We start from the raw sequence: 106,723 nt of genomic DNA on the forward strand, positions 1-106,723 counted from the left end.
TGTATCTTTCTAAAAGAATTAATGCGAGGGCGAGCTGTAATTTGTTTATATACTGACCTAGGGCCCGTTGCATGAAACTTTTTACCTGAGAAACTCAGGTTGTTTTTACAGGAGTTTTTGCCCTGTGCTAAAGTCAATGGCGGAAATCAGACTAACCTTAGTTTTCAGTTTTTACCAGAGTTTTCTCAGGTAAAAAGTTTTATGCAACAGGCTTCAGAAAGTAATCTTTTAAGGACTGCATTTAGTGACTCATGAATAGAATATATGTCTCACGAACTAAATAATGAGAGCGCGAACCACAGGCTTAAAATTTGTGATATTCAAACCTGAAAACTGGACATTTCATACCTTTTTTTGTAACCAGGAATAGAATGAGTTCCTCAATAAACAATACTTGATGCGAGCGAGAAACGTGAGCCAAATTTTTCAGATTTTCCAACCTCAAAACTGGACATTCTAAGCGTTCTTGTAAAAAAAATAATAATAGCTGGGAGAATAGTTTTCAGAACTGAAGTGGCTTCCCTGGGCAAATAATATCTATATCAATATTATCATTCTGGGCCCACATGAAATTTCCAAAAGTTGGAGCACGTGATTCGCTCGCAACATCTCACAAGGATGCCCTTTTAACAGTAATTGACCAAAAAGGTGAATTTTACATCTTCAGATTTGACTTTTTCCCCCAAACCGCTTGCTCTCTACGCTCGCAGAAATGAAACGTAAATATATAACTTTAGTGATCACTTAAAAAATTGTGCTCAATTTAGTTACGACAAGACAACCTCTTCACACAGATGATAATCTAATGGTGAAAATATCCGTTTGCACCAAACTGCCCCTATTGGCCCCTTTTTTTGCTTTGCCCCCCCCCCCCAAAAAAAAAACGTTCCGCCGCCATTGGTTAAAACACGCATCGTCTTCATGGCTAACTGCAAAAAGTTCTTAAAATGTCCCCTTAGATCAGGTCAGAGCTTAAATATTTAAAAATTCTGTTCGCGCTTCTTGCTAGCAGTTATTATCTAAATTTAGTTACATGGGCATCTCGCTTTGAAGATCACAAACACATTGCCCATCATATTAAAAAAATATATAGCTTGCGCTCGCATTATTTAAAAAGGGTTTATCATGTTATTACATATTTACTTTATTTTATAAGGATAAAGCTAATTATTGACTGTTAGGACTACTCTTTCAAAGAAACAAACAAAAATCAACTTTAAACTGCCGATCAAGGAAAATATGGCTTAAAAAAATTGCCCCCCCCCCTCTATTTGACGAAAGTTGGATCCGCCGGAAGGGAGGCAGGGGGCATCAAAAATGAAATAAAAAACAGGGGAATTAATATTTTCCAAAATGGGAAAGTTCCTTTTTCAAAAATAAATATGCCGTTTTTCATGTTTTTTTCGAAATAAAACTCTTTTTAAAGTATACAAGTTAAGTTAAGTTTTCAGGCTGGAATATTTAAAATTTTCAGCTTGCGCTTCGCACTCTCATTCGATTGGTGAAATATGCATCCTATAAAGAGGTCACTAAATGGTTTCTTTAACAGGTTCCTTTTCTGGTCAGTATGTTTAAGCTCGCGTTTTGCGCTCGAGTTAATTCTTTAGTTAGATGCACATCTTTTTAATGACAGCAGAAATCTGCTCGGATTTTTAAAAACTAATTTTCATTTTTTATTGAAATAACCTAAAGTTTTAGCTTGTGATTCACGCTCGCAACACCTCGCAATAATGCCATTTTAAGAATAATTGACCACAAAAAACGTTATACAACTTCACCTTTGAATTTGTTTTACCAAGCCGCTCGCTCATTATACTCTCTCCCGAAAAATAACGCCTAAATATACATTTTGCCATAATAAGAAGTCACTTCAAAAAAAGTTTTTCTCTACTTCACTATCAAACACACAATGACTTCAAGCAGATGATAATCTTAAGGTGAAAATATCACCAAAGTGCCCATTTTGACGTATGAGTTTCATTTTTTGGCTTTACCCCCAACGAAAATTCGTTCGGCCGCCCTTGCCTTCCCATCCTCATAATAATTGAACGGCAACAGTGTCCCCCGCCCCCCTCCCCTTGCCTCTGCCTCTGCTTTCCCGGTTTTCATTTTTCGGATTAACGAACCTTATTTTGTTTTCGGATTAACGAACCTTATTTTGTTTTCGGATTAACGAACCTTATTTTGTTTTCGGATTAACGAACCTTATTTCGTTTTCGGATTAACGAACCTTCGGAAAAACGAACCTTATTTCGTTTTCGGATTAACGAACCTTCGGAAAAACGAACCTTATTTCGTTTTCGGATCAACGAACCTTCGGAACAACGAACCTTTTTTCGTTTTCGGATTAACGAACCTTCGGAACAACGAACCTTATTTCGTTTTCGGATTAACGAACCTTCGGAACAACGAACCTTATTTCGTTTTCGGATTATCGAACCTTCGGAATAACGAATCGTCGGAATTACGCCACAAATGTTCGGATTAACGAACCTTTTTTCGTTTTCGGATTAATGAACATCGAGGTATAGGCAATTTACGTGTTTCGGAATTACGAACCTTCGGAATAAAGAACCTTCGGAATTACGAAGCTTCGGAATTACGAAGTGTAACCGCCGGATCCAGGGGGGCCGAGGGGCCCGGGCCCCCCCCCCCTATTGGTGGAGCAAAAAAAAAGAAAAAAAGGGAAAGAAAGAAAAAGAAGGGAAGAGAGAGGAGAAAATAAGAAGGGGGAACCTGTGAGGAAGAGGACGAGTGAATAAAATAAGATGAGGGGAAGTCTTGGAAAATAAATAGGACAATATTTCATTTTACTAAACAAAATTTTCGCTTTGATTTTTAGGTGATTTACATATATTGTTCAATATGGAGTTTAAATATCAAGTTTGGAAGTCAATATATACAAAACATATTTCATCTCGGAAATCGATCTTTCATTATTTTGGTGATTCAAATTGATTTTTAAAAAGTGCTCTGGAAAAATGTCAGTTTTATGGTCTGAATATTAACATTTTCTGCTTGCGCTGCGCGCTCGCAAATTTTGATTTATCAGGTACCTATTATTTTCGTGTATTCCATAAAGTTTTCAAAATATCCTTTTCCAGGTCTGATTGTCAAAACGTATCAGCTAGCGCTGCACGCTCGCATTTTTGATTGGCGAGCTGTGTATGTCTCAATATTGATTATGCAACAAACTACTTAAAATTCCCCTTTCATGACAGTGTATAAAAAAAATTCGGATCGCAATTATTTTGCGCTCGCATTAAATGTTAATAATAACTAATGCATCCTAGTTAATATTATAAAAGTGATTAAAATGTCCAGTTTTCGGGCCATCATATTATTAGATGTTGCACCCTCATTAGGCATTATTGAATAGGATATTGATTCAATAATTGAATTGTCCCTTTTGTTTCATCTCGAGCTTAGCAAGAGGAATAGGAAGACAGTCTTCATTTTCTTATGATCACATGTCCTAAGAACATTATCATTTTCCAGTTTCAGATCACAATATCAAAAGTTTTCTGCTCGCGCTTTGTGCTCTCATTATTAATGTAAAAAGATCCCCTATTACTCATTCTTTTCATGATTTACAAGACATGAATAGAGTTCCCAGTTTTAGGTCTAAATCTCGATTTTATTTACGCTCGCGCTTCGCGCTCGCATCAATTGTTTAGTTATGTAGCTATCTTGTTCACGATTATAAAGAATTGATCAAAATTTTCCATTCTTTATGTAGAAATGTCGAAATTTTTCAGCTCGCGCTTCGCGCTCGCATGATTTGATTGTTGAAATGCATAACGTCTCCATGGCTAAGTGGCAGTCCTTCACAGGTACCTTTTCGATCAGTTCAAAACGCATATGAAAACTTTCAGCTCGCGCTTTGCCCTTGCATTATTATTGTAAGGAAGATCCCCAATTACTCATCCTTTTCATGATTTACAAAACATGAATAGAGTGTCTCGTTCAGTATAGGTCTAAATCTCAAAATTTTCCGCTCGCACTTCGCGCTCACATTAATTGTTTAGTTATATACCATTTCTGTTTAATTTACAAAACGTGCTTAGAATCTCCATTCTTCGGGTAAAAATGTCAAAAAATTCAGCTCGCGCTTCGCGCTCGCATTATTTGATTTTTAAAGTACATAACGTCTTCATCGCTAAACTGCATGCAGTCTTTACTTAACAGGCACCTTTTCCATCAGTTCATTTCTGCTCGCGCTTCGCGTTCGTATAATGATATAGTTTCATACACATCTTTTTCAGGAAAACAAACATTGCCCAGAATGTTCAACATTTAGGAAAAAAATACTTGAAATTTCCAAAAAAATTATCTCGCGCTTCGCGCTCGCATTATATAAATAAGGATTATGATATTATATATATAAATGTTGATTAATAAGAATAAGCTAAAAAGTGACTATTAGGACTACCCCTTCAAAGAATCCAAAAATCATCTTCGAGCGGCCGATCGGGGAAAATATGGCTGAAAAAAAATTCAGGCCCCCCCCCCTATTGGCGAAGGCTGGATCCGCCCCTGAGAGATATCATACTTTAGCTCATTTGGCTCTCAAATCATTCATAATTGTCTAGGAAGTATAAATAGATGTTTGTCTTCACCATCGATGAATCAGGAAAGAGCACAGTAAACATAAGAACCATACAACTTAATAAAACTTTTGATACTTTTGGATTCCCATACTTAAACCACAACTTTAAACCTAAGTTTAAGTTAAACCTGCTATCAGAATACGGGCCCATGTGTTCAGGGAGGAATGAAACTTTGTTTCACATGACAATGACAGGAAAATCGAAATGTTTGGGGTGAAAATATACGAAAACTTCTGCTCGCGCTTCGCGCTCGCATTGTTTGATCAATGAGATACATATCCATTTAAAGACATTGTCCTTAAAATGTCTCTATTAGGTCAGAATAACTGGAAACTGAGCGCGCTCACTCAGTGATTAAAATTTTTGCCAGTGCCCCCCCACAATGCCGTGACCCTTAGTACGCCACTGTTGACATATATGACAACTCCTTGCATATCTAAAAACATGATTGCAAAAAAAACGCCAAAATATTTCAGTCATCCCTCCCCCACCCATCAACACGGATTTACACCAGTGTCCAGGCATGTCCTAGACTCATACGTAGGCATGATCTTCTTTGCACACTGCCCGCCACCGTCGGCATTGAGAGAAAATGCGTTTACGGCATGCAAGCCACACTGACATATCACCTTTAGTTTGAACATTTTGGGGGTCATTCGATTGCATTCTGATGCATTTAATCTGGGATGTCGCTATATCAATTGGGACCTTTCGCAATCATCACGGACGCTAGTATTAGGGTCCCCTAACACAAAAGTTAACGCTTAATCATACACTTGCTTTTTCAGATTGCTTGTGCATTATAGTCAATAGAATCAAACGTAGAAAACTGCTCTACGATCAATGCTAAGCTTTGTGTAACAGGGGGGTTACAGGCCCTACAAATCTGCTTTTCGTGTGCAAAATCCCTTTCCGCGACACCCGTACCGCATACATGCATGTATATTACGACTGATGGCTGGAGATATTCAAAATGCAGGACCTAAAATAGATTTATGACATGGATAAGAAAGTGGTTTTTCAAACAAATCGAGAACATATTGAGTGAGGAAAAACTTACCGAATGAAGGCTTAAATATAGATCATTACAGTCCATCGAATCGATATTACATTTAATGTGGATTATTGGTGCATCACTGTTAATTGATTTCATGGATAAGATCAACCTCGCCAGCCGAACATTTCGCATGCGTTGATATGTACACATCATATGCGATACCTTTGAACTCGTTTCCTTTTGTTTCTTTTGTTTCTTTGTTTCTTTTGTTTACTCCTTATACACAAACGATATGCCTCTCGCACACGATGTGAGGGGCATTATGTTTTACATTCCCCAGAAATGGGGATTAGATTCAAATTCCGGGGGGACCACTTCCATTGATGAGTGGATACCAGGCACGACCATGGGGTTTCGAAAAGTACCCTAAACATGCTAAACAAGGGAAGCAATTCTTTTCCAGATTATGAAAATGCATCTCTTAACAAGTATTCGGCTTGTGAAACCCTACAAGTTAGATATATATCCCCCTTTTTCAGCATTTTAAACATCGTTTTGACACCCTTATAACGTTACATAGGCCTATATACGTTACGTACCTGCCCACTCTGTCCCCTTTTACGGGTGGTCGCTAAGTACTGGTATCCACTAATCAATGGAAGTGGGCCCCCCGGGCGGCCTCTCGAGCTCTAGGAGGAGTCAAATGTGGCTTTGGAAAGTCGTCCTCAATCGGATAAATCGCTGTTACCATAGTAGCAACCAGAATTTTGCACACGAAACGCATATTGAATGTTTCCGTCGCAGATGCGAAACGAAAAAAAAATCTCATGTCACACAATTTGCGTTGCAGGACTGAGTTTTACGACCATGATGACGGGCCCAAAAAATCCCTTCCAAAGTCAACTACCGTTGTAAATAAGCGTTCGCGTCCTCAAACGAAAGGTCGGGAATTTCACGGCAAAACGGACGTAATTTCAACTTCTCCAGGGTAGGCCCATATAATTTGTTTAATAATAATGTTTTCTTAATTTATTTCTCACATTTTCTCCCTCTTTTCCCCACCCTTTTCCAGTTGTTTTTTTTTCTACCAAAACTTGAAATATCGAAATGGGTCCTCATGCTTTATCATAGATAAACAACATGAAAACAAATTTTTCAAAATAAAATTATGTATGCAAGAACTGTCCTCAACGCTTTCTATACAAAGTTGCTTACACAAAATATTAAGGGTAACGTTTCTCATACATTCCTTATATAATCCACACTTTCAGTATTGACAATATTCGTAGTAGTTAAATGAGCCAAAAAACAATCAGGAGGCCAGACATGGCGCATTGGGCAAATAAAAAAAAAAGATGCGAGAGAGCAAATTAAGCGTGGCTCGATCAGCAACCGCCCCATTTTGAAAATCGTTCCGTGGCTCCTGCAACTGATTATCAATAAAATGTCATTTTATCAAAAAAAATAAAAAAATTTTTTATCATGTTTATGGCTTTTCTTACACCTTCCGCATGAAACAGACAATAATTTTACACTCGTTCATAATGATCTATTGAAAAAAAAGGAGAAATGTGTGCATTTTATACAGTGTATATAAATGGGACAGCTGCTCGTATAAGACTTCACAAATCAGAAACTTAAAATTCTAATAACTTTTGAAGCGGGGGCTGGTTTATAAGATGCAATGGGAATAATCCAATCTCCACTTACCGACTTTATGCGTGTAGAGGTCCGACAGACAATCCAATATAACAAATTGTTCCAAATATTGCACAATCCCAATGACACAAAAATCACACAAGATTATATCCCAAAAATTACTTGGCTAGCACAAGCGGTATTTGAGTTTCCTCTTATTGTAAATGCCGGAGAAATAAGGGTAGTACACAAATTTGAAATGATGTGCGGTGGAAGATGAAATGCTTGAATTTTCTCCAAGTGAAAATGAAGGAGATCCACACAAGTATTAACTGATTTGATGACTTTCTCAAAAACGCGTGTTTACTGAATAAGAAAACTTTGAGAAGTGTTCGAAAAGAAAGTGGTAGTTTTCATCCCAAATGAGATGCAGGATGCAAAAACAATGAACAAAGAGAGAGGGGAGGGGGAGAGCATGGACCTGGAGAGAGGTACCAATTCGGAGAATTTTTGGTGAGTCACAGGTGAATGTGCTGTGCTGCGGATCATTCTTGACCGCTTGTTGACATGTTTATTAAACAGGGAGTGGAAGTAACTGATCCGCCTCTGATCAAGGATTAACCAAGTGTAGTATTTTCCAAGTTTCATCCTACTTCATTTCTCAACTTTGCCTTCTATTACTCATCACCTTTGAGAGGACATTACTAATGTCCTCTCTAAGGTGATGAATTATAGAAGGCAAAGTTGAGAAATGAAGTAGGATGAAATTTGGAAAATACTACACTTGGTAATCCTTGATCAGAGGCGGATCCAGGATTTTCCAAAAGTGGGGGGGGGGGGAATTTTCCTGACGAAAATTTTGTCAAATTAACCCCCCCCCCCAAAAAAAAAAAGGTTTTCAACCACAAATTAAGGATATTGGAGGAGGCTTTCAGTAACAGTTTTACATTTCAAATTTCAATTTTTCTTCCCAAGGGGGGGGGGGGCGTGCCTCCTGTGCCCCCCCCCTGGATCATTAACTCTTTTTTTTCCTGGTAGGGCCTATTTTCAGCTTTTCGTCATTTTCCTCAAACCGTCACCAATATATATTTTTCAATCATTTTTTTAAGGGGGATTAGAGCAAACTTTTTATTAGAGTGAATACATGTCGGCTCCAAACGTAAAAATATGAATACTAGATTTGATAAATCTAATATTCTAGTCTAACTCCTTCAGACTCTTTATTGAAAACCAAGAGGTCTGTGCCTGCAGACTATTGGCTGGCGGTCGGATTATTTGCAATCGAACGATATTTGCTATCGCATATTTGAATGTGTGATTAGGAAGAAATGGCGATTGCACGGGAAAACGGTCGGGAAAACCAGTGAAACCAATGGAATATGGAGACAAAGGGTGAGTGGATGGTAGTGTTATTAAGGTGTGTACATATTGTGATTGTTTGTATGAATTCCTCTTATCTTTTGAAGGAAGATTCCCAGTAAGTAAGTTTAAATTTTGAAAGCGTTGTCCGTATCCATGGTTATCCTGCAGTCATAACGGTCCCACATGCTGGATATTTTGTCCCCATTGTAAAATGTATTAAAAGACAACTCCGAGTCGGGTCACGGAAAAATGACTAAACTTAATGTTAGGTCTAACGTTAGAATTCTAGATTGTACTTGATGCCCCCAGGGAACATCAACGTTTTTACCTTGATTCGTGATCCTCGACCAGACCTTGTTTACCATCGGCGAGTTGATCAGTGACAGTGATGATATCCATCCACGCGTGATTTGGTTGATCGTAGCAAGGAGGCTTCTAGAGAGTAAAAATCATTTACTAACGTAAGGTTACTCTTAACGAAGCCAGGAATCCTCATCCATTCACGTGCGTGTAGGCCGCCAAAACCTGAAACTTTCGCCCCCGAGATTTCTACTTTATTTCTACTCAGAGTATATGATACTCTGAGACTGAGTATCATATGACCAAAGCCAAGGTTCACAATCGGTTGTTCTACGTGAATGTGAGAGTGAGAGAGATTTAGGAGTTCAGGTAGACTCACGTCTTTCTTTCAAGGAGCACATTTCTAAAGTGGTGTCAAAGTCTAATAGACTGCTTGGTATTATTAGAAGAACTTTTGTACATTTGGATAAGACCTCTATTAAGCTTTTGTTTAAGGGTATTATTCGCCCTATCTTAGAGTATGGCCAGGCTGCGTGGTCACCGTATAAGCTGGGTGAGCAGAGGCGGTTAGAAAGTGTCCAACGTAGAGCTACTAAATTGATCCCAGGTATTAAGCACCTATCATACTCTGAACGTCTTCGCCTCCTGAAACTGCCATCACTCAGTCATCGACGTAAAAGAGGTGACATGATTGATGTGTACAAATATCTGCATGGTTACTATGATTCAAGTTCTGAACTTTTCTATCTGAGACAAGGTGGTAAAACGCGAGGTCATTCCTTAAAGCTAGAGAAAAGATATTCGCGTCTTGATGTGCGTAAGTTTTTCTTTGCTAACCGAGTGATAGATGTGTGGAACAGTCTCCCAGAAGATGTAGTTACTGCTTGTTCAGTGATTGCTTTTAAGAATAGACTGGATAAGCATTGGGAGAAGATTGCCTATGACTTTGAGTAATTTTCGTTTCTTGTGTGTTTCCATGGGATTTTTCACTGTCTACGATACCCCTGCCACCCCTCCATGCCAACATAAGTAGCGCATCTAATTTTGTCTGAAGGAGAGCAACAATAGACATTTCTACTTTGATCGATGAACAGGCTTCGTCCTACAACATCGTTGGAGTAAACTAAACTAAACTAAACTAGGCCTACAATACAAATACATGGGATGCAACTTCATTTCCGACATTTCTGCACCATCAATTTTAGTTTTAAAGAAGAATTCATCAAAAAAATGAGAAAAATATCATGACGAGACAGAAGAGACTTGCCCGATGTTGACGCCGCCATCTTGTTTCCTATTGTTCTTCGCCAACGTTACCCGATGCATATGCACGCGTCTGTTAATTTTGTTGAAATTTTTTTGGGCATCAACTCAAGTACAAGTAATAATAGACAGTTTATTCTCTAGCTATCAAGGTTAATTTAGCCAACAAGGTTAATTTGTTTCGACGATGTTATGAAGGCTTGCGCGGCTAGAATATAGAAAAAGAGGGGAAAATGGGGTTAGTGAAATGTAAACTTCTGAATAAACTTGCTGAATAACTGGAATATTTGGGGGCATCAAGTACAAGTAATATAAGAGAGACAAGCAATAGCTCTCAAGGTTACATTAGCTATCAAGGTTAATTTTGCCAACAAGGTTAATTTTGGCTACAAGGCTAATTTTGTTGAAATTTTGGGGGGCATCAAGTACAAGTAATATAAGAGAGACGAGCTATAGCTCGCAAGGTTACATTAGCTATCAAGGTTAATTTTGCCAACAAGGTTAATTTGGGCTGCACGGTTAATTTTGTTGAAATTTTTGGGGGCATCAAGTAATAATAGAGAGATTATTCTCTAGCTATCAAGGTTAATTTAGCCAACAAGGTTAATTTGATTTGACGATGTTATGAAGGCTTGTGCGGCTAGAAAATAGAAAAAGAGGGGAAAATATGGGGTTAGTGTAATGTAAACTTCTGAATAAACTTGCTAAATAACTGGAAAATTGTTGGGGCATCATGTACAATTAATATAAGAGAGTTTATTCTCTCGCTATCAAGGTTAATTTTGTCAACACGTCTGGGATTACTTGCCGGATCACCGCTTTCATCAATTTTGGGGGCATCAAGTGCAAGTAATATAAGAGGATAGATGAGGAGGCAAGGATGCGCGCTCATCTAGATGCACCTGTTTGCGCATTTGCGCTAGCGCAAACCGGAACTACTTTCTTTTTTTTTTTAAGCGAGAGAAAAGAAATGTTTACATTTCGGAATCATCAAGAGTCATCGGGAAATCAGGGAGTACCACAAGGTAAAAACGTTGATGTCCCCTGGGGACGTCAAGTACAATTATGCCACTTAAACTAACGTTAGAGGCTGTTCATAATCATAAGAGGGTAAAGCCAGCCAATGCTTCTTTGGTTTGGCTGGCTGGCAACCAGTCAAGAATGACCATTGATTATTTTTGCCACTGCCTTTTTGTTGAAAGAACTTCAGATTCTTTTCCTTTTCCTTTTTTTGTTGGTTTCTTAAGTAACTTTTTAACTTACTTGGATCTATCGTACTGTCATCTTCTTTTCATTGTTTATTCTACTAGACCTATCTATTTTTCTTGTTGTTTTTGTTTTGTCTGTTTTTAAGTTTTCTGTTTTCTTTTTTCGTTTCCTTTTCCTTTTTTTTCTTTTTTGATGATCATTGCCTTTATACTTTTTAGGAGAATTTTGAAGGTGGGATCTTATTGTGAATTTCCTTTATCACGCTTGTCAAGCAGAATGGGAAAGACTTTCTTATGTCCCCTCCACTGATTTTAAAAGATATTTCTCTAAAACCCCCTTCTTTCGTTTTCTTTTCTTTTTTTTTCTTCCATATTTTTTCCCCATTTTTAGTGGAGGGGACATATGAAAGTCTTCCTGGTTCACATGCTACATTTGTAATTTGCTTTGTTCACAGGAAAAGTCAAGAAAAAGGGACGCAAACTGCCACATGATGGCAACAGCCAAGATGAGGACAGAGCGTTGTGTAAGTATCAGACTTGTACTTGTATTCAAATCAAGCAGGGGCCATTGTCATTTTCATCATGAGAACATAACTCATTTGAGACACCTAGACCCCTCATTTGAGACACTGTACATACATTGCACTGCACAACAGAATGACAATACACCAGGGAGGCATTTCATCAATATTTTCGTCCGACATGTCAGATCTGACAACTTTCCTGGATTCTGATTGGTCGAGAAGCACTGTTACTATAGTAACTATCGGATTAAACAGGACTTGTCGGATAAAACGTCTGACAAGTCCTTTCATGAAACGCTCCCCAGACGGTGGCCTGTACTTGTAGAGAAGATGACTCCTTTCTCACTATCATCATCTTCCTTATCCTCTCCCTCCTCCCCTCCTCATCATTACAATCATCATGATCATAATTAGGATCATCACCATAATTGTAATCATCATCATCATCATGTTCATAAGAATTGTCATTATCATTATCATCATCATCAACACCATAATCATAATCTTCATAATCATCATCACCATAATCATTGTATCCCCCGAACAGAGTTCGGAGGATACTATGGATTTGGCCTTGTCGCGCCGCCGCCACGTCCGCCGCAGAGATTTCCTTGTGAGCGCTCTATCAGCTGCATTTCTTCTCCAATCGTCTTCAAATTTGGTATGAAGGTTGAGTATGGTATAGCGAAGAAGCCTATTGATTTTGGTGTGGGCGGAGGTCACATGGTAAGGTCAAAGGTCATTTTCAGGTCAACGTTAAAGTTTACATACAAGACTCTCTTATGACACCTAACTCTGCAACCCTTAGTCACTTTTCAACCAAACTTGGATGGTAGATGGATTTGGGGTACCTGTATGTTATGCTGCAGTCAGAGGTAACATGGTATGGTCAAGGGTCATTTTCAGGTCAACGTTAAAGTTATCATGCAAGACTCTGTTATGACACCTAACTCCGCAACCGTAAGTCACTTTTCAACCACACTTGGATGGTAGATGGACTTGGGGGACCTACATGCTAGGGTCATTGTTGCCACGATAATTGTATATTATTGTCAAATTTCTGTGTGAGCTCTATATATCGCAATGACGGATGACGCGGTGGGTTCGGGGGATACATTCGCTCGGCTGCGCGACCCGCCGAGCATCTGTAGTTATCACCATAATCATCTAAAATTATCATCACCATGACTTAATTATTATCATAACAGTGATCATAATGAATCCTCATCTTCTTCACCATCACCATTATTGTATAAATGTTATTGTTCTCATCTGAAAATGAGAAATCTGCCAACTGCAAACAGTACAATTTCCAATTGGAGGTGTTAAAAACTCAAGGGTGATTAGATCCAGGATTCAGCAAGATGTACAATGTACATGTTTTGTCATTTATTTTCTTGATGTTCCAACATTTCTTCTTTGTCTCCATAATGTATATTATGGTCTTATATCTACCTAGTTGTTATGCCTGTTCCACATGGCTCTTGTGATTGGACAGACTAAAAAAAAGTAATTTCATAGCAGTTGATTAAAAATGTTCAATAAATTTTTGATTGATTGCTCAAGCTGACATATATAATGATACAGAACAGCAGTTTCATTTGCAGTAGGTTCTGTTCAGGTTCTTAATGTACCAATATGTTATGATACCTGGACTAATTTTTCATGTGTGTTTGTTTAAGCTCCTCACTCGGAACATCATGAAATTCATAACCAGACACGGGCTAAATTTGATGAGCTTCTGAAGTCAGCAATGGACCAGGATGCAAGGTATTTCTTTTTATTATCAAAATAAAATACAGATGATAATGTGGCTGTTTGTCATTTTTCTCTTATAGTAGTTGAAATGATATTTATTACTTCCTGTATGTTTAATAGAATATATTATTGAATTGCTCTTATTAATATTATATTTTTACATTGTTATTTTTATCATTTTTGTCTCACCTGTGAAGCAAAGTGAGACTATAGGCGCCGCTTTTCCGACGGCGACGGCGACGTCAACATCAAATCTTAACCTGAGGTTAAGTTTTTGAAATGACGTCATAACTTAGAAAGTATATGGACCTAGTTAATAAAACTTGGCCATAAGGTTAATCAAGTATTACTGAACATCCTAGTAGAGTTTCATGTCACATGACCAAGGTCAAAGGTCATTTAGGGTCAATGAACTTAGACCATGTTGGAGGATTCAACATCGAAATCTTAACCTGAGGTTAAGTTTTTGAAATGTCATCATAACTTAGAAAATATATGGACCTAGTTCATGAAAATGGACATAAGGTTAATCAAGTATCACTGAACATCCTGCCTGAGTTTCACGTCACATGACCAAGGTCAAAGGTCATTTAGGGTCAATGAACTTTGGCCGAATTGGGGATATCTGTTGAATTCCCATCATAACTTTAAAAGTTTATGGATCTGATTCATGAAACTTAGACATAATAGTAATCAAGCATCACTGAAAATTTTGTGCAAGTTTCAGGTCTCATGATTAAGGTCAAAGGTCATTTAGGGTCAATGAACTTTGGCCGAATCGGGGGGTATCTGTTGAATTACCATCATAACTTTGAAAGTTTATTGGTCTAGTTCGTTAAACTTGGACATTAGAGTAATCAAGTATCACTGAACATCCTGTGCGCGTTTCAGGTCACATGACCAAGGTCAAAGGTCAATGAACTTTGGCCGAATTGGGTGTATCTGTTGAATAACCATCATATCTCTGTAAGTTTATTGGTCTAGTTCATAAAAAGTGGACATAAGAGTAACCATGTATCACTGAACATCTTGTGCAAGTTAGAGTAGTATTCAAAGTCAGCACTGCTGCTATATTGAACTGCGTGATGCAGGTGAGACGGCCAGAGGCATTCCACTTGTTATTATCAATGTTATGATATTGTTATTATCATTGCTATTATTTTATTACTCTACTTAGTTGAGCTGCCAATGATGTAAATTGATACTGTAATTTTCTAAATGAAAACAATTTTAAATATTGAAAGTTAAGAAACATTCTTGTATGTTTTTCTTGCTCATATCAGACAGATAGCTCTATTAAGTTCTTAATCCTTATTGTCTTACTTTATGTCTAGAATACATGAGTATGTATGGTATATGCCAAAGACAGAACTCTGGCTTATATACATTTCTTAGTTCAAAATTTCAACTTCTCAAAAGTAGTTTGTGTTTAATTCAATTCTTGTAGTTATAGTTACATTAGACAATGAAATAGTGTTGAGATTATAAGTACATCATAAATAAAGTTTTTATGAGAATATTATCCTATTTTTTAATTTCCTTAGTGGTTCTGGAAAAACTTCAAAGAAGAAGAAGAAGGCTAGATCACAAACAGCAGATGCTATGGTAAGTTCATTTGAAATATTTTGATTGGCAAGATTAACATATATCTTTATTTTTGCACTTGGTATTTTCTTTTATATGCATTCATGTCATGATACATAATACATCAAGAAAAATTAAGTTTTTATATTCGATTAAAACAAAAAGATCACACTTCATTTGTTGGAAATCAGAAATACAAAATTATGAATTTTACATCCACAACTGATTTTCAATAAGCTTCAGATTATACATTTCAGAAAGTTGTTTATCTGATCGATTTTAGAGTAACTGACAAGGAGGATCATCTTGTAGTGATTCTGACTCTTGTTTTAGTATCAGAGAAGTGTGTGTTCAAATTCCACTGCGGCTTAAAACTGATCTTTGGCAAGGCATCAATCCACACTTTGACACTCTCTACCCAGGTGCTAAATGGTTACCTAGTAAGAGGGGATATCCAATGTAGAATACCTAGCAATTGAGTTAAAAACTCTTGTTAGAATGCTAATTAGTGAGTGGAGAAAGTACTTACTGTACATCATGTGAGGGTTAGTCAGTATCAAATGACAGGGATGATAATGATATATCAATAAAGTTTGTAGATATACTATTCTGATAAAATTTTTATTATTGTTTGCATTTTTTTTATTATTATTTAGATTTAGGATTATTATGCTAGATATTTTCCAGATAATATATACATCCATGGATGCCTTGTGAATAAGATGTGTCATTTAATCCTGTAAACTACTCTCATTGTCTACAGCTTGAATCACTGAAAAAGGGAGGCGACCTTGAGAAGTCTTTCAATGAGGACACCACAGCTCTCAACAATACCTTCAATGCAGAAGATAGTCCACGCTACACCAAGAACACTACCAATGCTAGACGGAAGAAACTCCCACCAAAGAAGGGCAATGTGAACAGAGGCTATGTTGATGATGAGGAGCAGGGTATGGAGATGACAGAGATGGGAAAGGATGATGGCTTAAAGAAAAAGAAGAAGAAAACTGTGAAGAAAAAAGTCACAGAGGAGGATGAAGAGGAGACTGCTATAGAGTGAGTTGATCTGAAGAGTGTATAATAAAAATTAGTTACCGATAAAATGGATATAGCTTTTCAACAATAGGGTTTTTTATGGAAATCACACAGCAGAAATGTTTATAAACTCATTGGCTATGGGTTAATGGGTTGGCATATGCTAAAAGCAAAATATCACTTTTTCATTTGACAGGAAATAATGTACATATATTGCAAAATTAAGAAGGGATTTAAACATTTGTGTCATTTAAGTTTTGTGCTCATCCAACCATGATATAAAAATTGCAGATTGTATATAGCTGACAACATTTTCTAGAAAAATAATCAGATTTCCTTTTTTCCCAATAATGTTGATGGGTTTACCAACCAGCGTAGAAAATAGACGGGAGCGACGAGCGAATCCGCTCTCATCTGCTTTGGAATCGCTCTCGCAACTGCTTATAACTGCCACATTGAAATCACTCCTATCCATGCCCGCACAGTCTCCCATCCACACCTGCATAGTAGCCAGACAGCCTGGCCAGCGCAGCTGTTCAAATTTGATAAACTTCATCCTATTCAATTCGATGGGCAAAGTTGTAAAAGTTAGAAATTTAATATGTGAGATACAAACACTGAACATTTATATAAAATGAACAACAATAAATTGAATAATCATTTAACAATTAATAACAATGATGAAGAAAAAATAGATAGCAATTGAATAAACAATGTTAAACATAAAATGAATTTGTAAACAAGCAGGACAAATTCCAATGTGAAACCATGCGCTGTATCATGAAAGAAAAGAATGGCTCTGGAAAACTGGACATATATCTGGTAAAATGAAAAATGGCTCTCAATTTTTTTTTTCAAAATGGCTACTGACAGATGATGGTTGATTCTGAACGTTTTCCCCAAAATTATCTTCATCGATCCTTGCGAAAAATAATGTGTCAGTATCTATGTGACATAAAAAAAATTATGATTATTTTGATTTGGGGAACTTTCTTTTATGGTAAATTTATATTTAGAAGAGCATTTTGCTGTTTATTTGCCACTTTTAAAACACATTTAATTGAGCAATAAGTACAAGGTATAATATTCATAGTTAATTCCATTATATTTATCATTATATCTTATTGATGTAGTCCTACAATGACAGTATCAGAACTGGAACATACTCCAAAGAAACCCAAAAGAAGGAGAAAGAAAAACACAGAAGAAGAGGAGCAGGAGGAAGAGCAGGTTGTCAAGGAAACAGATGAAGATCAAATAGATGGGGAAGCTGAAGAAGGAAATGGAACACCTAGGGGAAAAGGCAAAAAGAAAAAGAAGAAAAAGAAATGTAAGTTCACCTTTTTGTGACAATTAAGGTAATGTAAATAAGTTACATACATAGTTTTCAACGATAAAAATTCATTTACACATGCACATGCATTAAAAGAAAGCATTCAATAATATGGTAATATTTTTCAGTGACAGAATGGTTGAACATGTGACAGGTTCAGGTTTTTGTCACAGCTGCATAGCAGAGCGAGACTATAGGCACCGCTTTTCCGACAGCGGCGGTGTCGTCAACATTGAAATCTTAAGGTTAAGTCTTTTAAATGTCCTAACTATGGACCTAGTGAATCATGAAACTTGGACAAGTCAAGTATTACTGAACATCCTGCCTGAGTTTCAGGCCACATGACTAAGATTAAAGGTCATTTAACCCTAACTAGGTCAGGCTTTTTTGGCTGTTCTGTGGCCGGGGGGGGTTGATTCAACCCCCCCCTGAGATCTCGGCCGCTGATCGCGCGAGCGCCGCAAAAGTTTGCACGCTTGTGGTGTGCGATCATTCGTAGTACAAGTACCGTAAGTAACGGTGTATTAACCGCACCCGTGTATTAACCGCACCCCCAACTTTGGACTAAAAAAAAAAAAAAAAAAATTCTCACATTTACATGCATATTTGAGGTACATGTACAAAGAAACAAAATCTAAGTTTTTAAGATTTCAAAGTATCCAAAGAGATTACCGGTATGCGGAAATATGCTGTTCTTGATCAATTCATCTACAAATGTTAGAAAGAAAGAACGGTCCCCGGCCGACAATATTGGCAACTTACACACTCACTCACCTCACAGTCACAGTGTACACACACAGCACTGCCATTACATTGCAAACTACGATACAGTACCAGTCATGCCAGTACATCTTATCAAATTATGATCTGTGTCTTTCCCAGCGTAGGAGGAAGAAACATTCACATTTTTTGCATCACAATCTCACAATCACTTTCAGAAATTTGATGTCTTAGCATGAATTTTGGATACGGGATTACAGGAAGGTTCAAGAAACAAATAAATTGACATTCTTTCCAGTTGTTTTTTACGGCTTCGTGCCGTCTCTCTCGTGCGTGGTTTACATGGTATCTTATGAAAAGCAAACAGGAAGGAAAAAACAAGCTGGCGCGAAAAGGGACTTTGAATAGCGCCAGCTTAAGTCGCACTACAACCACATTACAACGCAATAATTAAGCTCACTCAACTCTCGCTCAGCAGTGACAAAATATTACCGAGTATGCTTGGCGTCTCTTTTAAATTAGCCAGGGAAATTCACTACTTTGAATCAAGAATAAAGTCAAAATTAGTGTCATGAAGGTGGGTGCGTTTGTTATGGACAATATTTGATTAAGATCATAATAGTTGCTTCCCATTACCCTCGGCTCATACCTCTCTAAACGACATTGCCTGGGCGGCTACGCCCGGCCACTCGATGTGTTGTGATCTGGCAGACATTGTACATGTACGGGAGGGGTTACGGCGGGCTGGCTCAGACCCGTCACCGTGTATAAACCGCACCCCCGACTTTTGCTTCTATCCCGCCGAGAAAAAGGTGCGGTTAATACACCGTTACTTACGGTAATCTACATGGCTGTATGGTAAAATTTTCCAAAATAATGAGATTTTATTTTATATGAATTATGCTAATTTATGCATAAATCATACTTTTTGCTCTAATTCAGTAAATAGAGTTCCTAGAATGCTAATTTTTGCTAAAAATATTCTTTGTAGCATTCTTAACAATCGCAATTGAAAAAAACTTCAGTTTTGGAAATCAATTTCTTATGTATTTTATTGTTTTATGAAATTCTTATGTATTTCTCTGTTTTTCAACCTTGTGTTTTTCTTTGATTTTTTCACCACATTTATTGCACAAACTTTTTGAAGCATAATTATGCTAAAATCAATTGATTTCAGCTGTTCAAAGGAAAAATAATCATAGCTTTATGAATAAGATGAGAAAACTCAATTTGCATTGACTTTGTACACAAAATCACGTTTTGGAACAATTTTTGGTCTGACATGCACTTACGAAATGTTGCGTAATTTCGGAACCGCGTACCCGGGTGTCGTAAATTTGGTCTCAAAAGATGCGCGAGACTTAAAAGTATAAACTCTGTGAGTGGCGCGGTCAAAAAATTTTGCGCGGCGGAATGATCACAGAAAATGTTGAGGGGGGATGATTCAACCCCCCCGGCCATTTTAGGGTTAAGGTCAATGAACTTTAGCCGTGTTGGGGGTATTGGTTTAATTGGCATCATAAGTTTATGGATCTACATATAGTTCATGAAACATAGATATATGGGTGATCAAGTATGAGTGGTTGTTTTTCATCATCTTAGGTCGCTTGATCAAGGTCAAAGGTCATTTTGGGTCAATGGACATAGTATTTTATTATCATATGAGTGTTTTCTTTTGTGAATACTTATTCAATAGCTGTTTTCAAGGTCAGCACTGCTGCTATATTGAATTGCATAATGCCGGCGAGACATGTTTGTGGAAAGTAACACAGTTCAGTTTGCTAAACATGGTATTAATACTGAATTGTTTTATAAATATGTGTTTTGATTCTATTCTCTTTGTTTCCTTAATATATTAATAAACACTGACATTTCATCTTGGTGAAGTTTATGCAGCAGGAAGGTGCTACTGTTCCTTTATGTTATTTACATTAATGTTGATATATCTCTTATTATAAAACAATTCTTTCAAATAGCCACCAGTATACCTATGCCTGCTGATGACGGTCAAGTATTGGGTGTGATCATTCATCGAAGTGACCGTCTCAAACCAGACCTCTACATAGCTCATCCATTGGTCAGAGTTCATATAGTGGACTTGAAGACAGGCAAATATGTAATGAAATCCAGCAGGTAAATATGTAATTTTGTAACTTGTATTGAATTAGTGCCACTTAAAGGTAAATGCTAGTTTTGGTAACGATATCAAAATGAGTTCGTACAGAATCCAATGAAATGACCACTAAAGTGTCTGTTTGTATAAATAAAACGCATGTGCCAAAGGATTCTGGAAGAAATTGTGTAATTGCTGAGAAATCAGCAAATAAGCACGGGATTCGGGTAGGGCGTCGGCCCGACGCCCTAAGCAATAATTATACATTGTCCCACGTGCGCTTATCTGTGTTGGGGATTTTCGGTGTGAATATTTTTCAGCGTAGATTTCAAGATTTCACAAAGTCCAGTTAATGTAACTGTACCAGATCTAGATCCTCGATGATATACTGGCAATTAAGCCTTGTTTTACAGACTTTCTCATGAAATCAGTGTTAACTGCAACTACTGGAATTTCTCTTTAATGTCAATTTTGTACTGCTATGATGAAGTATTTAGATCAATTGACTTCTGCTTTGCTAAATAAATTTTTGGAACACCAAAATCTGGGGCCAGTTATAATCAACAAAATTATGGTCATTGAAATTTGATTGATTGATTGCATATTCATCATAAAAATTCTTCTAATGTACAATTTTTTTTCTGAAAGTAATCTTGCTCCTATTCATATCTTGATATTTTTTTCACAAAATACCTAGAAATCAAAAAGAAAATGATAAGGATTCATATTTTGCAAATTCTATGAACGCCTATTGTATGGTGTTTTCATTGATTTTAATATTATTTAACACGATACGATTATGCATCTTCATTTGATCTATTTATTTATTAAAATATCTTATATATCTTTATATACTGGATAACATATTCAGATAAAAAAAATACAATGTTTTTCAACAAGGTCCTCTTACATTAAAAATATCAATATCAAAAATGCGTACGAACTTAATTTAAAATACAGGGTAATTTGATGATTGAACATTTGCTGCCTAATAAGTTTACATGATTTTACACTGAGAATTTGTGTCCTTTTCTGTTGCAGGGAGAGAGCTGTGACATCATACTATGAGACAAAGAATGAGAACCTAGAGTACATCTTGCCAATCCTAACCCAACCATTTGATTTCAAGAAAAGAAAGTAAGTTGGTGACATGGGGTCGAATGGGTATCGATGGTATCTGCACATTATTGTACCATTTTCAAAGACCAAAAGAACTTAAAAGGTTTAGTCGTGCTTTCTCGACTTAAAGTTATTTCAATTTCTTTACTGATTCAAGAAATCTAGACAATGATTTCAGACATAAGTATGACAACATTCTTCATGAATAATGTAATATCAGCGGTCATGTTGTATTATCATTAAGTGATATCAAACTGCTTTATTGAACTTAACGTTATTATGATAAACATAACATAATCATAAAGAGCTGATTCAAGAGACTACTGATATGATAACAAGAATGTCTTTGATGTTGTTGTGAGATTAATGATTCTCATTAGGAAGTTTTAATCATCTTTGATGTATTTTGTAGCACTGAATTTGAATGATGTATGTATTTATTGTGAACAGGATAAGATACTAAGTATGTTTTTTTTTATTCATTAGATCCATGACACCATGTTGGGAGGATCAGATTATCTTCAATGAAAGCTTTCAATATCTCATTCAGGACAGAGATGATTGTCCAAAAATAATTATCTTTTTTGAAGTAAGTATACAAGGATGTGAAAAATTTAGACTGTGATACATGTATTCTTTTTTTTCTTCTTTAAAAAAATGCACAACAGAATCGTTTTGACCTTTCATCTTTTGATTTCAACTTCATGAAATTTCAAACTAGCAGTAAGAAGAGCAAAATAGAAAATCTGTTCACTTGAGTTAAGGGTCTGAATGTGCAGCCTATAATGCTTTGTTTCCTGAAGGCCCTTGAAACAGCAAGTTTGTATGTGCTAGTCTTTACGTGGAGACCCACTTGTTGATCGAAGCTTCAAACAGGGTCTATGCCTGCAGACTATGCTTTTGTTGTGACTTGAATAAATAGATATATAAATGAATACATAAATTAATAAATATTTCATAAAATGAATGAATAAAAATAAAATTTAAAAAATGAATACATAAATAGATGAATAGATAAATAAAATAAATAAATATATAAATAAATATATAAATAAATAGTTAACAAAATAAATAAATGAATTAATAATTATCATTCTGTATTTATTTTCAGATTCTTGATTTTGTAAGTATGAACATTGCTAGTACCAGACCAAGACTTCTCAAAGGACAAGGTACATGGCACAGAATAGCATGGGCATTCCTCAAGGTAAATGGATGTTGCTTTACCAACCCTCTCCTCTCTCTCTCTTCATTTACATGTATACATTTCTCTCTATTCCTCCAGTGCAATTTCATACATTTGTTTCGTTTATGCTAGTCCACTCTTTTTTTTTGGTAATTGGAATATGTTATCATTTTTGTATTGAAAAAAAGTTAGTATCATTTAGCACACCTATTATAAGAAATTATATCCTGATTAGTACAAAGAAATAAAACAAATAATTACAAAAGTTGATTAAACAGAATATTTTTAAAAATATATGCTTGTAGTTCGTTTTTTTTTTTATATATGATAACTTGTCTTAATGCCCCATGGGCCTATCCACTTGATCTCGATGCCTCTTTAAAACAGTGTAAAAGAGTGTAATGGGATCTTGCTATTTTGTCATTAACAGCTTGTTGGATCAAATGGTGCTCCCAACACAGAGAAGAAAGTACGTCTACAACTCTTTTACCCACCCTTTACTTACAAGGCTAAACCAGATCAAGTTGATGTAAGTTGCATTTCATTCATTCAGAGGCAGACATTCATTACATTCTTATTCATCTTAAAAAAATGTATATTTTAGTGATATAATTGTTTCTGTTTTTTTGCTTTTGTTGAGGTATGTAAGTGTTATCTTCTTATGTGATGAAATATATCACAAATTCTGTCAGGAATGAGTTGCCTTACAGATAAATAATATACAGTCAACATTTTACTAATGTTGACTATCAGATATACTTCTGAGTTTGGTATGTGAGGACCTATACAATGACTGTATAAATAATTCATGTAATGTGTGTACAGTTGTATATGTGACCTGACCTCTTGCTTTGACCTTTTGTCACTAACAGGTGTTTCAGTGGTGGGAGAACATTCATCGTCAGCCCTATCCAGCTACTCTCTATGTGACAGTCAAGTCTATCAAACCACCTCAAGACATCAATCCAGCTACACGCTCTCTCTTCGCCACTCAAGAGGTTAGCATGCCATTTGTGTAATAATTAGATTTTTTAAGGCAGTTTGATAATTATTTATTATGCATGTATGCTCTGTCAGTGATATCCATCAACTTGTGATTACTCAGAGAAAATGTTTGTGATTCTTATTTTCCCTGGCAAGTTTGCTCATAAAATAGTTATTCACTCATTTTTCATTCTTGATCTTATCCTGAAATAATATACATGTATACATATGTACATTTACTGTATCAGGATTTAAATCTTTAAATATTAATGTAATGAAGGATATTTACATGCTCTCTTAGGCATTGTAGCTTATTTGTCTTGTTTTATAACATTCATGTGTTTTGTCTTTAGGAACGAGGATTGATGACGTACAAGGAGTTGAAAGAGACCATGTCACTGAGGAACAAAGATCAAGCCCTTAGGTATGTAATTGCTGAAATAAATATTTGATTGTGATATTTTTTTTCTGTTCATGGTTTCACAAAGGCAACTTAGGGATCTTGGCCATCTGTCAATTTCAAAAATATATATGAGTAAAACTTTCTCCTGCTATATATTTCAATTGTTAGAAGAATGTTTTTGCTGGTATAGAAAAAAATGTTCCTGCTATTTTATGTACAAGATCATATGAATGCTAAAACTGTTATGAAGTTCAAACTACTAAGATTTTGTAGTGGTCTTCATTTTGGGGGTTTTCTTTTAATTAAAAGCTTTTACTGATTTTAGTTATTTATTTAATGTGTATTTAAGTAATCTCTTAACTCTTGAATTTATTATCTTTAGTCGAGCAAATGTTCCATCTCTGTGGTCTAAGCTACCTGGTCAGACTTGCCGAATCCCAAATAAAGAGATCCTTTCATTGGCTGGTGATAAGAAAGGATGTCATGTGATCAAGTTCTCTCACGATGGACAGTAAGTATACTTGCTACATGATTCTTGACCCAGTGATTCCAAGCAACAATGCTTTCTGTTTTATTTTTATTTTTTTTCACTCAGTATTGTGCACTGTGAACTATGCTAATACATTTTTAACCAGAGCATGGCAGTGGTAATTGATTATAACACTTTATACTTGCCTGTATGTCTCTTGCATTTGAATGTGCTCGGCATATGCAAAGGGGTTTCACGTAATACTGCATTTTCACCTTTACATAGTTCTGAATGAAAAACAAATCACATGAATACAATGTGTGCACTACATAACTTCTAGAAAATCATTATTATTTAATTTCTTTCAATGTCAAAATTAGAAAAAAAAATGAATTATTTTCAGTGTTGTTAACTTACTTATGCTTATTACTTTCATTTCAGTCTCATTGCCTGTGGGTGTAAAGACAAGGATGGATATCCAGTAATAGTATATGAGGTAAAGTATTACCGCATGTTCTGCTAAGAAAATTCTAGTGTCATATGAATTTTTCCTTCGTTTGTATGATATCAGAGGGATACATATGCACCACCTGCACACTGAATCTAGCAGACTGTATATAAGTGCACCAACAATATCACCGCAGGATCACCACATCACCTGGAGCACCGGCAGCATCTGATACAGCACAACCATCTCCAGTACAGTGTCTATGCATTATATTCATATTTCAGTAATATTGCTGTAAAATGTGATTGTTAATTGTTTGTTTCCTTTTATTTTCCAATTATGTAGACCTATGTATTATCATATTCACCCTTCTTAATATCTTGTTCTCATCAGATTCCGGATGGAAGAGAGAAATGTCAGTTTCCGGGTCATTATGGTTTGATTTATGATATCAGATGGAGTCCCTCAGGAAATGATATACTTACAGCTTCATCAGATGGCACAGCGAGGTAAGTAAGAATGCTAGGGTGATGATGGTGATGATGATGATGACGATGATGATGTTGATAGTGATGAGAAAAGAGCAGAAAAGAAGTGAGTATCATGTTTTGAAATTTATTGAGGATTGACTATATGAGAATTCATATAGGCAATATTGAGAATTTCTTGTAGAATGGAGCAGAAGGTGAGTGAGTATGACATTGAAAGGATAATGAGGAAATGTGATATCCATTATCAGCATACTGGTCTGCATCCTTCTGTTACTGGTCTCAATGATGCACTGCTTGACATACATCATGTTGTCAGAATGTCCACCTTAAAATCTGTGAATGTTTTTGATTTCCTGTAGAATATGGCACATTGACATGCCTGATAGTGCAGCTCTGAAGGTCTTCCCACACCCATCTTTTGTATACACAGCTCGTTATCACCCTGGCTATGAGACCTTTATCATCACTGGTGGCTATGATAACTTTATTAGGGTATGGAGCACTGAGAGCAACTCACAAACTGGAGAGGTAAGAATCAAAACATTTGACAGCAAACTTTTAATAATGCATGTGTAATTGTCGGATTTTCAAGGCAGTTAGAATTTAGCTATTTCACCTGATACAGTACTCCTTGTAACCAAATTATTGTGTAGGAATCCAAATATATAAGTCTTTAGATCGTAAAGTTAACTCCATAATGTCATGCTCTGTGCTGAAAAAGTCTTAAAAACAGTACATTCATGTATTAAATTGTAAGGCTATTCATATTGACGACTTTTCAAATGGAATGTATTTTTTTCATTTTGTTCGGCCAACTTTTCTTGGTTGTGGTTACCTTCCATCCATGAATCCACTAATCAGTCACAAAAATGATGATATACCCATTGTGTTTTATTTCTCTCTCTTGTTTATAGTTGATGTACGAGTTCAAAGGTCATGAAGGCTTTGTCAATAGCATAGCCTTCTCACCTGATGGGACCCACATGTATTCTGGTGATAGTCAAGGGAGGATCATATTATGGAAGAGTGCTGGTAAGTCTTTGATGATGATTATGATGATGATGTTGGTGGTGGTGGTGATGATGATGATGGTGATGATGAGGTTGATGATGCTTAATGGTGATAATGATGAGGATGATGTTGGTGGCGATAATGATCATTATGATGATGGTGATGATGATGATGATTACACTGATGGTGATAATGATCATGATGATGATGGTGACGATGATGATGGTGATGATGATGATGATTACACTGATGGTTATAATGATCATGATGATGATGGTGAAGATGATGATGGTGATGATGATGATGGTGATGATGATGACGACGATGATGATGATGACGACGATGAATGATGATGATGATGATGATGATGATTTGGAATAATTAAATTGTTGATGATGATGATTTGGAATAATTAAATTAATGATGATAATGATCCATTGGAATGATAACTTCGCATTTATGGCATTCAGGACATTCCATCCTCACCTTTTTTTTCTACTTTTTTGATAAAACATTATTGTTGAAGAAATCAATTTTCTGCTGATGATGGAAGAAATCAATTTTCTGCTGATGATAGAAGAAATCAATTTTCTGCTGATGATGAGTTAACAATGATGTATACTTGTTCTTAATGTCCCTGTTCTCCCAGGTTCTAATGGTAATTGGATGATGAAACAGCATGTTGATGATAAAGATGTGACGGGTGTTCCAATAAACAGTCTACAGGTTCATCCTAGTGGGCGTCGTCTTCTTGTACATTGTAGGGATAATCATATACGTATGCTGGATCTTAGACTGTAAGTTGATCTTGATGTTGATTAAATATTATACATGGCATTGGAGTGAAGAATTTGAGGACCCTGTGGGATGTGGTTGACTTGTTTGGAACATATAAGTATACAATGGCTGTATGCAATAGAGTATGATCTACACTGTCCATCTCTTTTGTTCGACCTGCATAGCAGAGCAAGACTATAAGCACTGATCCACATAGATTTTCATGGTGTTGACTGAGTGTAAAACAATCAAAAATGATAAAATGACCATTTTCAGTTGATGTTCCAACACCATGAAAGTCTACATGTGGGACTACAGTTTTGACCAAGTATGACATCATAAAACAATATTTCAGAGTTCACATAGAGGGGAATATTCTTCTTCTTGATAGTTTCTGACTAAATCAAAACAATATCAAGGATATATGGAGAATAGATGGGCATTTAATGGATTTATAGATGCAAAATATGAAATTTTATCAACTTTCGATGCGGCTTTTTTCTAACCTAAAATAATCTTTCAGAGTCAAGAAAGAGGTGAATATTCTTTATTTTCTGGAAAAAATAATGTTAAGAAAATATGGAAAATAAATGGCCAATTCACATTTCATGAATTTAAAGATGCAAAATATAAAATTTTAGCAACTTTGGTAAAGGTTTTTTCTCTTTTTCATTTTACCCATAACCATAAACACCCATTTATTAATAGCATTTAAATGTTTATCAAAATTGATGTAATGATTAGGCCTACTTGCAATGATAATATCTTTACAATGTAATGAAATTGGATGATTTGATTATAACTTTTTTCTTGAAAAAATAAATCTTATGAAATATAAATATATTTACTTCCATTTTGGTGCAAATAATTAACTGTGATGTAATATAATCACAATTGATTTGTCCTTGTTTTGGCTGTACAGGTTCTGTATGATGCAGAACTATGTAGGTGTATTGAACTTCCGTGAGCAGATCAGAAGTGCTCTATCGCCTTGTGGGTCCTTTGTTTTCTCAGGCAGTGAGGATAGACATGGCTATGTATGGAATACAGATACTGGTAAGATGGCAAAGAATTTTTTTTATCCAATCCTTAAAATGGGTGACCTGGGCCTGAATGATAACTTTGTTATTAGTTTTCCCTGAGAACATTGCCCAATAGCCATGGAAGAATTTCTCAACAGCAAGTATAATAAGGGTTTCAATAGAAGTCACAATTGATAGCAGTTATCAATAATGGTATCTTTTTACCATAGGGTCCTAAAGGATCATCTTGATGAGTCAAGATTACTAAATAAAACTTATTTCATTCAAATACTGCTTTATCTATTGTCATGTGTAACTTTTCAGTTGACTAGCATTATTTTTTATTTTTCATATGACCCTTGAATTTCATTTTTGTTTATTTGGGGTGAGGGATATATATCTTACGTCCCTGTTTATTATTTGCATTTTAGGAGTATGGACTTCATTCAATGGGTTAATAATAAATTATATTCTATTAGACTAAATGAAAATGATTAGATGTAGGGAGAGAATAGCAGAAACACAAAGAAATGCACAAAAATGAGATGATGAAAAAGAGATACAATTCATTCATTCAAACACGAATCGTTGATATGCACATAATACTTTTATTAATTCAATTCATTGGCTATAAGACATCTTATTTTATTAAGTTCTAAACCATTCAATGTGCTTGAACCTTACAGGTGAGCAGGTAGCTGCATACACACAGCTAGGTTACAGGCAACCTGTATGTGATGTAGACTATCACCCTCATGAACACATGGTGGCGCTATGCTCTCGCGGTGAAGGACATCCAATTCAAATCTACATCTATGATGCAAAGGGTAGGTACATAATTCAAATTATTTGGTATTGTGATCAATTGTCATATAATAAATACAGTCTTGATTGTGTAATTGTAATCTACCTGGATAGCTTAGTTATTTAGTTGTTTAGGGATGTATTGTCATGTACATGTACCACAGATAACGAAGAGTGATATTTTGCTTCTGGTTGTTAGTATAGGGTTGGGCTTTATACTCACAATTCTCAGAGATTCATATGAAAGAAACAGTAGATTTCCATGAGGTAGAAATAATGTTTACTCTGATGATGTTGTACCTACAAATCATATACCCTAGATTATTTTTCAACTGAAATCTTATGATGTAGATGAACAATTTGAGATATTGTCAACAAAAAAGGAACCAGCATGCAGATTATTCAGAATAGTATAATAAATATAATCATTAAACTCCAAGACTTCCATGTTGCTTTTCAGTATTTGGATTTTTCTCTTAAAAAAGAAACATTTAAATTGTAATTACTAACTCATCCAAAAAGTATAATTATATGAAAAGAAGCTGTATCATTCATCATTTCCATCATATTTTCATTTTCTATATAGTTGCCCATTTGACGATGGGTTTTGCCCGTACCAAGCTTGGGAAGGAGGCAGACGATGGCAATGTAACAGAGGAAGAAGAACGTCTGATTGGTACACTACGGACTAAACATGACATAGACCAGGATATAGAAGACAAGAAACAAGAACGACTTGCCCGTGTTAAGAGAAAACTTGCCTCTGTTATGGTATGTGATGGCCTGGCTTTCATTCCTAGTTTTGTGGTGTTCTTTCCTAACCTTTTGTAGTTCAAGAGCTTGCTTGCAGTTGATAGCATTGTTGTAGTGATTTTCAGTCAAAGATTGCAGGGTTCCAGCTATCATAGATTTCAGTGGTATCACATACATTGATTTCCCATTTCATTTTTGTTGTCAACCATTGAAGAAAAAGGAGATTGTGATAAGGAAAAACAAAAACAAATTATTTTGTCTATCTTCTCAATGCTTGCTAATTTTTTGCTTGCTTTTATTGTAATTTGAAGCATATTTACACTGGAAAAGCTTTGAGGAGATCTGAAGCCCAATAATAAATCTGTTACATAATATTGTACAAAAATCTCATACCATCTTTCTCATGCATATTGGTTATTTAAATAATTTTTGTCAAATGTGACACTTGTGTCAAAAGCTTTGAGGAGATCTGAAGCCCAATAATAAATATGTTACATAATATTGTACAAAAATCTCATACCATCTTTCTCATGCATATTGGTTATTTATATAATAATTTTTGTCAAATGTGACATTTGTGTCAAAAGCTTTGAGGAGATCTGAAGCCCAATAATAAATCTGTTACATAATATTGTACAAAAATCTCATACCATCTTTCTCATGCATATTGGTTATTTAAATAATTTTTGTCAAATGTGACACTTGTGTCACTCCGCAAAAACTTTCAAATAAGACATTTCAAGGAATAAATTTCTACCACAAGGGGTTTGTTGAATGAAACTGCCTCTATGCCATCCTCCACCCCAAAAATGGCAAATGATCAGAAATTTGTTTTTTTCTTGTGTTATTTCCATCCCATTTTCCTGTATTTCTGCTTTAGTTCTTAGTATTAAAACATTGTTCTTTTATGGTAGAGGGATACAGAATATTTTTTCTTCAGTTTTATTCTTAACTATAAATGGCTGTGTTTATTTTCTCCTGTAGTTTTTAATCGAGAATTCATTTTCAACTGCTTTGTTTGATGTTTTTCTGTTTTTTTAATAATTCTAACATATATATTTGGATAATAAATAAAGTCAGTAATTCCAAATTTCTTTGAGCTTTGAAATGTTCCATGATTTGCAAAAGGTAATGTGCTGTTGCTTTTGTCTTTCGAATTTTATTCATTTGGTTTTAATTTTTCATGAAAAAAATTGTTTTGCATATTATTTTTTTTTTCATTGTTATTGTTCTTTATAGAATGCTAGAAGCTGCTTGTATTGGGTACTTGTATTTAATAGTGCAAGAATGTAAAAATCTGTCAAATAGTTCAACAATTTGCTTAGTTTTAAATTGATGTTAAAGTTCTATAATGGTTGATGTTTCTGAGTTTCATTTTCTTCCCATTTCTCTGGCTGCTTTATTTGTTTTATAATTCTGCCTTTGTTAATGGATGAATTTCTACTGCTTTGCTGTGCCTCCTTGCAACACGCTACACACCCCTATCTTCTGAATATCAGGCCCTCAAACAAACACTGAAGGTATAATCTATAAACTGGGTTTGTTATATAATTGTACAGTATTCTTCAATTAAGTGCAATGATTAAATAAGCTTGCAAAAAATTTATGGCAACAGAATTTGTAGCCTATATCTGGGCGGAGACTAAAGCTATTACTGTTACGAGCCTGTTGCCGCAAGAGTTTTTTTTTGTAGCTACAAGAAATGTGAGCAGCTTTTTTAGTGAATAATTCTCACGAAATTATAGTTGAGAGTAAGAAAACAATGACTACAGCAGGATGATAGGATATAGTCAGTGGGCGTTCTGCAACCACTGTTTGTTGGCTTAATACTTTTAGTGTAACATCAAAGACAATAACTGCAGTCTCCGCCTAGGATATAGGCTATAGAAATTTATAATTAGAATTTGCTGCATGATATATCATTCATTTCATTTATCATTTTGATCAATATGCAAATCTTCATGTAATTCCACTCTTCATCAGTATTGTAGATTTCATTTGAGATTTAAGATATATTCCTGTTGAAATATATTTCACTTTTAGATTTACTATTTTGTAATTTTGAGTTACATTCTTCTGTTTTTATACATATTTCTTTTGCACATTTTTTTAAGTTGACGCAAGTAATTATTGATATGATTAATTGTACATTTTTATGTCATTCAGTTTCATCAAATGGCAAACAGATAGGAGTGGCATATTTTATGAAATCTTGCTTAAATAGATTTTGTTAAGAAAAAAATATAGTAGTTACTTTATGGTATGTGTTATTTTCACAACTGTCAACTCATAAACATCATGTATGTACTGTATATCATTTTGGTTTTTTACTCTGTATTGTGACCAGGGCCCTTTTACACAAAACTTAGCGCTTGATCGTAGGACTGATCTTTATATTAGATTACATTGATTATTACATGCAATCATGCATAAAAATCAGTTGTAGAATCAATCACTAAGCCTTGTGTTACTGGCCCCTGATACGAAATTTCATTTTCAGTTCTCTGTGTCCTTCACCCATCATTGCATATGTTTCTTCATACCTCATTAGGCTATCCAGAATGCACCATCTGATCCCAATCAAACTAATGTATCCATGCACACATCTAGCTACACCCCTGCTGCATCATCAGCTCCTTATGAGACTTGGGGATCTACATTTGATTACACATCAACACCATGGCAAACACAGGTATAAATAATACAGGTCATCTTCTTTGGAATCTTCATTCATATGTGACGAGATAGATTTCAGAATGCTCCAAAGGGATTGTGAATGTAGATTTACGTTACATTATATGTTGGCAATGTTCACTAGTTTGAAAAAATGTGAAATTATGCATTTGAAAGTTGATTTTTTTTTTGTTCCTTTCTCATTTATTTCCTTTCCTCTTCTCATTGATCAGTTACTGATTGTTTTCTTTCTACATATACATGTATTTTAGTAGAAATTAATGTATTTGTGCCATATAAACATTTCTATTTAGTTTATTCTTTGGCCACTGTATCCTTCAATAGGTTTCGTTCTCTCTCTGTAAATTTGATATTTTTAAAAACCAAATTGGATGTGTAATCTGAGTAACACTCTCAATTGTTACTTCCCCTCTGTATTCTGTTAAAGGAATGGTCCAGGCTGGAGATATTTATATCTCATCTCAATAAATAGAGTAAAATTCACAAAGCGAAATGCTGAAAATTTTATCAAAATCGGATAACAAATAACAAAGTTATTGAATTTAAAAAATTTGCATTATTCCAGTAAAACAGTTCTAGGCATGTCTTTATGAATATTCATTAGGTTGGCTTATGATGTCATATCCCACTTGTTCTTTTGTATCTTATTATATGAAATTAGGTTTATTCAAATTTTTTCTACCAAGAATGAAAATAATTGGATTGACAATTAGTTATTTACTGCCGCAATGTATTCATCATAATGGAGACACATCATTTACACATGTATGAAAAAATGAAACATTTATGATTTCATGTAATAACATAAGAAAAAGGAAAGTGGCGATGTGACATCATCAGCCCACCTTATGAATATTCATGATGATGTGTATATAATAGTTTTCACAAAATATTGATAAACTTTAAAGTTCAGCAACTTTGTTATTTGTTATCTGATTTTGATGAAATTTTCAGCATTTTGCTCTGTGAATTTTACTCTATTTAGTTAGATATCAATATTTTCACCCTGGACCATCCCTTTAAAGAAGAATTCTTTCTGCTCTTCTTCTTCCCTGACCCTTCTGATATGTTGACATCTGAATGATGTATTTTTTGTAACTTTCTCCTTGATAGTATTTTGGTCCATCTTATTTTATTTTGGTGTCAAAATTTCAAATATCTGTTATCCATTTACCCCAACCATATTTTTCATCTTCATCCCTTGCCAATATAGTGCTCGTAAAGGTTAATACTTTCCTAGATATTTTTCTTGATATTTAGTGCTCCGTACAGTGCAGACAATCAAATGTTAAAAAATGATCTTTATCTTGTTTTTCTAACCCAGACCCCTGGAACCCTTGGTTTTACTGGTGGTAGAGGAGGACCTGGATGGACCAGTACACCTTATAAGAAAGGACCTATGCCTACTATCAATCTCAATGCTGTGAGTTCAATATTTCTTTAAATCATATATATTATGTTTATGAATTGCATTATACATTTACATTTTTGTGTACAGAGCGGCCCGTGAAAATTGCATTTTAAGACACAAATATTTTCCTGTGGCTCCTTCTTATCTCAGATGCATGGTCCATCAATATTTACTTCTGGTTTTAAATATTTTATGCACACAATTTTTCATTGTGTGCATTTAATGTGGGGTTGGCGGTATGTTCCTTATGGTTAGGTATGCAGCACCTATGCTATAAGTTTTTCTGTGGTCATTCTTGTTAGTAAGTGACCTTGTTTAAAATTTGCTTTTATTTTGTATGTATTTTAATTGAATTATGAAAAGACAAGAATATTTTTTCTTTGAATCAATTTGTTTCAGGAATCTGATGGCAAAGCCATATTCACATTCAAAGCACCCGTCGTTGAAGACAAACAGAAACAGTACAACAAAGTTGTTGCTCTATACAACTATCAAGCACAGCGATCTGATGAACTGAGTTTAGAAGTAGGTTATGAGATAACAGTGCTTCATAAAGACAATGAGAACTGGTGGATGGGACAACTAGCCAATGGTCAACAGGGGTATTTCCCTGCAAACTATGTCAGCTATGAAGGTCAGTTTGAATTCATTGGAAGGCAGGGAAAAAATACATTGATATGAATAAGATGAGGCTTTGTGTTACTGTTTATCATGTGAAACACCTTTTTTGAAACTTTGAATGATAGCAAAGTCTGTTACAGACTGCTTAGAACTGTACCATGAAATATATTTCAAATTGAATTCATTGAATATAATTTTTTCATTAATTTACTTTACACAGCTGTGATTGATAGTTTGCTGATTTTAAAGTTTTGTATTTTTAATACGATTTTTTTCAGATCAGTCATTCACCGTATGTGAATTTATAGGGTCTACATGTACCATTATGTTACAAAGATCTTTGATTAATGAAATCCAATTAATGACTGTGTATTTCTGTAACAGGGGAAGAAGAAGACCAGACTCTAATGGCATCCCGTTACCAGGAGCAACTAGGGCTTGATGAGACTGATATGGGATCACCAAAGAGAAAGAGCCAGGTTAAAGGTCAACATAGAGCTGGTTCAACACCAAAGAAGCTGTCCAAAGATAGGGTAAGTGTGAGAAATTCAAAGACGATGAAATTGCCTCTTCACCCACTCACAAAGTTAGATGTTTACAGTACATGTACCTTCTCTCTCTCTTCTATGATAATAATCTATGATTGTTATAATTATATTATGGTTTTGGGAGCCTAACCTTAAAAAGGCCATCAGCCTATACTAGTTTCACATATTCTCATTTATTTTCTCTTGTTTATTTCCATTTTTATCTTTATCTGTATACAGTGCATTCTTTTTATTTAACTTGTACAACGTATGTTTATTTATGTTGTTGTTGAGAATTTGAAATAAATATAGCAATGTTTATGTTGCACTTAACACAAAGTTTTCTATGTGCTATATATCAGCACTGCTACCTAATAGAGCATTCTCACAAGCAGCTATGTTGGAGATCTAACAATAATAACACTGTTCATCAAACTGATAAATCATTGTTAATAAGGTATCATACACAGTTATTCTCCCAGCATCAATATCCTGTAAAATCTGAAAATTTTGTTGATAAAAATGTCACAAGCTGCCAGTCTTGCCAGACAACTGACAAGATACTTCCCTAAATCCTGAAGGCTTGGTCCCACTGCACTTACGGATGTAGAGAGGATGTAAAATGGAAAAGTCTTGCCATTCGTTGGAAAACGTTATGTATCCGTTGTGTACTCTTTTCACACGTGTTTCATATGCTCTCTATCCATCGAGCATCTGTCCACTGTGATTTCATTGTTTGCCCATTTTGTCTGTTGTCTGGACTGGATGAAACTGAATGGAGCCACCCCAAATTTCGCTTGTCCGCTGTATCCGTCATGAGTATGTTTTATGTCTGTCGGCCAGTGGGACCAGGCCTTAACCACTTGCAAATCCATGACCTGTCCATGCACTATTAAAAGGGGTTTTTTTAAGTTCAGAATTTCATTTTTTTATGCAATAATTTGTTGGTATGATAAAAACTTTGTATTCTACTTGATCCACAGTTTTCTGCTGTGACCACCAAGTCAGGTGAACTGAAGTTTATTTCAGGAGCTGAAGATAGTGAATTAGAACTTACCTCATCTCTTGCAACGTAAGTCATCTTTTATCAGAAAAAGGGGGAGGGTCACAGTTCCATTTTTTGGTTGCACAATTTTGCAGCTTTGCTGTTTAATCATCTTATATTTACCTATACTTTAATTGAAACTTGATGACATTAGTATCAATAATATATGAACTTGGGAATTAAGTATGAAATTAGTTGTGGAATGATTGGATGTTGATCTGTGATGATGTCATTCAGTGGCATAATCCTGATTCCAGCTCAGCTATTACAAAAAGATAACTATATCAACCATCAGATCAGATTGTCGTAATGACATAAATCATGCGACAAATCCTATAATTCGATGGTATTGTACATGTATTATCTTTGGAAAAAGATAACTCTGATAGTGATTGATGAATGTATTCCACTCTTTATTTAAGTACACTTAAAGCTATACATGACTATTCATAATTTTTTTAATTTTTTATTTGCCAAATGTGCAAGGCCATTTTTACAAAAGTTGCCCATTTACATTACTTTAAAGATTACATCTAATCAGTGGCTATAGTCAAGCCTACATTATTGAATATTGATATGAATATTTAAATACAATATTTTTCTTATGCTATAGATTTTGCATTAAAACTTAATGAACAGATATGTTCAGAGCATTGTACTTCTGAGTGGAAGAACATTGGGAAGGAGAATTGTCTGCATTTTTCAGAAGATGATTAGCTTTGTATCCCTTCCCTTGTATCAATTAACAGTCCTAAGAAGAAGAAAAAGAAGACTGTGAGAATGGCTGCTAATCTGGACCACAGCGATGTAATGACGACAGATGGTGAATCCCCACGCAGAACAAGACCTCCCAAAGGTCACTCCAGGTCACGTACAGCACCTCATGTATCCATTGACTCTCAGCTTGATGACTCACAGACCTCTGTAACAACGAAACCACCAAGGAGGAAGAAACTTAATATGGATGATAGTCACAACATGGATGACTCTGGGACGGATGGGGGTGTGGTAACCCCTAGGAGTGCTAGGCTACGGAGGGGATCAAGAGAAAACCTTCTTGCGGAGGGATCAACGGGTAAGAAAGGAGGAAAGAAGAAAACCAAAACAAAACATTTGGACAGTGATGAATCATATGCATGACCTATGGTGAAGGAACACATGTAAATGGAAGGTTTATGCTGAACTCAACATTGTTCTCCTTTGGGAACTCTTTGATGCACCCTTTGGAGTCTGTTTAGTGAACTTATTAATAAAATTTTGCAACTAACTCTTTGATGAACTGTTAAATGAACTCTCAGTGAACTCTGATCAATGACCTCATCAACGAAGGTAAATTGGGATCATTGTACTAACTACCCTGGTGTAAATTGTCCAGTAGCTATTGTCTTGGATTTACTGATACCTCTCCTCACAGCTAGTGTAAAGCTTACATGGTGCAACCATGCCAGGTTTGGCCAATTTGGGTATATTGTGAGTGATAGTTAAGTAATTGTGCACTCTCTTATTCCGAAAGCATCGCTTATGAGTGCTGCAAGTCTTCATGCTTTGAAAAGTGGTAGAAAGGTTGGCATATCGTGGAGAAGAAAGAACACAGAATCAATAGATTCCTTTGCACTCTTGACTTTATTGGTGTTGGTATCTTGTTTCTCAAACAAATTTAAGTTAAGCAATGTTTGAGACTGAATTATTCATAAAATTATTAGAGAGATAATTTGTATACTGTACTTCACAATTGGGGGTTGCTTGACCAATAGAATTAAAAAGCAAATCATGCATTATAAAATCATAATAAAAAAATTGCATTAACATTACTTGGAAATAGATAGGCCTACTCATCTTCAGTGAGTATGTAATGGAGCACTGTGATCTAACAAGAAGGAAAATATATGTTCATTTCATTCTGGATTTAGATTTTATTGACTGAAAATTATGATTTATGAAAGAATAAACTGATGGATGGAAGTTATTTGTTTGTTTTTATACCGTTTTATACTCTTTTTTTACAAACAGAAACATTTGATGTACAGTTATGTTTCATCCTGTATATTAATAGTCATGTGTATTGTACAAATATGGCCATGGAGGCAAACTGTTTAGTTAGTTTATTATACACTTCTAACTGACTATACTGTAGTATATTTGTTATTTCAGACTATACAACACATTCAGACTAATCAGTGAAATTTTAACAAATTTTGTATTCAGTACTCAGCGCAGTATTCTATTCATTCTTTTGGCAGTATTTGATAATTGAAATCAAAATCACCTTGAATAATTGTGCATGTACATTTTATTTATTATTGATTGAATAATAGAACTTGCCAAAATATAAAGCCTGTAAATAGATTGTAACTTAATGTATTTATATATTTGTATTATTAACAGCCTCATTGGTAATATTGACATTAATTTTTATACCTCTACATATCATCTGATAGATTTTTTTCCATCCGTACTACCCACCAATCAACCAGCAGGCTAAATTACTGTCCCAACATTCATAATGATACTTTTAGTAAATCCTCTTCATCTTCCCGAGCATGGGAATTTTATCCTAGTGGCACCCTTCATGGGTTCATATTTTTTTAAATTATTATTTCATCTGTGGTTTGTGTGACTCTTTAGCCCTTTCAATTAGATATTGCGTTTATGCTATCATTGCTATGCCAGATATAGATTTGTTATTGCCTTGTCTTTTATGTTAGCTGGAAAGTCGACCCAGACATTAAGTTGGTTTTGAATAAAACAAGACAAATAAAACATTATTAAAACTTGAAGAAAAACCCATCAAACGCTATGAGAGTTTTACATGATATAACCTGTGTAGCTCATATTTGATAGGAAATATTATTTCATAAATGCTTAAAAAACCTCATTAAATATAGTAAAGTAGAAATTTATAGAATTTGGATACACAGCTTAGCTCCGAAGTAATGTCATAAAGTTAAACTTTGAAGAAGAAAAAAAATCATAACTCTGTTATGCTTTGATGAATCTTCACCTCACCATTAATATATTCATCTTGTTTCTTTAGAACTGCTTTTTTTAAGCCTAATTTGACAGCAGGGTGGACTTTTACTCTGTTTTTAATTACTATTATTACTTAAATCATATTTGACAACTAATGTCTAGGGCAAGTCCTTAAAATAATCAACTTTTATTGTACATCCGAGATCCGACCCCCATTTTTCTCAAGTTTTACTTCACTTTATAAACTGAGCAAGTCATGTTCATTTGAAGAGCATTACAGAATGACAAAAGAACCAGAAATCAGAGATAGAAATATTCATGAAGGTCCCACATGTATGGGGTCGGACGTACATACATGTATTTTATGGAATTGCCCTTTACATACAAATATTATACCTTACACAGTGGAAATTTCTTCTGCTATCACAGTAATCCTTGACTTGGAATGTTAATAAACTATAAATAAGTACTAGTATATGATCTGAATGCCACCATTGTATATTATAAATCTACCATAACAAATATTAATATTCACTTATTTTTTTGTAGCTCATCAGACTGCTTGCCCAAGCTTATAAAGAAGTTCAGTAATAGTACTTGGTAAAAAAAGTTTTATAAGTCTGTCAGCTTTCTTTTCTCAACTATTGTTCATTTTGTACAAATGAAGAGAAATCATTTCAATATATGCAATTTCACAGCAATATTTTGACTCTAGTTTGTCATTATTTTCAAAGAATTTTGTGTCATTTTAAAGATATTGTATATGTAGTATTTTTAAGCATGATTTTTTGATGCATTTTGAATGCTCTATTCATTTTTTTTTATAATTATTGACAATTATTTATTTATATTCATTTATTATGACCAATTCATTCTTCTTTGTTTTTTGTAAACAAAAATGAGAAACCAACTAAACAGTCTTGGATCATTTTGACTCTCAGTCCATGGTTGACATAATTAAAAAGAGGTCCTTTTTCAAAATTTTTATGTAAACTGGGTTCCAAAAGAAACTGATCAAACTTTAAAAGGGCTGCACAAATTCAACTAAGTCAAAAGGAACAGTATTTTTACATGTTAGCTTCAATAATCATTACTAAGCAGTAAGCACATATCAATTGGTTCAATCACAGAGAGACTATAGCCCCTCAAAATTCAGAATCCAGTCACAAAGTTTCTCTTGGAACCCAGTTTATAAACACACAAAGATAATTTCAAAATCAATTATTCATTTATTAAACAATGCAGCAAAATTAAAAGTATGTCATGCATTGATATCAGTCAAACATATAAAATAAGGTGGGGGTAAAGAGGAGAGATCTGAAGGGAAAAAAAAACAGTGGAGAGAGAGGAGAGAGCAAGAAATTGACAGGATAATATAGAGATTTAGACAAGCGGTGCTTGAATGCTTATAAGAAGTAGACCAGATTGACAAAGTGAAAGACCAATGCATGCATGCATCCAGCTACTTACTCCATATTGTTGTGCATGAGTGTAAAATGTCTCCCTCATAACAATATAAGTTTCAGCAATATTAAAACAGTCAATCCATTTTCACACCACAATTAAATAATAATATTAGCACGAAGAGCAAGCTGTAAAGCCTAGATATATTTTGTCCTGAAAATTGAAAATTCAGCAATGTTTGTGATCATAAAGATGCATATATAGCTATAATTACTGAGAGGGTGAAGCACAAGCTGCAAATGTGTATATATACTCGCCTGATTGAGAAGAGACCTATTAAGGACTGTTTGCTGTTACCCCTGAAGATTAGTATTTCCCCTCATTTCACCCTTTCTTCATTTCTCACTTTAAAATTAATCCTTTTGAACAGTAATGAGAGATTCTCATTGCAATAGAATCTCAGGAACTTTCTTTTGCAACTCTCCCTAGTAGGTTTTTTTTTTAAGCGTACAAGTTAATCCTAAAATAGCATCGTTTGTATCATGGATTATCTTCTACTGGTCATTGACACCAACATCTACCACAAGCAAAAGCCGCCCGACCTTTCTCCTTTTCAAATCAAAACCTTTATTTGTTCATCCATCTGTAATAGCTCAACGGTTCATCCTTCTTCACCATTTGAGCAAGGATATTTTCTATGCACTTCACATCTTCCAAGTTATCGCACTCAGCGAGACAACATTAAGTGGGCGTATCTCCGTACGTATCTCAAATTCTCAATGCCATTGGCATTAGTTTGATTGAATTGCGGGAACTACGACGGGCGTGGTGCTGCGAGGGACCCTTGTACGTACCGGGTACTTGTGGGAGAACTCGGAAGAACGCCGGAAGAACGGCATGAAATATGATGATGCTCCTGATATAGACTCTATAGTACAGGTACACTCACACTAGTACGAGGTTAGTAGAGGTTAGTATGATATGGTACAGGTATTATTTGTTGAAACTACAAAACATTATTTAGAGCAGCACAGTACCTCTACTACTACTACGGTACCGGTGAGAACTGCATGGAGGACTTTGCCTTTACCGGCGTGTACAAATGTATTGAGTATGGATAGTGTACTTCTTAATCACGTTTCCGGGGTACATGTATTTGAATAGCACGTGATCTAAATCGCCAGCCATCGATACTGAAGGGCCCTGGGGCCCGTTTCTCAACACCTGGACAAGTTAGTCATATCTTTATCCACAAATTACGGAGTTAGTTCCAATCTTACTAAACCTGTTTCACGAAAGGCTTCCTAACTAAAATACCTTGATATCGATACTATCGGTAAAAGCAGCAGACGTAGCCTTGGCTTAGTCACAAAATAGCATAATTTTCAAAAAGAAAAATTATGTCAAAATTGCAAATATTGTGATGAATTGGGAATTACATCTTTTAAAAATAATAGCACAGGTAAATTATGCATCATACATATGGTCAGTTCCCCCATGTCTGCGCGGTCTCCCAAGTCTGCGCACCCGCGTATCTGCGCGATTTTAGTTACAGAAGATGCGCAACGAGCACGAACTTTACACATGCACTACATAGACAGGTATTTATAAAAAAATCCGACTCAAAATGGTGGAAAAATAGTGACTTCAGGGCATTTCATGTGACGGCCTCAAAATGCAGCCTTTGTCATCAAAATTCCCGAATCGTGTGCAACGTGAATGAGTGTGCAGACATGGGGTACCATTTTTTTTTTCAATCTGAAAATGACTGCCCGAGGTTTTTTCAAGAAAATCCTATATTTCCTTTCACTTTTTAATGAGAAATTTGGTACACTTATTAATATAATGAACACTATTGACCAAAAGAATTTGTGAAATAAAAAGAAATTCATATTAAATCTTAACTCAAATTTATTTTAAAAATTCAATACTCTAAATATATATGACATCAACAAATTACAAATTGCTTCACTGATGCATCGTTTCTTTTCAAATTCACTGCCTCCTAACCTCCAACTTTTATTCAGTCTTAACAGCTCTATCTACAGTTATAATACACGAAGCTCTAATATGTTCCATCAATGGAAAGTTTCGTCACATTTGTTACATTGTTCTCTTCGTTATGTTGGTCCAAAAATTTGGAATACTTTACCTTCTTCTTTACAGTCTGTACGTTTTAATAATGCCTTTAAGAGGCTCTATAAAAGACATCTTCTCTCTTTTTATGATGCCTAATTGTAAATACGTTTAATTGTTGTTATTATTTATATCCCTTTCTTTTCTCAGTTTAACGGTCATCAATAATATACATTGCAGAGAGTTCTATACCGGCTTTTCTGTGGATTTAATACTTGGACCGTTGTTTGGCGCTAACCGCAGGTGAAACTGTTCACCCGTCGGGAGCGGCTGCATATTTCTATGGTGGTGTGTGGATCGCACGTGTGACTGTTGCTACGTCGGGTGTCTTAGTATGCTTGACGTGCTAGCGGCTTTTGCGTGCGATCTGCATTCTGCCTGGTATGTGCATTGGCTCCCGGCGGGTGGATGGAGACACTATGTCCGGGCGTTGTCCATTGCAAAGCCTGTATACATGTAATAATGATTGTTGTGCGTTTTGGTGCATCCAATTCATCAAGCCTCATTGGCTTTTACGGATGCACCCTTTCCATTATTTTTTATTATACCTTGTACTTTATTATTTGTATGCTATGTATATTACATTTCCTATTTTGTATCGTTTTAATCGATTTGATATTTCCATTTTTACTTGTATATATATATGTATTTTAATGGAAATAAATAAATGAATGAATGAATGAAATTGTTAGGTGCGCAGACTTGGGGCCCACCATCATACTTAGACCATGAAGACTGAGGCATTCAATTGCTGAACAATGGAATTATGAATAATTTATTTCATGACTAAAAAATCACATGGACTTTGAGATGGGTACCCCCGGGATATCCAATTTTAATAGTTTACGAAAGTAAACCATAACGGTTTTATTTGTAAAATTATGATAATTATACAGTGTTTTACGATTCCAAACATCATCGAAATATAGTTTAACACTTTTTTTTATAAATCTTTGATACCGATCTTACGATTTGACAAATCCTACGCATAAATTAGAGATTAGAATTTATCCAAATGTCAGTAGGGTCTAAAAACGACAAATACAAGTCCAGTTATGAATGGCCTGACGTGGTAGAATTTTTATCGATTATATTATTTTACTATTTCAAAATGAATGGTTTTGTGGCGTTTTACCAAGTTTTCATAGTTACTTTGTATGACAATGATCATTGAATGCATTATCCCACTTATTTTGGGATGTAATTTCAACCTCTATGATTGATTACGTGAGATTATAATTTTCAAATTTCTCGGCTCTTTTGCATGTCATAGTCTACCCACATGATGCCACTACGTCATTAAGAAAGAAGTTATGACAGGTTCGGAGGTGTCATAAATATTTAGTGAGGTTGTTGTACCCGATCTTGGTAAAGAGGGCTTCGTGAAACGGTTAGCGGACAAGTAGCTCACTATCTCCGATTTAGTCAAGAAGTTAGACTTATGACGGTGTTGAGAAACGGGCCCCTGGTCTTGAGGACTCCATGATCGTGTCTTTTTCTTCAGTAAAAATGTTACAAAATGAAGGTGTTTTAGCAGATTGATGTCACAACGACCCCTCAGCCACATGTAAACAACGCAAATACAATAGCATCAACCCTTGAACCGCTTATGTATTACGTATGAATGAAAGAAAAGATGAAAGAGAGACAGAGAGGAAAGAATGAAGGGGGAAGAGAGAAAAAACCCAAAATAATGTAGGATGGGGGGTCGGGTGTCCGGACACTGTATATTTTTGAAGCCTTCTTTTTTGTCTTTGGATTACCCTAAAAATATGAATTCAATAGTTGTAATCATCTTCTATTTTGTTCTCTATAATATTTCCTACATTTTGTACTAAAAATTGATGAAACTTTGCCTGTAAATTTTTTCAAATGACTTCCTAAAATTGATCGTCCGGACACACAACCTGTCCGGACACACAACAACTGGGTATAAGGAGAGAAAGAAAGAAAAAGAAAAGGAAATGAAGGGAGAAAGAAAGAAAGAAAAAAAGGATTAAGGGGAGAAATAAAAAAGGAAATTTTAAAAAGAAGGAAAGAAAAATGAACAGAGATATAGGGATAGAAGAAAAAAAATTAAATTAAAAGAGGGAAAAAAGTTCAAACTTCAAGTAAACCCCCCAAAATCTAAAAATATTAAAAATGTTATAAATATTATACTAAAATTAACATTATGGCATCACACACATTTGAAATAAAGATGAATTAAATGAAAAAAGGCAAACAGGCAGGATAAAAGGATGAAGAAAGAAACTAAAAAATCCATTGATGTATTTGAAAGATTAAAAAAACTAAAACAGGGCTCAACACAGCGACGGTCCCAGACCGGTAAAAATCGCTGTCGGGCCAGTAGATTTTCAGAAATTGGAAGATTTAAGGGTCCGACATGACCAGTAATAAAAACCATTGTTGGGCCAATAACTTTTCCAGAAATGGTCAAATTCACAGAAAACCATTTCCCCCCGTTAAATTCTGCCATTCAGACACAGAATACACACAGAATGAATCGCACGTGTTACTAGAGTACTATATACAGCATGCATACAGTGTACATGTAGTCAGCCACACAATCCACATGGTAAATTCTCCACTGGCCGCACGAACGAAGCCTGGCTAAACTCTGGCAGAAATCTCTCACAGAACTGTCAAAATTCAAGGTTCATACTCATGAAAGGCTCTTATAATGTCCATATTTCCTAAAAATTGGAGCAACTCTGTCAAAATTCTCTTGAAGAAACTTGTACATTATGGCGTGCGAGGTACAGCCTTAAATTGGTTCAAAAGTTACCTGGAAAATAGATTACAATTTTTTACTGTTTATGGTACTAAGTCACAATCAGGTAATGTAAAATATGGTGTACCACAGGGATCTGTTCTTGGCCCATTGTTATTTTTGATCTACATTAATGACATCATAAATTCGTCTCAATTATTTACATATTCTCTTTTTGCTGACGATACTTGTTTATTATAATATTCTCATAAGAATATTCACACTCTAATGCAAACAGTTAATACTGAAATAAGTAAACTTTTTGCATGGTTTTGCTGTAACAAATTGTTATTAAATACTGGTAAAACACAATATGTATTATTCAGGGCTAGAGGAAAGGTTATCCCTGATGGTGTTAATCATTTAGTTGTTGGTGGTCAACAGATAAGCAGCAGTCAACATGTGCAGTTCCTCGGTGTTATGGTTGATGAATTTTTATCATGGAAAAATCACCTTGATAATGTATGTACTAAAGTGTCTCGGAGTGTTGGAGTAATATCCAAACTTCGGTTTTTCCTCCCCCAGCAGACCCTAGTTACTCTATACAATGCTATTGTCATGCCTCATCTGATGTACTGCAATATTGCTAGGGGGCACACTTTTAGAACCCATATACAAAACTGCAAGTTCTTCAAAAAAAGTTGTTAGATATATAACATACTCAGATTACAGGTCACCAAGTACTCCTTTATTTTTGCAACTGCAAATTTTGCCTTTCAATGAGATGGTTTCTCTTAGTTGTGTAATATTCATGTTTAAATGTCGATCATGCCAGCATACATTTTTGTCTGATGTGTTTGTGGAAAATTCTTCAATCCATCATTATCATACTCGTCAAAGAAACCTTATCCATCAGCCATATGCTCGAACCCAAACTGCTTTGAAATCATTTTAAATAGTCTGTGTTAAAGAATGGAATTGTTTACCCAATGATATAATTAAAAGCTCGACTCTATCTCGATTTAAAATGTTATGTAAAAAACGCCTTTTTGACAGATTGCAATCAGGTACTACATGTACATGAGTCAAGAGGAGTTAGCCATGAATGATACGTCCATGCGTGAGTGTGTGTGTGGGTGTGTGTGTTCGTGTATAGCTGAAGGGGGGGGGGTTGTCTGTAGTTATAAGTTATAACATTGTTCATCATTGTACGTTAGTTGTACTTATTGTAGATATGTTATTCAATGCTACAGGGGCCCTGTTAACAAGCTGTGCTTCACAGGGGTCCCAAACCTAATCAAATATTTGATGTCTTGCTTTATACCATTACTATGAATGTGTTTGATTTTGGTTTGAATAAACTATACTATACTACTACTATACTATTTGTAAGCAGTAAAAGGATAAATTTTCACTTGTGTTTTGGTTCAAACAGATCGGGTTTCGGGTGATATCGTCTGAATACATAATAGCCCCACATATGCATTTATGTGTGTGTTGATACACTTGGTATCTGACTTTCTTTCGTAGTGTTGTGTTGGGATCGTTTATATCTTAGTTGGGAGCATCAATGACCACTCAGGAACGTTCGATGTACATTTCAATCAAGGAACTTTATTAATCGTCAATCTTCAGCAATATTACATGTAGAGTTGAAAAGCATATCACACCGTACGACGATGTAGATCTTAACTCTGTGATGATCATAACTTATCCAACCTCAACCCTTGGGTGTACACTCAATATATACATGTATTAAAGCTTCTACACAAATTATAATCCAAGGGTTTGGATATAGGACTAAGGGGGGTTTAATTATTGGGAAGGGGAAGGCAGTTCTTTGTTCTCTGATTGGAGTTTGTTTGACTATGAACAATAAGGGTTTTAATGGCTTGGATTAAATTAATAAATAAGGGTTCTGAGAAGGGGGCATATACATTATGAAGTCTAGACTGTGTATATGTAGTGATTCATACAATCACTTCATTACATCCCCTTTCTTTGGAAAATTGAGGCTCCCCTCTTGTGGAAAAAAAAATTTTAAAGTTAGCAAAATCAGAGGGGTCAATGAACTATATACATTATAAAGTCAACAAAGAAATAGAAAAGAAAATATATACAATATAGAGTAAAGACAGAAAAAAAGAAAAGAAAACGATAAGTGAAACATCGACCATTGTTCCGTGTTCACTTGCGCTCATTCTCTCTCCCAAACAAATACTTCACAACTATATACATGTTTACAGTAAATTCATAGTAAATAATTAGCATAAATCTTTCCATTATTGTGGTAACGATAAACTGAGACATAATGCTAACCTTACTCAAAATTTCACAACATAAATTTCATTTTTCAGAAAACAGTGCAGATTTATGCACTTCAACTAAGCGAAATTAATCACGAATTGTGCAGACTTATGCACTTAAAGGACAAAGTAAAATGCAGAGGAAAAGAAAAATTAGAATAACAATCAAGTATCTATAACATAATGCACATGTTTCAAATATCCTTATCACTAGCCAAGGAAATTCAGCAATGGATAAGAAATGTTTTTATAATGTAAGTGAAACAAATCTGGTACAGTTGTAGGTTTAAGTTATGTAGATACCAATGTCCTGTATATGTAATAATTTACAATCAATATATAAGCCAAGTTTGCTAGTATGTCTCTCTTTACACCGCTATCGACCATTAATTAATAAATTCCCATCATACTCTGATGATAGACAAAACCAAAGATACAAATGTGATATTCCAACATGATAATATATAAGAAAAACAGGTGCGCTCTAGGTATTGAAAGTGTGTCTATGTCCAAATAGGCCATATTATACTTCATACGAAGCATCAACATAGAAACCTGAGTCACTAACAACCTAACCTGTCAAATATCTCTTTTTACAATCATATTTAATGAAAAAAAAAGTTTAACAAGTATTTCAAACTTGTTCAGTATCACTAACAAGAGTATGCTTAAACCTTGTTATGTCAATAAAATGATGATCTATGATATATAACTTTGTTCATAAACAAATTGCAGTAGTCTAACACGTGTTCAATTCAACACAACAACACAAACATACCATCATCAAGATTTTGACTACAAATTGCCTGCAGGTCCTATTCAAACCATAGTGACTCAAAACATTATTTACGAAGTAAACTCTTCCAGGAATAACAAAGGTACAATATATCTATAAAATTACAATAGGGTATACACTATTATAAAGAGATTAAAGCTTACGCATACAAAGATTTGTAAAATCTTGCTGGGGACCCTGTTATTGGTATTTGTCTATTAGTCAATATGTCATTAATTAAATCGTCCGTGCCCCTATACAAATCGACATTCCACCAAAATCTTACTTGTTTGGTGGTGTTATTAAGGCTTTGGTCGAATGAGGTCAGTAATTGTAAATGTCCATTCTTAAAACGTCCTCTATGTAGAGTCATGTTCTTATCAATGGGGGCATTCACAAGCATTTCAAACTGTTTTTCCAGGTCAGTCTTTGTCAAAAGTCTGGGGGCAGCTATACCATTGTTGTCCGCTATTACATGCAAGTAATCTGAATCATGGATTTGGTCTGATAATTGGGTACACATAATTTGCTCAGCATTGAACTCTGGAAGTTTCTCATCATTCTCATTGATGAAGTTCACTGATGGTTTTTCAGTGTTTTGTTTCCTTTGTTCTTGAGCAGTTGTGTTCTTCCCTAAAGCTTCCTTGATACTTGTAAGATTCCAGAAAATAGTGATGTCACCAAAGTAGTTTCTATACACTCCGCAACAATATTATATAAATCGATCAATTTGTGAGCGGTGGGCGTCCTCATCATAGGGAAATGTGCTTCTATTTTCACTTCAAATTCCGAAGTATATTTATGTCATAGGATTACGCACCAAATCTTCTATATGAGTTTCACTCCTAATTTGCTCTGATAATGTCTTAATGGTCATTTTCAAGTACATTCAAACTTGACAAGTTTCATGCTATACACAAAGCGGTGAAATACTAAAAGAATATAATAAAAGCCAAAATAAAATTGTATTTCTTGACACATTAGGCCTATGTGTAGTCCAGTATCATTCATCACTGGAAAATGCTTTGCTTTACATGTTAATGTTAACCAAATACAACATCATCATGATTTTGATTGAAATATAAAACATTCTTGCTTCATAATATCATTAACCTTGATTACATCACATCCAATGTTGTTTGAGAAATAATGAAATATCATATGTTACATAAACTTAGTTAATCCTTATCTAGCTCAGTATTTGAAAGTGTCAATGTCAATGACTTCGTCTTAAGTTTTAAAGGTGGTTTATTTTTCATCGTGGTCAATTTTAAATGAGACTGGTTAGAGTCAGTGTTTGTCAAATATTGCTATTTCCAATGTCAAATCAAAGGATAAAGATGATGTTATCATAAATTAATGTAACTGTGTACAATGAAAATACAATTATACGCATGTAATGGACATTAAATCAAATATAGCCTCTCGCACTCTCTCATATGCCAGTGGAACAATAAAGAAAATGGTTTCACTTACCGATCAGAGATGAAGAATATAACTCAAAAGAATGATTAAAATGTAGTCTTAGCACAATTAAAGTAATGTCCAGTGTTTGATATATTCGGGGAAGAGTCAAAGTTATTCATTCTATAATTCAAGATTTATGTTGTTGTAGTGGTGATCTGCGTCTTTGGCGTTGACGATGGCGTCTTGTCATGTTTCCAGTTAGATTCATTGTCATCTGTGTTGTCATCGATGTCCTTGTCCATACTGTTCCTCTGTCTGTATCGTCCGTCTGTTCTTCCGTCTGTATCTTCCGTCTGTTCATCCGTCTTTGTCTTCCGTCTGTGTGTTTCTGTAGTGCGGTAATTGTAGTCATCGATTTTTGTCATCCAATGTAGCTCAGGTTCTAACAGGGGTTCATGCCGGTGCTAACACTCATAGGATAGATGGTATCTGAACTGTCTTTTCATGAGAGCAATTCTCAGTCTTTTCTCGAAGCACATAGCCATGTTAATGAAGTATTTTTCAATTAGAAAACCGGGTCCTCCGCCATGTTGTGTTGGGATCGTTTATATCTTAGTTGGGAGCATCAATGACCACGCAGGAACGTTCGATGTACATTTCCATCAAGGAACTTTATTAATCGTCAGTAGCTATTTTAATTGAGCCAAAAAGAAACTGATAAATTATTTATGATAATAGTTTGAGCTTTTTTCCTATCTTTCTTTCCTTCTTAATCTTTCTTTGTTTCTTCCCTCGATTTTTTTTGTTACTGTCTTTTTTAATTTCCCTTTTTTCTTCAATTCATTTTTTCTTTCTATCCTTTTATAAATTATTTTCTCTATTTCCTTTTTCTCTCTCTTTCTTTCTGATATTTTCTTTCTTTAGTTTTTGAGTCCATCCATCCTATATTCATCTCTTTTCCTTTCTTTCCTTCCTTCTTTTTACACCTTTCTTCATTCTTTGTTACTTTCTTTGTTTCTTTCTTCCATCCATCATTTATTTACCCTTTCTTTTTTATTTCTTTTCTCAGCCCTTTCTTTCTTACATTCATTCCTTCCTTTCTTCTATCTGTCTTGTTCTTTACTTTTTCCCTATGTTAATTATATCCTTTTCCCTTTCCCTTTTTTTTTGACTGCTTGCTTCCTTTTTCTCCTTTATTCTTTCATTCCTTCCTTTCTTTGTCTCTCGGTCTTTCTTTTTTTTCTTCCTTTCATCTATTCTTATTACCTTTTCATTTTTTTATAATTGCTTGCTTCTGTCCTTTCTTCCCTTCCTTCCTTTATTTGTTTCTTTCCGTCTATCTTTAATTTTACCTTTCCTTCATTTCTTCCTTCTTTCAATCCTTCCTTCCTTTCTTTTGTCCGTCTTTCCATCTCTCCTTTTACCCTTTCTTTTTTATTGCTTCTTCTTTCTTTCCTTTACTACTTTCTGGATTTGTTCTTTCTTTTTGTATTGCTTGCTTCATTTTCTTCCTTCATTTCTTTTTTCTTTTCTTTCTTTCTTATATTTGTTCCTTCTTTATTCCTTCCTTTCCTTCTTTAGTTCTTTCTTTTTTTTCTTCCTTCACATCTATCCTTTCTTTACCTTTTTTCTTCCTTTCATTTATTCTTTCTTTCTTTTCCTTCCTCCCTTTCTTTCTTTTCCTTCCTTCCTTTCTTTCTTTCTTTCTTCCTTTCTGTCTTTCTTCGTTTCTGTCTTGCTTTCTTTTTGTCCTTCATTTCCTTCATTTTTTTGGGGGGGGGGGTAACGAAAGGCTAGAAAAATAAACTTGCGCCTTTTCTTAATGTTTTCTTTATTTTGGGGGACCAGTAGATTTTAGGTTCGGACCAGTAAAAATTGGAAAAACTGGGTATCTACTGGTCCGACATGAATAGGTTGGACCATAGAGCTATTAGCTCCGACATGAATGCATGTTGGACCAGTAGAAAAAATTGGTTAGTGTGGAGCCCTGACTAAAATGAATAAAACTTTAAAGTGAAAAATTGCCAAACTTAACATTGCGGCATCACACACAAGCATATCTTATCCTTTTACAAGTACCTTCGGACCGATCACAAAAAGACTCAAAACGAAAGCTGAAACAACTAGATCTAGTTATGAAAACTGAAAAACTTGCTCCTTCGATTACATCATGAAATCAGCAATCCGAGAATCCATAATATGATTATGAAAATTTCCAGTCAATATTTTGTGATTATTTTAGTGGAAAACTGTTGACCATGTGATATTGTTTGCACCATTGAGAATCTACTCTTATCCCATACATGCCACACACACACAGCAGAACTTACAAAAGTTTATTTTCTTGTTCTCTCTGCTTAGTCATCTGTTTGTTGTTTGATGAAATTTCTTCACTTTTCTATGTATTAATTATATTTTGTTCAATATTCTGAAATACGGGACAAATAGGCATCCCTGGAAGGATTTGTCTGGACGCTGGGACAAAGGAGCAAAATACAGGATGATCCCGAGAAATGTGACATCTATTTACCCTGATACATAGGACAAGTTTGCAAAAATAAGGCAAAAGAATCCAACTTTTACCTTATTATTTATCTCTTAAATGACAGAAAATGCTTAAAAAATCAAAGAACATAGGTTTACATTAACAAATTATATATTTTCATTAGGCATCTCGCTATTTGAAAATAACTTAATGCATATGTACATGTATTGGATTCAGTTTTATGCAGATTCGATCAAGATGGAACCCAACAATAAAGTTCTGCCACCTAACTTGCGAAGGGAATGGCTGTTCTCACCAGCATGTTGTCATGGAGATGAGAGTAATGAATTTACTCTTATGAACTATAACATCCTCGCTGATTGTCATTTCAAAGAGGACTGGTATCCATACTGCCCTCAGGGGTTCCGTAAGATGTCAGAAAGACACCAAGCCTTATTACAAGAGATAAAACATCATGATCCAGACATTGTTTGTTTACAAGAGGTCAGTAATTTAAGAGGATCGATTGGCTGCAGTTTATGTACAGAAACATGTGTTGATTGATTTAGGGCTTACTCTTATGATTGATTAATCAATCCATTCAAATGAATAGATTTCAGCTCCATGGTCAATCTTCATAATGTATGTTACTGTACGGGAGCCAGGTATTTTTCTGTTTGATTATCAATCATCTGATAGAACACCAAATTTCACAATTATGATTATGATATATCCTAGGTATGAAAGAATAAGATTTAGTGAAATGTAAATTGAAATATCTAGAGTGGTTTTTATCTTACCTATCAAAACCTTCAGATGACTTGACGTCTATAGACTCCTTTTAATGAAAGTACATGATTTAGTTTATAGTGTGAAATATACAAGTTGTGTTTTACTAGTAGTGTGATAGGTTTTCTGGGATAAGAAGTTTTCAACTTTTGAATGCTATCAGAATGATTTCTTCTTTTCCCTAATGTATTCTATTTTTTTTAATGGTGCACTATTGTTTTGGAAATTCATGATTTTATTGTTACCAGCACTGTTAATGTCCTTTGTCATAATTGAAACAGGTTGGACCAGATTATTTTGCTGATCAGCTCAATCCTGAGATGTATTCTCTTGGTTACCATGGTGTTTATATGAAGAAAGTAAGAGGTGTAATGGAAGGAGAGGCAACATTCTACAAGAAAAATAGATTTGAAATGACTGATCAGAAGGGAGTGGTTTATAATGAGCTAGCAGCAAAGGTAAGTATGGTTTTTGGACATTCTTGAGAGGATGAGTTGAGGTGATGTACTTGTACATTTATGATAAGGTATTTTTAAGATAAAGTAAGATTAGAAAAGGTGAATGTATGTGTCATGGCAAATGAGAGGGAAAAATGAAGGAGAGATGAGAAGGAAATGCTGGGGGTGATTCAGCCCCCTCCCTGAACATTTTTTGCAAGAAATCCGCTGTGCAAAAATTTTTGACCACGTCACTCGCTGACATTTTACTTTCAAGTCTCATGCAATTTTTTAGACCAAAGTTGTGACCCCTGGGTACGCGTTACTGAAATTATTCAACATTTCGTAAGTGCATGCAGACCCAAAATTGCAAAAAATAATGTGACTTTGTGTACAAATCCATTGCAAATAATTGTTTTAGCCAAAATTATTTTTATTTTCCTTTTTTCTGACTAAAATCAATTAATTTCATCTTATTATCTGTCAAAATAAATTCCCTGACTGTTCCGACAATTTCCATTAAAAACAATATACAAAAAAAGCGTAAAAAAACAAAGAAATACATAAGAAATTTTGAAAACAGTTAAGTACATAAAAAATAAATTTAATGTTAGAGTTTTTTAAAAGTTTATTTTATCAGATTCCTATAAAGAATCTGTGAACAAAAAATTAGCATTTTAGGTGCATTATGTAAAAATAGTTTAAGATAGCAAACTTTTTATTTAATGCATAAATTAGTATAAATAACTAGCTATAATATTTTCACAGAATTTGATCATATAATTTTGTAGATTATCATTATCACAACTGGGCGTTGTGGCATGTGCCTGTAATCCAAGCTGTGGGGAAGTTACAAATTGATGCAGAGGTTCGAAGTTCGAGCCCTGGTCACGTCTCTCGGATGGTGACGTTAAAGGTCGGTCCCAGACGTAAATAATCATATCTGATTGATACACGTCTGACAAAACTCAAATACACACACATTATGCCATGGGTAACATGCAATCCAATTTTCGCTGTGATCGACGGCCGAGATCATAATCTGAGGGAGCTGAATCAGCCCCCTCCCTCTAGTCTTCTTAGGCGTTGAAATAGCTCAGTCTAATTAAGGTTAAATATCAATAGACTCAGAGCAAGGCCATTCTTTACAACACAAAATGGAAAAAAATAGAAATAAGTCCTTAGAAATTATCCGAGGTCAATGGGAGGAGCATTGCTGCCAATCAATATGGCTTGAAAGTCCATGGCCTTATATGGCCTAGGATTGATTTAAGTCCTTTTCGTCTTTTTGAAATTGTCATTGAATTGCTATCATTATATTTTGATATATCTGCCTCCATGTTTAACAGCTTTGGCTGCTTCTTTTGATCTAATTTCTTTCAGGCATGTGAAAAGGCTAACCTTTCCAACGATGCCCAGGAGAGTGTATTGTCTTACATTGAACGGGATCATCTGGTTCTTTTTACAAAGCTACAAGATATAAAAACAAAGAAAACAGTCTGCATTGGAAATACACATCTTCTGTTTGATGACTATAAGAACATTGATGTTATAACGTTACAGGTACAGAAGTGCGGCCTCATTCCCTTTAGTTTGGAGTTCTTCTGCAACAAAATAAAAAATTGTCTTTGATACTGAAATAAAATATTGACACTTTAAACTCATAAATGTGCTCCCGTCCCCCCCCCCCCACCGAGTGAAGTATGAAGAACAAATGTGAACAAGTTTTGATTTTAAAAATCCAAGATTTAAGTAAAAGAGGATATGCATCTCTGTTAAATCAATATTCAATTATTTTTATTTGTAGTATTATTACTTTGTCTTTAGCATCATAAAAAATGACCCCTATATACAGTGAATTGGAAGCAGAATTTGGGTGAAGCTGTAGCACTGCATTATACATGAAAATACAAAAAAAATGCAATGAAGAATGTCATATGCAAACATAGTATTGAAGTAGTTTAATGTATGTTCTTGTCAGACAGATTGCGTGGACAGTTTAAGATTCAAGTCAGAAAATCATTTACATATTTATCATGTTAGAAATTCTGTAATATCCATATAATTAAAAGAATTAACAAAAGTCTTTCTAAAGATTATCTTGGAAATTATGAAACCATAACATATGGCACTAATAAATAAAAGAAAAAGCATAGATATTGCTACATTGAATTTTATGTTATTGAGCAGTAGATTTTCACCATTTATAGATATTTGTCACCTTGTGTCATCATTTTTCCTGTCATATCTCCTACAGGCAAGTTTAGCTATCAACGCCATGATAGATTTTGCTGGGGGTGTAGACCAAGCCCATATACTATGTGGAGATTTCAACCAGGAACCTCATATGACTGGATATCAGCTGATGCATGATGGGAAACTGGATACTGATGGAGAGCAATTTATCCATCAATACCCAATCAAGATTGGAAATGAAAGACAAGTAAGAGCTTTATTCTCAATGTGTTGATGTTAATGAAGCATTCTAAGTATATATGTTTCATGCAAATTTGATTTCAGTTGTGAATTACATTTATCTGAATGTGGAATCACTTCATGCAATGTTTTCCTGATGAATGACAGCCCTCATACTACTATATGCCTCCAATTACTATTTTTTAAAATATATATACAGTAGAATTTATGGATACAAAGAATTATGTCTTATTCTGATGTATGAAGTCATGATAAATTTTAGTTTTAAAAAACTTCAGAAAATGATTAATCAGAGATAAGATGGCTTTCTTTTTGAATAATTTGCCTTAATATGGTAAAATTTTTGGAATCCGCTAGCATATATTTATGTTTAATTCCACATAATTTTAAAAATAGTAAAAGAATTCAATAATTTCCAGAGCATTGTATTGCTCATTCTCAAATATATGATGGCTCATTTCGACAAATAGATGACAAGATTATTACTGAAATCTTAACTCCGATATCTTATGATAATTTCTGGAGGAATGAATGAATATTAATCATCTTCCTTTTAAATGTGTTTCAGAGTCTACTTGATGTCTTACCTCTGTGTTTCAAGCATAACTCGGTTGGGTTGAAAAGTGCCTACAAAACAGTTGCTGTAAGTAATCTTGTATTTGTAATTCCATGCACAATCATTGCTAGTACTACATGTATCTTACAAAATGGTTGAGTGAGCAATAATCCAGCTTTGAATCATAGCTGCTTGCTGCCTTTAACACAAAGCTTGAACATTGAAAGCACCCCCCTTTTGTCCTTCCACTAATACCTCAGATTGCTTCATTGAATATGACACATTCTTCAATCTCTTCATCAGATCAAATACTTGCTTAAATTGCCCTGGGAACCTGATGCTACCTGCACAAAGCCTGTTGGAATTAAAGAATCCATCAATAGGGATAGGTTTATGAAATCAATAAAAGATTGGAAGCAAGATAGTAACAAAGGGAGAGTACAAGGTGTTGATAGGCTGGTAAATCCTGGCAGAATAGCATATTGTTTAAATTATTTTGCCTGCAGAAAACAGGATTAGCTTTGCCCTGATGAGTTTCTGAGAATGTGTTGATTATCTTAGGCACCTTAACTCATTACCTGCTTTGTTCGACTAGAGTAACATACAGGGGGCTGCCAACTTCAGTCACTTTTCATTCACAATATACAAACAGATTGTATAAAGTATGTTGTACTTTACACAAACACACTCCAGTGATGCCTGTATTGCACTGCTCAGTATACACATAAAACTTAATAGCTAAACCTATTAAAAGTGATTGTGATTTGAATTAACATAGTCTATGCAAATCCCCTGAAATGAATGTGGCACAGGAGAGATTAGTTCTTTCTCTGTATAGTCTGAGCCACTTGCAGTCACATTTTAATGCAGGTATGCTCATAGACTTGGTGATCCAGAAAGTACTTTCTCTCCACACATGTTTAATGTGTAATTCATAGTATAGCAATGAATATGTATGGTCGTATACATGTACATGTAGATGAAAGGATGGTGGAAATTTCATTTCCTTTCATATATATCCTTAACAATTTTAGCATGTGCTTTATGATATTAAATGCAGCATACTTGGTGGCTTTATGTTATTAAATTCAGCATACTTGGGGCCTTTATGTTGTTGAATTTAGTATACTTGGGGGCTTTATGTTATTAAATTTAGTATACTTGGGGCTTTATGTTATTAAATTCAGCATACTTGGAGGCTGTATGTTATTGAATTTAGTATACTTTGCTTTCAGAAGGATCAGGGTCAAATATGAAAAAACTCTTTACATCACATCACAATTAAATATCAGTGATCATATATTTTTTTTAAAGACGATTCTTGTTTTATAATTTTGGTAGTTCCATATCATATTTTTATTATTTTTCATTTCATTCCCTTTGTTTCATGAAAACCTATATTAGGGAGAAGAAATACCCTTTTCAGACGTAGATGATTATCTTGGGGTGGAGTGGTCAGATGTGATTAAAGACCCGGCAGAGATCATTGAACCTCCTCCACCTAAACGCCCTCGCAAGGCTTTCAGAACGGACCCTGCAAAGTATGGCGAGAAGAAGTATATAGCTCCCTTGGATTACCAGTGGTTTGATTCTCATAGTCTGTCTTGCTATGGTGTTTTAGAAATGGTGGATGAAAGAGAAATTTTTCCACTTTATGCCTGTCCAAATAAGTATTTTCCTTCAGATCACTTGTCAGTCATGTCCAGATATAAATTTATTTAAATCAGTGTGATACAAATCAAGGTACTGTTAAAAAAAGTTAACTTTTCTTCTGTTTTCCAGTTTTTACATATTTCATTCTTGAAAAAAAAGAGACCTTTTTTCTTTTTTAAATCTCGAAAATAGAAAATCAATTTTCACTCTATATTTTGTTTTTGGCTTTTCCATTTCGAAATCAGATAAACAAATTATCTAACAGTACCTTGTTTCATTCATACATGGCAGTTTGGTGCTTAAAAGAACTGACTTGTTAATATTTTTGAGAAATTTCAGAACTGCCAATGTTTCTGTAGTTGTGCAATAATTATCAAAAGAAATATTTTGAATTGTTACTGTATTGCCATTGTTAATTCTACTAATTTATTGCCAGATGCAATATGAATTAAGCCTTTTCAATTCAACTTGAATCAGTTCAATTTGAATAAATCATTCAAATGTTTTATTCTTGTTTACATGCAAATTTTAAGAAAATTTACTTTGTCAACAATGATAAATATAATAAATAATACTGAATTATACCTTTAAGTGAGAATAATGTTCACAAATTCCCCAGTCACAAAGGCCAAATGGATATATTTACTAGTAATTGGAAAAGACTGTCTCAGAAATATCTGGTCTTCTTTTTTTTAATTAATTGAATGATCATTCAAATCAGTTTAGCTAAACTTCGCACAAAAGTTTTTTATTTCGTATGATTGAGCTAATCTTCACACAAAAGTTTGATTGATTTGTATGGCTGCTAGTTACCATTTCTCTAATTTCTATTTCTTTCCCATATCAATTTTTTCCTCAGTCATTTGATTTGATTAAAAGTTACCAACTTAGATACTTTCTTGGTTTACTTTATGCCTTTCACTCCAATGGTAGATTGAGTGTTCATACCTATTCCACCGTCTTCTGTCTTCTAGCTTCTACTCCCTTACCAAGTAAGAAGCTTTGCCAAAGAGGTATTAATGCTTCTACTTCCAAAGCCAGATCATAGGTAGTCTGATTATTCTTTGAAGGTCTTTCTCTTGCTCTTAGTTTTGGCACTAGAGGGTGGTGTGAGATTTATTCTCTTAACATTTTGAAAGAAATATATTGTTAGTGTGTATTTGGCCTGCAACATTTTACCAATAATGAAGGCCGCTTCTTACATGTATCTCTTCAATTTGAAAAGGAAAAGGGAGAAGCATGATCGTGATGATACATTTGCTCAGAGGCATTGTTTAAAGATGGTTAACTTTCAAGATTAGATTAATCAGATTCAACCTAAAGCGTTTTGTAACTTTTAGGTCTTTATATATTCATTCATTTATTAACAGTATTTCAACAGGATGCCCAATCAACATAAAAAATGCTCTCCCTTTGGGTCCTGCATAATCATTTGAAAAAAAAAAATCAAATTATATCTTATAATACACAGTAAAATTAACATGAGAAAATGTACACACATATAATGATAGAACATAATAGTTGAAGTCAGATATGAACAATATTATAATAAACATCATTAGAAAGAAGGAAATAGACATACATAGAACATAGTGATTGAAATTGACATCAGCAGTATTTAATATAATTGACAAATTAAGCTGCAATTGGACTTAAAGTTTATCTTTTAAATATTTCTTAAAAATTGAGAGGGAGTTTATGTTTTGAGGTTCAGGTTGACTACTGTTCCATAATAAGAAGGTTTGGTAATGAAATGAGTGTTTGAATGATTCGATATGACATTTTGGGAAGTGTATCAGCGAAACGGTATGTCTCTGTTTAATTCCACTGTCACTATCAAAGTGGACTGCCATTTTTCATTTTTTGGGGTTAACACTATATTGCACGTACCCCGTTAAATATATAATTAAGCGTTTTCCTTGTGTTCAAAACTGTCAACTAGCGCCTTGGGCAGGTTTTCACAAGGTTCCCACATTGCCGCTGACAGAGGAAATCCTCTCCATTGCACTTTATACCTGTTGCCATTTTTCTCCAGAAGTTTTTCAACGTAGTACCTCTTTTCTTTTTGTGTTTGTTCTGATTATTGCTTTAATTATGCAATGAAGTGCTAATCATGTAATGAAGTGTTTTCCTTGTGTTCAACACAAGTGTTTTCCTTGTGTTCAAAACTGTTAACTACTAGTAGCGCCTTGGGCAGGTTTTCACAAGGTTCCCACATTGCCGCTGACAGAGGAAATCCTCTCTATTGCACTTTATACCTGTTGCCATTTTTCTCCAGAAGTTTTTCAACGTAGTACCTCTTTTCTTTTCTTTTTGTGTTCTGATTATTGCTTTAATTATGCAATGAAGTGCTAATCATGTAATGAAGTGTTTTCCTTGTGTTCAACACAAGTGTTTTCCTTGTGTTCAAAACTGTTAACTACTAGTAGCGCCTTGGGCAGGTTTTCACAAGGTTCCCACATTGCCGCTGACAGAGGAAATCCTCTCCATTGCACTTTATACCTGTTGCCATTTTTCTCCAGAAGTTTTTCAACGTAGTACCTCTTTTCTTTTCTTTTTGTGTTTGTTCTGATTATTGCTTTAATTATGCAATGAAGTGCTAATCATGTAATGAAGTGTTTTCCTTGTGTTCAACACAAGTGTTTTCCTTGTGTTCAAAACTGTTAACTACTAGTAGCGCCTTGGGCAGGTTTTCACAAGGTTCCCACATTGCTGTTGACAGAGGAAATCCTCTCCATTGCACTATATCTGTTGCCATTTTTCTCCAAAAGTTTTTCAACGTAGTACCTCTCTTCTTTTCTTTTTATTTTTGTTCTTTCTGATTTTTGCTTTTGCTGCAGAGTGTCATTGCCTTGAAGTAGGTCCTTGTACTTGACAGGGATAACTGCAGGGGTAACTGAAGGAGGGTTAACATTAGGGATAGCTGGAAGTTTGGTAGTACATGGCAGTTTGTCTGTCCTGTTAGGTTGGTTGGTGGACTTGAGATCGGCAAGTGGGGCATCATCACTATCACTCTCATCTATATCTGCCAGGGGGATGGCTTCTGGTGTTTCTTGTGTGGCCTTCATGTGGTTGGTCTTTTTCATCTTGTAAAGTCCATTTCAATTTCCATGTCGAGTTCTTGTACAACTTGTTTAGCAGAGAATTTTATCGAAGACATACGATTCAGCAGTGATGTTAGTGTCTTATCATAAAGGCAAGTTCTATAAATGGACAGCCTTTTTCATTTTGGGTTAGCACTATATTGCACATACACTGTTAATAATGTACTGAAGTGTTTTCCTTGTGTTCAGATCTGTCAACTAGCTCCTTGGGCAGGTTTTCACAAGGTTCCCACGTTGCCGCTGACAGGAAATCCTCTCCATTTCACTTTATATCTGTTGCCATTTTTCTCCAGATGTTTTTCAACGTAGTACCTCTTTTCTTCTCTTTTTGTGTTCTGATTATTGCTTATGCTGCAGAGTATCATTGCCTTGCGGAAGGTTTGTGGACTTGACGGGGAACGGCAGGGGTAATAGCAGGGGTATCTGAAGGAGTGACATCGGGGTTGATATCAGGGATAGCTGGAAGATTGGTAGTACATGGCAGTTTATCTGGTAGAATAGGTTGGTCGGTGGACTTGAAATCAGCATGCCATGCATCATCACGATTACTCTCATCTATATCTTCCAGGGGAATAGCTTTAGTGCTTCTTGTGTGGCCCTCATGTGGTTGGTCTTGTTCATCTTGTAAAGTCCATTTCAATTTCCATGTTGAGTTCTTGTACAACTTGTTTGGCAGAGAATTTTATCGAAGACATACGATTCAGCAGTGATGTTAGTGTCTTCTTATCATAAAGGCAAGTTCTATAAATGGGCCGCCTTTTTTCATTTTGGGTTAGCACTTTATTGCACATACCCTATTAATAATGTAATGAAGTGTTTTCCTTTTGTTCAAATCTGTCAACTAGCACCTTGGGCAGGTTTTCACAAGGTTCCCACATTGCCGCTGACAGAGGAAGTCCTCTCCATTGCACTTTATATCTGTTGCCATTTTTCTCCAGATGTTTTTCAACGTAGTACCTCTTTTCTTCTCTTTTTGTGTTTGTTTTGATTATTGCTTTTGCTGCAGAGTATCATCGCCTTGCATTAGCTTCCTGTACTTGACAGGGATAACAGCAGGGGTAACTGAAGGAGAGAAAAAAGGGTCAATGTTAGGGATATCTGGATGATTGGTAGTACATGGCAGCTTATCTGGCAGTTTAGGTTGGCTGGTGGACTTGAAATCAGCGAGATGCATATCATCACTATCCCAGGGGATGGCATCTTGTGCTTCTTGTGTGGCCCTCACATAGTTGGTCTTGTTCATATTGTAAAGTCCATTTCAATTTTCATGTTGGGTTCCTGTACAACTTGTTTGGCAGAGAATTTTATCGAAGACATACGATTCAGCAGCGATACCACATACCTGCCACTTATCATAAAGGCAAGTTCTGTTTAACTCTACTTCATCTGGCAACCCCTCTTCATTTAAATCATCCATTTTGGTGTACCGCACTATTTTCCTCTTGCATCCTGGAATACCTTCAAAATACTTCTTGTTGAGCATGTTTGAAACCTTTGTTCAGAGGCTATCCCTATCAAGACATTCTTGTTTTTCATCTGTTGTTCCACTGAAAATTTCATTTAGCATGAGGGTTCCCATCTGTTTTTGTGTAGCAGTGTGTATCTTTGGGAGTATCCATTCAGAACCCTCTCACCATTAGAAGCTATAATTGCGCATGCATAACCTAATTCTTCAAAGTCTTTTACGATTTTTCTTTGGGGGGACTTGTCCATTAGCTTGTTGGTGGTGTTTGTCTCATGTCTGTCAAATTCTCCATCTTTTCTTTGGTTTGTTATAATTTTTATACTTTGCCACCACAACTTTGTCCTTTGGCAGTCTCTTCCAATCGAGATGTGCTTCATGGCATTTTCTATCTCCCCCTGACAATCCTTTTTTGCAGTAGGCAAGTAAGCATCATAGGTTCTGGGGCATTGGGTAACAATTCCACTACTCCTCAGTCTTTGTTTGCTTGTGATAGAAGGCAAAATCCAGAATGGTATGTGGTATCTGTGTTTATTTCCAAGAAAACAACAGCATCACTGCGGAAATATAAATAATGATAATACATTATATACATATTGAAAAAAAAAATCAAATGACTTAAGTACTCCATTAATTCTAATTTCCATATCATTTCTTATAATACCTTATATTTATGAGTCACAAAGAGCCATACCAAAATATCATTCCTTCCACACAAGGGTTGAGCAAATATATATATATCAACCCAGGATGAAACTGCAGTTAACAATTTGAATAATTTCTGGAGACATTGCATAATATCGAGACATCTTTTATTGCAATAAAAAAATCCTGTAGGCCTACAAACATTAAAATCTTTGAGAACAAAACAATCTGTGGGCAAAATAAGAGAAAAGGGGCAATATGCTACAATGAACATCATGGAACAGATATGCCGATATTATTAGAAATATTTGATAACATCATCATCAACCAGGAAAAGCTTAACTTTTTTTCATGTCTGCTAACCAATCAATATTAGATAATGCACTGTGCAATTATAAGCAATTATAGCAATTGCAGAGTCAGAATTTCAGAGGCATTAATATCAGTTAACATAATTAAATTTGACTAAGATTCCACAGGCATCGGTAATTATTGTGCTGTAGTAAAATACATAATCATACAAGGTAACAAATATCCCAGTAATATCATGAAATAATAACCATCAACTCACTTGATTGCACACTTGTAAGACAGCCTGCTTCTTCAAAAATTTAAATGCTTCTGCCCCTTTCCTGCCAAAATCATGCCCTGGCTGGCTTGAAAGAAAGCCTCCTTTAGGGGGTACATTATTAAAACCCCCAACCTGACCCTTGATTGGGCAATTACACTGGTCAGCCCAGACAAGTAAAGAGGGATCCTTGAATGCATCCATGAAGGAATATTGAACAAAAGCCATTGTGAACTATTAACTATTGTTCTTCTAATCCGTCTGCAAGACCATTAATGGTACAGCCAATTTCACATTACAACACTTGCCTTACAGACAATCACCAGACTCTGTAACTTTGTTTAACTCATAATTTATGCAACACTAAATAAATCACAAGTAGGGGAAGGCGGGGTATGTTGTGACAGTTTTTGCTTTATGCATGTTAGAATTTATATGATTAACAATCTTGTCGAAATAAGTACCTTGCCTTGAAATTTAATTCTTCTGAAATATTTTCCACCTATATATAACTTTCTATCCCCACACTGAAAGTCATCGTGACCTTTGAAAAAAACGATGTCAAATGGCTCAACTTGCCCCATATATGGGGTAAGTTTGAGCCACCTTCTGGGGTAAGTTGAGCCACAAAAACTATGTACAAAATGTATGAGGGGAGAACCAGCATGTCAATTTTTTGTTTAAAGTCTTTTCACTTGCTAATTCTCTATAAATACTTACATCCTTTAAAAGGAAAAGAGCAGTCATTTAAATTTGCTCCTTTCAGCCAGCATTTCAATTGATTTTTATGGTTTGTTTAATTTTTAAGATACATTACCATAGGAATTACCATGGCTCAACTTGCCCCATGCTGTTTGGCTCAACTTACCCCAGTCCGTACTTAGTGCGATAATTTTGTATCCACACATTTATTATGCATCCATCATATAAAAGACTATGACAAGAATAAAGATCCATACCTGGACTAATAATGTTGTTATCATGTCTTTATTATATTTAAAGACGTGTGTGTTTTCAAAGCACTTATCTATTTCACACTCTTTTTTACTTTTTTGGCTGAAATTCATGTTTTTCCCTCTAAAAAACTACTTTTTGTTTCAAAGTTGAAAACAATGTGGTGGGGTTAGGGGTTATGCTATGGGTCATCAATACATGACACCACCACAATGTCTGACTCATTCATTATTGGCCTGGGGCTGGTGGCTCAACTTGCCCCTATGCTCAACTTACCCCGCCTTCCCCTACTCTTCTTGGGTGCCATTTCTAGAAAGGCTTTATTCACCGTAGATTGCGCTCTTGCTACATATCCTTTCAACATCTTTCCGTTTTTTGCAAGCAAATTGTCATCAACATTTAAAACAAACTCTCAAACCTTGATTCAGTATATGTATAAACTTTGCAAACTGAATACACACATGTATAAACATTTGTTCCTTCAACACCAACCAACTTAAAACCAATAACTATCAGTTTGGCTGCACATGAGTACAGTATTCATGCTCAGCTAATCACCTTTACTTTACTATTCCTCTCACTTGTATCTCCATGGTTCACAAGTCGCCCCAGTTTTGGCCCTTTGGTAGGCTCTTCAGTAGCATCAATACTTCCCTTATCCATGGTGGGTTACATTCTTTCTTGATGTAATTGTTTACATAATCTAGGCATCACTTTTTTTCGTGGCATATCTTGTGCCTACAGTCTCAACAATTGCCTCTTCATCAATGTAGCTGCATGTTTCTCCAACAGTATCCACTTTTTCCAAGGAATTTCATTTGTTTTCAGTCCGTAGTCATACAGAACCTCTGCTCTCATAGATCTTGTGCTAAACATACAGAAGGGGACTATTATCCACGGTAATTGCATGACAAAACTTTGGAGCTGTTGGAACCCTCTGCATGAGATGCAGCAGGCTTACTTATGCTTTTCAACCTTGCATTGCCAAGTTTCTTTGGAGCTTTGACATATGACACATGCCCATGTTTGACACCCATGTCTTGAGTCCGTCTGCCCATCCTGGAATACCTTCAAAATACTTCTTGTTGAGCATGTTTGAAACCTTTGTGCGAAGGCTATCCCTATCATGGCATTCTTGTTTGTCGTCTGTTGTTCCACCGAAAGTTTCATGTACTATACAGGCTCCCATCTGTTTTGTGTAACAGTGTGTATCTTTGAGGAGTATCTATTCAGAACCCTCTCACCGTTAGAAGCTATAATTGCGCATGCGTAACCTAATTCTTCAAAGTCGTTTGCGATTTTGGGGGTGTTGTCCTTTAGCTTGTTGGCGATGATTCTCTTTTGCTTGTCGGTCAACTTCTCCATCTTTTCTTTGGTTTGTTGTTTTGCTATTTTTGTATGCTTTGCAACTAGAACTTTGTCATTTGACAGCCTCTTCCAATCGAGAGGCACTTGCTTCATGGCCTTTTCTTTCTCCTCCCCCGACAATGGTTTAAATGCAGTACTCAAATAAGCATCGTGGGCTCTAGGGCATTGGGTAACACTTCTACTGCTCCTTGGCTTCCCCTTTCTCTTTCTGTTATGGATCCACCACCTTATTTGTGATGCAGACACCCCTGTTCTTTTAGATAGCTCCAGCACTTCATGTTTGTTTTTCGTTGTTGACACATTGATCAACCCATTGATAAAATGGGCCTCCAACTCTTCTGCTGCATCCATTTTGCTTTTGCTGATGACAACGTTACTGGTATTACTCGATCGTTTGACACCGTCATCATGGTCATGATCGTCACCTGTCACTGTCAATGAGGCCGTGGATGCAGGCGTGAATTGAATGAATTAAAAGGTGAGTTATGCCTCGATCACTTTGGTTGATAAGCGATATTCAGGTATCAGGCCAGGTGCAGCAGCTCGATTGATTGGCAATTAACGACTTTCCACCGTTTTCCTCAGTGACAAAGTCACATGCACATGTTGACTAATTGCTCCCATAGCTCTTCAAAGTCTTTCTTCAGCATGTCACATGTTTTCTTCATCTTTGGGATCAAGTGTATGAGACAATGCGTAGAAGTCATTGGTGCATGTATGATGGTATACAGCAGCACTGTTTTGAAATGTAATGTTGAAGTGGTTACCTCCGTAAGAGTCAAGGTATGAAATTGGAACCAGAACACCAAATTCCCTCACCATGCCAGATGCTCAGCACAGTCTGGTCACAACAAGCTGCATAATGATCTTACTGCCAAACATGATCCAGTTTTATTTCCATTTCACAGGACCTTCTTCACTTACTCCAACTGTCCCCTATCAGTTTCAATAAATTCCCACTCGTGTAATGCACTTCCTGGAGTTCCTGCATACACTTGAAGATTTGAAACTAGGTGTTTTCCACAGTATAAGTCGTTGAAAATAGCAAGTTCTTGTTTTACTTGCTCTTCTAGACTCTGTCCAGTTAGCCATCACTTCTAGGAGAATTACTAGCTTTCCATTTCTCAAGTTTGTTGATGTAGCATTAATAATGTTCATACTCATATCAAAATCTACCACATCTCCTAACATTTCTTTAAAAAAAACATATGTCTACTACCGGTATAACAAATTAAAAAAAGGAAATAACCAACAAAATTTGAATAAAAACCCTCAAATAATGTTTCAATTTGTATAGATTTCTTTCCAACCAATAGAAACTAATAAACACACTAAACATACATAAATTACTTGCCTTGAGCATTGAACTAAGGAGGGCAAACATAAACATCTCTTTTTCATCTCTAGAAACATACAGAAATAATAAAACTTTTTGTTTCTTCCTTGGATATCGAAGACCGCAAAGTTCTTTCTCCTCAGTTCTTCGGTTCTCTAGTTTCTTGTTTATCATTTAAAAATCCATGTTTTCAAGCTTCTCATCATGTTTTATTCACTTTCTTAGAGACATTGCACAATAGTCAAGCAAAGATTTGAATTATGCAACAATCCAAGTCCCTAAAAAAGGTATTCCAATTCCCAATATGAATTCTACAGGGCTTGCATTGCAATCACCTTTCTCCACCATCACCATCTTCATCATTAATAAGAACATCTGATATTATAGTTCTTATTTTCATAGATATTTTCTCCTTTCCCTGACTGTCCATCTCTGCGCCAAGACAATACAATTAAATAAGGGGTAATAATCAGGCAGAGTAAAGGTTAAGTGTGTTTATTGATCATCAACATGGTCATGAGGCTGGATAGTTGGATACCTGCATGCTTTACATAAAACAACATCACACATTGGCACTGTATCTGGCCCCTCTTTCTTGCTTGCTTTGTTTCCTCAAATATTCTTCAATGTATTTTTTTACCTAGTAAATAGTTCCATATACATGTACCTTCTTTACAATGTCTGATATTTCCCTTGGTTCACTTTGTAAATCAGATAAAGGGTTTAGTCTTTAGATCAATTTATGATACTTGAAATCAAAGGACAATTAACTTTTTGAATTGAGTGTTTGATATTGTTTACTCCATCCTAACCCATTATCACCAATCACTATCATGCACATTTGCTTATTTGTCAATTAGTATTCTTTGAAATTATGCTTTAAGTGTGACCCCCCCCCAACATAAGCCATACTTTGCAGAATTATTAATGCAATTTAATGATATGTTCTCTTTGCCACTCCTGTTCATTTCAAATTATTATACAGCTATTTTGCTGCTTCTGGATTGGAGACCCATTTCTATGAATATTGTGGAAATCAACAGGGTATATCTGTCATATTGTAACTGACTTTTTTTATGTATACATGAGTGGATGATATGAAAAGAAACGTCTATGATCCTTAAATACTAACAGTTTGAATGGGTTGAATGATAAAGGGGAAAGTGTCTTGATTGAATAACTTGATTGTATATGATGTCCAGCTTTGCTGTCATTTCTATTTTTTTTTAATTAAAATCATTTACAATTCTGAAATATTTTGATTAATCACTTTGTTTTAATCTTCATTTTCAGTGAAATTGTATATTAATGATTAATTGATATGTTTATTGTTTGTCCAATTTTGTATAAAAGCTATTAAAATAGATATTTTCTTGCACTTATTTGTTTTGTATGCTTACCTGTATTTTGTCAATTAGTTGTTAATTTAAGTTTATGCAAACGAAGTATATAAACTATTACATGTATTACCTCTATCAGTCATCTGAGCTGGTCATTTACCAGACTGTATTGCCCTAGATTTTCTGAATATTGGAAGGGGATAGAGGTATATTATTTGAAATTAATGTTCCCCTCAAGGCCAGTCAATAATTGATTTAAACATGCTATATGTAAACTAAATTCTTATCAACTATCATTTCTAAATTATTTTACTTTCTGACTCAAACTTTAAAAGTGGATGGGGGTGTTGGCATGTAGAGGAATCAGTGTGAAAATCAAGGATAGGCCTGTATGAGAAATCCACAAGAATGTACAATACATTTATAGTCTCAGCATGTTCTCAAGTCAATAATGAAGAAAATATTAATTTGAACCCCTTAAGTCATTCATACATGCATACCAACCTGCTTGCATACAATGTTAGTGCAATAATTGGCACTTCCGATCTGTATAAAGAGAAAATAATGGAGAGAGAGATAGAGTCACACAGAAAGATGGAGGCCTATATTCTGGTCTCTTTGCTAAAATTATGGGAATCCAAACATAAAAAAATTGTTCACATGGTATGTTTAATTGATATTTTTACAGTGCGCTCTTTCCTAATTCTTTAATGGTAAAGACAATTATCTAATTTATCCTCCCCCGACAGTGAAAGGTCACATCCACCCCAGAAAAATGTTGACTGAATAAATAAAGAAAATCAAACCAGCAATGATGAAAATTTCATCAAATCAGATGTAAAATAAGAAAAAAAAAGTTTATTTTAAAATTCCGCTTGTTTTTCACAAAACATTGATATGCACATCTCAGTGACATGCAAATGACACAGTGATGTCCCTCACTATTTCTTTTGGTTTTTATTGTTTGAATTATACAATATTTATTTTTTTACAGATTTGACAATAAGGACCAACTGACTGAACCATAGAGTATTAAACCATGCTAATTCCACATGTTCGGGAGGAATTAATTGTTGTTTCACTTGACAATGGGGAGAAAATTAGGATATTTCATATGATAAAATACAAAAGGAATAGTGAGTGGATGACATCACCAGTCTCCTCATTTGCATACTGACAGGATGTGCATCTATTTTGTAAAATTAAGTGAAACTTATTTTACACCTGATTTTGATGAAATTTTCAGTGTTATGCTTGTTGGATTTTTATCCTTTTATTCAACTTTTTTGGGGGTGGACTTGTCCTTTAAAAATGATTTGAAAGTCAAATGAGCTTATACTATGAACCTCTACTGTTAGAGATTTATGTCTCAATTGGCCATCCATAGTTAAACCACAACTTCAGAACAGAGTTTAATTTAAACCGAACTTCAGAATATGGAATTGAGAGAGAGAGTGAGAGTGTGTATGAAAGAGAAACAGAGTGGTAAGAAAGGCAAGTGGGTGTGACCATTGCTAGTATGTATAAATGATGGGTACCTATAAAAGTTTTATAAAAGTCCAATTTCTGAGTCTGCAGACAATACAACCAAGGATCGGGAACTTAAAGCAGTACTCCAGGCTAAAAATAAAGTGATTAGAACAGAAAAGGAAAAGAAAAAGAAAAATTAGATGAAACAAAAACACTATAAAGTTTGTACAATGTTGTACAAGGAATAACAGCTACATGCGTTTCATTTTAAAGATTTGCATTGTTCTTTTGAAACAGTTCCTGGCATGTCTTTATGAATATTCAATGAGCAAACTGATGATGTCCTATCCCCAATTGTTCCTTTTTTTTTTGTTATATGAAATTAGGTTTATTCAAATTTTTTCCTCCAAGAACTTAAAAAATGAATTGACAACTGAATAGTGCAAAAAATAGTCATTGCTGCAACTGATTTCATTTATAAGGGAGATGTATCATACACACATGTATGAAAAAAGAAACTGGTATTATTTCATGTAATAATGTAAGAAAAGTGGGGATGTGACATCTGGGGCCCATTTCATAAAGGTAGAGCGTCAGCGTCAAGTCCCAAAACAGCGTCAAATTTTCACTTGCAGCGTCAAGTTTAATATTTGACGCTGCAGCGCATTTCATAAAAAGTTGACGCTCCAGTAAGAGCGTCAACTTTTTACTGGAGCGTCAAGTATGGTTACTGGAGCGTCAAATAGGGTTAAATATTTGACGCTGGTCATGGGGGAGCGTCAAGTTGACACTGCAATGGGTTTTTCATTGTTAAGAATGGTGTATGTTGTGCTCAGGCATGCCCACAGGGCTCTTACAAGAGAACGAATATTTAGAGCAATGTCTGATGATAATAATGCCAATAGTAGGCCTAATAAAGAATATATTATTATTAAGGTAATGCTTTCTAATAGAAATGCTTTTTTTTGTCCTGCCTACCGAAAAAAATAAAATGCTGAGAAATTCCTCCGAGACAGCATATCTTTCAGTTTATCCCAGGGCAGGTAAAAAAAGGAAGGTTATACTATCATGACTATAGACAGACTTTAAAAGAAAATGACAAATGGAGAGGATTTTTTTTGTGGGAAAAAAATCATGAAAACAGAGGAAGGTGGATGTATTATGTGGAAGTGTTTAATTTAGGGCCTGAAAAAAAAGCCCTATGGCCATAAAAAATGATAAATTGCTTTTTTCCCCGTTTGTGACTTTCTCAAAAAAAGTTGTGGCTGTTGTGTTGGCACTGTCATGATTGTTGAATCCATTGATTTACTGAAGTGAATGGTTATTCGCCGTTGAAACTGATAACTTAAAAATAATTTCCATTATGAACAAAAATAATCTTTTAAGGTCATTTTTGATGTTTCATGCATAATCAGAGCGTACAAATTTACTTGCTTCAGGTGATTTTTAACAGCACTGGGCACTGCACCAGCAGTGGCCTGCGCCTGCCTTCAAGTTGTTGTTGATACAACCTTGCATTACTAACACAAATAGTCAAGTGTGGGACTGGGATTAAAATTGTACGGTAGAAAACTTTTGAAGGTGAAATTTCGACGGGTAATAATGAGACCTCATCTTTTTCAAAATAATCTTTTCCCTGCCACAGGACTAATCTAAATAAATTCTCTTTCATAAAACATACCCACTGGAGAAACTATGCTATGTGATCACAAGGAAAAATAGCATTTTCTTCTACTCTCTACTAGAATTGCAAGCCATCACCGTGCACCATCACTCTGCTTCAGTGGCTAGTCTTATGCATGCTGCAGACCCTGTTTGCAGTTGCTAAATAATAATGTCGCTCCCGAAAAAGTTAACAAGCAAACAAAATATATATATTCTTTTTAAATGTTTTTCTTCTAATTTTGCTTCTCAAAGGTGGGGGGTGGCACAGCCCGGCTGTACCCCCCCCCCTGATCCGCCAGTACTTTCTACCTTAACTTGGGACTTGAATTGAAAACAAAAAACTGGAGAGAAAGGGGATTTCCCCCTAATCAGCCTCGTACATGACTATTCATATAATTCGCTGGAAAGTCAAGCTGACTTTCCAGCGAATGTGCTTTTATGAAATGCAAAGTTGCTAGCATAGCAAGTTGCTAGTATAGCAAGTAAAAGCTGCTATTCTACCAGAGTTGCTATCATAGCAACTTGCTATGATAGCAACTCTTTATGAAATAGGCCCCAGGTCAACTAATGACTATTCATGACTTGCATAAGATAACTCACAAAATATTGCTTGTTTGAAATTCAATAACTTCATTATTTGTTAACAGATTTTGATGAAATTTTGCTTTGTGAATTTTACTCTGTTCATTTACATATAAATATTTTCAGCCTGGAGTACCCCTTTGAAGCCAATATTCTGGATGTAGCAAACCTGTGGATGATATTGCTTTTGATGTAGCTGTATCTTGCATTTGGTGCATGGAGTTTCATTTTATTTTTTCTATAACCACCCCCCCCCCCAAAAAAAAGGAACGCATATATAGTTCCCCAATTTCTAAATGAGGTAGATTTATAATGGAAAGCTTGTGTGGTTGAGAAAAATTACATTACAGTAAAAATTGCCACTTTTTAGAGTTCATAGGAGTTTTTTTTAAATTCCATGCTATTAAGAATGAATTTGGCAATCCTTGCTGATAATTTCAGTGTGTGCTCATTCAGCCATGATGTTGAAGTTGTTTCTTTCTTTAACAATGTTGCAATCGCCTATTACATAAACAATGTTGCAAATTCTGTTTCCCCCATCAATATTCTGGATGGCTTAGGAGGGTATATCAAGAATTTTGACCTATGCTAAATTTGATAGGCGATGAGATATTTGTAGTTGGGTCTAGCAATGACTTCTAAGCATCCAACCGCTCTTAAATGTTCATCATGAAAAATGACTATTGTGCTCTTGCTCATGCGTGACAGAACATTAATTTTATTTTCACACCAAAGTTTGTCCATGGGAGCAGCCTGACCAAATAATTTGCTCAAAACTTTTGAAATGAACTCACTGTTTTGTTACTGTATATATAAAGTATTTTTGTCTCTTATATTTGTTTTCATGCAGGGTGATGAAATACCATTCACAAACTATGATGATTTCAACGGATCTGAATGGCCTCCCAAGATACCAAACATGGATCTCTATTGTGAAGTCTCTTTGGATTATCAATGGTTTAACTGTAGCGCCCTCTCTGTTGTAGGAATCTTGAAGATGATTAGCAAAGACCTGATTAAACCTTTTCATGCTTGTCCCAATGAACATTTTCCCTCTGATCATTTGCCTGTTTTGGTTAGATATGAATTCAAAACCAATTCAAGATGACATTTTATTACTAAATTTGTCTAGTTATATGTGTATACCGTAAGATCTCAATACAACTATACTTCGGTCCATCCAATGACAATAGTAACTCTGACCATTATTTTAAATTCATTTTTTTTCTTGATGTGGGATCTGTTCTATATTCCTTACATGTCGATGATGCTAAAGAAATTGAAGTCAAATAGTCTCTGAATTCTGAAGTATTGAAATTTCAAAAGCAAGTAACTATATATTTTAACATTTTTCTTCATTTACTATTAAGATATTCTTTCCACAGAGTTTCTTCCTATTGTCAGTGGACAGCAGTAAACACACTCCTGTATTTCATAATTACCATATACAAAACATTCCTGTTTTCACAATCACAAATTATACCTGCTTTATTTTGTATAAGGTTTTGGTTGTGAGGCTGTAAGCTTCATATTTTTATCGTTGATGGGGAAAGCTACTGATGCAGCAAGCGATGTGGTAAAAAAATTTTTGTACTTATGAAAAAAGAACTGTATCTGTCATCACACCAATCAGATGATTGTCATCAGCGACCATAATTGTTTTTGTGTGTACATGTACATACAGTATACTGTACTTCTTTTCTCAATAACGTATATAATTGTTTGTCTTTAATACATTAATTCATACATTCTGAAAATTAACATATATTTCTAAATGTATTTTGTGTCACATGACTGCTGAACCACTTTTAGATTTGTGTATTTCACACTTACATAATGATTTCATGTAATGTCCTCTTCTATTAACATGACAAAGCTCAAAGAAATTCAAGAATTCAATTATTCAGACATGGGAGGAAAAATGCCCAATTATTATTAAGTGTATTATATTCCCAATTGTTGTGAATATGCCCCTCTCTCCCTCGCTTAGGCAAGATAAAAAGAATTACACTACATTCAATTTGTACCGCACAGATTTTTTTTTTAATGGAGAAAGTATAAATGCATTGTGGAAAATAAAGAATGGCTGTATTATGAACAAAGAAAATTATTTCAGATGACAACACACAATTCAAAATCATTTTCATTTTAATTATCAATTTATTCAGATAAAAAATGTGTGAAGAATATGTGTTGTCACGATGCAGTATCAGTAGAGTGTATTCACCAAAATTTCATTGAAGAGTACATAGAACATTTTATGCACAGGTATTTGGCTGGTAACCTTTTTCAAACATTTAGGATGGTATTCACAACTTCGCCCAGGCTAAAATTTAAACTATGGTTTAATTAGCCCTCGCTAAATCTGGGGGTGAACACCATGTAAACCCCCTTTGTGAAAACAGGCTTTAATGTTCTGAAATATACATGATTCACACATATACACTGTACTGTTACATGCATATTATTATTGAATTACACATACTCAATGATAATGTCTATAACTATAACTACAATTAACCCAAATTCCTCAATTTATTTCATTTTCTTTTCTTCATTTCTGTTGCTGTCTCTTTATGATTAGATACCATCAGTGGTGGTTGCTATACAATCCTTTAAATCTAATCTTGAAGACTGTAAATAAAAATATTCATGATTTTATATGTTCCCCCACCCACCACCATCAGTGTATTCACCAACCAAAAGGCAGTATTTCCTCATACATAATGCAGAATACAATAATTGGAGCACCATGTTATTACAATACAGTCAAACTTGCATAAAGTCAACCTCAAAATGATTTATTTCCTTAAGTTAAAGCAATTTTTCAGATCAGATTATCCCAAACATGTTGGTGATGCGACGAATGCTCCTGTAACATTTGCTCCACTCTTATAACTCAGAGGGCATAAGGTTAGAGTTTATAAGGATTGTGATAAAAAAATTTGTTCAGAATAATGTAAAGACAGGGGTTAGTGTTGGAGGTTAGAATTTAGGTTTTGTTTAACGTGCATATTTTCCATCGGAGCAATAGTCGCCAGAGCAAATGTCATGAAACCATAATATACCTCTTTTAAGTCAAACTTCTCCTACATGTAAGTCAAACAGATTCATGTGATCTCAAAATATTTGCCTTGGACAAGATAACCTGAAGATAATTTAGGATCTAATCTATATGATGTAAATTAACACAACTCTTCTGACTTTGTTATCTCCATTAATCTTTCTTATTTTCTTTTGTTTTTACTAATTATTCACTTTCAAGTTGTATTTTTGTCTTTACACTGTACAATTTGTATGTTTTTATGGCCAAATGATGAAAATAATATGCAATATCTAATATTTGTATGCACATATTTAACAGCAATAGATAAAAAATGAATCTGAAATGGACCATATTTTCTACAATCTTCAGGATTAAACACACAATGAATTATTCATCATATATGTTTACCATCATATGATTGTTTACTGGATTTTGAAATTGGCAAGATGATTCTAAAGTATTAGGCACAAATATTTAATATTCAATATCACATGTAATGTGAAGACAGGCTATATTTTTTACCCCAAATCAAACAATATACAGAGTCTTAACCGACAGTCCAGGTCCTCACTGCGAACACGGAAATATTGCTTACCAGCCAAAATAAACGATAGTTGTTACCGGTAAGGATAAGTTTGCAGATCAATTTCATATCTCAGGTGGGTATATCTTTCTAAAAAAAAAAAGAATTGTTTTTATTCTTTTTAATACATAATGCTTATAAACAATCTGTAACTTTTGACTGTGATTACTTATTTACAATATCTCATATCAATATTTCGGTTTTTAGGCAGAATTATTGATTTATCAAGTTGATAACAATAAAAGAATGATACATGACATGCATAATATTAATAATCTAGAACTAGGTAGCTCCTTGGTTACATCATGATACATGCACACTTCAAAACATATAGTTCTCATTTCAAACACTGATATCCTTTCTGGTCCTTTAACATAAACAAACACAAAAATACTGTCAGTGTCAATAGAATTATTATGCGTGATGATATTCTTGAGCATCCTTCATGAATATTACACAAAGAAATTTGTTATGTATAATTATTAACTCTGTTAATGTGACTGTTGCCAAATTTAACCAAATAATGCACATAGATCCAACAAAATTATAAATCATCTTATAAGTTTTAAGTTTCTTAATACAAAGATTATACAATAAAGTCACATCAGATGATAGCAATGGATGTGGTCTTTATTCAGAATTTGAAAATGGCGATTTAGAAATCTTTGGTTTAACACCTGTGACAGTATACACTATCATAAAGAAAAAGAAAACCCTGAATCTCATCACCCGAAATTGTATAAAATTGATCAAATTATTTACATCGTAGCAAGAGAATATTCATTTCTAGAAATATTATTTCTTTAGTACTGATTCACTCACAGGCACAACATATTGGTATATTACCAACTCGATCATTGATTACTGTACAAGCTGTTATTTTCGTGTACAGAAATTTTCGCGAATCGCGGTTCGTGACATTTTCGCAGGTTGTTAAACTCGCGATTGGAAAATGTACAAAACACTTCCACTACATTTCAAAAAATGCAAAACTAGACAGTGCAAATCATGTGCAAAAGTATGCATCTCAAAGTCTCCATGCTGATGTGACGTTTGTACATGTCCATCTAAAAGCGGTTCCAAATTGTGGAAAAAGGTGGCTTAAATTTCATTTTTTTGTACCTTTAGATCTAAAAATTCATCATGTCACAGTTTGATCTGTAAGAGTAATCTTTGGAAGTTGTGTTTTATTAGATTCACTTTTTCAAAAGTTGGTTTCAGTGTAAAAATGTTGAATTTTGTGAACAGAATCTTACACCTCTAAAAGCTCTGGTCATGTGACTTCTGAATATTAATGAGTATGCAAATAGCTGCCTATATACGTGTGTATATAGTGAATCAGAGGACAATAAAATTAAATTATCTCATCAAAAATACATTTTTTTATATTACAGTGAGTGAATAAATATCGATAGAGTTATGTGAGAAAATAGTTTAGGCTTTGATTTTGTTTGGGAAATTCTAGCTAAGTTTTTGAATCACTAACTGTACTTTCTAAACCTTATCTTTTCAAGTACATATAGAGGTGCATATAACTTTTTTTATCACTACAAAGAAGTTTTACGATAGCAACGCTTTGCTATTGAGGATATTGGCACTGACTAATAACTGTCAATATTTTTGTGTTGTTAAATTCATGGCCGATCGGCAACATGGAAATACGGGAAAATAAACCCCCTGCGAAAATAACAGCTTCTACAGTATTAATTAGCTTTTAGAATATCAATGCCCCATGCATATCAAAAACCAAAGCCTGATGCACTATTTCTCTTAGAACAAAATCACAACATTACACACAAAGAGAACCATTTTTATGATTTGACAGATATACAAAAAGACAATACATGTAAATAGCACAGAATTTAAACCCGTCAAAATATAAGTCATTATTAATGCAGTGTAAAGCTTGCCTATTAATTTATGATTATCTTTGTACACAAAACATTAAACAATGAAAATTGTATTGATGAACTTTTCTGACTTTTCACCATACATGTAATTCGGCACATGATATTTACATCGAACACAAAAATTGTTATCCCTTTTAAAGTGGTTCACACTGATCAAAGTTCAAAGGCTATTATGATAATAATCATAATCTACATATCTAATAACAGCACAAACATTTGTCACCAATCCGGATAAAATTCAGCCATAGCAAATTTATATATTAGCATTATGTCTATTCTGAGTTTGTGAAATTTAACTTTAACAATATATAATGCACATTTACAACACATCTGAAATTAAGATTCTGATTTGTGTGGTGCAACAATCAGCAAGTAGGGTCTAGTTTACATCTGAAATTTAAATCAGATGCTATGCATCCATTGATGGGCAGTTTTACATATGAACTATAAAACCGATGCATATGGTGCAACCATTGGTGGGCAGTTTATATATGAAATTTAAAACTTATGTATATGAAGTAACCACTGGCAGGCAGTTTACATTCGAAAATTGAAACTGATACATATGGTGTAACAATTGGTGGGCAGCTTATGCATGATATTTAAAACGGATGCATATGAAGTAAACCAATGAATGTCATGCACCATTGGCAGGCTGTTTACATCTGAATCTAAAACCAAATCATGCAATGCATTTGTTCACTAAAATATATACATGTATCTGCTCACAACTTCATACAGTAATTTACCAGTAAGAATCCTTAACATCTCCAGATTTATGTATAATTATATGTATATCCATATAAAAATCTTTCAACAAACAAAAATGCCATTTATACTATTAATGCCAAAAAATTTGTTGCATAAGTCATTTTATATCATATATTCATTCCTAATGCTTCACATTGTTTAATAAGATACAAGTATTTTGTTAAATAAAATACAGGTATAGATAGATAACTTGAATTGTTGAAAGACATGAAAATCACATGCTCCTCTTTTCACCTGAAAGGCAAATATTTGCATACAAGAAGTACTTGAAAAGTACTTCACTATATGGCAGTGCAACACTCAATTACACTTATAATTTGAGTTGTGCGTTTCAATCATGGGTTAGTTCACACTCAGAAACTAAACATACATGTATATGAATGACATTACAAGTATAGTGAGTTTCAATCATGACTTGATTCACACTCAGAAACTAAACATACATGTATCTGAATGACATTACAAGTATAACAGGTCAATGGTTATCACCTCATGAAGAAGGTAGCATCGCTAAATTCAATTAACTTAAGCTATAAACAGATCAAATTTTTTGTGATGTCATCATGTATATTGGGTCTGGGATTGAGCTTATTTGTGCTTACAATGATCTTTCTCCAGCGGCTGCAATGTACATTTTCTTCAATCTACACTACAGAACTACATTGTTCACCATACCTGAGCAACATGGAATGTTGTTAAAATAAAAAGAAAAAAAATTGTTTACCATAAGTAAAACCATTTTGAAAGGAAGACATTTGATTCTGAAGGACATAAAGTATTTTATCAAGTATTTATACCTAATTGCTCAATTGACTACAAGGAGATTTAAAAAAAAAACGTACACAGACAAAATGTTTGTATATGTTATCTTGAAATATTCTTTGTACAATTGTGCTTTGGATATGTTTACATGAAGATTTGGAAATTCAATCCAATTCAACAGCATCCCACATACCTCTAGATCTCATTATCACAGTTGCTCTCCAAGTTTTAAGGAAAGTACACTTCATCTACTGCACTGTATGAAGCTCTGTTGTTAAAACCAAAAGCTTTCCATAGTCCATTCTCTTATACTTTCACATCATGATGGCACATTCTCTGATCTAGTACTACCATTAATAAGTGGAGCATTTTCATCACTCTGAAAGTCAAAAAGAAAAAAAAACAAAACTTTATTTCTATCTGTGTAACAGTCATTAAAATTGGTATACTACAATATTATTTTGGTTATAAAAACAGTAATCCTAATTCAAAATCAACTTAATTTCTGGGTGAGATATGTACCCAATTGTGAGACAGTCTATCATCCAGTATTTACTATCAGCATTAATAACACATCTTTACATTTATCTTCCATCATAGGGTTTTGTAGTTTGTAGTACTCAAAAGCTAATTCTTGATTCATTGTCTTTGAAAATGTAACCAAAGGTGAGCCTTAATATTGAATTGATTTTTACATGTTTGAAGGATTCAGCAATATTTCTGCTTCATGAAATCTGACAGTAAACAAAACACCAATTAGACAACTTATTGCTGAGTTTGGTCCTGTCAGTTTATTTATATTTAACTCAAAATACAGAGGTGTGATACTCACATTAACAGAGTAATCCAGAGGCCTTGATGATCTCTTCGCTTTACAGACCATAACTGATATACATGTTAGAGATAGGACAGCCAGCAGACAACCAAACCCTAAGACTGCCCATGTACCATAGGTTCCTATCTTCAATGGTAGGTATAGCTGTTTCTTAAGATCATCAGCAGACTCTTGTGTGACTGCCCCATGCTGTATAGAGGATATCATATCAATCAGTCCTTTGGGCCCTCTTCCATAAGATTTATTAATGTCAAATTACAGGCTATTGCTATATTAAAAGCTACTGCTGGTTTGTAATTTGATTGGTTAAATGAAAACTTTGCCATTGATTTCTAGCATAGTTATTGATTAAAAAGTTTAATAAAACCGAGCCCTGATATCCCAATGTCTGAAAAACATACAAAAAAAATTCAAAGAAATACTGACATTCTTCAAATCTCTCAGATATGGCACTCGAACAATACTTCAGTGGGAATAGGTGAACCAATGGAGAGAAAAATAATGTATGATTTACATTCTACATTTTAGTTCTGCAGTACGGTACTATAAGCATAAAGACATTTGATTAGGATAACTACTGAATGGATTGTCATTCAACTTGGAAAATAAGAGAAACCTGAACAGGTAATATTAACTGTATGAATAATTATTGAAGAATATTTTCAGATAATTCATTTTCAACAATACTTACTTCATTAATCCATACTAAAGGAACGTATGCTTCTGAAACATGCTTGTACCAACTATAAGATGAAAAGAAAAACAAAGGGAATAAGGAGCAGAAAATATAATGCACAAAAAATCAAGATTTCTAAACATTAATTTGTTACTAATCAAAGAAATTACTATGTCCTAGAACTACATTGGTTCACTTCAAATTGGATTGGAATTCTGCATAATCTACTCTTAATGCAAAGAAATCAAGCAATGATGTTTGAGGTACGTAAAAAAAATCATGGATATTTCTTTCAATTTACTTCCAGGTTGAAATCTACTTTGCCCCAGATATATGGAGGTAAATTCTTAATGAAATTGTTTTCTACCTACCTAAACACAATTTATATTGGATGAAACTGTTATGAAGCTAATATTAAGAATGATACACAATTATCATTTATTTTACAATTCTTTTGCTTTTGTTTGCATTCCAGTAGACCTGATGTATACTGGTACTGTAAATTAAAAAAAAATACCAGTAATGAAAAACAAATCACATGTCTATTGAATGCAGAAAACAATGTAAATCATGCTGTCTCACTTCCCATCTCATGACAAAAACACCCAGGAAGTTTGTTATCATGTGATGAATTAGACTTACTCTTCCAAGTAGAAGTCATAACTTTTTAAATGCGCATTGATCTGTAACTTCTTGGATACATTCAATGGGCCACCAGTATACTGTAGATAGAAATGAACAGAAATAATTTTGACTTCAATTGTAAAACATCGTTCAGATTGTGAAAACATGACAAAGTGACTTAACAGAATCCAATAACATGAAAACATATACTTGCATGTATTTTCTTTTCATTTCATTTAATGTCATCATTTAATCAAAGCAAACCCACTTCAGCCTACTGACTATTCTTCTGTGCAAAAAGTATGAATGAAAATTAAGTGCTAAATGATTCAGGTAAAAAGTATATAATATGGCAGTAATTTGCAAGGGAAGCAGGACACTGAAAAAGGGTATCTGGGGGCTCTTTTGTGTTGGTAAGGTTTTTAGCTGGTTTTCCATTATTTTACTATGTTCTGCTGGATAAAGTATATGAAGAGATCTAAATAAATGATGGATGATATGGGAGAAATGATGCTCACTGTGACTACTTCAAGTTTTGCTTTAATCTTTATTTGACTGAATATTCAATGAAATCTAAATTCTATAGACAATGGCTTGGAGAAGTAAAATTCTTTAGTTGCCAAAAAGCATGTCAGTCCAAACAATTATTCATTTAGGAAAATATTGCACTATCCCATCAGGAAAATGATGGTTACATCCTGAAATTGAAGATTAATACTCGCTGACTATCATCTAACCTAGAAGCTAACCAAAGTTTGTCAGAAGAAAGGGAGGTGTCATATTTTGAGGTATCTTGGGCTAAAAACTTTCTTCCAATCAAAACTGATTATATGGTGTTATCTAATAAACCATGAAATGACCAATCAAAGACTGTTATTATTAAGATACTCACTGGTTCTAGATCAAAGAATGTCCGATGAAGCTCTTCTACTGGGTGAACACCAATGACCATGTCCATAACGGACTGGTCAGCATAGAGGAAGTGTGGAGATGACATGAAGATTGGTGCACCTATTCAAGAAAACAATGAGGAAAATTAATTCATTTGCATATACCTCTGAATATTAAAGTGAATATTGGTTACTTGTAAGATGCTAAAACAGGTGGATCAATTATTGTGGAAATATATTAAAGATATCTTGGGATGGCTCAGAAATGGATACCAGAAATATTCAAACAACTACAGAATACTACAAGAAATGATGATGGGTGCAATACCTGAGTGAAATATTCCATGAATCCCACTGTATTCCATGATTAAACACCATCCAGTATAATCATCATCTTCTATAATCATTACTCATTAGACGTGCAATATGACATGTTACTGCAAAGCAAATTTGGGGATTTTATATTTCGGCACATCATCCAATAGGCCTATCCAATACACTCTGATATTGCAAAGGCAAATCATACAGAATTTCAATACACAATAATTCTCATCTGAGTTTGTATTAATGATATACATTTGGTTGATATTTTAAATCATGTTTACTTACCAAACTGACAAAGGCTAACATTGAGGAGCCCTCCAGGGTAACAATGTGCCACATCAGGGGTGCAGAAACCAATATTAGGGGGGTAGATTGTGTAATTAGCAAACAGGTATGAGGGTGGAGCAAACCGATAAGTAGGCACACCCCTCGTATTTGTTTCTTCCAAAAAGAGAGCATAGATGGATCTAAAAAGAGCATTTGTTATTAAAATATATGTTAAATCTGAATCTCAATAAGTTAACCCAAAGATTACGTTCATCTGTAATTCCCATAGAGTTTGTAAAAAGAACACCTCGATCCAGTAGACAACGGGTTAAACTGTGAGCTAATAAAGAAATTTATGCTACCCTACTACCTGATCAGAGCAGTGATAATTTACAAAACCAATAAAAAAGCAAATGTCTACTTGAAACCCCATCAAAATATTCAGTATTGTAAACACACTTTCAACAGGATCTCCATAATCTGGTACATTTTATATTTTATTTGTATTTATGAAATTCTCTGGCTCGTTGTCTTTCAGCTGCAGACACTACATAGGTCTTGGCATTCCAGCAATCAGTACTATCTGATTTCTTATAAAATCAAACTATTCTTAAAATAAACTGATCAAGTCAAAGCAAAAAAATGTCTGCAGAAATATGTCAGTTGGTTAGATAATAGCTTTTTTGAAGACAGGGAAATCATACTGAGCCAACATGTAAATGACTTTGGGAAGGAAGTGATGTCAGCTAAAACATCATTAACAGGCATTGCTTACCAGTAGGTAAACATTACAAGCACATTCCTTGTAAGAATCAAATTACAGTTAATGCAAATCACATAAGGAAGCTCAGTAGGAAATTAAATGAGTTGTTACTAATGTCCAATGTAATTACATACAGGCGAGATAGATTTTTAAATGTTCACTGGATAGTATAACATTACAACTCCACAGTTTTAGGAAGTATTATTTGAAGCTCATATTAATCAGAGAAATACACATTTTATATGAAGTACTGTGAAATGACTGGTTTGAGCAATACAGACATGTAAGAAGGTTCAGTACATCTTCCACTGCAAGTAATGAATTTGACAAAAGGCAATATTGTACACAATTAAAAACTGAAGTATCAATAAATACCCTATATCAAATAGGATCAATGAATGCTTAAATTCACATCATCATATCACCAACATCCATTTTCAAAATAAAAAAATGAATATTTATCATTAATATTTTTCCATTTCGAATCTATCTGATATTGGAATTAAAAAAAAAACATGAAGAAAGATAACATAGATCTGTCATAGAAGGTTAAATCCACTTACCTACAAATATCAGAAGAAAATACATAAACAGTATCATTCTTGGTGATGAATGGATGGTTGTAAGTTCCATCTGAATATGAAATTTAAAAAATTAAACATACATGTATTTGAGGTCACTTGGAGAGATGAAAAAAAAATCAATATATTAAGTAGAAACCATAAATCACACAAGATTGTAATATTCCAATCATTCAATGAAATGGAACTAACTCTGAAACTGTCTAGATATACCAGTAGCTGTGTGCCAAGCTACACAGTACATACACTTCTTTAATCCTAACTAGGTTGGAGTATTTGGGATATCATATGGGTCGGGGGGGGGGGACCCCTTAAGATCTCGGCCGTTGATCGCGCTAAAAATTGGTACACACATTGCCTGAAACATGGCCTTCAAAATTTATTTCATGAAAATTGCTATTAATTGTGTTGATTTATGCATAATTAGCAATTTAACATTAGAAACACAATTTTTGCTCCAAGTTACAAAGTCCCTAAATAAAGCTCATTATTCAATTCATTATTTAAGTGCAACTCTAAGTAATACTTCAAATTTTGTGAAACACCCCCCCCCCCCTGTGATTATTGGTAAGTTTGCAATTAATAACAAGACATACAATTGATTTTGGGACCTAATATTGACTTGGAATCGATTGCAAGTTTCTTGCATCACTCAAGCAAGTCACAGTAACTATTTGTGAACCCACCCCCCCCCCTCCCCCTCAGAATGCATAGACTACCTGTGCCATTGATCATGTTAGCCTGTGGTGTGGTCCAGTAAGGAAGACTCTCCATACCCTTCCAATTGTCTATAGTATTAGTTAATTTAGAATCAGTTTCTCCTGTGTAGACTGTATATACTCCATCATTACTGTTGTTTTTCTGTATAAAAAAATACAAACATAATTACGAAGATTCATCAATTTTTTTTCCATCCATTCAGACATAACAATGATCTAATCTTACTTTGAATAAATCTCATAGATTTAATCTGCATACTTAAAGTTTGCTACAGAGGCCTCATTAAAAAACTGTCACCAGCAAAGTTCAAGGGCATGATATACAAACATTATAAGACAAGTATTAATGCACAATGTAAGATGGTCCACAACAAAACAGTTTAGGGTAGTTTCTTCATTATCATTTAAGCAAATATGACCCAGGGGCGGTATTCTGAACATTGTTTTTTTTCTTGATAATTTGTCTTTTCTTAGAGATATGACAAAGTTGGTATTCTGGTGGATATTTGTCATAAAAATTTTCATAAATTTTGTCTCTTCTCTTTAGCGCACACCAAAAATATACATGTGGCTTTCAAATGTGCGTAATCCTAATATACAAGCAAAAGATATGACAAAATTTATGACATGGTCTAGCAGTCATAAATTGTAACATATCTGTTAGTACCAAATATACCAAATACCCTGCTAACTCACTGTCAAGCATACTTATTTAGATTAGAATGTGGTATAAGTTTCACGCATCATCCATGACTATTTTCAAAAATATTTTTTTGAATTAGTTAGGCCCTACACATTAATTCCTCCTTTTTTCTATCTCTCTTCTAAAAATCCTTCACAGCTCCGTCTCTCTTTGTAATCAAGCACATCAATATACGCGTAGTTGCGCAATGCCTGCTACTGTATTGGGGATACGCCCACCTACCACAGAGCCTTCCTATTGGTTAGAAGGGCTCACACTGGGAACTAACAGTGATTGTGATTGGTTTGCCTCCAAATGGGCAGGAACTTAGAGAGATATGGCAGGTAAAAGACAATTTTAGAATACCGATTTGTGGCAATCATAGTGAAGTCTTGTAGAGCTCAACCTCAAGTTCCCAACTACTCATATCTCGCCAGCTCCCAAACCCATAATACAATATACTGAGCAGTGTAGTTTTGTAATAGAGGCCCACTTAAATGATTGCACACGAATTCACAAGTCACAACATAATAGATTCACATGTGTACAGTACCACAATAATTGTGTTACCAAGTAGCTAAACAAGTACCATTCCTCCCAAACTATTTTTAGTTTCTCTAAACAAATACAATTACAGAGCTCTGCGTTATCAATATTTACAAGACTATCTAATTCTGTTCATGATAGACCATACAGTATTAGTCAGTTCACTCGCCTTCAAAGGTATTGCGTGAAAGATGCTACCCCCCCTCCTCCACTAAAATATAAAGATCAAATATAGTACAAGCACTTTTAACCTCTGACTGCCTTGAGCCCCAGCTAGACTTGACATGTATATGTTCCTATGTCTACATCCATTGACTGTCAATGTACATCACATGCCTTTTTGAGTAAATCTCTACACAATATGAGTTATTGACAACCTTCTTGCGAGAACTGAGTGTTGGATAGCAGCTCAGTTACAGAAAGGGTTATCATGTGATGTTATCTACATTTCAATTACCCATTTTCATGTGCATACAGGCATCATCAGCATCATTTTGCCACCAAAGTACAACGGAAATCCCAATTTACCCATGAATATTTGGCAAGGTATTGACCACTTAAGGAGGAAACAGATTTCAACCTAGAATCTTGTTATGACAATGTTACACTCACCCCAGCAAAAAATCCAAAGACGTCTGTAGGCACTAGATCCGGTTTGAATTCCTTGATCTTGGTAAGCACCTCATCTTTGTATCCCCAGATGTATTCATGAACAGTATGGGTAACACACACATTCTGGTGCTTTCCAATCAAGAAGTAAAGAGCAATCCTCTCAACAGCCGACATAAACTGTAACTCATTCACAACAGTCTGTACATAAAGACAAATAAATATGATCAGTTTTACCCAGCGCACGACACTGACAATGGTCTGACGGCCCCAGACAAGAAAAAAATTGCTGTAAGTAGGGTTGCAAAGGGCTGGAAACTTTCCGGAAATTTTGGAAAATTTCCATGGAAAGTTTCGGGAATTTTCAGCTGCCGGGAATTTTGGGAATTTTCGGGAATTTTCATTTTTTCACAAAAAGTGATAAATTCTGTTTTTAAATACAAAATTATAAATTGATATCCTAAAATATCATATTTTCCATTTGTATTTATACTATTCTTCATTCTTTAAATTGCTTAGGGTATAAAATATTCATCAAACTGTAAATAAATACATTATAGTACATGTATATGTAGTAACATGATGGAGCATTATGTACAAAATGAAGCTTTTCAATTCAACATGAAAAAAAATAATACCTTGCATTACACTTTTTTTTCATTTGTCTTTAAATGTCATTGTTTTTTATGTGAGAACCTGCCATTATATAATAGCATGTTATTAAGAGAACATTGCACCCTACATGTAGTCTGCATGCACAGATCCTTATTGAAGCTTTGATCCACAAGTGAGACTTCACACAAGACTAGCGCGCATACAACTTTCTGTTGAACAAAAGGACCTCCTGTACACAAGTCATTGGCAGAAACCTTAGGCTGCTTATTCAGACCACTTTCCTTGAGTAAAGGGTTTGCCCTTGTCTGCTGTGCAAAGCCTTCACTCGAGTTAAGGGTCTGAATGTGCAGCCTAATCATGCCTTGTGTACTGAAGGTCCTCTCGCTCAGGAAACAGCAAGACATTATATGCTAGTCTTTGCATGGAGACCCACTTTTTGTTCAAAGTTTCAATCAGGGTCTGTGCCTGCAGACTAATCCCACCAGCAGCTATGGCACTGGCTTGAGTCTAAAAATGGGAAAATCAGGTCCAGGAACAAAAAAATGTTATATTACTAATCTATTTCTGAGATGCCCCCCTCAACCCCCGAAAACATGGGGGGGGGGGGCAAGAAATAATAATATGTGACTCGGCATACCGAAATGAGAGACAAGTCGCAAATGAAAATTCCTAGAAATTCGACAAACTAATAAAAAAGTCAAAATTTTGAAGATTTTTTTTTTTTTCATTTTTAGATTCTACCATGTTTCATAATTACTGTGTGAAAAAAATGAGTGAATTTGATGACGGGAAAGTGATAAAAAAACAGTTTTTCTGCGAGTGTTTTTTTCGGTCAGTTCGAAATTTTTTGATACTTGGCACGCTCGATTTCATCGAATTTCGCTTCATACTAAGCTCCGCCCCTAGCAACGTAACGCCATTGTTGATTGGCTATTCATTTAAACTCAAGTACAGCTGGCGGCGTCCGCCGACCGTCCGCTCGATCGATCGGTTCAATGAGCCTCAAAAGAAAGATCAAAAGCATCGCTTTCAATAGGTATTCTGAAATTGAAAAGGGGGCTTCTGAAAGTTAACAAACGGGATTCAACTTCTAAAGGGCTATTTTTTGTAATAATGGTAGTTGGTACTAGGCGGGGGCGTTAGCGATAGATTGATAGGCCTACCTGATTTAGAGTGTATAGCTAGCTTGTCTCGCGAAAAAGGTCATGCGTAAACGCAAAGTGTTTATATAACACGGTTTGTTGGCGAGGATTAATTTCATAAAACATAACATGGACATGTTGAAGATTCTCTTTATTATTTGCAAGTGATCGGGATGTTTCAAAGAGAAAACTTTAATTTCAAAATAAAGGGTTTAAAATACATAAAAGTGTTGTATGTTCGCGAATGTGGGTTAATTGATCTGCAGTATATCATTAACAAAAGAAAAAAAGTTCATCATGAAAGCTTTGTGGGCTTTATTATTTCCAACTATTTTTGCCTTCAATTTTTTTATCATGTCTGAATGAACGATAGAGAAAGAAATAAATGTCAGAACTTCGACAACTGAGGCACGGATCCAGGGGATGGCACCCCCCCCCCCCCCCCGAGAAGATAAAAAAAAAGAGGGATGGGAAGGAATTAGCGAAAACAAGGGAGAGAGGGATAGGAAGGAATTAGCGAAAACAAAGACAAGAGAAAGGGGATCGGTATTATACAGTGATAACATGAGAAAAATATATGACACAGCTTTTATTGATTCTGTTGTCCTTTCTCTAAAATTTCAATTTTCTTCTTGTAAAATAATATCAGTGGTGTAACAGGCAGGGGGGCAGGCTGCCCTTGCTGATTTCATCGCCATAATATAATTAAAAACGGTGGGGGCGGAATTAAGAAAGGGAACAAAAAGAGGAAAGGGAAAGAAAGCGAGGATAGGGGAAAGGAGAAATGGAAACGGAAAAGTGAAAGTGAAAAAAAAACAATGGAGGATCCAGGGAGGGGGGGGCCTAATATTTGAAAAAATAAAAGAACGAAAAGGCGCCGCTTAAAAAATGAAGGAAAGAAAAGAACATTTTGACAGGGTCAGACTTTACCCCTTTTTCAATTTGTACTTTTATGGCGCCGGTGAAGTACAAAAATATGTATGCCGCTCGGCATTACGCCCCCCCCCCTTCGCCAAAAGCTGGATCCGCCTATGAAAAAGTAAGAAAAACATACAAAGCGGGAAAGGAAGGAAAGAACATATGAGAAAGAACAAATCATTCCATTATGCTAGCGTGATTAGTCAGAAAGGGAAATAAATGACAAAGATGCACAAAATAGCAAACAATTAACGGCGGGAAATCAAGCTGAGGTAGAATGGAATGAGTCAAAAGTTCGATTGGAAAATTAACAAAACGGACAAAGAAAACAGAGAACTATAAACACAACCGGGTTGTCTTGTTTTAATGTTTGAATCATACTTGCAATTACATTTAAAATGGCGGCTAGTTTTAAGGTTTAAAATGAGACTTGGTGATTTTATTATTTATTTTAAATCTATTTATTATTATTATTACGTTTTTCTCTCTCTCTTTTAGGGGATCTCTCTCCTCCAAAATAAATCATTCAATCTTACAAAGGCTTTTGCATGGTCTCATTCTTTATCTGTTACTGTGTTAGAATAAAATATTGGTTGTGCTTGATTTGATCCGAATCAGCATTCATGTTGGAGGTGCCATGGCCGAGCTGTGTCTGGCTATACATGGAGAGCGCGGTCAGGCGCCGATCCCCGCGGCTACGACATTTTTGCTCTTATATCCTGCATTCAGATACATGGAAATCCTTTACGCATTATTTGTAACTTGGTGTGCACTTGTTTGTTTAAAAAGTGAAAGCGTATCTTCCCTAATCCATCCTCTGTTGGAAATTATGATGGGACTTAATTACTCATGGTACCTCCTGGCTCTTTTTGTTGTAGAATTAAGACGTTTATGTCAAGGTTTTTTTTTTCTCTGCATCACTTTTAGAATCACTTTAACCTTTTTTTCATTATACCTTTCTGTATTTTGTTCTAATTTTGAATCATTTCAATGCTGTATACCCCCCCCCATGATGGGTACGATATTGAACCCATTTATTGAACAAATTATTCGCGTTTTTACTCACACTGTCTCAATCTAACTTAAATATTAATAAAACATGAGCACATAAGTAAAGGTGAGGTACGAATTATTTTGAAGGCCCATCTTACCATTTTACAAGGGATATTTTTTTAGAACACGCGGTTAAAGTTCAGGTCATAATGACACGCTTGATAGACTACATGTCACGAGTCCGGGTAAGAGTAAACGCCATCGACATTCAAACAAGCCGATGGCACAATCCCTCCTCCATGGTTTTAGGTCCAACTTTTTAACCCCGCCTTTTATTTCATTAATAAGGGAGATCATGGCATTCTTTTTTTCTTTCACGAAGATTATTATAAAACCCCGGTTTAACCAATGATGTGTACGTAGACGATAATTGATTGACGTGGAACGTTGTTTCGTCTTGCAGTCGCGCGTGACTAACAAGTTGACTATTGTTCTCAATGCAGCCTCCTCATTGGTTAATCGTTTCGCCTTTTTTGGCACGCGGTTACTAGGGCCTTTCGGTTAGCTCGGCGGTGGCAAAATATATTTTTTTCATGGAGCAGGGTCAAAACGGAAGTCAAACTTCGAAGGCGTTTTTCTCTTGATTTTTATTTTCAAGAGCCCAATTCTTCCTCCATTCTAAAGCTAATATCTCCACTAATATTTACTCCTAAGGGTCGAGTGATATATCAAATTAAAGGTAAAGAAACGGGGAATAATAATCACTAAAAAAGTTGGATTTGAAAAATTCCGACTTGTCTCTCATTTCGGTATGCCGAGTCACATATTACATGTATAATGGGTGACTTTGAAAACAGTCAAGATGAATAATTTTTCGCAAAGGGAGAAAAAAATGCACTATTAAAGTTTGTTGACCTCAAATGACCTTTGACCTTGAATCCTTTATTAAGATTGAGAAACTTGTTATCAATTTCATATCTTTTGTGACATTAAAGAGAAATGCCAGTAGTTGCAGTAAACACTGATTTCATGAGAAAGTCTGTAAAACCAAGCTTAATTGTCAGTATATCATTGAGGATCTAGATCTGGTACAGTTACATAAACTGAACTTTGTGAAATCTTGAAATCTACGCTGAAAAATGTTCACACTGAAGATCACCAACACAGATAGGCACACGTGGGACAGTGTATTATTCTTGCTGGAATAAAGACCCGACGGAAGTGACCGAATTCGCGCTTATTTTGCTTATTTCTCAGCAATTACACAATTTCTTCCAGAATCCTTTGGCACATATTTTTTATTCATACAAACAGACACTTGGGTGGTCATTATATTAGATTCTGTAAAAAGTCATTTTGAGATCGTTACCAAAACTGGAATTTATCTTTAAATGACAATCTCATATCAGTTTCATTTAATTTGATCTAGTATTCTAAAAATACAATGTTTATTTCTAAGAGGGTTAATTGAACTGAAGTTAACTTTAAGCTTGAACCAGAAAACTGTATACTCATCAAATTAACACTGCAAAGAGCACCAAGTTCTCACTTCTGCTATGCAGAAATAAATGAGAAATAAATGATAATATAATAATAATAATATAATCCTAATAACAACAATAATGTCATATCATTATTAATAATGATTCTCATCTGCAAAAAGATGAAAATATCCAAGAGGCATTTGTGTAAAGCATTTGCAGTGTGCATGTACTGCCATTGCACATACCAGTAATACAGTAAATCAACTTTTACATGAAATTCATTGAAATTCTGCCTTGTCTGACTGCCCTAGCATTATATTTTGCTTGAAACTTGCTGACAAAGCACAATCGAACATCAACTGCCAGGGCAATCCTTTCAATTCCTGTATATAAATATCAGAAAATTGCCACTTTTTGAAAATTCCCATCACTTCTTGAAAATTCCCGAAAATTGCCGAAAATTCCCAAAATTCCCAATAAATTCCCGTTTATTCCCATGGAAAGTTTCCACCACGAAAATTCCCGGGAATTTTGCAACCCTAGCTGTAAGGCCAGTAAATTTTCAGAAATAGCCAGATTTACTGGTCCGACATGACCACTTAAAAATGTATCAAACTGGTACAAATTATATTTTCTCCAACATTGAGAAATGGCTCTCATGAACCATGTTGTGCATGTTTTCTGTTTGTATGGGTTTTCTTTTTTTTTTGGGGGGGGGGGGCAATATACATGTACAGCAAAATAAACTAGAGTTTTTTTTAAGTATTTCTTTATTTTGGTGGACAAGTAAATCTTAGGTTCGGACCAGTAAATAATGGAAAACTGGGTATCTACTGGTCCGACATGAAAAGGTTGGACCAGTAGAAAAAAAAGGTTTAGTGTGGAGCCCTGTTTCACCACATGTTAAAAATCAAAATATGAATGCATTATCATTACAGAAATGGTCAGAATTGAGATGTGACATGACTTCAGATTTTCACCAACGCGCTATTTTTTTATGCAAATATCAACATGAAATTGGCAAAACATAATATTGCAATTTAGGAGTTGAAACTCAACTGGTATCTGACAAAAGTGTAAAAAAAAATACCATTTAGTATTCTCTGACTACATGTCATCTCCTTTCAATTGGTGTGTAATTTGTCAGTTTCATTTTTCACTTTCAATCAGATTAATGTTCGTACAATGTGGATCTAGTTATTAAGAACCACATTACCCTACCCTCCTAGTCCAGTTGGGAGATTAGTCTCATGGTGAGTTTTTTTTCTGACTGACTTTATTCGATTTTGAAATACATACAACATTTATAGTCATACATGAAACAGAATGCATTGTACAAAGAACAGGAAGATATACAGTGGCGCTTAAGAGTGAGTGAACCTCACTAGAAATGAACATATTTAAGAGTGTTGAAGTTCTGCCATCTTATGGATATTTGATCGTGAAATCTGCTGATGAAACATTACATTCACTATGCTTTGTGGTCACAGGACATTGCAGTGTTGTTATTGTTGTTGTCTATTTTCAACACTCATAAACGAGTGCATTTTCTTGTGGGGTTCATTAACTTTTAAACACCACTGTACCTGCTTACCAATAAAGGAACATTGAGTGTTGTAAATGTATCATTCATTGGGTCTCCTACTGATAGGTCCAGATCTATGAAGAAGGATTGAGGGGATGTATAAGAGACGGTTCCATTCCCATGCTCCGTCACATTCACCTTGGGACGTTCTTCCCTGAAGGTTCAAGCAAAAAAAAATAATAATAAACAGCGCACTAAACAAAAATATCAATTGAAAATATACAAAAAACATACACAGAGTACTAAACAAGGAAAAATACAAATTGAATAAATACGAAAATAACAACCCTACATGACATTTTCGTGAAACGTTTAACAAAGTTACAAACATTCAGGGGGAAATACCGCGACTTGGGTTGAAACGAAAAGATCTGTGGAATACAAAAAGAGTCTCAGAAAAACCCCATTCCATTCACTGCAATATTAAAGGTTATAATGAGCTTATTCAATATGTAGGCAGTATATTGTAGGTTATGAAAAGTAGCCAACAATTTTGTTTTCATAGTATTTCCTTGCAGAGTTGCAGACCCCTCTTCCTTTCATACAATGTACTCATGTCACACAGTTCAAATTCTTCTGAACACTATTCCCACCCCTCCCTCTCTCACTATATTTGTAAGAATTGTAACAAGTATATTTCAAATACTGGTCATGAGAATTTTCTCAAAGATATCCGCATCATATGAAAGTATCACTGTCACCATTTGCTATGTCACTTTCTATCTACCATTATAGAGTTTCTATTTCTTTCTGATAGTCTTTACTGAATAATTGTCCTGATTTCCCTTTACTATCTCCAAATACTATAATTTGGAATATCTTTTAGTGAAATATATCCTACCTGTAAACATAAGGACCTCTCTGTGTTACATTGGGTTTATCACCTTTTACCACTCCATCAGGATTTTCTAGATTCCATACATAGAATTCCAGATAAATAGGTGCTGGAGGATTAGCCCATTCCTCAAAGCCAGTACTGTTGTTTGCCAAGACAGTTTGCTAGCAAAGCAAAACAAAATATTCTAAAGGAAATTAGATGATATGCTATCAATTAAATTCATATGTTATAAAAAGGTAACAAAAAGTGTTCAGTAATGATCATAACATTCCAGACAATATCTATATAGGTCAGAGGCCTACATATATGTTGTAATAGACCAGTTCGTAGTTACTTCATGGGCAATTTTGGTCAAATGACCTTTCATTTCTTTCATCATGATAGGCAGATTTCAAAGCAAGATATTACGTAAGCTTGCCTTACATAGCAGGATGAAGAAATTGAATAGACCAGGTGACTAGAATAGCACACCAATGAACACTTAATGAAGGTATTTGTTGCATTCCTACTTTGAATGCATATTATAGCATGTTGCACAATGTACTTGACAAACTGTGAAATACCAGTCGTTCGTGGAAGCATTGTTGTTTTTTGTGGATGTAAATGAAAACGACAATTCAAAAGAATACATGAATAATCAAGACATCAAAGTTGGTGCTTATCTCATTAGATTTTAAAGCACCATGTCACTTTAGTACAAATGACCTTCTTCTGATCATGCGTAGAATCTTTTGATCATGTGAAGAAAGGAACTACGAACTGGCTTATTGACATTGATAACAAAAACTCTTTCTCTGCTGTTTATTATCTTTAAGTCCAGTCTTTTCAAACAGAATGGCAATCTAAACTTCTTGGCAATTTTCTAACCACATGTACACTGTATGTACTTTACACATTTTCCTCTTTCTTTAAAGTTTAACTTTATAATTTAAATAAAATACACCCTGTCTCAAAATATACAAGTTAATTTTATCATATCAAAATAAAACAAAGATCCATTTGGGTTTTGGCCTTACAGTACGTGTACATTGTCACTTTATGATCTATATAATGTTATTCTTTATAACTGATACCAGGTTTGGTGAAATATACATGTATTTCAAATATCATGAATTGATTCCTTTTTTTCCAAAATTTTCATGGCAAATTCATTGTTTGTGGTTTCAGGAAGAAAATTTCACTAGTCACATGATTTGCATCCTGTTTCTATTTCAAAACTTTAGATGAAATGCATGCATATATTGAGAAATAAACATAAAAATAATAACCTTTATCACATCCATGAGGAAATGAAATGACCATGCTCTTGAAACTCAACAGCAAACTATAAACGGTACAAGGTTCACATTGATAGTGAAAGATGGTCTCAAATCATACATCAGAGATAACAATTATCATTGTAGTGTCACATGCCTATTGTAGGATCTAAACAGTGGTTTCATTTTCAGAAATCAGTGCAGACAAAAAAGACAGATAATAAACCCTTTGACCGCTGACAATTGTTCTTTTGTAATGTAATGTTATGCTCTTTGGTAGACCGATATCCTTAGTGTAGGATTGAAGAAACATGCACTCAAATTCAATGAAGTGATGTTGTAGATCAGTGTTTCAGCTTCTGGTTTGCACCAGTGTCATTAGGCAAGATTCTACATGTAATGTGCATGTATACATGTATATACATTTGCCTCTCTCCATCCAGGTGATGCAAATGCATGTAGGGGGCCTAGTATTAATCACCTCCATTCATTGAATGCTTGTGCACCCAATAATTATAATTACCATGCTAAAGCAGCCAAGGTAATGATATCCTAAGCAGTGCATTTAGAAACATTTATTTTCAGGGCTAAATACATGCTGCATTATGAATGCTCATCTTTGACACAACATTGGCGACATAGGAGGGGGATTGGGTACAGATTGTATAATGGTTCAGTGTATGAAGATAAAGAGACAGCTCAATAATAGTACATGTATGTGTAATTTCACAAGACAAGAATCTTTTTGAACTTCCCCTTCAACTTTTTATGGTTCTTTAGAAGCTAAATAGAATCTTCATTGCTCATCACATTCATTGCACTGTGCACAAATCTTTCTTTTACTACACCCATACACCATGTGTAAGTTCTGACAATTAATATAAACGCATTTTATATGCCCCCCAAATTAAGACAATACAAATGACGATGTAGAATTCATGTGACACATATATCAGCCCTTGACCATGCACGAAATTTAATCTGAAATCATGATGAAGGCAAACTTGGATATCAGATAATGCAATCTATCAAATAAACGGTCTCAAGACCAGGCACTTGTTTCCTGTCCCTTAGCATTTTTTTTTACAATCCCACTCCTTGAATTGTAAATCACATTTTTATATTTGCTGATGATAATGCATAAAGAGAAATGGTCCATTAACGTTTGATCATTGAATCATATCACATAATGCTTTGAAAATTTGAACAAAAGTCAGCGCGCATGGACTGTTTGTAAATCAATGAAGTACTCTCATTTCATTGGATTCTTTATCTAGGTTGACAGCACCTATGTGTGAATCTAATTCTTGCACAGGATGCTTGGCTGTGATCTGATTCCAAGTCAAATGCACATTTGTTATATCCTCAATTCCAATATCTTTTTTTAAATATAACAATACATTATAAAATCTAATAGGCAATCAAATTTTGCATACTTGTACGTTGAAATTGTAACAAACTTCCATTCATCTAATTCTGGTTTTCCTGGATATAAAAATATAAAAATAAGAGAAACAGTGATACCTTTTTGACAATGCTCTCAAAGATGATTGGAAAGTAGTGAAGAAAACTGATGCCAGCAATAACTAGAAGAGTACCAATAACTCCAGTAGTGATGAAACACACCTTCTGAGCCATTCTGACAAGATATAGAACTTCCACTGTTAATTTGGCTTTTTAGGCATAGAGGTAGATTATAGTACAGGAACTAATTCCATTTGCCATCAATCCATTAGGAAATCCATTTCAATACTGGACAAGACTCTATTGATGAAAAAGCTGAAAAGAAAAGGTCAAGGAATATTACATTGAGACAGACAAAATTCTTTAAGATATTCAAAAGGTCAAGTCCACCCAAGCAAAAAGGTGATTTAAGTAAATTTAAACAAAATCAAGCATTATAATTACATGCATGCTGAGAATTCATAAAAATCTTAAGTTAAATAAAAAAAAAAACATATAGAGTAACTGCACTGGTCAGTGTAAGGCCGCCTAAGGGTTTTTTCCACCCTGTAACTATTTTGCAAAGCTATTTTAATCCATACATATCATATCAAATGGACTGATGGTACTTTCCTTTGTTATCATGAAAAATGACCGATGGTAATCACGGTGGTCAAGATTACCATGATTTCAGACCAGGATAGCATTACCCAGTCTGCAGCAGCCCTGCCTCCAGCGTGCGGCACGATGTACAATTCCTATGCAATCCCGTGAGACAGCTGCAATTCGCCTCTATACGGCATGCAAATGCTGCTACATGTAAGTGCTCAGTTCAATTGCAAAATGTGAAAATAGCAAGCGCACATGCAACGGCTGCAATTAGGGTGTTACATTTTCCTATTGTAATTTTCATGTTTTTAATTTTTTTTTCATAACATTGACTTTTGGAAAAAACAGCAGCCAACATCGGCTTATGAAAGTGCCACTTTTACATGAGGACTAATGCCATGGTCACATGTGTTCTACGGCTGCCGTACGGCGAGTTGAAAACAGCCGTTTAAAATTTTTTTTTGTCCAACTACATATAGGTGGTTTGAATCAAAATTGATAAAACGGCTGTTTTCGACTCGCCGTACGGCCGCCGTAGAACAAATGTGACCATGGTATAAGTCCATATACTTTCTAAGTTATGATGTCATTTCAAAAACTTAACCTTAGGTTAAGATTTGATGTTGACGCTGCCGCCGCCGTAGGAAAAGTGGCGCCTACAGTGTCACTCTGCTATGCAGGTGAGACAAAAATTAAGCTTTTACATTTTATCAGTTTTCAATGTATTTCTTCGATTTGTATATTATGAAGGTCCTGTTTGAGCTCTCTTTTTTTTTAAGAAAAATAAGTAAATTCAGATTCTATAGTGAAATCACTGCACATGAATGTAGACATACTTCCATACTATTATGAAACAAGTGGAATGTCTCTGGCAGTCTCACCTCCATCATGTGATTCAGATATAGCAGCAGTGCTGACTTTGAAAACTACTGTAACTCGCACAAGATGTATAGTAAGCCTGAGTCGAATCGATTTTAAAATCGGTGTTCGATCGATGTCATCGAACACCGGTGCAGATTTTGCAAAATCGGTGCATCGAAAAAAAAAAATACGTCGGCCGGCCGATTCGTTTGGTTTACACAATCAATCATCAAAATATCAGTAATGTCCAACTTTACTACTACTTACTTGATTTCTATTGCCCCCAAAATGAAACTGAATGAGTAATTATGCTATTCACCGTTAATTTGAAGTTAATTTCGATCATAGTTCGAGTCTTACTCGTCTGCTCGTGCCGAGATAATTTATGCACGATGAATTCATGAATGGAAGTCATGGCCATCGATCGTGCATGCGCAGTACTGTTCTTTAATCAAACCAGAAAATGGCCGGAAATTGACGCGATCAACGTAAAATAAATCTTGCTTTCATGAACAATATTAAAATCATGACCATAGAACATTATTTAATCGTAATATTTAACAATAATTTGCATATGATAATCATTAATATGAATTTAGAGCTTGATGTGAAACGTTTGTATTTCGTTTCAATTTTCAATGGCGGACATCTCATGACGATCGACTTGACTTGAGTCGAGCTAGTGCACTTGTCTAAAAAAAATAATCATCACGTCAGGATTGATTCTCGAACATTGTCTACATGCAAAAACTCTGTTCAAGTTCGTAATATCACCATATAATAACATTTAACATGACAAAACAGAGAAAATTGCGTTTGATATTTTTTCCCATCAATTTGAAGCTAGTTTGTGCCCATTTTTGGGCTCTGATTTCATGAATGGGAAAATATGTCATACGTCATCAAACACGCATGCGCATTGTGCTTATTTTCTCGGAGCTTGGAGGAGACGTCCAGAGATGGAATAACAATAGAAATAATCCCAGTATTATTTCTTCCATATGAACATAACATACTTTGCTGACATCGTCAATATTCTTAGTATGACCATAAAATATTGTTAAATCGTAATAATTTAGATGAATTTAGGGCTCGATTCGAAACATTCGTATTTATTTTGATCGCATGCTCATAATTGCGTCTAAAAAAATGGATTGTCATTATCAGGATTAATTCTCGAACATCGTCATAACTCATATTCCACAATCTTTCCTCACAATCGTTATATCAGCATTGAATAGCAATTCAAATGACCATCCAGAGAAAATTACGTATTTATTCCCATAAATTTATTTGGAGCTCATTTTGGATCCAACTACACAATCTCAGGCAAGTTACAGCGCTCTCCGTTGATTGCACTTGTTTGCTGGCGCTGACGCCAAGCACGCCTGTCGTTTCGGGAGAGTGAGTGTACGGAGCTGCGGACGGGGCTGGTGAATGGACTGCGAATGCTAGTCGACCGAAAATCATTCGGATCGACTCTGCGTGATTCATGTCTTTATTATTGTTTCATTTTGAACTTATATGTTGTCATCTGCAAATATCATTGTTGAAGATATTTTGGGAAGAATTCTGCTTTGGTCCCTGGCCTTTTTTGTGTGTTTTGTGATCATGGAAAATACAAACGAACTTTGCTCTGTCATCTGCTTGTGCAACGCTCACCCGGCCAACGCCAGCGCATACCGTCAGTGCGTAGTGCATATGCAAAGCGCATCGCATCGACGCAAAAACAAAAGACTAAATTTTCCCCGCCTTCAATATTCGATGCATCGATGTTCGATCGAATTAGAGCTGTCGAACACCGGTTTTCAAAATAATCGATATGACTCAGGCTTAATGTATAGTGAAACTTGGTTACTCTTATGTCCATGTTTTATGAACTAGACCAATCAGTGAAAAAAATACACGAGGGCGGGGGGGGGGGGGGCAAATTCGCCTGGGAAATGCCTAAAGTCCCCCTCAAAATCACCAAAAATCATGCTTTCGGGGCATATCGAATCCTATGGGACACTAACTGTGCGTGCTTTCTGCGCGTGTCTATCACTCTAAAATACCATTGGAAATTTCATGTTTTGTTAACAATTTGTCATTCCTGAAAAAAGTTCCCACTTTTATCTGTAGTTCCAATGATATAATGCTGATGATATCATATTATTTCCATTAAATAATTGAAATTTTTGCAAAGATGTTAATTACATTCGCGTTTTGGGGTCAAAAACAATCCTTTTCATATCAAAAATAGGATGAAACTCAACGTAAAATCCTACTTTATGTCACCACAAACGATTTCCCACTCGATCCAATTTCGCTTGATGGTATCTTACAGCTTAGTTCCCATGAGTCATTGTGCAGTTTTCTCTAAGCTTTACGATGATGTAGGAATGATGTTCATTGGTCAAACTTCGTGTTCGCGTTTTAGCTTTAAATAAACATGTGTCAGACCACAAGCCAATGGCAAAAGTTGTCATATTTGGGCCGGGCGCGTACTGTACCTAATACGCAGTGCAGCAGGCATGAATTTCTTTGTCTTCCGCTTGGCGACAGAAAGGAGAAAGAAGTCAAGACAGTAAAGTCGAATCAAAACAATACGAAGAAAGAAATTTTGGAACAGGTAAAATGCAGATTGGAACAGTTAAAATGCAGTTACTCAATAAAAGTATATTATGTAGTTTAAGAATACAACGCAAAGATAGAAGTTTTGGAACTTGTAAAATGCAGATTGGAACAGGTAAAATGTAATTAATCAATGAAAGTATATTGTGTAGTCAAATCAATACAATACCGCGATAGAAATTTTGTATCACCGAAAATGCAGATTTGAACTTTTAGGTTAAATTGTTGTGACTCTGTTATTTTTGAACCGTTGATCTATCCACTGGAGACAGTGCATGGTTCCCGAATGGTTCCAACGCACATCTTGCGTGTTCTAATATTGGTATCGTTTGTATGGTATTTTTTGACATCATACTTCATATGATTACTTGCATCAATAATTTTTGCATTTTATCAGTTCCAAGCTGCATTCTGCGTGTTCCCCAAACTTCCAAGCTAGGCCGGACAGGTAAGAATTGTGAATCTAATTCAGACGAAGAGCTGTGCAGTGAGCCGAGCGCCGCAATGGACTTATGCATATTGGGGGCGTATTACCTAGTCGACATTTTCTTCACGTAGTGCCGTGCGCAGACCGCTACTTGTTCCAAAATATTGCCTACCGGGGGAATATACTAGGTAGGGGTCCCAGGCGTCAGTGGGGAGTGACCATATGTACGGTATACGACTTTCACTCCCCAGACGCCTCCAGAGTCCAGAGGTGGTATTCTGAGATCCATTTTATCTCAGATAAAATAAAATATTTTATCTCCGTTAAAATCAGTGAGATAAAATACCCTTAAAATCTCTCCGAATTGGTATTCTGAGAACCATTTTATCTTCATTTTATCTCTGAAAGACACGCCTATTTTTTAATCAATATCCAATTAGAAACGCGCTTTTAAAGCTCTCTCATATCACTCAGCCAATTAAAATCCATTCCGCCAGGAGGTGAGGCAATGGGGTGAGATTGCGTCAATTTATTGACTTCAAATACGCTTGCACTATACGCTTACGCGTCTTTACCGAGATTTCTTTTTAACAAAAAAGGACAATACTCTCATCTTTTTTTCGAAGTCTTTATCGCATCTTTTCAAGCATCATTTCAAAGACAACATCAGTCAAGAAAAGTCTTATGAAATACCTAGTACTCTCTGATTGTACAGGAACAACGTTAAGGTGTTATTCTCAATAAATATATAATTTTTCTTCATTTTCATGTCACCATTTCAGGTTAATTCACCTAGAAATATTGGTGAAATCAACGTCGCAGAGATAAAATAGCCTCAACCCTCTTTTAAGTTTATTTTATTTTTTCTTCAAAGTAACATGGGCGCAAGCACATCATCTGCATTGCAATGTCCAGATACGCGATGGGTATGTGTACGCAGGCATTGTTCCGTTGCGTATCATCTGTAGATACGCAAGATAAAATCTAAAATTTTATCTGAGAGATAAAATCTCATCTAAGTAAGAATACCAATTTCATATTTTTAAGAGATAAAATGACCTCAGAATACCACCCCAGGCTAGTGCTGTGCTCGACCAAAAGCTTCGGTCTCTGTTTTGTTACTCAGCTGAACTTCGTTGGCTTCACTCACCAAATACAGAGACCGAAGTTCTAGCGCGATCTGTACAGGGGAGTCAATGGCCATATGTTTATGTACTTAAGATCGGATAAAACGGGGAAGTGAATTTGCGCGACAGCCGAGGTAAGTCACTGTTTTTGTTCCTTTTAACTTCATTTTTCTCCGTTTTTTGGCAATTGATGCCAAGAGGGAATATAAATTTGCACTCTGGTCACTATAATTTTCGAAATTTTTATTCATTAAAGACAAAAATTGAAAAGCCCCGACGGGGGGATTTTGCATTGCAAGTCCCCTAATGGTGGCTGCACGATAGCGAGCCGTCTGTGTACGAGGAGAATAAAAAAAAATGTTAAAAAACTCCTCGAAACAGACGGCTGCCAGCTGTCTAGTGCTGTGCTAGACAGCTGGCAGCCGTCTGTTTCGAGGAGTTTTTTAACATTTTATATTTTATTTCTCCTCTGTATTTGGTGAGTGAAGCCAACGGAGTTCAGCTGAACAACCAACATAAACAGAGATCGAAGCTTTTGGTCTAGTGCTGAGCTGAGCTGTGCGAGGCAGCCACCGCACCAGGCGCAGCGCTTGCGGTGGACCGGGTCGGTCGGGAGCACCGTTCCAGAGACTGAACGGCACTGGTGCTGGCTTTTCCCGTGTTTTATTTAAAACAAAAAGGCAAGGCCATGTAACCGAAAATCAATCCTCCAAAACTAATTATTAAGACAATCAATTACATAAGTGGTCTACTTACTAATAGTACACCCTTTAACTCAGCTTACCCACGTTACCAGCGTCAAGCGTCGCTCGTGAATGAATGAATGCTCAGTGAATGAACTTAGAGGGCGTCGATACATTATTTATTTTGATCTCGAGTTTGGCGTGGCCGTGCGCGACGAGTAAAAAAAAAGGAAAAAAGGGAGGGGGGGGGGGGGTTATAATAACCCTATATGAGAATTTTCAAATTTACAAAATAGCTATTGATAAACAGGTATGCTAGGCTTCCAGGGCCTCCTATGCTATGAAAATAAAATTATATTCAATCGAAGTTGTTTATTTGTTTGTCTTGTGAAACTCATGTTGCTAATTGGGCAATTCCATAAATTATGTACATCCGACCCCCTATATGGGGGTCTTCGTGAAATTTTCTGTTTCTGGTTTCTTTTTTTTGGGGGGGACAGTCTGTAATGTTCTCAAAGGACCATGCCTTGGTCAGTTTATGAAGTGAAGTAAGACTTGAGAATATGGGGGTCGGACGTGAAAGTTGAATCTATGGAATTAACAATAACATCACATGACCTTGCTGAATCGTATAGAGGTAAAAAGCAATAGTATCCCATAATTAGTAACCATCTGGAATAAAATTATTGGAAATGGTTTTTTGACTGATTTGAGTAGGTATGGGTGTCAACATTTACCAAAAAAAGTTAGGAAGAATACGGGTTGGGGAAAGTCCGGGGGAAAGTGCTTTTTTTCGAGTCAAGGTCAAATGTCGATGACCTTTTTAAGGTCAAGTCCACCTCAGAAAATGTTGATTTGAATCAATAGAAAAAAATCAGGCAAGCACAATGCTGAAAATTTAATCAAATTCGGATGTAAAATAAGACAGTTATGACATTTCAAAGTTTCGCTTATTTTTAACAAAATAGTTACTTGAACGAGCCAGTTACATCCAAATGAGAGAGTCTATATGATGTCACTCATTCACTATTTCTTTTGTTTTTTTTGTTTGAATTATACAATATTTCAATTTTTACGAATTTGATGATTAGGACCTCCTTGCCGGAAGCACAAAATGTTGAAATAATGGAATTCCATGTGTTCAGGGACCCGCGTAACAATAAAACATTCCTGTACTTGTTTAGGGGTTCATTTCAGGGAATCATTTGCCAAGAGTATCGTTTTGTTTCCGATACTTGTACTTGTTATAGTCTGGTCTGTTAGCGTCAAAAATGCCCTACTTGTGGACACGGTGGACAAAAGCGTGATTTTTTCTCCAGACCTTTGTTTATGTATAAGAATTAAGAATGGGGTATGCTCCAAAAAATCTGGCTGCAGGAACAGTGAAAAAATGGGTGAAAATGTCAGAATTTATGAGTTCAGATTTGTCAGGTATATAGACTAGCGCTAGTGCAAAACTCAATAGCAGTGCATTATTTTGCATTGGATTAGTTCTTGAATTCAGACCCTTTTTGAACAGATCTTCTGTTTGTCCTCGCATCTCAATGCACCAAATATCTAAATGAAGATGCTAACCAAGCCGAAGGGTGACTGTGGAGGGGGTTGAATGTTGGTGTGTGTGTACATATTTTGGTCTTGGGGTAAAGGTGTGCAAGACACATTTTTTGCATGTGTTGGAAATTGTGTTGCCATGGTAACAGTGTATTATTGCAAAAATAAGGTAAAAATCTTGCAGTTAGGACCACCTCCTCTGTTTTTAACCGATTCTCATGAAATTTGGCACACACATTGGTCTTGAGGTGAAGATGTCTAAGACACACTTTTGTGTGTCTTTCAGAAATCTTGTTGCCATGGTAACAACATATTATATGGTGAAAATTGGGGAAAAAACCTTACAATTCAAACTGTTTCATCAGTTTTCAAGAAATTTGGCACACACATTGGTATTGAAGTAAAGATGTACAAGGCACTTTATGTGTGTGTTTCCAAAATTGTGTTGCCATGGGAACAACATATTATATGGCAAAATTTAGGTAATAACCTTGCAATTTGAACTACTTCATCAGTTTTGTTGTTGTTGTTTTGAACCAATTCTCATGAAATAATTATGGCTCACACATTGGCCTTGAGGTAAAGATGTGCAAGAACCTTTTGTCAGAGAGTGCATTGCCTTGGTAACCACATTTAGCCAGAAATATGGGGAAAACTCATTGTGGATCAGTCTACTTCTCAGTTTTCAGCCTGTGCTCATAAAAGTTGACACAAATATTCATTTTGGGTAAAGATTCATATTCAGTATTAAAAGGGAATCAAGCCTTGGTCATCATGTTGTGTGCATGGAAAAGGAGAAAAATAAGAATGGTGAAAGGTTTAAAGAAATCGGACAAGCAAAATATAGTTATGGCTGCTTTAAAATTAAGATCCCTAAGGCTACTAGTATGTAGAATTCAAATTGGCAACTGGGTAAGTAAATTATGACAAGGGGTCGGGCCGCAAGGACAACTTTCCCATAAGATTTTTGGTTTTCTCCTAAATCCCTATTCCATTGGGGCCATAATATAAACCCGGTAGTATGTTTTATGTCCTCATGAAAGAAAGATATAATTTGAAGTAAAACTTTTGAAAAAAGAAATTTTAGCTTATTAATTATTCCAGTACATGGAAGAGTGGTCCTTGCCTTCTTAAATCACTGTGACATCACATATGCGGTCAATTTGAAGTCTTCATGGGTATAGTGATTACCAATATTTATAACTTTAATATGTTCACA

At 35.0% G+C, this 106,723-nt stretch overlaps 3 protein-coding genes and 1 long non-coding RNA gene across 8 annotated transcripts; 2 read left to right on the forward strand and 2 right to left on the reverse strand.

The window, feature by feature from the left end:
- Positions 1 to 8,514: 8,514 nt before the first annotated feature.
- Positions 8,515 to 38,981, forward strand: LOC121408361 (jouberin-like). 2 transcript variants are annotated; one of them, XM_041599813.1, is made up of 29 exons: positions 8,516 to 8,637; positions 11,834 to 11,902; positions 13,585 to 13,672; positions 15,205 to 15,265; positions 16,008 to 16,300; positions 17,413 to 17,609; positions 20,309 to 20,465; positions 21,487 to 21,582; positions 22,051 to 22,153; positions 22,676 to 22,771; positions 23,181 to 23,279; positions 23,623 to 23,748; positions 24,088 to 24,158; positions 24,520 to 24,648; positions 25,048 to 25,102; positions 25,448 to 25,563; positions 25,905 to 26,073; positions 26,460 to 26,577; positions 27,206 to 27,353; positions 28,256 to 28,389; positions 29,042 to 29,182; positions 29,746 to 29,930; positions 31,412 to 31,432; positions 32,464 to 32,604; positions 33,931 to 34,029; positions 34,417 to 34,651; positions 35,023 to 35,171; positions 36,149 to 36,237; positions 36,960 to 38,981. In XM_041599813.1, exons 1-29 carry the CDS (start codon positions 8,625 to 8,627, stop codon positions 37,348 to 37,350), a joined length of 3,789 nt encoding a protein of 1,262 aa, XP_041455747.1. In that variant the 5' UTR covers positions 8,516 to 8,624; the 3' UTR covers positions 37,351 to 38,981. The 2 variants fall into 2 exon arrangements, with proteins under 2 accessions (XP_041455755.1, XP_041455747.1); XM_041599821.1 differs by lacking the exon at positions 31,412 to 31,432 and having other exon boundaries at positions 8,515 to 8,637.
- Positions 38,982 to 41,154: 2,173 nt separating this feature from the next.
- Positions 41,155 to 73,991, forward strand: LOC121408387 (CCR4-Not complex 3'-5'-exoribonuclease subunit Ccr4-like). 3 transcript variants are annotated; one of them, XM_041599862.1, is made up of 7 exons: positions 41,155 to 41,554; positions 52,644 to 52,910; positions 53,477 to 53,653; positions 55,016 to 55,195; positions 55,890 to 56,075; positions 56,637 to 56,711; positions 58,029 to 58,932. In XM_041599862.1, exons 2-7 carry the CDS (start codon positions 52,665 to 52,667, stop codon positions 58,344 to 58,346), a joined length of 1,182 nt encoding a protein of 393 aa, XP_041455796.1. In that variant the 5' UTR covers positions 41,155 to 41,554; positions 52,644 to 52,664; the 3' UTR covers positions 58,347 to 58,932. The 3 variants fall into 3 exon arrangements, with proteins under 3 accessions (XP_041455796.1, XP_041455788.1, XP_041455805.1); XM_041599854.1 differs by having other exon boundaries at positions 41,157 to 41,544; XM_041599871.1 differs by lacking the exon at positions 58,029 to 58,932 and adding an exon at positions 73,622 to 73,991 and having other exon boundaries at positions 41,158 to 41,544.
- On the reverse strand, positions 62,254 to 64,431 carry LOC121408406. Its single transcript, XR_005969034.1, has 2 exons — positions 64,060 to 64,431; positions 62,254 to 63,400 (listed from the first exon to the last, which is right to left on the reverse strand). It is a non-coding gene; the product is annotated as an uncharacterized LOC121408406 (long non-coding RNA).
- A 2,020-nt stretch (positions 73,992 to 76,011) lies between the features above and the next one.
- On the reverse strand, positions 76,012 to 104,084 carry LOC121408372 (lysosome membrane protein 2-like). 2 transcript variants are annotated; one of them, XM_041599840.1, is made up of 13 exons: positions 104,064 to 104,084; positions 97,715 to 97,969; positions 94,938 to 95,095; positions 94,106 to 94,250; positions 87,363 to 87,560; positions 85,523 to 85,664; positions 84,786 to 84,855; positions 83,478 to 83,659; positions 82,871 to 82,989; positions 81,997 to 82,076; positions 81,370 to 81,421; positions 80,676 to 80,867; positions 76,012 to 80,222 (listed from the first exon to the last, which is right to left on the reverse strand). In XM_041599840.1, exons 2-13 carry the CDS (start codon positions 97,826 to 97,828, stop codon positions 80,163 to 80,165), a joined length of 1,512 nt encoding a protein of 503 aa, XP_041455774.1. In that variant the 5' UTR covers positions 97,829 to 97,969; positions 104,064 to 104,084; the 3' UTR covers positions 76,012 to 80,162. The 2 variants fall into 2 exon arrangements, with proteins under 2 accessions (XP_041455774.1, XP_041455767.1); XM_041599833.1 differs by having other exon boundaries at positions 104,027 to 104,082.
- Between the last annotated feature and the right edge of the window lie 2,639 nt (positions 104,085 to 106,723).

This window comes from Lytechinus variegatus, chromosome 1 (assembly GCF_018143015.1).
Source record: "Lytechinus variegatus isolate NC3 chromosome 1, Lvar_3.0, whole genome shotgun sequence".
NCBI classification, from domain to species: domain Eukaryota; kingdom Metazoa; phylum Echinodermata; class Echinoidea; order Temnopleuroida; family Toxopneustidae; genus Lytechinus; species Lytechinus variegatus.

Coding starts and splice junctions, on each gene's coding strand:
- LOC121408372 (XM_041599840.1), bottom strand. CDS start 97,828: ATGGCTCAGAAGGTGTGTTTCATCACTACTGGAGTTATTGGTACTCTT. Junction 82,990..83,477: donor TGTTAGCCTTTGTCAGTTTG/GTAAGTAAACAT, acceptor TTTCTTGAATAG/GTGCACCAATCTTCATGTCA. Junction 80,868..81,369: donor CTTTAGTATGGATTAATGAA/GTAAGTATTGTT, acceptor TCCTCTATACAG/CATGGGGCAGTCACACAAGA.
- LOC121408361 (XM_041599813.1), top strand. Junction 22,772..23,180: donor TAGCATGGGCATTCCTCAAG/GTAAATGGATGT, acceptor TGTCATTAACAG/CTTGTTGGATCAAATGGTGC. Junction 25,103..25,447: donor ATCCAGTAATAGTATATGAG/GTAAAGTATTAC, acceptor TGTTCTCATCAG/ATTCCGGATGGAAGAGAGAA.
- LOC121408387 (XM_041599862.1), top strand. CDS start 52,665: ATGGAACCCAACAATAAAGTTCTGCCACCTAACTTGCGAAGGGAATGG. Junction 52,911..53,476: donor ACATTGTTTGTTTACAAGAG/GTCAGTAATTTA, acceptor TAATTGAAACAG/GTTGGACCAGATTATTTTGC. Junction 56,712..58,028: donor GTGCCTACAAAACAGTTGCT/GTAAGTAATCTT, acceptor AACCTATATTAG/GGAGAAGAAATACCCTTTTC.